The sequence below is a fragment of the Mytilus edulis genome, chromosome 9 (assembly GCF_963676685.1).
Source record: "Mytilus edulis chromosome 9, xbMytEdul2.2, whole genome shotgun sequence".
Lineage (NCBI taxonomy): Eukaryota > Metazoa > Mollusca > Bivalvia > Mytilida > Mytilidae > Mytilus > Mytilus edulis.
Window position 1 is genome coordinate 32041402 of NC_092352.1, and position 125771 is coordinate 32167172.

Here is a 125771-nt window from a genome sequence, read left to right on the forward strand (position 1 = left end):
ACACTAAAAATGATAGTCGTACATTCAATATTGTGTTTTACCGTGATCAATATATATAAGAAGATGTGGTATGAGTGTCAATGAGACAACTGTTACTCTCCATCCAAGTCACACTTTGTAAAAGTAAACCATTATCAGGTAAAGCAAGCCTGTCATGAAGGAGACACTACTTTAATCAGTGCTGACCGTTCATATATTTTATTTAGCTAGACATTGCTTTTAATATCAAATCTACATATTTGAAAGAGATATATAGCTGCGTTTTTTCATGTTAGTTATTCGACAAAACTTCACAAATAGATATAGGAAAATGTGGTATGAGTGCCAATGAGACAACTTTCCATACAACTAAAAATGTATAACAGTTATAGCTCAAGGGACGACCTTCAACACGGAGCCTTGGCTCACACCGAACAGCAAGCTATAAAGGGTCCCCAAAATTACTGGTGTAAAAACCAACGGTCTAATCTATATAAAAACCAGAAACGAGAAACAATTATGAACCACATAAACAGACGACAACCATTGATTCACAAAGTGTGTTCGCTACTCCGCATCTCAATTATTCTATATCATGTATTAAACGTTGTTTGAGTAAATATATCCCACTATTTTCACTAAAACATATCTACCAACCAACATTGATAAATTGCATTATCTGTTCTTAGTCATTCGATGGACAAGTTCAAGTGATTTTAATATATATTTACAATGCAAGTGGATATAGAAATATGATCATTTGGTCTTCTTCCGAATGGCAGTAAACCCTTGCCAAAGATGGACGTCCGTTTGGTTGTGCGAGATGCAACAACAAATGTCATGCAGAGTGGTGTATATAGAGAGTAACACGCTCTCTGCAGGTTTAGAACCATTGCAACAACTTCTTGAGGGGCTGTCGGTGATTTTTGTCTGAGTATATTGGAGTTGATACACATACTTATTGCAACTGCTCAGTTATCCTTGTTCTTCTTTCGTTGTTTGTGTGTCCACTGTCCTTCTGTGGAGTTCTAGTTCGATGGGTTTTTTTTTTATCTGGATCTATTTTCTTTTTACTAGATCTTCGGTTTCCACCTTTCGTTTCAAGGGATTGATTCATCACTATTAACTACACAAATAAAAATATTCGAGTTGGATAACTCTATGTACCCGCCTTCTTTGGTCGTATCATTTTCTACCCCTTGTATATACGTGTATCACTCATCTGAGTTTTATCTAATTTTGTGGCGAACATTAGCGACTAATGTAGCGTGAGCGAAAAATGATAAAATCAGGAGACAAATTCAAACCCAGGACCTTAAAAATTAGAGTGGACGAAATATGTGATTCCAGATTATGTCAATTTATTAAGACACCCAACCGTGCGATTTGATGAATATCGTGGTGACCAATCAGACATAAATGACGACACTCATAGGGGTTCCGATTTTATATCGCGAGCTTATTTTAAAATTCCCCAAAACATGCTACTTTTTTACTGGTTGGGGGAGGGGCAAGGCTGATAAAATATAATAAAACAAGTTACAAAATACAAGTATGACAGACATGAACCAACGACAACCACTTAACTACCAGCTATACTGACTTGGGACAGGCGCTTTAAGAATGTGGCGGGGTAAGTTATTTGAAGGCACCCTACCCAAACCTGGGAAAATGGTGTAACAGCACAACATCCTGAAAACAAACTATATCAAGAATGTGTCCATAGTACACGGATGCCGAAATCACACTATCATTTTCAACTTAATAAAAAAAACTACCTTCACCAAAAACTTCAACCTGAAGCGGGACAGACGGACGGACGGACAGACAGAGGTAAAACAGTATACCCACACAGAGGGTATAGATTGGGTCAACATTAAGATCAATCTAATTAAATTGCATTAAGATATTACAATACTAGTATAATATAGTCATTATTATATCACCATAAGCCTCAGTCAGAGTCGGAGCCAAAACAAAATAGAAATAACAACTAACATATTCGTGTATCAAAGACAGTGACGAAATGTCATCATTTCTTAATTGCGATAATGGAGTTCGGCAAGGAGAAAAACTTTCACCTTGCAGTGTATTTATAAAAAAGAAGATGTGGTATGATTGCCAATGAGACAAGTGTCAACAAGAGACCAAAATGCTACAGACATTTTACAACTGTAGGTCACCGCACGGCCGTCAATGATCTTGGAGACTTATTTTTAGAGAACGATGTTACCCACTTGCAATGTCATAAGACAATTGTCTATGATCTATCAAAGCTCTGTTAGCATTTAAATTTTTTTGTCTAAATGTTGTGCCATACAATGTTCAAATCGAACGAATCCGAATTGCATAAGTTTAAATGGATTGAACATGTTTAATCCATAGTTGACAATACTGGATTTAGCTTCATATGAAACACTCAATCATTTTTGTAAGGTTTTGACGGTCGTTGTTCTTATTACTTAAAAAAAAAAATACATAATTTTTAGCTGAAAACTATCCCTTTTTTATCTCACCTGCCCCAAAGGGCCAATTTAGCTTTTCTCATCACTTGACGTCCGTCGTCCGTCGTTCACTTTTACAAAAATCTTCTCCTCTGAAACTACAGGGCCAAATTTAACCAAACTTGGCCCCAATCATCATTTGGGTATCTAGTTTAAAGAAGTGTCCGGTGACCCGGCCAACCACCCAAGATGGCCGCCATGGCAAAAAAAAAAAGAACATAGTGGTAAATGCAGTTTTTGGCTTATAACTCAAAAACTAAAGCATTTAGAGCAAATCTGACAAGGGGTAAAATTATTAATCAGGTCAAAATCTATCTGCCCTGACATTGTCAGATGAATCGGTCAACCCGTTGTTGGTTTGCTGCCCCTAAATTGGTAATTTTAAGGAAATTTTGCTGCTTTTGATTATTATCTCGAATACTATTATAGATAGAGATGAACTGTAAACAGCAATAATGTTCAGCAAAGTAAGATCTACAAATAAGTTAACATGACCGAAATAGTCAGTTGACCCCTTTAGGAGTTATTGGCCTTTATAGTCAAATTTAAACAATTTTTCGTAAATCTTAGTTATCTTTTACAAAAATCTTCTTCTCTAAAACAACCGGGCCAAATTAATCCAAACTTAGCCACAATCATTTTTGGGATATCTAGTTTAAAAAATGTGTCCGGTGACCCGGCCATCCAACCAAGATGTTCGCCACAGCTAAAAATAGAACATAGGGGTAAAATGCAGTTTTTGGCTTATAACTCGAAGACCAAAGCATTTAGAGCAAATCTGACTGAGGTTTAATTGTTTATCACGACAAGATCTATCTGCACTGAAATTTACAGATTGATCGGACAACCTGTTGCTGGGTTGCTGCACCTGAATTGGTAATTTTAAGGAAATTTTGCAGTTTTTGGTTATTATTTTGAATATTATTATAGATAGAGATAAGCTGTAAACAGCAATAATGTACAGCAAAGTAAGACCTAAAAATAGGTGAACATGACCAAAATAGTCAATCGATCCCTTAAGGAGTTATTGTCCTTTATAGTCAATTTTTAACAATTTTCATAAAATTTGTTAATTTTCACTAATATTTTCCACTAAAACTACTGGACCAAGTTCATTATAGATAGAGATAATTGTAAGCAGCAAGAATGTTCAGTAAAGTAAGTTGTAGAAACACATCACCATCACCAAAACACAATTTTGCCTTGAATCCATAGATGCATCCTTTGTTAATATTCACATAGACCAAGGTGAGCGACACAGGCTCTTTAGAGCTTCAAGTTGTAAAGTCGCATACGCGTAGTCGAAAAAATCATTTACTGATATAGATTTCCACTTTTTGGATGAAAAAGGAGGAAAAAAGATTCAATTTGTCGATCGTTCTTCAGTAAAAAGGGTATTTATTCAAATTGGAATTAGATATTCAATTTTGTTTTTCCTTGAAAACGGCATGCGACCTTTTATCTTGATTTTTGAAGTACTGCACCATATTATCTATTGACGACCAAAATAATCTCAAAGTGTTTTTTTTTTTATTATTATCAGATGTAAATGCTGTATGTGTGTGCACCAAAACCGGTCATATGATTTTTAAAAGGCGTAAAACTTCTATATATTAATTGAAGTTGCGAAATTAAGGTTCACATTAGCCATAATTATATATATTGATATATCCATGGCTATATGTATCAAAATTATATGATCTATAAGATATTTATTCAGTCATTTTTTTATATATATATATCATCATTATTATTATCAACTTTTATAATCATATATATTGTGTGTTTCTCGTCACTAAAGATTTTCTTGATATACTGTAAATAGTATTTTATTTCATATCATTTAGGGGACGACCATTTGATATTCTGGGGGGTGGGGGCAGGATGATTTGTTTTTGATCATTTATTTATATTCTTAAAATAAGAGGGAAGACTATTCATTTTCTGCACTGTTGAAGCCAGATTTTTCAGTTTCATTAAAGCAAGGGACTGATTATTCATTTTCACAACTATATTTATGATATGCAAAATCATACAACTTTTAAAAGATTTGTTTATTATAAATAATACATGTATAGTCAAGTCATTATGTATCATTTAATCAGAATTAATCATCATTCTCTGCAGAAATGAATCTTTCATATCCCCAACTGCATATTAATACATGTACTGCATACATACATAGTATTAAAGTTTGGTGTAACTAGCCTCTTGTAAAAGTCTTGGAAAACATATTTTGCCGTGCGGAGCGAGGACATTTTTTTAAGGGTTTTGGAGTCACTGAAGGCCCAAGAAGCTTTTAGAACAAATGATGCAAAATCCTGCTTTCTGAGTGTTCAGAAGAAATATTCATAACTTTGAAAATGCAAAGTTTTGTTTTAATCATTTTTTTTTACAATATTTTGGTCTCAAAGCAAAATGTATAAATTTAGTTTAAGACTTAAGTTTCTAGGGACAACATCAAAAGACCAATGTGCATGATAAAGTAAAAAAGGAAATTCACATAGTTAAGTCTGTGGCTGCTGTTTTTTTTTTAAACTCATGATCAAGTTTATAACAAAATTACTAGATTACAAAAAGAATGCGACATTAACAGAATACAGAAGGTCAATGAACAAAAGACAAATAAATAAGAAACATTGATCCCGAAAAATCAGGGTTACATCTGAGGGAAAAGAATTGCTTCTTGCAAGGCACTCACTTTGAACACAATTTGATATGGAGACAATTAGCATTTGGTTTTGAAATTTCCTACATGAGGCATTTGCCTCAATGTAGTTACGGCCCTGTTAAAATAAAAGCGAGGTAAGGTTTCCTGAGACAATATATCTCAAGTTAAATGAAACCAATTTTAAGACATTTCAAGTATTTTTAAATAATATTTTTACTTTCATTATAAAATAAAATTGTGATGTGTTTCCCGATTTGTTTTGGGAAAAAAATGAATTGATGAAGGAATCTGGTGCCTTCTCATACTTTCGATTAGACCTGCTGAGTTATTTATTTTCAATACATTGCAAGTCAAGTAATTTATTTTCAAATTACCACATAACAAACCATTTATTTTTGTTGTTATCAAGGCTGAGTTATTTATTTTCAGAATCCCCCCCCCCCCGAAATATCAAATGGTCGTCCCCTTAGTATATTTTTTTTATTAAAAAATGTTTAAAAGTGAGTTCTCACTCAAAAAATGTCTTATCATCTCAACTAAAATCAATATTTGTCAAAAGAATAATTTGAAATACCTGCATGACTGATTTATAATATCTTGTGGTACTTATTTTATATATTATGAAATAAATAACATAATATGTAGAAATGCTTGAAGTTTAATTGACCTGACGGGTTAAAATGCACACATAATATACACATGTTACAAGAAACATAAATACATGCACTTGTTAAAATAATTTATATATCATTAAAGGGCAACTAAAAAAAATCACTAAAGACTGCGATTGGGCATCTTTGTTAATACATGTATTACATAAATAAGGCCGTTAGTTTTCTCGTTTCACATACCGCATAGTCAGCTATAAAAGGCCCCGATAAGACAATGTAAAACAATTCAAGGTTGAATTGTTTTACATTGTCTTATCGGGGCCTTTTATAGCTGACTATGCGGTATGGGCTTTGCTCATTGTTGAAGGCCGTATGGTGACCTATAGTTGTTAATGTTTGTTTCATTTTGGTCTTTTGTGGATAGTTGTCTCATTGGCAATCATACCTCATCTTCTTTTTTTTTTATATTATCTTAAGATTGTCTTAAGATACCTTGAAGGCTTCGATGCACATGCAGTCTGAGATATATCATAAGACTGTCTTAGGTTTGTCCTATAAGTTGTTCTAAGATAATTTTATGACAAATCTTAGGACACTTTTGATGTCACAGCCCGGACCCCATTTCTCAGTCCCAGTATAACTGTATATTATGTTTCATAAATAAAAATTGTGTTTATTAGTTTTATTACTGAAATATTTTTCCTTCACCAATAACTAGATTCCAAATTTATTGAATCGAGAAAAGGGTTAAAAGCCCCCCCCCCCAAAAAAAAAAAACCAACCCGGTAAAAAGGAAAAACATAAATGGTCGGTGTCTGTGTTAAAAAAAGTTCTTGAATCTCTTGATCTTTGGCTAGTTTCGGGTATCATTCTGCAATTATTGACACTGCATAGATGACTGACTAACACACCTGCATTATAGAATTTTATAATTGGCATGAATGTATAATAAAACTAATTCATTGTAATATTTATTATTCATTCATGCCATATTTCACTATTTCATAAAATAAGGTGGATTATATATTCAAATTTATTCTAATAAGATATAATCATTTAGCAAAAAGTAGGAGGACCTATTGAAGATTAACCCATTTATTCTGAATGCATTTGCGAAATGCAATTGCGAATGGTGCAAATGCTACAATTTGTTGCTTTTGCAGTAATTTACTTTTGACCCTTTTGATACGTGAGATAATAGCAAATGCTACATTTAAAACAAAAATGGCATTTGCAGTTTTAATTTTTGCATTTGGACTTACAATTGTCGCATTTGCATTTACAATTGTCGCATTTGCTGTTACAATTTGTCGCATTTGCAGTTACAATTACCGCATTTGCAGTATAATTTATAGCATTTGCTATATCTATTAGAGCATTTGCAGTATTTAATATAGCATTTGCAACAAAATATACTTTTGACCCTAATGATACGCCATACATATTTTAGTAGGTAGACAATCTGGATGCTTCCTTCCTTTTGCACATATGCATTCTGTTACGAAGTTTCATTCTGTCATATATCCATGCCCGTAGCCTCATCTTTATGGTTCAGTGCCCACTTAAAACTAGTTTTGTGTCATGTAATTTATAAATGGACCATTGAATATTAAAAGGTTAAAAGTTTCCCGGTCAAACTTATATCTCAGAAACTGAAGGAGAATTCAAATATAATTGATGCAGCTCATGATATGATTGTCTGGCAAGTATCATCTGACCTTGGCCTCATGTTCATGGTTCGTTGGTTAGTGTAATTTTTGAAGATTGGTATCTCAGATACTATAAGATCTAGATTAACTATATTTGGTTTATGCAATAATTGTAAAGTATACATTTCAATCTTGCAGTTTTTATCTGACCTTGACCTCATTTTCATGGTTCATTGGTCAATATTAACTTTTTGTGGTATTTTCTCTTTCACAGATATTACACAAGCACTTGTTTCTGTCAAAGTGGGGTTTACTATCCACACTCGTACGATGTTAACAACTATATGTCCCTGTACAGCCTTCAGCAACCAGCAAAACAGGTTCAAAAGCATGACAAAAGTGAATTAATTCAAAAGAGAAAAAAAACGTCCTTGGTTTAAGCTAAAACAATAAAAGAAGAGAAATATTGCAGACAGCAACAAACAACCACTGAATAACAGACTTCTAAATTGTGACAGGTACATACAGAATATGGTGATGATAAACATTCAAATGTTCTCATCCTTATATATATGTATGTACTATTTGCCACTGGATATTATTTGCAACTGGATATTAGCTCAAATCCATCTATCTGCAGGGGCGGATGCAGGAATTTTCGAAAGGGGGGTGCTAACCCAGGGAACCCAGGGCAAAGGGGGGTGCAAAACATATGTCCCGATACAAATGCATTGATCGGCAAAAATAAAGGGGGGGTGCGCACCCCCGGAACCCCCCCCCCCCCTGGATCCGCCACTGAATCTAGTGAATATATATAGGCAGTGATTGGAGATATTTAAATTATTTTTTTGATTTTTGAAATCAAGAGGCCAACAAAAGTGTTCTTGTTATACAATCTCCTTAACTGTGGGCTTTGTGTGCAAGATTTTTTGTTGAGTTTTCATTTTTGAAATGTATACATGTGAATTAGGCTAGAACTGTTTTAATTGAAGCTATACATTTGCAGTTTTCTTTACCTGATTTAGTTGAAAGCTTTTTGTTTACTAATTTTTATTGTGGTTTGTCTATGTGTTTAATCTTTTATAACACTTATCAAACTAATGGGGAGATGAGTGTTTTGTCACAAAATGAATTGAACTCTGCTACAATTGTATGTTCCTCTTCCAATTTAGCAAACGTTGTCTGTTGTCTATTTTAAACAAGAATGTGTCCCAAGTACACGGATGCCTCATCCACACTATCATTTTCTATGTTCAATGGACCGTGAAAATGGAATAAAATCTCTAATTTGGCGTTAAAATAAGAAAGATCATATCAAAGGGTAAATGGACCCCTGTTGTGTTCACTTATCGCTACACTGAACTTCGGTGTGAAGCTATAGATAGAACGGCGGACCAGTTTAATCAAATGGAACATGTTTACTAAGTTTCACAGACCAGAAAACATAATGCCCATAAATGGGGCATAAAACATTGTAGCAATAATATAGTGTATACTCAAAGATAATTTCTTTTCAACTTGTCAAAGATTGTGGTCAATTTAGAGCATGACATATATTACTGACAGTTACTTGGGCCAAAGACTGTGGGCAATTTAGAGCATGTCATAAAGTACTGACAGTTGATTGGGCCAAAGACTGTGGGCAATTTAGAGCATGACATAAAGTACTGACAGTTGATTGGGCCAAAGACTGTGGGCAATTTAGAGCATGTCATATGGTACTGACAGTTGATTGGGCAATTTAGAGCATGCCATATCGTACTCACACTTGATTATCAGAATTCTGAGGGCAATTTTGGAGCATGACATATAGCACTGACACTTGCTGATCATAAGTCTGTTGGCAATTTAGAGCATGAGTTAAGGTACTGACAAACTTTGTCTTTATCACATGTCGGTTGGCAATTTCGAGCATGACGGTACTGACACCTGGTTATCAAGAGTGGGCAACTTAAAACATTTTATATGGAACTTACACTTGATTAACAAAAAAGTCTGGTACTGACACCAGATTTTCAAAAACTGTGTTTGACCTAAAGGCTTCTTATTTTCTAATGGTGTTGTTTTGACATCTAGTCAATATTTTTTCTATGGTGTTGTTTTGACATCATGGTATATTTTCTATGGTGCTGTTATGACATCTAGGCATATTTTTTTTATGTTGTTTTAACATGTAGGCATATTTTTTCAATGGCGCTGTGTTGCATCTTGGTGTCTTAGTTTTAATGATGTTGTTTTGCTGTTTCATTTATCGTCCCACATACTTAGTTTTACCAATATTTGTGTACAATAACAAAGAATAAAAGATAATTTTATAAAATGTTGAAATGTTTATGATGATAAACAACAGACTATCTAGCCAAATAACAAACTGTACAAAACAATTGTTTATAAATTACAACAAAAACAAGATTTCTACTTGTTAGATCATACATGTTATATCTTGAATAATTATAAAATATATTTCAATCCTTCATCACTTCTAAATACTTTAATGTGCAAGTGGTTAGGGTTTAAAAAAAAAATTCAGATACATTTGGTGAGATGAAGGGTTTTGGAATCAAAAAGTTCTTTTAAAAAACAATGTGCTTGCAAGTTGTGGAAATTCGCCGTTTCAGAAACTAAAGGCCTATGGGTAAAATGATTATTATTGAAATTTTGATATACAAACAATGGTTTTTTAGCCAATGACAAAAGGAGATGAGTATTGAACACATTATCTCATACCAAAGGTCCTCAGTCTGAACAGCTGAGATGGTTAAGGAAGAGAGAAGAAATAAAATTTAAGAATGCACATGTCGTGCTAAGCTTACCACCTCTCATTATTCAAAACATGATGATTATACATCAAAAGGAATGTTGCACTGCTTAAAATCAAGGTTATAAATCTGTTCTATATCATTAAAGTAAATAAAAAGATTACTATAAATGATGTCACATGATCACATGACGGAGAGTGTAATCTGTTGTTCTTTCAATCAGTATGTTTAAAATTTAACATGTATATAACTTTTTCATTCAATATAATAATGATAAGATTTGAAATTTAGCCCATTCTGACAACTTCTGATAACTATTTATAGTAGTTATTTATATACTACAGCAATAGTTCAGATGGCCTTCAGGCAGGTGCTCTTAAAACAGTTTAACCTAACAAAAAATAACAATATGTACCCTTAGATAACTATAAATAATAATAGTACCACCATTATGAAAACAGTAAAAAAAAAAAAAAAACATTTGCAAACATACTGTGAGTATCGAAAACATAAATAACTGGATGCCCAAAAATAAATTTCAAGTAATATCATAATGCCATTGACTGAAAAGCACAAACAGATGTCATATAAATAAATAAAAGGTAAAATGTATTTTACTCTGTTTCTAAAACCAGAAATAAACTGTTTCTAGTTTTAAATATATTCAAAATTACACTTCTAGGAAAAATATTTTAAAACTTTCCATAGGTAAACTATACAACTTTATAATATATATGATTTATCTGAATAAGATATTACTCAATTTATAAGGAAAGAGATCAACGTCTTACCAGTATTTAGGATGTGATGTAATGAAAGGGGCATACTGTGGTCTATTAGAATATAAGCATAGAGAAAAACAAATTGTAAATGCGACTAATGTTGGTGAAATCTCAAAGAACAATCTTCATTCAAACAAACAAAATCTGCAAGTTTAATAAATAGAATAGTAACACTTATCCAATATGTTACCTAATACATGTACCATTATTTAAATGTATGAATTTTTTGTATCAGAAACATTGCTATAATTTTTTAAGAAACTTTGCTTGAATATAATACTTTTTTGGTTATAAAAAAGATATTTGACAGAAAAAATATCAAATATGATTAATTTGAATTAATAATGCTGTTTAGAATACCGTAGTCAAACTAATACACAAATGTATCTACCAAGATTCTTCACAAATTATTTAGGTTTAACTTTAAAAACTTGAAAAACTATGTTAGATTTTACCTAAATATAGAAAAAAATTGCCCATGATTAAGCTCCAAATTTTGAAAAGCATTTTTATAATAAACTATAATTTAAATTGCCTACGCTGGTAATGTCTTTTTATTATTTAATTTTCTAATAACATTCAACTCTTAACTAACATTACAACAGTATCATTTTGATAATATATCAATTTTCTTTTTTGAACTGAAAGGTTCATTAGTTGCCATGGATTTTTTATGTTTCCTTGGCCATGTAAATGTATCATAACTACCAGAGCTATTTACTTTCAGAGCTTCTGAAGATGCTATAGCAACAGTATATTTTGGTTCTTTAGTAAATGCAGGATGTCGTATACTGGAAACATGCAGTGAGTTTGACGATTGTTCATTGGAATGCTGGGATTGACCTTCATCATCGTCATCATTAAAACTCATGTTAGAAAATCCAACCGTTTCCCTTGGACTTGAACGACCTTTAACCTTTGACCTGGAATGTTTAGAATTTGTACTGGAATTTAATTCACAATCTTCATCGTCATAATCATCGTCCTCTTTATCACTGTCCACATTTACAATCAATGAAGCTTGCTGATCTTGACATTTACGTAGATACGCAGTCTCTATTTGATTGTCTGAATCACACTCATCATCAGAAAGAGGCTGATAATTTTGAGATTTGGATTTATTAGGTTTGGCAGGCGTACTGGTATAATTACCAGATTTGGACTGTTTTTTAGTATCTTCTTTCGCTGTGGAAGGTTTGCTCATCATTGATTGAAATGGTACGGAACCAAAGATGTCAGATTTTGTAAAAGTACTTGACAATGGCACTGATGAAGTGAATGGAACAAAGTTAGCATCAGTTTTCACTGGAGGTTCCTTGACGTACATAAAATTCTGTTCTGGTGATGCCTGGGTAACAGGATTGCTGTAAATAAATGTTTGTTCTATTGGAGATGTAGTTGTCATCACAGAAGACACCAAATGTTTAGCATTTGTTCCAGATACAGTTTTCGGGCTAAACGGTGCCTTATCAAATGGATCTTCAATATCAGGACTAGCATTATTAGAATCTAAAAGAGGACTTCCAATAGAGTGTTGTGTTTTGGGTAAAAATGTCGGTTTAAAAGGAGCTTTGGAGAAGATATCTGTTGTTTCAGGAGCAGGTTTGTGAGGTCTATTTTGAACAGTACTACTTGGTCGTTTTTTCCTTGATGGTTTACGTCGGAATGGTGCAGAAACGAATGGATCGACTGTAGGTGAAAGTGCAGGACTTAACCCTCCTGCAAGTGGTGACACTGTGCTACTACTAGGAGTACTATTGTCTCGTATATCCTGGTTGTCTTGGTGATTACCTCCATGTTCATCATCCTCTAATTCATCATCATCAAGTAAAGGTCGTACTCCATATTCATGACCTACTATTGGGTCAGATGAAGTAGCATTAACAGTTGTGTCAGACTCTTTCCTACTTGGCGGTTTACGATTTACAGTTTCCTGATTAGATTTTATAGTCACAGGTCGGCTACCATATTCATCATCAAGTTCTTGATAGCGGAAGTCTGCTGTTTTACCTTCACCTTGTCCACCAGGGTGATCATCCTCGGCATAAGATGAACTAGAATCTAATTTGACGCGAGATTCAGTAACTTGAGGTTTCTTGTCTTTCTCCTCATCTGTATCTACCAACTGCTGATATTTTGATGACCTACTTAAAGCTGCTTTTACCAATGAAGAAGAGGCACCAAAGAAGTTTTGTGACTCTGATTCTTGGTTTACTTTCTCTTGTTTCTTTCCATTGTCTTGTTTCTTTATATTATCTTGTTTCTTTATATTGTCTTGAGCATCATCATCATCTTCATCTACAAAAATGAAATAACTTATTTTTATATTGATGCTATATAAAGAATATAATTTAAATACAAATGAGAGATGTCTGAGAAACAAGTTGTTGATAGAAATTTTCATATTTTTTTTTGCATTTTGACCAAACAACGAATCAGTTCAATTTTAGACATAGCACATGAATGTTGTTTATTCACATATTTTTTCCATTGTATGCATTTTAGTTTCTTGTGTACAATTTGGAGTTTAGTATGGCGTTCATTATCACTGAACTATTATATATATTTGTTTAGGGGCCAGCTGAAGGACGCCTCCGGGTGCGGGAATTTCTCTTTGCATTGAAGACCTGTTGGTGACCTTCTGCTGTTGTCTTCTCTATGGTCGGGTTGTTGTCTCTTTGACACATTCCCCATTTCCATTCTCAATTTTATTCTTGAGTAATTGAGTAAATTAAATTTAGTAGAAAATGCAACTAAATCCTCTACCAGTTCTAACTTTGTTTTGATATAACAACATAATGACGATTAAATGGAAACACCTATTTTTGTATTACTCCAGTGAAGTGAATATCATACAAGATTTATTTCACACATATAAAATGTTATTTTTTTACAGTGTAATTTCATCCCCTACTTGCTATTTGAAAGCATAAAACATGAAGAATAAGTTTGAAGGGGTATAAAAAAAAATGGCCAGAAACTGTCCACCCTAGGGACTATAGTCCTGGACAACAAAAATCAAAGGATGATAACTGTGTTCATGGACCAAATCTACTGGTACTTGATGATTAAATCATGTAGTATGCATAAATCAATGCAAAAATTAACAGAAAGTTTGACTTTCCTTTCCCAGTATTCTATGATGATCTCTGACACAGCACATAGGATAACGAATATCATATAATATCTTAACATGCAATCTAATAACAAATTAAAAGATGCGTCAAACAAGACACATATAAACAGCTCCTCGAAAAAATTGGCAGCACATTAGTATTTTCCAGCTAAACTTTGTTTGGTCTAGTTAAAGGTGGCCTTTACACTACATGATTTATATGAATAGAAAAACAAAGGATTTGAGGTATCCATCAAAAACACAAAATCAGTACATGCACAGCACAAAACATACAACAAGAAAAGTATCAGTGTTTCTATTATTGTTCTTCTTCTCAGAGTCAAGCATGAATTTGAAGATCCTTCAGAAGTAAACCTGAGAAATGTCCAAGGAGAAATTATGACCCTCAGAATCAGTAGTACAAGCAATAAGACAAGTATATACAGTTGCTGATAATATTTGATTTGTTTTGGTGTCAGACGCCTGATCTGTTCCCTTTTCCATGCAATTTGTCTTCTTAAAAACAATATAATCATCATATTATTACATTGAACGGTCTCATCTGCGGAACAATGTACCTATTCAACATGTTAAATTAATTTTAAAGGGAAAACATATCATACTGCTATATCATAATTCAATCTATTTCTGGGATGTAAATCCAGTGTAACCAGTAAAGGAACTATCTTTTGCACATTTATGCCATTTTGAAACTATTGTTTCTTTAGACTGTAAAATTCTATTTATAGATGAACTATCTGGCTGTAATGTCAGATACATTGAACACATCTTTGAAGGAGAATACTTGTGATTACTTCACTAAAATTTTGTGATAGAAATACAAAGAATATTGCTTCCATGACACAAAATCAATACATGCACAGCAAAAAACACACAAAAAGCAAAGGAACAGCACTTTTATTGCTATTCTTCATCTTAGTCACAGTGAAGCTTGGGTTCAAATAAAATCTGCAACTAGGTACTCAGAAAAACGTCTATATCTGTGTTTTAACAATTCTGAATGATTTTTAACAACAGCAATCAGACTGGTTCCATAGCATGGTTATACAAAATTTTGGTTTGAAAAAGGGCATTGCCTGTTAAATACTTAATTGGCAGACATGGGTAAACTGGTTCCCCATAAATATACCAAATCACAAACAAATGACTGAGAGGCTGGGCCAAATATCTCTATGGAAATGAGATGTGCAATACTTATACAACTGCATACCAAATATCTTTGACCAATCACTAGTTGTTCCCTTTAAGCTGAACTTATCACAAACTAAAAACTTGCTGACTCTGCCTCAGAAAACAGCATGCTCAAGTCTTGCCTTTGTTACTCTATAGAGGTGAGACAAAATCTAGATTGAACCTGCCACATGTTCTTGGTCAGGTACCTGTCATGTCATATCTTGATGTGTGTTTTTTTCTGTAATTTTGTAGAATTTTAAAAATCTTGATTGCAGATCTTTGTTGTCTCTTTTGTATTTCTTCACAAAATTACTAGACTCATATTAAGAGCTTGACATACTGTTCAGACAATAATCTATCGTTTAAGGCGGTGTGTTGACCTTTAGATGTCTTTTGTTGGTTTTGTTTTATGTGTAATTGTGTTGTCTAATTGACATATTTTCCACATCTATAAACACCAACATAAATGGAAACAAAACAAAATATGACTTGAGCAACTATCATCATGATAAACCAGGGCATTGGTGAAGACCAAGGGTCATTGTTATGGGATTGAGTGGAAGAATAAAATAGCACAAATTTGAGGTACATTAATGCATAGTTTCATATATTGGTGTATATCTATCCCAGTTCGTATTCATACTAGTGACATTTAACAATATTCAGAAAGTAGATAAGTTTTTAGAGAGATTTTTATACCATGATACCTGAATGAACATGTTTGTGTGGTGTAAAGGTATACATTATTGCAGAGGTTTCTGAATTGTTAATGACAAAAATATATTGAAACATGATCCATTGGAAAGACAAAAAGTTTATCAGCCTTATTCTTTACCTAAAAAAGCCTTACCCTGTGTGCATAATCATTTAACCTTTCTATGTTTTTATACTACTCTAAATTCAGAAATTTTGCAATGCTATTATTATTGCAAACATGTAACAGAATAGGTTTCCCAAAAATAAATAAAAAACTCCCATTTATTAATAATATTTTTTTTATGCAGCATTGTCTGAAATTGCAATATTTTTTTATAGATTTTTTCAAAAGTTAAAAACTTGCAATAATAAAGTGATGTAAAAATTTCTGGATTTACAGTATATACAGAGGTACATAATATTAGTGATGCACATCCATTTAAGCAAATTGAAAATGATAGGATGTTGGCAGTTCTAAAATAAAGTCAACAAAAAGAGTTTAATAATTTTATTGTACTCAATATTCACAATAAAACTTTTCTAAAGAAACACAAAAATTTCAACAAATCATACAGCATAAAACAATTGAATATTGCACAAAATTTGACTTAAAACTATTTTAAAACTGCCAACATCTTATGTTAATTTGGTATAGACTCAATTCATTTCTATTTTGTATTAGATACAAGATTGGAGTCGTATTTTTTATACAATTTACTGTGGATTTGAAATTAAGTAAAATTATTTATTCGATAATGCCTTTCCATGTGAATACAAATCTCGAACACTCCAGGTCATTTTACAAATTATATTTTAGAACATTTTATGCTAAAATTGTATACTGACCTACCAACATACCTAGAATAAATTTTGCATTAAATGCAATATTATAAATGAGTGAGTCTATATCAAAAATATCAAGCCACATAAATCTAGTTAAAGTTTCTAGAAGCTATTTTCAATACAATAACATTTTTTGTTAAATCTGATATTGGTACTTGATATTGAATGCCTATATAAACACTGCAAGAAGTCAAAATCTATTTTACTGACATGTTAGAAAATCAATAATGAATTTAGATTATCAATAATGAATTTTAAATTTAATCATTACAGTTACAACAACATTATATATTTTATATTTTTTTGGGTGCATTATTCAAACTTTTTTTTCTGTCAATTCCATTAGTCTTTAAATCTACATTACTAACAGTTTTAATACCACTTATTTGAAATAACCATTCTTTCAACAAATATCATAACAGTAATTATTCTAAAAAATAAACTATACATGCAAATAAAACATTACCTATAATACACATTCATTCCATAAACATGCCAACTTTAGCAATTATCACATTCAAAACTAAAATGAATAGTTATTAAAAGATGTACTGAATAGTTCCCGTATCTAAATTATATTAAAAGTAAACAAAATACTTCATATATAAATTTTTGTACATGTCTCCTTGACAAATAAATCTTGAGGAATGAACAGTCCTGATTATTATATTTATAGATTAGCATTGCTCATCTCAACGAGATTGATTTTCTTGCTTGAGCTGGAACGCAAAGTGAGAAAAGCAATCAGATTGAGATGTTTAATAATAATCTGTTAATTGCTATTTTACCTATGATGACATTGTTAATTTTATGACAACGGGCATCTGCGTCCTTAGTTTCTAGCAATGATTTTTCATATCATTCAACTCGACTGAGAAAGAAAAGTTATCAGTCAGAAAGATCAAAGGAAAATTTTGTAAAATTATAGATTATTGCAAAATTTTCTTTTATCAACTCCCCAATTCATTATCTAGATATTACTGAATAAACTTTTTATTTTTTTTATGGGGAATAGCTTGTTAATATAAATGTTGGTAAATCCACAATAAGAATATATCTCAATGTTGACATGAAAAATATTTCACTGCAGTTTCAAGTAAAAATTACTGTACATATCCAAATATAAATAACAAAATCTGCTTTATAACTTATAATACATGTCTAACTTCAAAAAGTTATAAAAAAACTTTAAAATAAACGATAGTTTACAAATTTGTAAATAATTATCTGGCACATAATACTATAAAATGCATTGTAAAACAATTGGTTAAAGCTATAAAAAATACAATAGAAAGCAACATGCTTTAGTAATAATCGTTCAACAAAGCAGAACACCATCAAAACAATTATGGACTAATATTTTCTTACACAGTAATATCTGAATGGTTTCATCATGAAAATATTTGGTGCAATATTTTATTCTTTTGTACAACAATTCAACAATTTTTCAAATATTTAGTATCAACAGTAATTTAAATAACCATAGTTTCAATATCAGCTTTTAATAACACTGGCATTATATCAAAGGCATTCTTCAAACAACTTGAGCTGGTAAACAATGCAAAAAATTCAGTTGACAGACCATGATGGAAAGGAGATTGTTATTTTTAACAATCTTCATGGAAATGAAATGTACTAATGCTAAAACATGTGTACCCTTAATATTTCTGTCATATTGGTTCTTGTTAAAACTTTTATATTAGTTAATTAAAACAGACATAAACCCTGTGTTATATGCATGAACTTTTATGAAAATAACCGATGACAAAACTAATGAATATCCAAGGAAATGTGATGAGCTAATGTTGATACAACATACAAAATATCATTGAACTATCTTAAATGATTTATGTTAATCTTTCCTAATCACAAATTGGACCATTGATGCAAAAAAAAAGCAAGGCTCATGACATATTATGAAATGTTCTTTCCATGCAAGACAAATCTTATATTTTATCATTTCTTATCTTTATTTATATGCAAATTGTGAAGCCATTGAGATTAAAAGCAAAGAAATTGATTATATGAATAACATCTGCAATATGCATTAATATAAGCTTTTATTGGCTTAAAGTAAAGCATTAAAACATTTTGGCAATCCAGACTTATTTTATATTACTCTGATCTTTGACCAAGTTTATTTCGTAAAACTATGAATTACTATCAAAACCTTGATGAAAATTATTTTAAAAGTTAAAAAGTTCATGAATGATAATATTCATCTGTACTACTAGTTTATAATATTATGCCATGCCAAGAAATAAAAATAAGAATTCAGCAAAAAATCTTTAACTAAAAGTACATATTCTAATTCCTGTTTATGAAACCTTTAAAGCTGCATTTAAAAGCATGATAAATATGATACAATGATTCTTAAAATATATATACACATATATTAATGCAATAACTATAATACTAGGTAGGCTGAGACAAAATTTGCCGCACCAAATAAACTTATCAAAGCCATGGGTTTCTCCATGATACAAGAAATGAATAAAAACAAGTCACTGAGAACACAACACAACGGAATGTTCAAAACCTGAGGTAATAACAATTCAAACTTCTTCCCATATAGCTGCTTTACAGATGTTACTGGGTTTCCAATTTAACGAGTAACGTCGTCTGCTTCTGGTATCTACAATAGGTTATGTATAAAACATTGGTCAAGTAAAACTAATGTAAATCATCGTTGAAATTTACCTCCATAATCAGAATTTGAGCTGTTATTGCTTCTACGACCATGCTGCTTCCTGTCAGGACCTTTCTCACCTGCAAGGGACAACATTCCATATTCAGTCATGCGGAACACATGCAAACTACAAATCAGTCATGCTTATCAATACTGTTAAATAACATGCCTTTCTAGATATATTATAATTGTATTCATAAAACATGCTTTCTACAGTATGTAGTTATTAAAATAGGTAATGCTACATATCATTTACAAAAGAAAAAAACACACATTTTTGCAATAAATAGCATAGCATCAGCACAGACGAAAGAGTTAGTAGCAAACAGATATTACAGCTAAAAATGTCAATAAAAATTACAAGCATTAACGAAAAAAAAAATACTAGTATTACATGGTTGCTAAAAATTGGATATCACTTAAAAGCTTAACATACAATGTACTGACAAATTCCAAACAGAGGAAAATGGCTTATGACACAGTAAAGAAGTATTCATTACATATTATATTTTAAAGCAAATATTGTTCTAACATATTTTATAAGCAGATATTGTTATAATTTGAAATACTACAAGCATTTAAAAATCAGCATAGAAACTTTAAAAAGCTAGCTCAGTTTATATAACTTTTATAATGATACAACACAACACAAAATATAATTGCTTGTGAGCGGAGAAGGGCAAAGATTGCTTTTAATTTGTAATACAAACTTCAAATTAAGCAACACATTGTTTTAAGCAATGTAACACTATAATTTTTGTGTAGTGGAGCATCTTTTTAGAACAGGTAAATTAACACACAATGAACAACTTGTGTAATATCAATAAAATACTTTTCTTGACAAGTATGGTTATACACACACACATAATTTGTACTTTGAAAAGATGTTAAATCAATGGATGTGGATAGGATCTAAAAAATAATCCAACTCACTGCACTATGTTATTTGTACAATCAAACTTCGAGATGTGCCCTTGAAAATATAGCTATCAAGCCAGTGACATTACGGGTTTGATTGTATTACATGTAATCTTTACCCTATATAAACCTTAATCATGTCAGTTTCACATTTAAAGCCATCTTGTTTACAATATCTTGTCAGCAGGCAAACATTTGTCATTTTCTATACTTCTTATATGAACATAAAAATATTTGCTGTTTCAGATAAAGAAAAATAAATCTTATTTTTAATATGTCGCTTTAACAGCATATCTTAGGCTCCTCGATTTGTTGGCAGTTTGATTTAAGATATATCCTTTCGGCCAAATTTAGTTAAAACTGACTACCTGTGTTAAGAAAATAATTTTCTGAGCTTAAATTTTTTTAGGAAAGATTTAGACAGGAACAAGTACAACCATTTAATGACACTAACCCATATTGATCCTTTTAAGACTTTGCAAATTTAAAAAAGCTGTAGGACTATAGTGAAATAAACGAATGTTGACCAGCTGACAAGAACCTGTTGATAATTTGCATTGATTTTTGTCCCACTGTTTAAGGACATGTTAATGCTTTCTCTATCATTGCTGCCGAAAAGCATAAATGTGTTTAGTAATGTCCAAGAAGCATAAATAATTGTAAGACATAAAGCTCTGTTGTATAAACATAAGCATCACTTAATGTACATTTTTGTTAAGCTTAACCAAATTTTGATTTTATTTATTAAAATTTGGATAAAACCACATTTTGAACAAAATAAAATAACATATAAGTTTTCAAACCTCAGCTTCTCCTAATAGATTAATGTATTATTTTTTTAGTAATCAAATAAAACAAAAAATTTCAAATTTTTCTTCATGTTTAATTATTGACTCTAAACAGAATGACCATTAATATAAAAATCTTATATAACTAGTGTTTTACTGAGAAAAATGTGGCAGAAATTCCAAGACAATATTTGCATGCCTTGATTTTGTTTCCTTTTTCATTCTTAAGCTTATTGCTGTAGGTAGAAATTTATAAATCATGCTGACACTTACCAGGTTTTTTAAATGGGACATTAGTAAAAGGATCTGACGAATCAGAGCCAGACATCACTAAATCTTCTCTACTCTTCACATTGGATATACCTACAAAACAAGTAATAAATGGGACATTAGTAAAAGGATCTGACGAGTCAGAGCCAGACATCACTAAATCTTCTCTACTCTTCACATTGGATATACCTACAAAACAACACATACATGTAAAATAATACGACAGAAATGTTTTTATAAAATAAATAGATGGGGAATGTGTCAATGGGACACAGATGATGCCCCCTTGCATAAAACCTTATAAAGGGATATGACTCAAGCAGAATAAAAGTGACACAACCTAGATTCAAACTAGATCTGTGTTTTATTGTAATAATCGTTGTGTAAATGTTTCATAACATCTTGTTGAGGCTAACTAAAGTTCTAGATTAGAAACAAATTCAGCAATTTTTCTATTTGTAAAGGGGCATAACTCTAGAATGGTAAAAGTGATACCACCAAAATTCAAACTTGATTTGTGTTTTGCAGAGTTCGCGAAAACTTTGTTTGACCCGTCGGTCATGGGACCGACAAAGCAAGATTATTTGTCAGTCCTACAAAATTTTAGCCAGTCCTAAAAAATCTGTCAATTTGATCCTAAAATAAAAATAATAACATATTTTATCCAAAATTATCTTTTATTATTATTAGTTTTATTTTTCACAGCCACGGACAAATTAATAATGAAGTACGAGTTCTGATCTTCTGATTGTTCTTAATTAAAGTCATTTCTCTATCTATTTCATCAACTGAATCATTTTCTCAGTATTTGTTATCTCCATCTAAGATTTCAATCGCCGATTGTTTGCCAAGAACAAATTTAGCAGGCCACGTGTAGATCGGCACTTTGGTGTCCATAGGTTTCAGTTTGTTTATAACAGGAAACCAGTACCGGAAATTAGCAGCAGGTACATCTGAAGACCGATGTAAACACATATTGGAATTAGTTGCGGTACAACTAATTACCGATAAAAAAGGAACTACAACGGCCGTTTTTACATCGGTCATCAGGACCGGCACTAGCTTTCAAAATACTGGTCCGAGCCTCATTTTGACCGATAGGACCGACAGGACCGACCATTTTCGTGAACTCTGGTTTTGTGGTAATAAGCATTGTGTAACGTCAGGGTACCCAAATTGCACCTATTTTGACAGTTTTTTAACCTACGTTTACTTATACTTCAGACAAAAGTTTTCATTATATGTTTTTTTTGTAGATGTATCATTATTCATTATATGGTTTCACCAATTTAATTTTGAATCCATATGGAATCATAGAAAAATTGGTCTAAACTGACCTTCAAACCATCAATGATTCTGAAATGAGGAGTACCCAAATTGCATCCATGCTTAAATCCCCATCGTCAAAAGTATAATAACAGAGCTCTTGTTTAATTTTTTCAAATATTTTGAACAATTGGATGTAAGTCCATGATACTCTTCATTTTTTAAGAAAAGGACACTTGTAACATATTGTATTTGCTCATTTTAAAAAGATGACGTTTTGATGACGTCGTATGGTGACGTTTCAGCAGATTTTGCTTTTTCAGTAAACACTTCATCTGTTGATAAATATTATGAACAATTTGTGCATATCTAAATGTTTTTACCTATGTTGAAAGATGTGCATAGTATCAAATTATAAAAATACAAATTGTTTAGTCTCTAGGAAATCTTGTAAGATTTCGCTAAAAAGGTGCAATTTGGGTACTTGTTGCAATATGGGTACCGTTACGTTATATATGTTACATAACATTTGGTTGTGGAAAACTAAAGTTAGTAATCGGAAAGTGATTTTGGGACGTACTTACCTACATACAGACGGACAAGGGTAAAACTAAAAGCCCCCTCTGCTAGTTTGGGACATAAGAATACAGGCAAATAGGATAGAGAGATGTAAACCCCCTCTTGGACTAAAAAACAGACAAAATTATATGTGTGTTCTCAATCATTAAGAATCTTTACAGCATATTTGTTCTTCATCAAAACTTACTACTATTAGATCCTCTACGTAATTTATCAAATTCTTTCCCAAATATTTCCTCCTCTGTATCAGGACCAAAATTATCATCGAAAGGATTCCAATCAGCTACATCTGCAGATAATGCTCTTGTCAAATTAGGGGACCTGAAATAAGTGGATTCAAAAGATGCATAAAAATTATAATGTTGACATTTAAACTTAATTTTATTTTCCAATGTCTCAATAATTGTAATATATTTTATCATGAAGCTCTGAAGTCTTTTAAGTCTATATCCTTACAAAAGTTTTCTTTCTTTCATTATATTACAGTTAAAATTTTATTCCATTCTATTCGTCGATCTTGGAAAAGAAAATTTGTGATTTTAACCTCAGCGACATTCGAACTGCACACGAAGCACATTCTTGTAGTGTCTTAATAAACAATCGATAACATTCATATCCTTCCTGAGAATTACAAAGTTATATGCATGTACAGAAACATGTTGTTATTTCTATACACATGCATATATAACTTTGATTTTGGAATCCAAAAATTATTCAGGTTATAAAACAATCTAAATAAATATGCACTATTAATGTACCATAAATTCCATAAATATACCTAATAACTCTTGTAGCCTACACCAAAATGTTTTGTCGTTATGAAAAATTGTAGACATAACTGCATTTAGGATATATTCATGATAGCGACATAAAGGTAATATAACAAGCGGATAATAAGCTACATACCTAGGAGGTGAATGAGTAGGAGTTGTAGTAGCTGATTTAGACTTGGTTTGAGAGGAAGGAGCATTGAGAAGATTCGATGTGGCATGATAAGCTCTGAAATACAAAATGGAATTGAAGTAATATTACAAGCAATGAAATAAAGATATATATATATATATAAAAAGAAGCTATGCCATACAAGTATACAATAGTATCACAAGCAATGAACTATAAAATAGAGTAAGAATTTTACAATGCAGTTGACTTAATACAGATACTTGATGAAGATATTATCTTTAAAACAACATGTAACAAGTTTTGTCAGAAACAAATAATATATTTCTCTTTATATGATTTCTTTTTAAAAGTTCTAATTCAATTTTCTAATTTTATATTAGAATTTGTTTTTCAATTCAAGTTACTATCCAATTCCAACTTATTGAGATTGATAGATAAAATGTGTACAAAAAATTGTCCTGATTATAGCGTTTAAATGTGCATGCGTCATTTCCTGTGACTTACTGCAGATTTTGCAAGTGCATAATATTCTACTATTTCAATAACATAAGAGTATTTTCAAACAGATTTTGACATGATTGACAGTACCTGAATGCACTTCCTTTTCCACCCATATGTAGAGCTGATGTATCGCTGACATAGCGTCGATGTGATTTAGTCTGTCTCGAGGGAGACGGAGGAGGTGTAATGGATATCAATGGCTGATCATCAGACTGAAAGTAACATTTTATTTTAAACAAGTGATACACAAATTAATGACATTCTGGATTCAAGGCCGTAGAATTCATTGACGAAACGGCTACTTTGTTTGATCATAATTCCTCTTTACCATGTTTACCTTTAGACAAAATAAAAATACAATAGATGTTTTTGATTAAGGTAAAAAGAATTATGTTTGATGTAAAAAATAAATGTCTACCTACAACTTAAATTTTTTTTTAAATATCTGTTACAAAATATTGTCCATTTTACAGTCCTACACATGTACATCCTTTAAATCTTTATTTGTTTCATGTAAATCATCAACATGAGATAACTACATCTATAAAACATGCAGTATTGGTAAGTGGATTAATGCAATGCTGCTTGTTGTTAAATATAGAATTAACCCAAAAGATTTATTTCTATTCAAACCTGCCTCTCTACCACCACAGTGCTTTCAAATATGAGAATGCTAAACTTGAAAGCATTAACTGTGATAAACAAAGATTAAAGCCAATGAATGTTTTAAACAATAGTTTGCAGAAAATTAGCATTTACTATATCTGATTCAGACCTTAAATACCAAAGGTTTCCAAAAGTCTTTTAATATTTTACAAGGCAGTGGAGAAAATGTTCACTTTGCAGTAGTTGTTGCAAGACAGTATTCTAGTTCTTATTTTCATTTACAAAGAGAATTAGAATACCTTCAAGATTTCAGATAAAATATACATTCATAATCATCCTCATTAGGTTTTTGTGAAGGACACACACAACCTACCCCATAATTATCCTTAGTTGGTTTTGGTTTCGGAGGAACAGGAGGCTTTTTAAAGTCTCCACTGTCATCCTTTATCACATAAGCCTTTGAATACATATTGTCCATACTATTGCTATTAACAATTGGTTGACTAGGAGTAGATTGTCCATGGAATGACCTTGACATTGGCATTTGAGGAGCATTCAAATATGGCTGTTGTTGTTGTTGCATATATTGATTTTGTTGCATATTCATTTGTTGTGTATAAGCAGTACTTTGTTGATACATTTGTTGTTGATAGGCTTGTTGTTGTAACATGGCCTGTTGCTTTAAAGCCTGCTGTTGTTGAAGAGCCTGTTGTTGTTGATGTGCCTGTTGTTGTTGTAAGGCTTGTTGCTGTAATGCTTTTTGTTGCAAAGCCTGTTGCTGAAGAGCTTGTTGATGCTGCTGTGCCTGTTTCTGCAACATAGCCTGTTGCTGACTTGGTTGTTGAACAGGGAGCGGATCTAGAAATTCAAAATGACTAGTTTTAATAAAATATTTATGAGTCAGCATGAAATTCTGTATCTTCATATTTAAATATCATTGCATTTATATTTTAATATGGAAAAGCTAAATAAGGTTATTCAACTCATATAAATACCAAAACTTTGAAATTATTAAGGAAATGTTTTGCTTGAAAATCTTAAATAACAGCCTGCAAATGAATACCATAACCATGATGACTAGTTAAATTCATTTTACCTGAGCAGGTTATTGTATTCTCATTATATTGGGACCCCTTTTGCTATTTTTACTTAGATTTAAACTGTAACAGCTATAATTTGAGTATGGCGACCATAACTGACCATGTCAATATCTAAATTTTTACCTTGAGCCGTAGGACGTTTCCTCGGAGCTATAGATGTTGGTAACCCAAGAGGTGCTTGTACAGCTTGACCTTTTGGCCTTGACCTTGGTGTCACTGTTGTACTTTCTATTGACGGAGCTATCACACTTCTAAAATAAAATATAAGAAAATAAATTGATCATCAACTTTTTATTAATTTCAATGGAAAGGAACTTCCTACTAAGACCTAACCAGATGCTCCGCAGGGCGTAGCTTTATACGACCGCAGAGGTTGAACCCTGAACGGTTAGGGCAAATATGGACACAACATTCAAGCTGGATTCAGCTCTAAATTTGGATTGTGATTAAATAGTTGACACAGCATAGGTTTCTGACACAGAATGAATGTGTTCTAATGAACTTAAATTTTTTGTTTCTCTTAGAGCAATTCACTATGCTGTTGAATATTAATCCTCTCAAAAAAATGTTTGAAGAAATTTTCTTTTTTATTTATGAAATTTCAAATGAGAAAAATTGAACCCAATTTTTTTAATCACATCCCCCTTTCCCTTATTCCAAAACTAATCTCAATTAAAATTTCTAATGGAGTTTGCAACAATAACTACTCATTTAAATACATCATAAAATATTAAGATGTAAAAAAACTGCTTGTTATCACTGAATGGTAAAGATTATTTTAATTTATCAGTTGGTAGTAAAAAGTGAATATACATTGTATATTGTATATAACAAAGATTTAAGTTGATTCTGGACAAAGAAAGATAACTCCAATTAAAAAAAAATCTTGCTATTGCACAATATTTTGCAATTAGATATTTCTTGCTTACTATTCTGGACAAAGAAAGATAACTCTAATTAAAAAAAAAATTGATATTTCTTGCCATTGCGCAATACTGTGCAATTGAAAAGACTTGCTATTGCACAATACTTAATATAATAATTTTAGATCCTGATTTGGACCAACTTGAAAACTGGGCCCATAATAAATGATCTAAGTACATTTTTGGATTCAGCATATCAAAGAACTTCAAGATTTCAATTTTTGTTAAAATCAGACTAAGTTTAATTTTGGACCCTTTGGACTTTAGTGTAGACCAATTTGAAAACAGGACCAAAAATGAAGAATCTACATACACAGTTAGATTTGGTATATCAAAGAACCCCATTTATTCAATTTTTGATGTAAACCCCGATTTGGACCAACTTGAAAACTGGGCCAATAATCAAGAATCTAAGTACATTTTTAGATTCAGCATATCAAAGAACCTAACTGATTCATTTTTTGTCAAAATCAAACTAAGTTTAATTTTGGACCCTTTGGACCTTAATGTAGACCAATTTGAAAACGGGACCAAAAGTTAAGAATCTACATACACAGTCATGACAGTTAGATTCAGCATATCAAAGAACCCCAATTATTCAATTTTGATGAAATCAAACAAAAGTTTAATTTTGGACCCTTTGGGCCCCTTATTATGTTGGGACCAAAACTCCCAAAATCAAACCCAACCTTTCTTTTATGGTCATAAACCTTGTGTTTAAATTTCATAGATTTCTATTTACTTATACTAACGTTATGGTGCGAAAACCAAGAAAAATGCTTATTTGGGTCCCTTTTTGGCCCCTAATTCCTAAACTGTTGGGACCTAAACTCCCAAAATCAATACCAACCTTCCTTTTGTAGTCATTAACATTGTGTTTAAATTTCATTGATTTCTATTTACTTAAACTAATGTTATTGTGCGAAAACCAAGAATAATGCTTATTTGGGCCCTTTTTTGGCCCCTAATTCCTAAACTGTTGAGACCAAAACTCCCAAAATCAATCCCAACCGTTCTTTTGTGGTCATAAACCTTGTGTCAAAATTTCATAGATTTCTATTAACTTAAACTAAAGTTATAGTGCGAAAACCAAGAAAATGCTTATTTGGGCCCTTTTTGGCCCCTAATTCCTAAAATGTTGGGACCAAAACTCCCAAAATCAATACCAACCTTCCTTTTGTGGTCATAAACCTTGTGTTAAAATTTCATAGATTTCCATTCACTTTTACTAAAGTTAGAGTGCGAAAACTAAAAGTATTCGGACGCCGGACGACGACGACGACGACAACGACGACGACGACGACGACGACGACGACGACGACGCTGACGCCAACGTGATAGCAATATACGACGAAAATTTTTTCAAAATTTGCGGTCGTATAAAAATGTATCAAGTTACAAGTTTAAAGCACGAAAGATGAGACGACAAGGCTAGTACTTAGAATTTCTTAAGTTGAAGTGAGCACTTAAAAAGTTAAAATTTCACAAGTTTACAAAGTGATACTTCTGGATAAACTAAAAAGGTCCAAAAATACTGCTGTATAAAGGGATGTTTGCATGTCAAATTCCCTCAAATGTTTGAACCACATTTGATGAGGGCTATTCCAGTAAAAATTATCCAGGGGGGGTGGAACGCCACTTATTTTTTGACCCCCCACCTATGGAAAAGATTAAAAAAATACACCCCCACCTAGAACATGTATTTTCTTCCAAGACCCCCTACCTAGAGAAAAAAAATAAAAGTTAGCTAGTTTTTTAAAGTATGCAAAAATGTTGCATCCTGTCAAATAAATGTAAAATTTGTTGGTTTATCTATTTCAGTGCATCCAAAAAGGGGGGGCCCTCTGCCCCCCCTAAATCCGCCTCTCGTCTCAATGGCAATCATACCACATCTTCTTTTTTATACTAGCTATGTTGCTATTAAAATATAAAATGAAACATGTAACAATGTTATGGAGCAGCAGACGACAGATGCAACATGACGACAATAGCTCACAGTGACCGAAAAAGGGGGGTTCGATTTTAATTATGGCCCATTTTATTTTTAAAACTGTCAATGACATTTTCAGGTACGACATATTCTTCAGGTGGGGAAACTGGTTGGCACCAACCATTTGATGTTTCAGAGTTTAGTTTGAGCCATAAAATATTTTTGGTAGGCACAATGTAATTCTTTTTTTATACGACCGCAAAATTTGAAAAATTTTTCGTCGTATATTGCTATCACGTTGGCGTCGTCGGCGTCGTCGTCGTTGTCCGAATACTTTTAGTTTTCGCACTCTAACTTTAGTAAAAGTGAATAGAAATCTATGAAATTTTAACACAAGGTTTATGACCACAAAAGGAAGGTTGGGATTGATTTTGGGAGTTTTAGTCCCAATATTTTAGGAATTAGGGGCCAAAAAGGGCCCAAATAAGCATTTTCTTGGTTTTCGCACTATAACTTTAGTTTAAGTAAATAGAAATCTATGAAATTTTGACATAAGGTTTATGACCACAAAAGAAAGGTTGGGATTGATTTTGGGAGTTTTGGTTCCAACAGTTTAGGAATTAGGGGCCAAAAAAGGGCCCAAATAAGCATTATTCTTGGTTTTCGCACAATAACTTTAGTTTAAGTAAATAGAAATCAATGAAATTTAAACACAATGTTTATGACCACAAAAGGAAGGTTGGTATTGATTTTGGGAGTTTAGGTCCCAACAGTTTAGGAATTAGGGGCCAAAAAGGGACCCAAATAAGCATTTTTCTTGGTTTTCGCACCATAACTTTAGTATAAGTAAACAGAAATCTATGAAATTTAAACACAAGGTTTATGACCATAAAAGGAAGGTTGGTATTGATTTTGGGAGTTTTGGTCCCAACAGTTTAGGAATAAAGGGCCCAAAGGGTCCAGATTTAAACTTTATTTGATTTTATCAAAAATTGAATAATTTGGGTTCTTTGATATGCCGAATCTAACTGTGTATGTAGATTCTTAATTTTTGGTCCCGTTTTCAAATTGGTCTACATTAAGGTCCAAAGGGTCCAAAATTAAACTTAGTTTAATTTTAACAAAAATTGTATCCTTGGGGTTCTTTGATATGCTGAATCTAAAAATGTACTTAGATTTTTTATTATTGGCCCAGTTTTCAAGTTGGTCCAAATCGGGGTCCACAATTAAACTTTGTTTGATTTCATCAAAAATTGAACAATTGGGGTTCTTTGATATGCCAAATCTAACTGTGTATGTAGATTCTTAATTTTTGGTCCCGTTTTCAAATTGGTTTACATTAACGTCCAAAGGGTCCAAAATTAAACTAAGTTTGATTTTAACAAAAATTAAATTCTTGGGCTTATTTGATATGCTTTATCTAAATATGTACTTTGATTTTTGATTATGGGCCCAGTTTTCAAGTTGGTCCAAATCAGGATTCCATATCAAGTATTGTGCAATAGCAAGAAATTTTCAATTGCACAGTATTGCACAATAGCAAGAAATATCTAATTGCACAATATTGTGCAATAGCAATTAATTTTCAATTGGAGTTATCTTTCTTTGTATAGAATAGTAGTTGATAATATATGTTGGAAATTTACCAGACATGACTATGATGTCATTTTCTATTTTTATTTGCCAATAACTTTATGTAAATAACTTCATTGGAAATTTGCCAATATAAAATGTTGCTGATGAAGCTTTTTTTCCTTATCTTATCTAAAATGTTTTTAGATAATGTATGTTGGACATTTGCCAGACATGACTATGATGTCATTTTCTATTTTATTTGCCAATAACTTTATGTAAATAACTTCATTGGAAATTTGCCAATATAAAATGTTGCTGATGAAGTTTTTTTTATTGTTTTATACAATAAACAATGTATATTCACTTTTACTACCAACCAATCTTTACCATTCAGTGATAACAAGCACTTTATTTTACGTTTTAATATCTTATGATGTATTTAAAAGAGTAGTTATTGTTGCAAACTCCATTAGAAATTTGAATTGATATCAGTTTTGGAAAAAGGGAAACGGGGATGTGAAAAAAAGGGGGGGGGGGTTTAAATTTTTCTCATTTCAGATTTCATAAATAAAAAGAAAATTTCTTCAAACATTTTTTTGAGAGGATTAATATTCAACAGCATAGTGAATTGCTCAAAGGCAAAAAAAAACTTTTAAGTTCATTAGACCACATTCATTCTGTGTCAGAAACCTATGCTGTGTCAACTATTTAATTTTAGATTTAAAAAGTTTGAAGAAATCTTTAATTGATTTGTAAAATCTTGACATTTGTTTTGTGTAAAAAAAAACCATATAATGTCAAAAATTTGATCACAATCCAAATTCAGAGCTGTATCATGCTTGAATGTTTTGTCCATACTTGCCCCAACTGTTCAGGGTTCGACCTCTGCGGTCGTATAAAGCTGCGCCCTGCGGAGCACCTGGTTATTTTTTGTATTTCTTATATACATTTTTTTTTCAATAGGCAAATGTTGAGGAAGATGATATACTCTCCTGTGTAACAAGGCCATATTTTTCCGCAAAAATTAGGCCATTTTTTCCCTTCAATACCACCCACGCAACATGCGCAATAAAAATCTAATTGTCTGGGCCAAATATAAATATTTTTTTATGGACCGCATAGTTTGGATGTCACCCACACATATTTTTTTGTGGGGAGACGGTATACAAGGGAGAGGGTACTTGAAGTTGTTATAAACTGTATGCAATAAAATATTATTTGGGACAAAAATTGCAAAGAATTGGCCAGTCCACCTTATTAAGGACATATTCTTTGCAAGGAAAGAGATTTAAGTACAGCAAATTCTGCCATTTCAATTTCAATGAATATACAATAACTTCTTCCAACCGCAACAATATTTAAGTTAACCTTTATTTACAATGTTTAAACTGGTACTGTTGCCTTGTTCATGTTCATGTTGGGTTTTTTTACATTAAATTTGGGTCTTTGTCGATACCATACTTATTCCAGACGTTCCGTATCAGAGGACATTTCAGGCAATTCCTCTGCACTTCTTGTATCATTATATCTTCATCACGGTGACAAGAATAACAGTATAGAGTACCATTAATTCATAGAACAAAACAACAAATCGCTGAAGAAGTCATGTTTACAAAATGTCAAAATGAGCCAAAGACCAAAAAATGACAAGGACAGTTAAGCGTCTTTTATGGAGACAAAAACTATATTTCTTAAAAGTCTTTGGGGTTCTTCAATCGAAATAATAGCAAGCTAAACTAAATGAGATTATTATAAGGGCTAAATCTTGTCTGTACTAGCCAAATTTAACAAATATAAAGTTGTTTATAAAAAAAATATATATCATGAATGATGGTTAATTACGTTTTTCGGGTTATCAGTTAGACCGCATGGTTTTATTATTACAATAGGAAAACACCCGAGACGTGAAATCGCATGGTTCTATTATCATAGGTAAACATCCGAGACGTCCCAAAAATATATAGGTGCTCCTATTATTGGAGGAACATTACACAGTTGTGTACACACACATGGCGGCATGGAACACGATCGGAAATTCATTTGACGATATCTAAACGTTTCGAAACGAAGTGAAAAGTATCGTGCGCCACGTGGGCGCTTACATTTGTCACTGTATGCGCCATTTCTTGTCAATATGCGCTATAGGCGCAGGGGGCACGTCCTTCCCGATCACTGGTTTGACAAGAACACAAACGGACGCTTAAAATTGGTGGTCTGCCAACTTTATTTGCAGTCGGATGACCTTTTCAGGAGAAGCTTCCTTCATAACAGGGGGAACAATATGTTTAACCTATCATTCACAAACCCCCCACCAACAGAAATGAATTTAAATCGGGACCACCACCCTCCAGAATACAATTATGTTGATAACCCCCCACCTATGGAAAAAAATATCGTCGGCGTTCCGCCCCTCCTAGGTAAATTTTACTGGAATAGCCCTGAGAAGAAAAGATGGACTTAACTCATAATTCTTATGTACCCCAAAAATTGTTCTACTTAATCAAGTCAGGAATATGACAGTTTTTATCCATTCGTTTGATGTGTTTGAGCTTTTGATTTTGCCATTTGATAAGGGACTTTGAATTTTCCTCAGAGTTCAGTATTTTTGTGATTTTTTTTTCACACCATTAATGGATTTCAATGATCTTCTGTTTTTATCATACTTAAAATCTTGTCAGGTATTCTATTTTTTTGGCCATAGACTTACTTGACTGAGGAAGTTTTGATTTGTCTGGCTTCAGTTTCTGTCATAGGAACTGGTATTCTGGAAAAATCTGGTATTTCTAAATTCTGGAAAAAACAATCAAACAGCTATATCAATGAACCAACAACACATTCACATATGAAGTGCATGAATATGCAGAGATTATACCAGACAAACATACATCCTATTTTTTCCCCCAGAATAGCTGTTATTAGATAAAACAATCGAATGAATTCAAATAATTTGGATGTTTGTTAAAAACAACACAATTCTAGCTGTCTAGACTCTAAAAATCAACAAAATATTTTTAAAACTTTGAAATGCCAGATATATTTTTTGTTATACACAAATTGAAGTATGTTCATGAACATGTTTTTGTGTTCAATTCTCTTAAACCAAAACTGAACTTTTCAAAGATATTTTTCTTTGTTCCTGCAGTCATTTTTTTTTTTTACTATATTGACCATGGTAACCATATAGGTGTAATACCATGGTACATCACACCCGGATGTATACGAAAGTAGGTCTAAAAAAATATTCCCTTGAAATTGACAGTTGTAGAAAATTAACCCTGCATTTCAAGGCACTTAAATTTTTCTGAGTCATTAACATGTATGTTGGGTGTCTGAAAGCATCATTCTTTTTTTATTTGATGGTCTTATAAAATATTTTGGAAAGTTACGGTTACATAGTTACCAAAACAGGTAACCAGTAAATAACAGTGTAAAAATTGGGTTGTTTACTTCCGTTGATGAATACTTTCTTATATGCAATGAAATGTAGTGTGAAATTTTCACTGTAGCACTGGAAAGGATTAAACTTTATTCATGCAAAGTATTTCTTTGGTTGTAATAAAGGTAAATACTGTTCAATTTTTTTAAATGCCAATTTAACAAAGACTAATAGGGGGAAATCAATGGTGGTATTAAACCTATACAAATTTTTCTTGCAAGACTATTTCATGCATACCATTAAAACAGTTACAGTACAAACTTACAGTAATCAACTTAAATAGATGTATTTTGAATTCTATCATGTCTATTGTACTTACATTCATGTTAGGAACAGGAGTCTCTCCTCCAATTAATTTAAATGCTAAATTAGAAACTTGAAATATATCAGGTCTCTTTTCAGGATCAACTTCTAACATATACCCTACAAAATAGCATAAAGTTTAGTTTACATGTTTGTTAATACTGTGAAAGTACTTTTATTCGTGGGGTACCAATTTTTTGTGGTTTTTGTGGATGACTTTATCCACGAATTTAAGTGTCCAACGAAATAAAACAACCATTGTCCAAATCAAGACATGGTAAGATCCCCATGTTGGTTTGACTACTGATATGATCTAGAGAATAGAGTGAATAATGCCAAATCTTGAGAATACTTTAATAGCAGTCATAGAACTACAACTGCATGCAGGATTATACTCATTTAATCATTAATAACCTACACTGTACAACTTTTAATTCTTTTTAATTCTCATAAAAAATATTTTTTATCGATGAATGTCAGATTTCTGGTATTGATATGCTAGTATGATAAAGTGTTTATTTTATATCCTCATAGTTCTCGTACATATGGGAAATAATAATTTCATTCTGGGCTTGATTTTGATAAGAATTATTTGACAATTCAAGATACGTTTATAGCATGTGTTTATGTTACTGATTTCTTTAGGTGACATGTTTTTGGCCTAATTAACCCCTTTGCTGGTTTTTAATCTGTTGGTCATTTTATCGTGGGTTAATTAGTGTTGTCACTACGATTTACACAGGTCAATGTTTACTTTGCAATTTCCTTCAATCCAGACTATTTGTAACCTTTGTTTCCAAAGGCTTTAATTTTTCAATTATTTCTTTTTGCAGAAAACTAAAGTCCACGAAACTAAAAACCCACGAGCATGTAAATATTGCTCAAACCACGAAAATTGATACCCACGAATTAAAGTACTTTCACAGTAGGTGAATCACAATTTTTTTTTATCTACTGCAAAATAAATGATTTCAATACTATATTTGTTCCCAATTCAAGTATTTGATCAGCTAGTATTAAGAATTGTTTCTTTTTAATAGGCAGTCATAAAATAATTAACAATATCATCCTAGTTCTTTATACAATCTCAAGTGTAAAAGTTTAAGAATTTTGGAAATTACTTTCTATTTTCAATTATTGTATTTTCTTTCATTCAAATGTTACAAGAACAATCAGAAAGTCACTTTGTAACTAAAGAAAGTTTCATATTTTCATTAAAGAACCTTAGTGAGCACGCTCACATACCCCACGTCCCCACATTGTCATTGGAGAAATTAATTAAGTATAAGAAAAAAAATTGTATAAGAAAAAATATTGAATAATAATTTCCTGTCAATATACATAGTATGTCCTTATTATCTACAAAGTTTCATGAAATTCTGTTGTGTGGTTTGAGAGGAGTTGCGATGACAAACTGTTGCAGTAGTACATTAAAGTAAATAAGTTCAAAGGGGCGTAACTCCTAGAAAAAAAATTGAATCGCAATTTCCCGTCGATATGCACAACTACATAGTATGTCCTTATTATCTGAAAAGGTTTCGTGAAATTCTGTTGTGTGGTTTGAGAGGAGTTGCGATGACAAACTGTTGCAGTAGTACATTAAAGTAAATAAGTTCAAAGGGGCGTAACTCCTAGAAAAAAAATTGAATCGCAATTTCCCGTCGATATGCACAACTACATAGTATGTCCTTATTATCTGAAAAGGTTTCGTGAAATTCTGTTGTGTGGTTTGAGAGGAGTTGCGATGACAAACTGTTGCAGTAGTACATTAAAGTAAATAAGTTCAAAGGGGCGTAACTCCTAGAAAAAAAATTGAATCGCAATTTCCCGTCGATATGCACAACTACATAGTATGTCCTTATTATCTGAAAAGGTTTCGTGAAATTCTGTTGTGTGGTTTGAGAGGAGTTGCGATGACAAACTGTTGCAGTAGTACATTAAAGTAAATAAGTTCAAAGGGGCGTAAGTCCTAGAAAAAAAATTGAATCGCAATTTCCCGTCGATATGCACAACTACATAGTATGTCCTTATTATCTGAAAAGGTTTCGTGAAATTCTGTTGTGTGGTTTGAGAGGAGTTGCGATGACAAACTGTTGCAGTAGTACATTAAAGTAAATAAGTTCAAAGGGGCGTAACTCCTAGAAAAAAAATTGAATCGCAATTTCCCGTCGATATGCACAACTACATAGTATGTCCTTATTATCTGAAAAGGTTTCGTGAAATTCTGTTGTGTGGTTTGAGAGGAGTTGCGATGACAAGAAACAGGACTGACGGACGGACGGACGGACGGACGGATGGACGGACGGACGGGTCAAAAACATTATACCCTGCGCAACTTCGTTGCGTGGGGTATAATAAGGTGTTTTTATCAAAATACATGTTGGAACAAAGGAAAGGAAATATTATTTTTTAACATAGATTGAGGGTCAAATGTTTGCTTCATGTCTAGTTCAGGTAGGTTTAATAACTAAGAAAAGTATGTTGATTGTAGAAGAATTTTTGAAGTCCCTTCCTATCCTCCCACATAAATTATAGAACATCTCTAAAGAACTGTTGTCTAGGTTTATCCTAAGCAGCATATTCAATGTTTTCAATAGGTTTACAGAAGCTTAGAAATATTTTCCATACACAGCTTGTACTCACCTATTAAAGACAACAGTTTATTTGAATATTTACATTCATCTGGAATGGTGAAGTTACCCGATTGAATAGCTAACGTACTCTCTCCAAATGGCAAGCTGAAGAAACATAGCTTATATAGAAAACATCCTAATGCCTGCAAACAGAATATAAAGATTAACATGTATTAACTGTCAATATGTAGTCTAATTTTCACATTTTGCACAATTGACTTTAGCTTCTTTGTTAGTACAAAAGAGTTTAAGAGTGAGTAAAAGCAATCTGCATGAAACATCTAACCCTCGGTCTTATTGATATTGACTGAGTTTGGTGTTGGCTTACTTCAGTTTAGTGATTTTGTAAGATGTTAACTTATAAAAGAAATGGTGTTTACTATACAATTGTTTTAAAAAACTAAAATTGAATCTGAGAATAAATTTGGACAGTGTATTTAACTAGTTGTTTCAACTTATGTGTGCCAGGTTTTTATATGAATATTGATTACCGGTACAAATTATTCAAATGTAAATGCAAATTGACTTTGATCAATATCTTACCCAAATATCTGACTTTGTTGTTATAGGTTTACCATTATATAGATCTATCATTTCTGGTGCCCTATATGATACTGTTGTGTACCTGAAAATATACAAAAGTTTTTAATACAGAAATTATGTTGATCTAAAAGTTACATATAATTTAGAAATACAAATGAACCAAAACTACTTGTGCATAAGGGCTGTTCCAGAAAATACTATGTCCCCCCCAGGGAAGGCAATTTTTTTTAAATATTATGTGGGTGGTTGTATTTGAAATACCAAAATGCCAAGGGAGTGCTGTTCTAATTAAATTTTATTTCTGTGGGTGGTGGGGGTTAAAAAAAAGTGCCGTCCCTGGGGGGGACATAGTATTTTCTGGAACAGCCCTAAGAGCATAATTCCAATAACAGCCATCAACACATCAAAAAACAGAAATCTCCAATATTTGTGATAATGAACAGACATGCAGAGCCGAACTTCTATTGTGGTAATTCACATGGTAACCACTCTTTACTCTGACTTCTAAATGCCTCATGCTTAGTGGAGAAGTACCAAATATCCATTTTCAATTCTTTGGTTTGACCAGGTTTGGGATAGATCTAACAACCTCTTGCTAGAATGAAATATCATGAGAACCACTGAGGCAGTTCTCTTATAATTTTTGCATTTGGCCGTGAAAAATATTTGACCTGATCAGATTACATAACCTAATGAATGAAATATTTATGCTAAAAACAGGTGAAACTGCTAATTGTATATCACCTGCAAGTTCTGAAATGGAAAAATTTCTGCAAAAAAATCAAGAATGCACTTATGGGCTTGATTGAACTAATATATTTATACTTTTAATGGTATGTATTAGTTTATGCTACCTATTCAAGACTAAGGTAATAAAAACATCTTACTTTTGAATTTCCTCTTCAATTTGTGACACATTTATTTGACTAGGATCTAAAACTCTGGCAGTAGAACTTCCAAAATCACATAATACATAATGGTGACTTTCTGATAATAATATATTCTCAACCTGAAAAAAAGTTAAACTAATAAAATACATGAAATGTAAGGACATAAAAACTCTATTAACTCACAAAATATTGTATGTAAACAGAATTAATTGATCAAATGTAATATCTTTTAATAACTTTATTTGGTAGTTCTTTCCCCCATTCACTAGATGAAACTAAAAGTACTACATGGGAAAACTCACAAAATGATACTCCTGCCCTTATATAAATCAATGGTCAAGTCTGTGATTACTTTGAGAAACCATAAAAGTAAATTTAGACTAATATAACATAAAACGAAGAAAAACTAAAGTGTTAGAACTTAATCGTGAATAATTTATAATTTAGGGATTAAGGAGGCATTTTCAAAAAAATGTTGCATATGATGCAAATGTTGTGTTCAAAGCATATAAAACTTTGAAAACTTTACCTTTAAATCTCTGTGGATTATAGGTGTTTGGCAATGATGAAGTCGGGCAACAGCTTCACAAGTATCACAGAAAATACGTAGCACTTCTTTCTCTGTAAAACCTACAGTCAATCTGTCATTCATTAACTGTATCACATTGGCTGGAATTAAAAGCACATGACATTAGTTTTAATAGACATAAAATGCAAAAAAAATATTTGTGTTAGCATTGTGCATAAGTTTCATAACATTTGGTTGAGGCAAACTTAGGCCACACCAATTTAATTCCTTGTGCGACAGACCCGCCCGCACCTATTTTTTTCAAAACAGATTTTAAAATTTTTTTTTATATTCCCGCTTCCCGCATCCGGAAATGTAATTATGTCCATTTCCCGCACCGTTTTTTGTTGTTGTAAATATTATAAACAGATCTCAACATTTGTTTTTAAAATCACAGTCTAACTTGTATGTAACGATTTTAAACCTATAAGCACCCCACCACACTGTGTAAATAGCCATGAGAATATTTGTTTCAGCATGAAACCAATTAATACCAAGTGGGAGTGCTCCTATATAAATATGTAACAGCAGAAATACCTGTACAGAACAAAATATTGGTTTCTTTCCCCCTTACTCATATTCCCTATCAAAAATGCTCGTTGTTAGAATATGTTAAGAACTTCTGAAAGAGTTGCCTTCAACTGCAATTATATTGTATGCTGGCGATACAAAACTATCCATACTCGCTGCAGGTTTGTGCACCTGTCCTGGTTGATTCAGGGACCTGTCGTTCAGCAGTTATCGTTTGTTGATGGGGTTCATTGGTATTTTCACGTTTGGATATATAAATTAGATCGTTGGTTTTCCTGTTCGATTTGTGTACACTAATAATTTTGGGGACCCTTATAGCTTGCTGTTTGGTCTGGATCTGTGTAAAAGGCCGTACCTATGCTATGTTTGTTATTATCAGGTTGGGAACAACCCTCCCTCAGACAAGAGGTCATTTTACTGTTGTAGAAAGAAAATAGAAATACCAAGGATTTGTATTGTGCTACTATACAAAACCTTTGAAAACTTAGAATTTTTTACTCAAAAAGAGGAGAAATACATCATATTTTAAACAACTTTTCTAAAAGAGGGATCCACTTATTTTGAATAATATTAAACTGTTAAAGTAAATGTGTTAACATGGTTAAAGTCCAGGAATATTACAAAATTCTTGGACAAGATTTGACTATTTAGATAGATATTATAGTTCTATCGGAAAATATGAGCCCTTGTGTACTAAAAATATATTATAACTTATATTGACCCCTCATAAAAGAGATATTTATAACATTAAGGGGTTGTTCTGAACCTGATTATGACTTGGATGAAGAATTGTCTCATTGTCAGTCACACATACATAGACCACATTTAATTATTCAATTATTTCTTGTTGAACATGTTGAAAGGTTATAAAATAATTCATAAATTTAAGAAATGTCAAAGTACAAGTTTAAATCAAGTTTGCTTTTCAAGCTTCGCCTCAAAAATCTGCAAATTAAATATTATTTTATTAAAATTTTCAAATCACTCGCTCGCCCCAATTTTTGGATTCCAAAAATCCGTAGAACAATCAATTAAATTGGTGTGGCCTTAAGTTAGAGAACAGAAACGAATATTTCAGCAATTTTTTCATTTGTACTTTTGTGGTAATAAGCATTGTGTATAAGTTTCTTAACATTTGGTTGAGGTAAACTAAAGTTATAGAACAGAAAACAATTTTGGGACACATACGTATTTATGAACAGACGAACAAGGGTAAAACTTTATAGCCAATCCACTATGGTCAGGACATAAAAATTTCATTTATCAATGTTCATCAAAATTTGAAATAAACCTCCCTTTCATAGATAAAACAAGTTTTATCGTCCTGATATCATGTTGTCTACTTTGCTGAAGTTTCTAAAACACATACATTTGAATATTAATTGATTGTTTCTACTTAGCAAGTTTGTTAAAAATAATAACTCCACATGTACAAGACACTCACATCTACAATACTGCATTAATATCATCACTTCATAAACTCGGTTAGGAGTCAAATTTATACTGGAGTCTACATATCGAATTATATTCTTGTGTCCAGTCAAAGTTCTCTGAAATGAAAAATTTATAATAAATAACTAATATACAAGTAGTTATATAATTGATCGATGAACCAACTGAAATATATCTAGCTTTTGTACAATGTATAGTAAATAAATTATAAGGTTTCACATGTTCTTTTGTTGTTTTTTTGGTTTTACATACATACTAATGAGTAAAGTATAATTGATATCTGATTAAGTATAATTTGTTGCATTGTTTAGCTGTCAAATGTAAATTGTACAGTTGGAGGTTGAGAACTAGAAACATGATGTAAACACAGCAAAATATTTAAGAATTTATCTGAATCTATGAGCCTTTCAGTTTCTCAGAGTTCAAACTAGTGCCTGTACAGTAGGTATCTTCCATTATAGAGAAAATGGTGGTTGCTTTAGAATTTTATTTACTGGTAATCTGTTACATTATATATATATATAGCTTACTGTGGATTCATTTTTATTCGTTGGATACCAATTATTGTGGATTTTGTAGGTATAGGGAAACCACGAAATTTAATGTTCAACTAATAACAAATTTTCTATAGTCTTGAATGGAGACTACGGCAAAACCTCGAAATTAAATATCCACGAACATATAAGTTTTCCTTAATCATGTTAATCCACAAAAAAGGTAATCACGAAAATAAATGAAACCACAGTAATTTGTGTCAATTGATGTTTACTAGTGACTCTTTTCATTGCCCATTTTTTATGTCAGTATGAAGATTTCATTGTTCAAGGAATTCTAGATGGTAAATAATTCTCTTTTCTTTCTGAACTTAGACAATTGGTTTTTGATATGACTAGCATCCAATGCATTGTACATTGTTTTACATTGCCTCATTCAAATTATAGCACATCAGATTGATAATTAACCTCAAATGGTCTATTTGCCATTTCGATGATTGACTCAGTATTAATAAAAATCCATATTAATGAGTTGTTTCCCTCAGAGGGACATTCATTTTTATTGACAATCAACAGCAATGGGAAGGGTAAATTTATCTGTGCAAAATGTATGTGATCTTTAGCTTCCATCTATTATAAAAGTTAAAATGCCTTTAAATGTATATCTCTCTCAACTATATATATTATAGCTTTGAAAAGGTAGCAGCCTACAATTTTTCGTCTGGTTAAGAACCAGTCTATAATCATGATAATTGCCAAATAAGCTATTGATTACTATTAATTGACAGAATCTGAGAACTGCAGATAAAAGAAGGATTTTAGTGAAAACAAATTATTATCATCTGAAAATCGTTTCATCCAACAGACAAAGGACATACAAGTAACAAGGCAGCATTGTATGCTCACATCCATTTTTTCTTTAGATTGTTAACTCTTGATCAATGTATTGTCCCACATTTCTGACATTAACTTAGAATTACACACTTGCATGACTTGTTTATGAACATGTACAGATATTAACCATTAAAAAAAAACATATAAAAGACATTACAACATTACAGGTAAATTATACATAATATTTACAAAATAATGATTCATACTTCAAAGATCAAATGAACCAGGATATTGGTAACTTAATACATGATATATGTTGTTTAAATTTCAGGAACAACATACACTGACAAATCATGCTCACTGTTGACAAACAATAAGTTGTTTTAAATTTGAGGAACATACCGTTATATGAATCTCTCTCTTACACACTGACAAGTCATGCTCATTGTTGACAAACAATCTTTTAAGTGCATACTGGTTCCCATTTTGAGCTTTGACCAAGAAGACTATAGCAAATCCTCCTGAAATTAAAATATAAACACTGTACAATATCAAACTTGTAGATGTAACATAAATTCAAACTTCAGTCAATCATGTGTACATGACATTTTAAAATGTACTTTATCCCAATAGGATTTTATGCAATTCATATCATTTTGATTCCACAATCACATCTTTTTCAAAATCAAACAATATTCATGGAGTTTTCTCTTGAATTTCAGTGTTTAAAAAAAAAAAAAAACAGATTCTCCGCAGGGCACAGCTTTATACGACCACAGAGTTCGAACCCTGAACATTGGGGCAAGTATGGACACAATATTCAAGCTTGATACAGCTCTGAATTTAGATTGTTATTAAATAGTTGACACAACACAGGTTTCTGACACATGATGAATGTGGTCTAAGAACTTAAACTTAAAAACTTTAAATTTTAAATTGGACATTACCTATTATGGTCCAATATCCAAAATCAAAATACATGGTTAGATTCAGCATATCAAAAAAACCCAAGAATTCAATTTTTGATGAAATCAAATAAAGTTCAATTTTGGACCCTTTAGACCTCAATGTGGACCAATTTAATAACCCGGCCCAAACATCAAAAATCTAAATACATGGTTAGATTAAGCATATATCAAAGAACCCCATATATACAATTTTTGTTGAAATCAAACAAAGTTTAATTTTGGACCCCAATTTGGACCAACTTGAAAACTGGGCCTATAATCAAAATCTAAATACATGTTTACATTCAGCATATCAAAGAACCCCAAGGATTCAATTTTTGTTGATATCAAACAAAGTTTAATTTTGGACCACAATTTGGACCAACTTGAAAACTGGGCCCATAATCAAAATCTAAGTACATGTTTAGATTCAGCATATCAAAGAACCCCAAGGATTCAATTTTTGTTGAAATCAAACAAAGTTTAATTTTGGACCCTTTAGACCTTAATGTAGACCAATTTGAAAACTGGACCAAAAATTAAGAATCTACATACACAGTTAGATTTGGCATATCAAAGAACCCCAAGAATTCAATTTTTGATGAAATCAAATAAAGTTCAATTTTGGACCCTTTAGACCTCAATGTGGACCAATTTGATAACCCGGCCCAAACATCAAAAATCTAAATACATGGTTAGATTAAGCATATATCAAAGAACCCCATATATACAATTTTTGTTGAAATCAAACAAAGTTTAATTTTGGACCCCAATTTGGACCAACTTGAAAACTGGACCTATAATCAAAATCTAAATACATGTTTACATTCAGCATATCAAAGAACTCCAAGGATTCAATTTTTGTTGATATCAAACAAAGTTTAATTTTGGACCACAATTTGGACCAACTTGAAAACTGGGCCCATAATCAAAATCTAAGTACATGTTTAGATTCAGCATATCTGACAAAGAACCCCAAGGATTCAATTTTTGTTGAAATCAAACAAAGTTTAATTTTGGACCCTTTAGACCTTAATGTAGACCAATTTGAAAACTGGACCAAAAATTAAGAATCTACATACACAGTTAGATTTGGCATATCAAAGAACCCCAATTATTCAATTTTTGATGAAATCAAACAAAGTTTATTAATTTTGGACCCTTTGGGCCCCTCATTCCTAAACTGTTGGGACCTCAACTCCCAAAATATATCCCAACCTTCCTTTTGTGGTCATAAACCTTGTGTTTAAATTTCATTGATTTCTATTTACTTATACAATGTACTAAAGTTATTGTGTGAAAATGAAGAATAATGCTTATTTGGGCCCCTTTTTGGCCCCTAATTCATAAACTGTTCGGACCAAAACTCCCAAAATCAATCCCAAATTGGAAAGATAAAACAAGATATTATGTCACATACATGTACATGTTCACAAAACATTACATGGAAAACTTAAGATGAAACAACCCACATTGGCACAACTGCTGATGAAATACTTTTAAACCTACTAAATATACCCTAAGGCCAAATAAAACTATATGTGTAGTTCGACTTACCCGTCCAGTCATGTAGCTTAAACACCCTTCCCTGTACCCTAGAATATTTGTTTTCATTGTTGAAAAATTCATTTTCAAACAATTAAATATTTTGAGGAATGTGAATTTTAATAATAAGATTTACAGACTTAAAATGGGAAAGACACAATTTTTTTACGGATTTTACAAAAAAATAGTTTTAATTTAATTTTCTATAGGATTGAACTGGAACCACAGTGACACATATAGCTTTATTTGGCCTAAGGCTTGACTTAAAAAAGTAACTGCTGAACACACATGTGACTTATTTTTAGTTTTGTAGCACAGGTGCTTTAGTTTTAAGCCACCAGCAAACACATTAATTTCGTTTGTTAGAAACAAGACCAATACAGGATTCAATCTGTGTCACTGTGAATAAATGATTGCAAATGTATACTACATGTATCAGCAAACAGCCAGTAGCTGCATGATAGACCTTAAAATTTCTTACAATGCATATACAAATAAATGTTTTCAAGCTGTAGACCAAATATAAAATTATCCCTTTCATAGTGATATTGGAAAAAAAAATTCTAACAGAAGGTCTTTCCTGAGAACAAAATAACAGATGGAGGCTAGCTATATATAGGGGCAAGGGTCCGGAAACGGTCATATTTGCCAGTTATGTCCTAAACTGAAACTATAATGTCCTAAACTTTTAATTGGGATTTAGGTCAAATTTTATTTTTCAACCGTAATAATTTCGGTCATTTCGTTGAGATCGACTTTCAAAATCGCCATTTTGAACATATTTTTGTTTTGTTATCGACTTCCTGTAATTAAACAGCCACTTCATTAAAGTGTTATAATCCTGAGGGCCCTCCTAATAACTATATTAATGCCTCGGGGAGCTATTGGCTAATGATTGCTAATCTCTTTACCTGTGTTTTTAATTCACACCTGGCAATTAATCACAAGCTCCAAACTATTATTATAAAGAAATAAAAATTCCATACCAACTGGCTTCATTATTTAATTACTCAACAGGTCAGACAATTGTCAATTATGATTTAAAATTAAATTAAAACTTGGTTTAATTTCATAGAAAAAAATATTTTTTTACTTCTAACACACGTGCTTTGTTTACTATGTAATAAGCATGTTTGAAATTCTCTTCCACAGATTTAGACAATTAATTGTAAATATAAAATAATTTCATCCTAAATAAAGCTAGTGCAACTATTTTAATTAATATTCTTACACTATTAAAGGTAAAATATTAAAAAGCCGATGATTTCCTGTGATTTGGATAAACAAAACTAATCCCGGAAATGAGTCCGGAATTGTTCGTTTTAGTATTGTCGCAGTACATCCGGTTTGAATTTTGACTTCAGAATCAAAGGAAGCGTAAGCAATAACTGAGAATATTATCGTTTTGAGTCATTAAAATCATTTTATTTATAAACTGTTGCCTTCCCTTAATTGCTCTTGAACGATTTTTGGAAAATGGTAGGACAAATCATGAAGTAAATGCGATGCAACAGTGAAACAAGTTTGTTGATGCTACGAACATGACGATCGAGTATGAGCATACTCATAATGAGTCTCATGCAGTAATGTGATTTTGACAATCATTTTTTGAAAAGGGGCATCAACTTTTAAGTTGTATGAAAATGACCGAAATTAGGTGAAAAAATTTCCGGATCCTTGTATAGGGGTTACTAGATCTCCCTTCGCTGTTGTTGACGCAGGTAAAAAAGTCAACAATGCTTATAACCACTTATCACTTGATTTACATAATAGATTTCTTTTTAATTTGCTTCTTCAAAACTTGGTCTTACAAGTAACAAGTTATTTATTCATTTTTTTTAAATCTATTATCTGACCTTCAATTTTTTATTTTTACATGTAGACTTTGATTTTATAAATTATTCAGTTTGGACATACATGTACATTGAAAGATATGACAGAGAAGTGACTTCTCTTTTTTTAACCTGACAGAGTGAATCTGAAAGAATAAAAAGAGAAAAATATCCAAATCTAATGAGTTTACATATTATTTATGGCATGATAAGATTAACAAGAACAATACCAGGGTGGACCTGCATCACTGCATGCCACTGATTAGGTAATATATGCATGTAACACAGGTAAACATGATTATCAATCATAAGCCTGATATCCACAGGAGCATTTAAAAGTAAGTTGATGGGGTTTTGACAGGGTCAGTCTGCACCATTAGCCACTAGTCCAATGATCCAGACGAGTCAAATTTCATTAGGACTAGTAAGTTTTTGCAAAACTTTGTTTAGACCAATAAGAGAAATGTCAGAATGTTGGTCTTCGGACTAGTACTTGAAAAAGTTTTTGGTGCAGACTACAGGGTTCTCCCTATTTAAGTGGTGAGCCCTGACCGATTCAGATGAGTCCTGTACTATGAAAGTTACATGTATGACTGTTCAGTAACTCAAATATTTCTCATCTTGACCATCTTATTCAGCTCAAACTGGGGAGACTAATGAAAATTGGTTTAATCAAGTTAATGTTTACATGTAAAACATAAAACACTAACAAACATGACAAACAAAGCTTTGTACTCTTCCAATTCGAACATGAGTGGTATTGAATTTCTCATTGTTGAAGAAAATACATGTATGATGACATTTAGTGATTTTCATCTTTGTCCTAAACTGAGTCCTCGAAAAGTGGTGGACTAAACATGCTAAAGGCTTTGACCACATAAAATTGCCAAAGACTAACACAATTTGTGACTTTTTTTTGTGTTTCCATTTTGTCGAAAGAAGGAACAGATTGAAAAATGCAGGATATGTTATCCTCATACATGTACATGTATATCTGAAAGTGATATATAAATGTTGTACATGTTGTATAAACAGGCTTAAAGGAGTTACTTGAACCTGGGATGATTTTGAATTCTAGAAAATTGTTAAGGGATTTCGGGATTGACTCTTTCACGCTTTCGGGATCCAGGATTTCTTTTTTCTGAATTTTTGGATTTACTTTTTTTTTAATTCAGGACTTTGGGATTTCATGTTTTAAACGCCGGGATTTTGGGATCAGGACCCCCTATTTGGCAATTCTTATTCCCATTCTCACACAAATGATTTGGAGTTGCTGCAATGTAATATGACAATAAGTCTTTCTGTCATTACGCAAAATGAATCCCAAAAGTGTACAGAATGTACATGTACATGTATCATTGTTTAACATAATGAATCAGGTCACTGGTGTTAATTTAAAGAAATTACTGAAGCAAAATGATGCAGTTCAAATAGTTATAGTGGCAAAACCACCTGCTACCAAACCAAAGGAAATTGTAGCCTACATATTTTTTTGTAGCTTAGTAGCTATTTTACTTTTTGATGGGATGGATTTAGTAAGTTTTTCTCTGACAGCAAATTCTGAAATATAGGGGGCTAGCGTAAAAACTTTTAAAAAAAAATACGGAACCACTGCCAGCCAAGCAGTACATATATATATTTTACATCTTTTCTAATGATCTTACCCTCTGCTATCACATCTTCCACTGTTACACTGAATCTTCCTACAGTGAACACTTTTCCTACATATTGCTGTGCTGAAGAGTCGTTCTTTGTAAATAGTTTTTTCATCTTTAACTTAAACTTGTATCAGAACAGCAATCTAAGGGCATAATGTCAAGAATAAATGATGTTTTGACAACAGTAGGCGGTTCTCAAGAATTGCAGGCTGAAGCACAATAATCGTATGTCTGTCATGTATAACCTTCACTTCAATACAATATTTAAAGATAATGTGGAACTATAATTTCGTCACAGGGTGTCAATCAAAATATATAGAATTATGACATTGTAAATTCTATTTCATCTAAGTTGATATTTCTTCATAAGTGTTATTGTGATTCATCCCAAGCACCTGCTGCCAAATTCCTTCAAATCTCGTACGATAGTCTATTAATCACGTGATTGAAAATGGGTTACTATTTTCTTTAAAAAATGAACTACTGGATCTTTTCTCTCAAAGTCTTTAACTTATTATGTTTAAAAGAGTGAAATTTATAATGAAAACTTCATTTAGCTAGCACTATAGTGGTTTTTTTTTCAAAAAATAAAGATACGGTTTCAATTTGTGAAAATGAAATCTCGCGTGAATTTTTTATGTAGGTTTGTCTGAATTCCAAAAAATATATCTAAGTAACCAAAATCATTTGTCCAGAACTATCATTGGCCTCAATGTCATGAACTAGTAAGATTATTTCATGAAAATTTGAGTCTTATAACTTTTAATTGTAATAGGTATTGTAAATAAAAGCCATCAAAATTATGCAAATTTAAACCACATAGTTTTGGGTAATTAGATAGATTTTTGCAGAGGGAAAATCAAATAGGTGGAAACTGGATTTGTTGAATACACTATTATTTGTTGAGTTTTAGGCTAATTCACAAGAAAGTTATACATTGGCTTTGAGGGTAATACATATAGAAGTCATTTCAGCATTTTGTCTTTGTAGATTCTGTAAATGTAGGCACACCTCCAATATGGAGTTGAATAAAAACTAAATAGTGTCCTTCAATGTATTTTATTCAGTTATAAGTTTAGAATATGTTCTAATAAACAAAATACTACACAGTATATTAATGAAAATGACTTCTCTTGTTCCACCACGGTTTACATCAAATAAATTCACAATAGTATTTCAGGAGCGGATCCAGCCTTTTTTAAAGGGGTGGGGTGGGTCCGGTTCGGGATCGTTCGCCCTGATTACATGTTCGCCCTAGGTTCGTTCGCACTGAGTTTGTTCGCCCTGGTAATCCGTTCGCCCTGGGTTCGTTCGCCCTATTTTTTTTATGATATGTATATGTTACATTAATGAAAGAAATATATATTTATATATATTAAAATTTATGTATATATATCTATTAAAAGTTAAATACAGAATCTTAATTAAATAAAGTTATTGGCTGCATTGTTACAATGGGGTTCGTGTTGTTTATTCTTTAGTTTTCTATGTTGTGTCATGTTTACTATTGTTTTTCTGTTTGTCTTTTTCATTTTTAGCCATGGTGTTGTCAGTTTGTTTTAGATTTATGAGTTTGACTGTCCCTTTGGTATCTTTCGTCCCTCTTTTACACTTTATTTTCACAAAAACTAATTTCCTAGTAACGTAATTACATACAGATACTAACTTAGTTCTCAATACCTTGAAGTCATAATATCTTGTAGTCCTGAAATTTACAGGAACTTATAACCTAGTAGCAACTAGCTGTAGACAACTTTATACATCGTAAATATTCGGCGAAATTGTAGACTGACTTCAACATATTCAATTAAATACACACAACACAACACTATATTAAAAAATAAAAATCGTAAATATTCGGCGAAATTGTAGACTGACTTCATCATATTCAATTAAATACACACAACACAACACTATTATAAAAAAATAAAAATCAGGGCGAACGGTCTCAGAGCGAAACGGAACTAGGGCGAACAGTAACTAGGGCGAACCGAAATCAGGGCGGACGGACCCAGATTCGGGTGGGTCCCAACACAGGACAAAAAGGGGGGTTCCAACTATATGTCCCATTCAAATGCATTGATCATCAAAAAAAAGGGGGGGTTCCAACTTCCAACCCCTGGAACCCTCCCCCTGGATCCGCCACTGGAATTTTGATTGTAACCCTTCGCATCCATGCCAGCCACATATCTGCACATGTAGGATTTAATAATGTCCCCCATGAAAAAATGTCCACCGGACACATTTTGACAATATTTAATTATTTAAATGTGTCCTAGACACAATTTCCTATGAAAACATCTCCTCAGGTATAAAAAAAGTGTCCATGACCATGGACATTATTTACTACCATAATATTGTCCAGGTGGACATTTTTTTCACAGAACATTGTGTCCGCCAGGGCATTTTTTTTATATGATTAAAGTATTAAATGATATCCATTGCCTTGTTATTACTGGACGCATTTTAACTTTAATTACAAACTTGAATTCATTATTACTTTGACATAAAAATTGTCTCATTGGCACTCATACCCTTCTAAGGCTTCTTATCTTCATATCTATATCTTTTAACATAATTATATACATGTATAATTCAAACTCGAATAAGTTACAGATGCTGTTCAGTTTTATTTTCCTTGGAAGACACAATTTAATAACATTCACTACGAAAATTTGCTCTGCAGATGGACCATATTTCATAACTGTTGAAGTAAAATGCTGTCCACTTGTCAACAACATTTGTTCCGCCTAACAAAAGTTCTTGTAACTTTGTTATAAACAATGCCATAATACCTGTTCCAAATGGAACAAATATTCCATAACCTTTATTCCGTTAGGTTAATTGATTGATTGATGGTTGCTTTACGCCGCATTAGCACAAAAAGGCTATATCGCGGCGATCCGTTAGGAACAATTACTGTAATATTTGTTCCAGTGGAAATAATATTCCATGATATTTCTTCCATTTGGAACCTATATTAAGATGGAACTTATATTCTGTGACACACTTAGGAGACAATATTTCATGGCAATGGATATCATTTATTTTCTATTGCCTTCTTCTCTGACATAATAAATATAGTTCTTAGAACTTAAATTTCTCTATCTTCACTTCCATCCTTTATTTATTTGTTTACATTTGTATATTGATCAATTTCTCATCAATCCTTCATATTCAAATTAAAATTCAAGTCTAATAAAACTTTGTAATGACCTTTAATTTGTATTACTTCCCTTGGAGGACTTAATTTAGTAGCAACTACAAATGTACTATGAAAATTTGTCCTGTAAGTGGACACTATTTCATATTGTTGGCAGTAAAAACATGTCCTTTTGAGGGACAACATTCCATGGCAATGGACATTATTAAATACCAAATTTCAATGAAAAACTGTCCACATGAACACTTTTTCACAGGACACTATTATGTCTTACACACACATGATAATAAAAAAAAATCATATTGGTTTAAAATTAACAGTCTACATAATATATTTGCCTAAGTATATTGAAACAATATTGACAGGATGTTACATCATGGACTATCTGGTCATGAATTCTCATAACATACTTACATGTATAAATATTTATTTAATTTTTAAAACTAAATCAATGTTATTATATATATATATATATATACCAATAGAAATAAAAATTTAAAGATATTACTACTGTGTGAATTTTACAACCTTGAGAATAGATTTATTCAAAGGATCATTTAGTTTTTTTTAACAAAAAATGCTGAAAAATGAAAAAGAACCATGAAAACAACATTTTATAGAAACATTATACATTGTCATATTTTTCATAATTTTAAAAGAAAGTTTGACAAAATAATTAACGTCTCTTACAAAATTAAACCACAAGACTATATCTATAATCTAAATATTAACTGCAAATAAAACTAAGTCTATATCATGTATATCAGTAAAATAATAAAGATATAACCCACTGGCAGTGACTGACTAAACCTTTACAACTGACAAGGGAGAATGTTGGAACCTTTGTTTGGAAGTTACATAGCATTAATGTCAGGCTCAACAAAATTAACAATGTGATGGTCATGGCATAACTATTTATTATTTTTTAATTGCAGAATAAATTTCACTAGAAAGATGGACACACTACCAGGTGTGACAGAGATGATACAGGTCTGGTTAGAGAAAGTTTTTGGCGGAGATTCTGTACCATCATATGAACTGAATAAAAGGACTATAGACACATTGTATAAATTGATGAAACTGAATGAAAGTAAAGACCGAGATACATCATTAGTTATTGATGATCTTAGACAGAAAACAGAGGAATACAACAGTGAAGCAAGAAGACTGGAAAATCTTTTGAAAAAAATTAACCTACCTGTGGCAAATCTGTCTCAGTCTGGTATAATGAGTTTACGTACATTAGCTAATGTTGCATTATTGATGCAAACTAAGGATGTTTCTGAAACCAGTTATTTATTAGCACTTCAACATCTTCATGATGAATTGTATAAAACTTCTGAAGAATTGAAGCGTGAAGAAAGAATCACACAGACACTTATAGAAAAAACTAAATCAGCTATTCATAAATATAACTGTCTGAAAAAAGCTGCTGAAGACCTGCAGGAACAAAAATCTAAACAGCTTCCAGAAATGGAAAAGAGAGCAAAAGAATCAGGTTTTCTTCACAATAAAGCTAAAGAATATAAAGAAAAAATAATTCAGTTTCAGAATGAATTGGTTAAAAGTAAAGCAGATCCCTCCATATATCATGGATCGTTAATAAAAAATTCAGAGGAACTCCAGGCATTGAAGAATCAATTAGCTCCACTGAAATCTAAATTGCAAACATACCATAGTCTACCACCAGATGTCTCTCTGACTAAAGTAAAAATAGAGGAACTTAAACAGGAGCTTGCCAGATTGGAATCAGAACTTTCTAGAAGAATTGACTTGATGCATATGTAAAGGAGAAAGACTTAAAATGTTTTAACTTATAAATCAACAAAAGCATATGCTATTGTTTCCAGGGGGAAGGGGGGTTCCAATATAAATATTCAACCAAATGAACACTACATGTACTTTTTTTCGGATATAGATATAACCTGTTTCTAAATGAAAATAACATTATTTTGTAAATATGATTAAAAAATCAGGATTGGATGCATCCATATTTATAAATATTTTACTATGTCATAGATTCTAGCATTTATTCTATGTATACTACTGCACTCGTGGTACATATTTTGATTATTTGACCAAATATAATGAAATATAAAGTCATTTGATTTTTGCCTATATCATGTTTATATAGCTGACTTGGTATCGTGGTAGTGTATTAACCTCAAGTGTTTGAGGACTTGCGTTCAATTTTGAAAAAACTTTAAAAATTGTATTAACTGCTTCTGTTCAATAAAAGCATGTTGTATACTAAGGAATTGGATAAAAGCAATGATCAGCTCAGAGTAGTGTGTCTGATAATAGGATTACACATCTTCATTCATCTCATTTAGCACATTCCACAATTAAAATGTTCCCTGGCCTGTTAATCTTGAATATATGAAAGGATGTACCTATCTTTAACTTGCTTGTAATAGTTGCCGCTGAATGACATGAAGAGCTGTAAATCAAATATTTCTAGAACCAAGGAATTGTATTGCACTATACAAATCCTTGCTAGAACTAACTTGAGTCATCTAAGTGAGAGAAAAAAAAATGCAATTAAATATATAGAAACAAGGTATAAAATCAAATCTTCCCATTATGGTAAATGTTTAGAAAAAAGAAAACTAATTAAAATTTTTAATTTCCAACTATATAGTCTACAAGGTACTTTTTATCCTGTAATTAATTTCATAACCAATGATTTAAAAAAAAAAAATCATAGATTTCTTTTTGCACTGTAGCATACAGTTATATACATTGCGCCCATAGTAGTTGATCACTTATTTATATAATTTCTCAAATTACAATATACTGGTATCATCACCCTTTTAAGTTAAATCGGTTTAAGTCTTAAATTTCAGTGTCCTAGTGAATAATTGATACAGAATGTTCCGAAAATTCAATAAATAAAATAAACACTGTATTGCAAAAAGGAACACCACATTCAATGTCAAAGCAATATATTCAATTTTGATCTGTTTGCAAATCAATAAAAATTTAAAAACCATATAGTTAAATATATAACATGATGAAAATTGCAGATGGTTTCTGTCTGTGTGATTACATCACCTTATTAAACTTACAGCTTTGTTTTATATTCCAATCAATATGATTAAATGTTTTAAATTCAAGTTATAAAAAGGTATAATACTGGTTAACAAAGCACAGGGACTTTCTATACTAAAGAAAGTCCCTGACAAAACATTAGGAAATTATCTCCCTTGTCACAATTACAAAACTAAAGTATATCACTGCATACCCTGTCATATAGGGTGCACCATTATATTATTATACAAGAAGACACCATAAAATAATTCAGACACATGAGTTGAATTATCAGATTTATACCATACAACAGTCATGTATAATGTTATCTTCAGTATCCTGGAGTTTGATGAACTACTTAAGAGGAACAGTAAAAGAAAAAATAATCATTCAAGGGCTCTCTTGTTAAAATTTATGAAAATTTTGACCATGTTAATTTATGAGAAGATTTGATATCATGCTGACAATTTTGGCCATTAAGTTTTTCTCTATATTTAAAAAAAAATCATAAAAATTTGTAAAACTAGTTTTTCAAGAGGAATAACTCCTGTAAGGGGTCAAAATACATTTTTGGTCATGTTGACTTAATAGTAGATTTTCTCCTCATCTACTATTGTTTCTGCAACAACAATAATCTCACAAATATAATATGAATCATCTTACAATATTAGTCATTCTCACTTATTTGTAGATCTTGTCCTCAGCTCTCCTGCTAACCACTTTTGCTATTTATAGTTTAGTGGTGGATCCAAAAAGGGTGTAGGTTCCAGGAGTTGTTACCCCTTATTTTTGAATGATCAATTCATTTGAATATGGAGATAGTGTTGGAACATCACCTCTTTATCCTGGGATGAGAACCCCCTTTTAAAAATGCCGGGATCCGCCCTTGCCGAACTGCTCTCGATGTTTAGACAAGTTATATATATATATATATATATATATAACTTGTCTAAACATCAACCCAACAATGTTAGATTTGTAAATTGGCTTTCGCAAATATATATATATATATATATATATATATATATATATATATATATATATATATATATATATATATATATATATATATATATATATATATATATATATATATATATATATATACTATAGTAAGAACAAAAAAATATCAGTTGACTAAATCTACAAATAAGTCAACATTGATGAAATCGTCAGTCAACCTTCATTAGGAGTTGTTGCCTTAAAATTACGATTTTGTTCTTTTCAATTTTTTTTTATTTGGCTATTATTTTGAAAACTAATTTGTAAACAGAAACTAAAGAAATAGCAAGAAATGATTAGCAGTAGACAAAATCTACAAGTAAATGAAAACGGCTAGTATTGTTCGATGACTGCTTAATGTGATTTAAATTCATGTATGTGTTCTATTGGCCGAATTTATAAAGGCAAAACTTGTCAGCTGAACAAAATCAACTGATGAATCAGCATTGCCAAATCGTCTACCCTCTTCTTACAGGAGTTATTGCCCTTGAATGACGATTATACTGCAGTTAGTGGTAACATGTTCAATTGAATAATGGTTTGTTAAAAACCATTTGAAATTCCCTTTGTTGTTCGTTTGTGTCTTTAAGTATTTGGATGATGTCCTACTATGGGTTGGTACTTTTTGTAATTGTGTTTTAGATTGATTTGCAAAAAAAAAAAACATGCCTTACTTTAAAAAATATTATTGATCTGGACTTAAGGCTGTGTTTAGGTAGTGTAGTTAAATCGATATTATTTATGCTGTTACAAGAGTTACAAGTTAGCTGCTTTTAATCTTTTGTGAAGCATCTTGTATTGAGGTTGCCAGACACCGGTGTACTATTTTGCAATCACTTGTCCGTCATCCGTGGTCTGTTAATCTTTTAAAAAAAATCTCCTTTGAAACTAATGCGCCATTTGAGATCATGTGAAATAAAACTTTGCCACAAATATCATTATCGTATACATTTTTTTTTATGTATTTTATTATCCTGTAGACCAAGCAACATAGCTGCTAAGCCTTAACATGATCTAACATAGAACATAAGGATAAAATGCAACAATTTAGATGAAAATCTGTCTGGATCCGACATTCTTATAATGTAAATATTTACCTAGCGTCTCAAACACGTTAATGGTTTATCAGCAGGACAAGGTCTATAATTAAGTCAAAATTAAAGAGGCGAAAGAAAATTATATTTGAGCTGTAAAAGTCGAAACCTAACTGTTTGAGACTCAGATTGCCATGGCAAAAACAACGAAAAACGACAAAGGGAGGGGGGTCTGTAACAAAGTTTATTTTATGTCAATGTTTATGTATGAATGTTACAACCCCGTTTATATTATCAGAAAAAGCAAAATACCAGATGACCATTCGCCTAGCCTTGATGATAAAACAATCCAATTGTCCTTTATTATATCAAGAAGCCAGGAACATAATGAAGAAATTAATACTAATCGCCAGATCCTTAATTGATATTCAACACACTATGATCTAGATCATTACTTTAGTGCCTACTCATGTGCCTATATTACGGAACCTCTAGTATAAACATCACCGTTTATGGAACGAACTTTACAATCACCAGACAATTCTAAGGTAAGTATTAAACCTGATGCATCTTTAGATTAGGCAGATTATTGATGTGCTCGCACTCGTCTGCACACATACACTAAAACTTTGTATTATTTTCATGTTGTTATATTAATTATTCATCGTTTTATTATCAAATCATTACATTACAGATCTCTGGTGCTCAGTCATGGTAAGCAGATCCTGCTTCACGTGTGGCACACGTCGTGTTGCTCATGCAGGTACAAATCCAGTGATAAGTCTAATTCGGCATAGGTGAATTCGAGGAAAAGGGGATGGGATGGGATTGTGGTTAATTGAAACATATCCGTAGTCATCTGTGAAACAGATGTTCCATAACGGTCAATCAACTGGTGATGGCGTCCGTAAACCTTTCCAAGGGACAGTCATATCTATAATTCGAGAAACCAAGAAAACCAAGAAAACACAGTTCAATAACATTGAACCATGACAACGAGGTCAAGTTCAGATAATATCTTCCATACAACATGTATACATTACAATTAGTCCATACACCAAATAAAATTGACCTTAAAGTTTGTAGTATCTGAGGAAAGGGACAAATCTATGGAAACTTAACATTGACCAACGAACCATAAAAATGAAGTGAAGGGCAGATGATACCTTCAAGACATACATGTTCACAAATCATTCTTTGCACCAACATTTGTTGACCTACTAAAATACTGTCTGAGAAACAGACCAAACTTATCATTGGCAAATGTAACGTGAAATGAGGTCGAGGTCAGGTGAACTCTGTACACCTTACACCCTGTCTGGTGGACTTGTGGACCTTGCAAAGCAGCATCATGTATACCAAATATGATTATCCTTTTATCAATAATAAGTTATAAATTCCCATGGAATGTTTTCGTTTCAAGCAGTTGCTGTACCATGTAAATGAGGTCAAGGTTAGGCAAAACTAAAATAACAGTATTACATCCCATGAATTGAAATTAGTTCTGTACACATTTAATTTGTTAACATTTATTATTATCATTATTATTTATGAACACTTCGTATCTGTACAACAATGCCACGGTAGTGTTCCCATCATTGGAATGTCAATTACATTTATCACAATATAGCTTTCTGATCACTCTTATTAAACAATCATAATTAGACGTCAAGGTCCGTATCATATATACTGGTCAGCCATCTCTGCAATATTTTATCAGCCCTGGTTTGTATCTATGTCGTATCTGATGCCTCTTCCCTAGAATTTCAAGTTTAAAACAATTTACGAAGATAATCAATATGACAGATTTGCATGCTCCAAGATTAAACTTTTCTGTTTCGAGTTAACACATTGGCCCGAACAAAGTGGAAATTGAAATAACTAAATAATAATTTGTAATTTACTATTTGATATACATGTTTTTCTAGCCTCGTCTGAACAATTTGAAAATATTCCGATTGGAAATGAAATTCTGATTTGATATCAAAATATGAATAGCTACTCTGTTGCAAGATAAGTATATTGTGAAAATTTTGGATGACACTAATAGTTTTCAAAGTGCGTGAATGTGAACTATTTATATAGACGCGATGGGACAGCCACATACAAAAAAGAAGATTAAAGAAAGTGAATGACCATACGATCTTAGGAGTATACAAGTCACCGTGTCTACATTATGTCAAGGTTAATAAATCGAACCAAGTCAAGAAAAGTTGTGTTTACATAGATTTGATCAAAGGTCTGCAGTCAAAAGTATAAATATTCTACCTTTAAGGAAAAAATAACTATAAATTCGGACACAATTAGGGAAAATTCCTCACTTCAATAGATCATGTAGATGTGGCGGGGGACATGTTGTGAGTTCTCAAGTTGACTTTTAATATCATCAGTGGAATAAATCTCAACTACTAGGAAGTGTTTACAGACCTTGACAACACATGCGAGGGTCTCGCAAGGTCAGTAAATCTGTTGCTGTCAATATAATGGAATTTTATGCGACTGTCATACAAGTGAGAGGTTTATCTAGCTATAAAACCAGGTTTAATCTACCATCTTCTGCATTAGGAAATGCCTGTACCTGGTCAGAAATATGACAGTTGTTATCCGTTCGTTTGATGTGTTTGAGCTTTTGATATTGTCATTTGTTTAGGGAATTTCTGTTTTGATACTTTTGCTATTTTGTTTTTCTGTAACATTGTTATAGTTTTTGCTTTATATACTCATATTTACTTGTTTACCTAGTACTTACAGAAGCTATTTCTGTTTGATTAACAGTGACCATTATATATGTCAAGAGTCGACGGAAATCCAGTATCAGCCGATCGTATTTCAGTGTATTTATTCCGTCTCTCCTAAAAGTCACTTTCCCAGACTTTAATATATCAAACCTGTTTTTAATATATAAATTAAAGTACAAGTTAACAATATAATGAATTGATGGAAAATTTTATAAACATATAGGTAATTTACTCATAACAACTGGTCTTCTAAAAAAAATTCTGTCCCGATATACTATACATGTGCATTCGTTCTTTACAGCCTTCATTTCCCGTAATTTTGACCAATCGAACTCGATTTCACATCGAAAGTAAGTTATATTGGAACTTCATCACACATTGTATACTTTTGGATATAATTTAATCATGGTAATATGACAAATTTATGTTAAAAAGAAAGATCCTAAAGGGGCATTAGCTGTCAATTTTATGTTCACTGATTTGACTCGAATTCTCCATATTTGATTTATAACATACTAAAACGTACATCAGAATTACAAAAAGTCGAAAATAAAGATGCAATTAACAGTGCAAGTACTCGATAATATGTATCAACATTTCCGTATGTAATTTTGGCTAGACGTCATCTAATTTTAAACCATCGAGATGACCACTTTTAGACGACTGCAGACAATACATAACGACAAAGTGCAATTGGATTTTTCTAGGTCTGATTTCATAATACAGGTTGAAAATAATGTTTATCATCGTTTTCATCTGTATAAGTCAACCAAATTGTTTATACTTATTTCACTTTCAATATTGACATTCTTTTCCTTAACTTAAATAGCCGAATACATGCGTTACCAATCTCCAGCTAAGGAGTTTAAATAAGAGTACCATGATTCAATGCGGTCGCATTTCTATTTGCAAGTGATTGCTTATTTTGATAAAATTGTGAACCAACTACGCTGCTAAAAAGCAAATTATTATTTAACTTTTTCACTTTCATTAATGACTGATCCAAAAATAATCATTAATGTCGTAGCTAATGCCCCTTTGAAATAATTCGTTTTTCTCTGAAAAAAAAGAAGTAATGGTCCAAGTCATACCCATAATTATTTATAACTTATATTTTAGTTACAATTTAAGCTATATCAATCTCAAGTATAAGTTGGCTATTTCCCTTTATTTTACAATTTATTTATTATTTTGTTTTATAACTGTGTACACGTGAAACAATAAGATCAGCTGTTTCGTTTTCAATCTTTTGTATTGATTTATCTTAGACTGCAGGATTTTGACAATACTTGATTTAAACTTGAAAGCTGTTTTCGAAGTTAAAGTGAAGATTATATAAATTTATAATCAAACTTTTTTTTTCGTATGAAGATCAACAAAATAATATTGATCATTATTTACCTGGCTAAATTTTCTTCTTGTTTGGCATGCGGCAACATTATATATCTAGCAATACCAGGATGATATCTTGTAATGGTCAAATTCATTGCGTTAATTCTGAAAAAAATATACATATATGTTTAGTTGAGCGAAATGTCTGTTTCAAAATTTTGACGGGACGTATTATGGTATACAAATGTCCGGTGTCCGTCCGTCCGTCCGTCTGTCCGGCGTAAACATGTCGCACCGTAACTTGACTTATCCAAATTTCATGAAACTTAACATAGTTGTTTCTTATGATGGTCAAATGATCTGTATACTTTTTGGTGAAAATAAGATTAAAACTTTTTGAGTTACGGCACTTTGTAACTAAAACAGGGGTGTGTTTTTTTCACATGTCGCACCGTATCTCAAAAACGATTCCTGATTATGGCTTAAAACTTTAAACACTTCTTAGTTATATTAATCTTAATATCTGTATACTTTTTGGTGATGATTCAAAATTTCATTTTTGAGTTATTGAGTATTTTGTAAAAAAGGGGGAGGGTTTTTTTTACATGTCGCACCATATCTCAAAAACGATTTATGATTATTGCTTAAAACTTTACACATGTCTTTGTTATATTAATCTGAAGATCTGTATACTTTTTGGTGATGATTCAAAATTTCGTTTTTGAGTTATTGAGTATTTTGTAAAAAAGGGGGAGGTTTTTTTTTACATGTTGTGCCGTATCTCATAAACAATTTATGATTATTGCTTAAAACTTTACACACTTCTTTGTTATATTAATCTAAAGATCTTTATACTCTTTGGTGATGATTCAAAACTTTATTTTTGAGTTATTGAGTATTTTGTTAAACAGTGGAGGGTTTTTTTTACATGTCGCGCCGTATCTCAAAAAAAAATTATGATTATTGCTTAAAACTTTACACACTTCTTTGTTATATTAATCTAAAGATTTGTATACTTTTTGGTTTTGATTCAAAATTTTATTTTAGTGATAGTTTTTTGTAAAAATAAAAAACCAGGGTTGGGGGTTTCACATGTCCCGTCGTGTCTCAAAAACAATATATGGCTATTGCTTAAAACTTTCTCAGAAACTATTTATGATTATTGCATAAAACTTCCACGCAAGACGTCGAGCGTATCATGCGCTCATGGCGCAGCTGTTTATTATAAGAGGTTACATCATTTTCATTTTTGTTTGTTTTGCCTTTTGATATACTTACGTATGACAGATAATTTTTTAGTCACAGGTTTATATCTATATCTATTGTGATATTACTTGGAGAAATTTTCTATTGGAATGTCAATTTAATTGTTTTATCTAACTTTAAAGTGATTAAATTTGTCTTGCTTTAAAGGAACTGTCCTCCTTCAATAAAACTTGCAAGTCGAACCAATAGCAAAACACATTCAGATTATAGAATAAACATGAATAATGTCAGAGATGCATGATACATAAAAGTCGATTGTCTACGGAATATTGAAAATGGAGTGTCTTTCAGGGCTCTTACCTATTAAACATGTCATCATCTTCTCCTCCCCAACCAAAGTATCTGTTAGAGTAACCGTTGACCTTTAAAAAGTCTTCTTTCGATATAGCTGCCACACCTCCGAATATCTTATCATATGGCAGTCTAAACAATAGGAAATGAATATTTATACATATTTGAATATGAAATCAAAGACAATTTATCAACAACCAACTCTGTATCTATACTTTTTTTTAATTGTTACAATGGAAAGAAACTGAAAATACCTTTTACAAGCTATTGAATTATATCTTCTTAGGTCATACCAATATGTATCATTTGGACTTTACGAAGACAAAAAAGGGTGCGAGTGAACTTGATTGTATTTTTTTCTCTCTCGCACCAATAATTGCCACTAATTTAATACATACGTTTGTTCATTTTTTTTCTTTTGTAGGACCATGAAGACCATGAATGTCGTACATTACAACTTATGAATACAAATATTATTATGTATGGAATAATTTTGATATCTCTTACATTTGTTTACGTTATATTTAATCAATCGTGCACTTTTGATGATTCACGAATACTGACATTTGTCACATGTCTACATTTGAATATCGATTGTTTTAACTTGACTTACTTGTACTGTAGCAGATTCACGACTACGGACACATGTCAAAAGTCATCATTTGAATATCGATTATTTCAACTTACTTGTACTGTAGCCAATTTACGGCTACTGACACATATCAAATGGCCACATTTGAATATATATTGTTTCATCTTACTTGTACTTTAGCATATCCACGTCTACTGACATATGTCAGATGTCTACATTTGAATATCGATTGTTTCATCTTACTTGTACTTTTAACTGATTCACAACTGCGGTCACATGTGCGGACACATACCAGACGTTTACGATATTGAATATCGATTGTTTCAACTTACTTGTTCTTTAGCCGATACCCGGCTACTGGCATATGTCAAATGTCTACATTTGAACATCTATTGTTTCAATTTACTTGTACAGTCGATTCACAGCTACCGACATATGTAAAATGTCTACAATTGAATATGAATTGTTTCAACTTTAAATGGTACTTTAGCCGATTTAAGGATACTGACACATTTCAAATGTCTACATTTGATTATCGATTGTTTCAACCTACTTGTACATCAGCCGATAAACGTCTTCTATCATATGTCAAATGTCTACATCTGAATATGGATTGTTTCAACTTACTTGTACTTTTGCCGAATTAAGGCTACTGACATATGTAAGATATAAAAAAGAAGATGTGGTATGATTGCCAATGAGACAACTGTCCACAAGAGACCAAAATGACACAGACATTAACAACTATAGGTCACCGTACGGCCTTCAACAATAAGCAAAGCCCATACCGCATAGTCAGCCATAAAAAGTATATGACAATGCAAAACAATTCAAACGAGAAAGCTACATTTGAATATCGATTGTTTCATCTTACTTGTACTTTAGCCAATTCACGGCTACTGACACATGTCAGATGTCTACATTTGCATATCGTTTGTTTCAAAAGAGTTTCAACTTACTTGTACTTTTGCCGAACCAAGGCTACTGACATATGTAAGATGTCTACATTTGAATATCGATTGTTTCATCTTACTTGTACTTTAGCCGATACACGGCTACTAAAATATGTCAAATGTCTACATTTGCATATCGATTGTTTCAACTTACATGTACATTAGTCGATTCATTGCTCCTAACACATGTCAAATGACCACATTTGAATATCGATTGTTTCAACTTACTTGCACTGGAGCCGATTTACAGCTACTGACACATATTAAATGGCAACATTTGAATATGAATTGTTTCATCTAGCTTGTACTTGAGCCGACCCACGTCTACTGACACATGTCAGATGTTTACATTTGAATATCGATTGTTTCTACTCACTTGTTCTGAAGCCGATTCACGTCTACTGTCATATGACAGATGTCTACATTTGAATATCGATTGTTTCATCTTACTTGTACTTTAGCTGTTTAACATCTGCAGACACATGTCAAATGTCTAAATTTGGTTATCGATTGTTTCAACTTACTTAAACATGAGCCGATTCAAGGCTACTGTCATATGTCAGACGTCCGCATTTGAATATCGATTGTTAATCTTAATTTTTCTGTAACCAATTTACGGCTACTGACACATGTCAAATGACTGCATTTGCATATCGATTGTTTCAACTTACGCGTAGATGAGCCTAATCACGGCTACTGACATATGTCAAATGTCTACAATTGAATATCGATTGTTTCAACTTACTTATACTTTAACCGATTCACGGCTACGGACATATGTCTAGGATTATCTGGACAGGTGTATAAATTATTATCATTTTCTGGCAGTAAATCCACGTCATGAAATATAAAGCATTGATAGTCGTGTAGCCGTAACGATTCTAAAACGCCAACATTCAACAGTAAAGCTCTGTTAAATTGAACTTTTAAATCCTGAAATGAAAAGAAGGGTTACGTGTTTAAAGAAAACGTTTAAATTAAATATGCAGTAGTCTTTGAATATATGGGAAAATAAATGGGGAATGTGTCCATGGTACACAAATGATGTCCCCACTTGTATATTAATAAATTTATAAAGGGACAAAACTGAAGAACATTAATCAAAGTGCTTGTAAGCAACGTAGGGTAAATATTGATTTATTTTTTTGAATGAACATGGCATTGTATAAAGCATTGGTTATAGTTGATTCAACTACAATTATGGACAAAGGAAGATAACTCCATTCAAAAAAATCTTTTACAATTACTATTGAAAAGGAGCATAACTCTAGAACGGTTGAAGTGACACCACCAAAATTAAAACTATTTTGTGGCAATATTCATTATGTATAAGTTTAATACCATTTGGTTGAGACAAACAAAAATCAGCTTTTTTTTTATTTTTAAAGGGGAATACTTTAGAATGGTAAAAGTGACGCCACCAAAATTCAAACTTGACCTGTGTTTTGCGGTAATAAGCATTATGTATAAGTTTCATATCATTTGGTTGAGGCAAACTAAAGTTAGAGAACAGAAACCAGGTTTGGGACGTATGGACTTCACACTATAACCCCCTAAAAATAGCGTTAAAAATGGTCATTAGCATTAACATATTTTACTTATAGATCTATCTTACTTACTAGATCTACAACATATATTCCGTATTCTATCTGCTGTCTTTGCAATATAGGATGAAGATTATTTAGGAAAATCTTCAGATGTATTTCCCGATCTCTGAATGGTACTATGATGGCCACTCTGTGTCGGGATGTGCAGTTAGGTGGTTTATATCGCCCTCCATAATGCAGGTTCAAAAACTTTGACTCAAGCTCGGCCCAAGTTAAAACTTCAGTGCTTGGTTTGATATAACCATCTAAAAATATAAAAAAAGTTCTGAGTTCCGTAGCTATGTCAATTATCGTTCTTTTTTTTAATGATACAACCATACTTTTGCTTCGTCCATTTTAGTTTTTCAAATTGAAACACGAACTGCGATATTTCATATTTTGATTTTCTTTTTATGATTAAAAATTAAACAGAAAAAAAACCCCAAAAAATCCGATTCATAAATATTATCATTGATTTACGAATCAATAAGATAAAGAAGCAGTACGTGTGTTTTTCTTGATTTGCCAAATGTAAAAAAAAATTATTACTATGTTTTTTGGGAGTGACACTTTTCCCCCTCACATTTACTAAAAAAATAAAACATACATGACGTTTGTTTTCTATTTTGTTTTTGTGTGCATTTATTGATCCCTTCTCTGTACATGCTGTATATCGTGTTTCTGTATTATTTTTGAATACTTACAAAGGCCAGGTGGTATTGTTGGGCATAATGGTAAGAGAGGTCCTTTTTTTCTCCAGTTCCAAAAAAAGATACTGTAGAAAGAGGAAGTATTTCTACTTTCGGTTACACAGATGTCGCCTTCGCATCGTGTGTGTCCATACAGAATTAGAAGCAAGAACTGGACAATCAGAAAAGCAAGTCCTATAATCGATATACAACGTAGATTACATAAATCTCGGAACTTTCGAAAAAGCAGCCGCAGAATTTTATTTGCATTTAAGCCATGCTCTAGTAAACTCGTTGTCATTGTTTGCTTGCAATATGTTGATCCATGGTTGTCGCCGCAACAATCTGTGAACAAAAAAGAACAATTATCATTTGTAAAAAAAATCTGTCGTGTTTATACGGATCTATACCATTAAAGTACTATGATGTATCCCTGGTGAGCAGAGTGAGTAATTTCAAAAATAAGATAAATATCTATTTATGCCAAATGATAGTTGAATCATCTAAAATGAAGAGCAATGAGAAGAAAACAGAGAGCTCACTCCAAAGCTAAACGTTCAAATAACCCAAGCGACTGGGAAAAGTACAAGAAACTGAAAGCAAACACCCAAAAGGAGACAAGAAAAGCTCATAGAAAGTACATCCAAGATGTTGTCAGCAATTACTTCGAAGAAAATCCTAAGCGCTTCTACACATATGTAAAAAGTAAGAAACAAGAGTCATCAGGTGTTTCTGCTCTTACCAACAAAGACGCATTTTTACATAGTGAAAGCGCTCAAAAGGCTGAAATTCTAAACGACCAATTTCAATCGGTCTATACTAAGGAAGACATGACGAGTATACCAAGCAAAGGCCCAAGCCCATATCCCACCATGGGTAAAATCAACATAAACAGAAATGGAGTATACAAGCTATTAAAGAACCTTAAACAACACAAAGCTACAGGACCCGACAACATTCCAGCACTTATACTTAAAGAAGCAGCAAATGAGATGGCTCCTATCCTTTCCCATCTTTACCAAACCACCATTGACAACGGGCAAATACCAAACGACTGGAAAGAAGCAACAATAGTCCTACTATTCAAAAAAGGAGAAAAACATATAGCAGCAAATTATCGACCAGTTTCTTTAACTTCTATTTCTTGCAAAGTTCTGGAACATATCATCCACAGTTCAGTCATCACTTTTTTGGAAAAACATCACATCTTGACAGACAGCCAGCATGGTTTCAGAGCTCGGAGATATCATGTGAGACACAACTTATTTCAACAATAGAAGGAATTGCCAAACAACTAAAATCAGGGAAAGATCAAGTGGATGTAATCTTACTCGACTTTGCTAAGGCTTTTGACAAAGTCCCACACTGCAGATTACTCAACAAACTGAACCACTATGGCATTAGAGACGAAAATCTGAAATGGATACAAGCTTTTTTAGAAAACAGGAAACAACAAGTTGTAGTCGAGGGCTGTAAGTCAACACAGGGAGATGTACTTTCAGGGGTCCCACAAGGGACTGTGCTAGGACCCTTACTCTTCCTAGTATTCATCAACGACTTACCAGAAACAGTTCAACATTCAACTGTCAAACTATTTGCTGACGACTGCCTACTATTCCACCATATCAAGAATTCCCAGGATGAAGCCAAACTACAACAGGACCTTTCAGCACTAGAAGACTGGGAAACCAAATGGCAGATGAAATTCCACCCAGAAAAATGCACTGTCATCCGCATTAGCACCAACAGTAAATCCAAAAAAAGAGACATTCTACAAATTACATGGCCACACTCTCGAAACTGTACCAACCAGCAAATATTTAGGAGTAAATTTCAGTGAGGACCTACAATGGAAAAATCATGTTGACGTTACTGCCAAAAAAGCATCCAAATCCATCGGATTCCTTAGGCGTAACCTTCGAGAATGCAGCAAGAATGTAAGAAATGCAACCTATATCTCTCTGGTCAGACCAACACTAGAATATGCTAGTGCGGCATGGGACCCTCATACCACTGAGGACATTAACCGTTTAGAACAAGTGCAAAGGAGGGCCGCCAGGTTTGTAACCAACAACTACACTGATAAAACACCTGGATGTGTGACAACTATGGTCAAGACACTAGGATGGGAACCACTAGCTAACAGACGAAGCAACCATCGACTCGTCATGCTTTACAAGATCCAGCATGAGCTAGTGGACATTGATGCCAGTTCCATCTTGCGTCCAAACGATCGGCGTACTAGAGGCAAACAACGCCTATATCAACCACCAGCAAACCAGAGAGTATATAAGTACTCATACTTTCCACGGACTATACAAGAGTGGAACCACCTTCCAACAGTTACAACTGAAGCTCTGACAATAGAGGGGTTCCAGAGTGCACTAGCCAACAATAGTGCACCCAAGAGACCAACACCATAGACAGCAGCCAAGTGTACATAGTTTTAAATTGTATATATTCGGAACGTTTTATTTGTAAATAGTTACAGGAGAATTGCTGTCTCATTCTCCGTCTAGTGGACTTGTAACATTCTTTTAAGAATCCAGTCCTAAGCAAGGAAGAAGAAGAAGAAGAAGAAAACGGGTACACCTAGGGTTAGGTTGGTACACGCAAAAATGACAACACAATAACAAAAACAGACTGATATATGTGGGTTTCCACAGTAATGGTTTTAAAAATGCACCAATAAGAACACCAGTCACCTTATGCATGTTGGAATAAATACAAACAATTGTATATTACTAGAATCGCCTTTTGGATTATGGAATTTGAGGTTTTATTGAGACTAAGTAAAACCAGAAAAGAAATGCATGTTTACACATTGCCCCAAAAGCTTTAATGAAATATATATAATTTAGTCCTCCAGCGCCTTATCGGTCAAAGTATGAATAGAAAAATAGATTTTATCAGTTTACATTACAATAAAAATATAATTTGAGATTGAAACACATTTAGGGCGGGAGGGGGTCGAGTGCGAAATTACAGAATTTTTGTTTGGACAATTACTGATTGAAAATCTCATTTGTGAAAAATATGAGATTTTTCATATATTGGACATCAAAAAGGGGGAGTACAGTACGTATTCTAAGCACTATCCTGGGTATGCCACTGAATAACTTTCTTAGCTCAATATTTCAGGAGCTTATGCTATGCGTATGAACGCTTGTACAGAAGTGTGATCCTTTATTTCTTAAATAACAGATTTAAACTACATGTCTCGGATAAATAGTCCTACAAAAGAATGCTAACAAAACCTCAAATTAAGAAAATCTGCGACATACGACTTTTTGACGACCTGTAAAATGAAGGTAAAGTATTTTTCCTACGAGTATATTTAACTGTAATAATGTATGTACATGCACACTTTCAATGTGTACAACACTTTTTCTGTTATAACATTTATCATTGTTCAATTCCAAGTAATTATTGTTTAATTAGAGAGGTATTATCTAATTTTGTAATGAAAGTATTTGTGGTTTTATCATGAAAAATATAAAATAAAATCTCGAGGCTTTTGGACTCCACAAGTTTCCACGCAATAGAGGCATCTTATGTGCACGAACGACAATGAAGTTAACATTGTTACTAAGTCTTGTAAATGCTCCCATGTGAAACCTTTTAAAATTGAATAAAGAACATAAAAAACTGATTTGATTTGAATTGATTATAAATGAATTGTAATGATTTTTATGTGTTACACGTCAAACTTATATATATAGTTGTCACGAAACGGAGTTTGACTAAAACTTGATCAAAATATTTCTTACCGTATGTCCTTAAAATGTAATCTGAAATAATATATAAACTGATGATATCTCATCAATTTACAATACAGGTAAACATCAAACAAAAAACACACAGGTACAAGATACATCAACGTGTCAAATAATGTGCACAGTTTTCTTTTGTTTTAACATTTATATGCATGTAAACACACTTTATACATAAATGAGAGCATTTTTCCTGAACGTTATAACTAAATCGGGATCCTAGTTCACTGGTCGAAAGCAGACGCGTAGCAAAGATTGGACGGAGTACCAATGGTTGTGTTCTAGTTCTCATCTGGACATTTGCGTCCACCCATAGACGTTTAATATAGAATTTTGAGTCAATATAATAATTCCATGGTCCATCTAGAGGCTGTCAAAGGACAACAAACCTGTGTGCATTGGTGTCCGTTTTGAAAACAATTAGGCCTAAGGGTCATCAAGTCAAAAACAACAAAGCTAAAAATCGTCAAAACCAGTCTTGACCTCTGTTTGATCAAGAGAAACAGCATATTGAAACCTGAAACTTATAAAATATACCATGTTTATTATTTTGTACTACCCCAGGCGTGCGTTTTCCCTACAGCATACTCACTGGATTACGCGTTCTCAGAAATGGCATAAAATGTCAATCAATCAATGATCGATACTATTGAACGGCAAACGACCGTTTTAAAAAGCTAACAAAAATGCCATGTAATTTTTCTTTCTAATAATGGTTAATGGTTTCTAATAAAAATCCTGTAAAGTTCCTTTGGTTACAGACCTGTCAGGACACATCAGAAGTTAAACATTTGGGCAACTTTAGTCATACCATGAAAGTATTATATTGACGGTCACAATAATACTTTCATGGTCACACTTACTGTCAATGACTAAATAGTTTGAATCTTAATCATTAAAACAAATTTGTTAAACTCATATTTCGTTTTCTTTTCTTACTGCTTCAAGTCTTGCCTACACAATGTACACCGGTATTAGATATATTGTATTCTTACACTGCATGTTTTTAAAACCAAGGATAAACCTTGATAAACTGAATTCTGATTTATCTTTGTTGTTGCATCATGAGGAATAAACACATATTGTATTGAGTTGTATTGTATACACAAATACAGCAGTAGGATACAGTAGAAACAACATGATCTTGATTGCCCTTTTTTCAGTGCACCAGCAAACAATACTGATTTTATTTGTTATGTTAATATACAATGCATATTAAAGTATAATAAAAATTACATAATGGAAGATAATCTTGAACCTTTTTATACTTATAAACGATGAACAAGATCTCAACAGTAGTTACGTTAACTTAGTGCATGTCGAAAAAAAACCCGGAAATATTGTGTAGGTATTTTTAACTTCGTCGTTGTTTCATTGGAATTCTCGTCAGATGCAAAACCATTAGAAATTATCACTATTTTTATTAAACATGTTTATATCTACATGCACACCATCACAGTCTAGACCTGTATAGAACGCAAATGATTTCCATTCAGAGTGAAATTTGACTCCAGTCAAATTATAAACAACCCTGCATAAAGTTTTTTTCTTGCCTCTATCCGTTATCGTAATAATTTCTTGTTCGTGTGAAGTTACAAAAATAGCTGCATATGAATATTTTCTAATATAACTTACCATTTGCGTCTTTTGTTAACCTTTTCCTCGTATAATTTGTTGATAAGTTGATTTACACAGTATTTATAACATGGCTGCTGTTTTTGACTGCTGATCAAATTACCACACATACTCTTATCATTTAAGTATCACACAAGTATGTAGTATCCCGCAGTGATGATATTTCCTTAGTCGCAATCTTGCGGTAATCTTTTGTCTCGACAGGTCTTTTTTAATCATTTTGTAATAGCACTGTAGTCAAATTTATCAGACATCATAAATACTTTACGTTATTTAACGTCCGTCTTTTGAAATAGCGAGATGTTATTCTCTCTTATTTTTATTTAAGGCAAACACGAGATTTTATAATAAAATTGTTATTTCAAAAATCGTATTTTTTTACCCCCCCCCCCCCTCCCCCCAAAAAAATCAATATTAGAACTTAAAATTCAAAACTAAAACACGGTCTTATTAATTTTTTTATGCCTTTTGCAGATACTTTGCCCTATTTATTCCAAAAGGTAAGAAAATATTCATATGAGCAGTTTCTAAGAAAGAACGAAAAGAAGTAAATTTAATGGTCAGTAATCTTATTATCCTTTATTTTCACGTCCTCTATATAGATTTTGCATTCTTTCCGGCACTAAGTAATTCAAAGTCATAAATGCATTTATCTCATCGAACATGAAATAAAGAAGTCATAAGATATATGTTAGACTATAGTTACGTAAACGTTTGGCTCATATCTTGATGACTTACATCTAAAATTAACAATGCAGGTCGGTTGACGGAACAAAAACTTTACGACTATAAAGATATGATTTAGTCTCTGAATTGTGAAGTTTTCTATGTAGCAACAATCTGAAAGCACCTGCATATATATAGATCTATATAGAGTATAATATCTCCCAGTTGATACGCCGTTAGTCCAAAGTTTTCACATCCAATACTTACTTTTTGCATAGGGAGTTGCTCGCGGCCTTCAAGTTTGACAGATGACAACACAGAGACATTTCCCAATTGTCTATACCACACGACCATCCTCTTGTCCTCGAATATGACCTACCGATTCAAACTTATAACCAGATTTATATTTACATGACCAACTGCACGGTTGTCACATATGCCCTCACATATGGAGTACATGAAATAACCCCCGTTTTTTAGTTGGGTCCATGTACAGTCATAATGGTTTTCTGTGCTGTATTTTAATTTTTCGTCGTTTTTCGGGTTTTTTTTGCGAATGCATTTTTTTCGACGTTATTATGAGTTTGAATGAAGATCTTTGATGTATCTTTATGTCTCTCTTATATTCAGCAGTTGAAAAACTTTACCTTTCAAATTGGAACCTGTTTTATGTAGCAATTTCATCATTAAAAACTAAAACGCAGAAACACGATTCATTTAACTTGACCGCATAGGCAAATGTGTACCTTGTGTTCTCAAGGATTTGTAAAGTTATACTTTAAATATCCTTGGTGTTCTGTTGTAGGATTCAAACCCGACCAGTTGGCAGAAACATTTAATACATTGTATTATCATCGACTTCTAGTCATCGACTCCTAGGAGTCGATATTAAGATTTGAACGATGGACAGTCAGTGCGTGAATTTTTCTTGCTACCTGATTGGAAGATATTACGAGACGTAAATAATCAAAGTTTATTGATTGGTTAGGACAATCCAAACCTAGTAAATGTCCTTCAATCCCGTAGAGTATCTGATTTTAGCAATTAGATTTTGCCTGGTCATTAATCGTGCATATTCATGATATTGGTACACAGGTAACTTTTATCTATAAATAGTCGAATCTTCTGGAGTTTCGTAAACAACAACGTTAAACGATATATACTACTTCATAACGTGTGACCTCACGTGTGTGGTAAAAAATTTTGATTGATGCACGTGGCTATTCTAGTAAATGAATAAATCTACAAAGCGAGAGCACTTTCAATGTTCATCAGCTAAGAGTCGACTAGCCCTTTTTGAAAGGCTAATGCTTGTATGTCATATGTCTCTGACCCGACGTTCTTGCTTTGTATTGCAAACGTATGAGTTTACTTCTCAGGCTGGCCGGCTTTCCAAGCAAGAAAACTGATAAATCAACTAAAGAACTATGTATTGACACTTAAAAATAAATACTGTGTGTAGTGGGACCTTGCAAAACATTTTAAATTTGATTTTGTGCTATTTTCTTTTTATAATTATATTTTTTATCAACACAATGACGTCACATGACACCGGCTCCCCCTTTTTTTTCAGTTTTAATAGATCTTTTAATACAGTACTGAGAGTAGTCTATTCTGTTATTTTCTTGTTATAATTGATATACCATATGGGGCACTTTAATACAAAATAACTTGATTTGATTCATGTAAAAAATCAATGTACATTCGGACAGATACATAGAATATTATTGTCTCTGGTTCGGGTTTACGGCCTTGGTTCGGGTCAAAACATATTTTAGCCTTTTCAACATTTCCAATATGGACGACAAAGTGGCAATCGGGATACATTCAATGGAACAAAATAGGTTTTCTTGATTGTTTATTCACATTAAAACAATGTCATTCACAAAAAGTCACCCATTATCGTAAATACTGTGTTTACATAGTGTCACGTTTTTATATACACGGCAGAAATCGAATCAAACATCAAAATGTAATGACATATTTATCAACCGACAACTCACAACATACAAAACCAAAACAAACAACACATGCAGTCTAACATACATAGGGTCTCATTGGGGGGTTCTGATCCTGGATCCTACTTACTGTTTTGTCAGATTCCTGTATCCCGCTTACACTATGTATGTACATGATGTAAGCAATTCTCATTTTTTTTTGTAATTTCCTGTGTCCAGCTAGACTTCATTTCCTGTTTTCATGGCACAATAATTTGACTTTCAGGTGTCACGCTTACAGAAAATCGTTAATCCTGCGTCACCCTTAGTCTCAATGAGACCCACAACATACTGATTGTGGTAAATAACATGTACACAAGTCTTCGTAACCTGCAATATTTTGGTATATAAATACTTTTGCAGTGATAACATGAACACACCTATATATATTCAAATACATATTTTTAAGGCATTTGTGATCGGATTTTATCAAACATTGCATTGAAGGGTGCAGAATTGTCTGTAGTATATACATGTAAAGGTTACAATGTTGTCTTTGGTTGTTTTTGATTTGAAATGATGTGAAAAAATTTAATAAATATATTTAGCCTTAGGTTGAAATATTTTGCAAATTTTAAGACAAAAAAATAATACTTGTGCTTAAGTTATCTATTCACAAAAATATAACACAATAAACATGTGATATTTCCACTTCTATTGGTATCAAAATGATAACAATCCAGCAAGAATTGACTCCACAATATTTTTGAAAAAAATGGGCACCCATGATTAACTAAAAGTCTGACATGAAACTGTTGTGTCAATCTTTACCTGGATGTTCCTTGTGATACCTATTATCAGGTTTTGACAGTTTCAAAAATGATCAGTAGGTAAAGGTCATTCTGCAGAATTTTGAATAATTGATTATCCCATTTTTGAGTTTTTGCATCTGAAATGTGATTTTTTTATTTTTGAGTTTTTGGATACAATCTTGAATAATTATTATATATGTATCAAACAAATTTTTAATAGCAAAAATCAATAAGATTAAATATATTATTCAAAATTTCTTCAAATTACCCCTTACATGAGTTATTGCCCTTGAAATTGCAAAAAACAAATGTGTTCAGCAATATCTACAAATTTGTCAATTTGATCCAAATTGAGTAACAAGAGTTATTACCCTTGAAAGATAGATGCAGAAACTTAATATAAAGAAAGAGAGAAATTGTAATAAGCAAAGATTTTTACAATGAGAGGATTTACAGCCTTTTTAAAACAAATTATCTTCATGATAATCAATTTTAACTGTTTTGTAGAAGTAATCAATCAGAAATGGTGGAAGGAACTTTAGAAAAAGGTAAAGAAGTGATCTCTATTTTGTAAGAATGAAAACTACATGTTGGTCACAAGATGTCTTATTTTTGATATTCAAATACGGCGATTAGTTATTCTTTTTATTACATTGGTAAATGGCTTTTTTTTGTGAAATTAATGTAAAAAATGTAAGGAACTATATCTTTTTCCTACGCATTGACAATTTGTTTTGATCCGACGTTATCGACGTCTTGACAACGCTTATTGTTGTATGACGTCAGAGAGTGAAATAACCACGTTTATTTCACATGTGAAATTATCGGTTTTTATCTAACTGGGAAATCAATGTAATTCATTGCAACCAATGTAATAAATCAATATAATCCTAGTAAACAGAAAATGAAAATTATTGAGAACCTGTGACTCTAAATTCAGTAAAGGGACATAGTTTTTATAATATTTAGAGAAATGTATATTTTAGATTTTATCAAAGTCTAAAAATATTTTTTTTGTTTATACTGCGTGTAGTCTATATACCATACTAATGATACTATCTTATAGATGTAGTTGTTATTATTTGCAGGTGAATCTAGACAGACTGAAGAAGCTATGGAAACAGATTCTCTGTGTTATTGGTATGAGTATTACATGTATACATTGTTTATAAATATATGTCTTATAGTTGAAGAAAAGGACACAAAAATTAGTGATTTTTGTTTTAGTTTCTAAGATTATCTTCAATTTACTTAAGTTGAATGGATCAAATTATAAGATTTTTGTCCATACATGACACTTTGAGGGGAACATAGAAATACCAGGAGTTCGTTATTGTAAGGGCTCTTACATGCACAATTCTTGCCAGATTATTGTAAAATTTAAATCAAAGGTTTATATCAATAATGTCTCAGACAAATTTGGAAATCAGTTCCAACAAATAAAGGGCAGGGATCTCCATGGCCTGTTTAACGATGGAGCCCCGCCATCGTTCAAATGTCTTGCGCCATCGTCAAATGACTCGCGCCATCGTTAAATTGTCTTGCGCCATCGTTAAATTGTCTTCCGCCATCGTTCAAAACTTCATCGTTTTTTGTAGCCCGACGCCATTTTTTTTATCATAATTGCATAACCCTTAGGCTTTTTATGTTATAATCCAATACAGTTCTAACGCCTGAGGGATATCCGGATTAAGATCGCTCATTACTTGTACCTGAGCTTGTACAGGTAGATCAACAAACCAAACAGGAGAATACTAGCTGAGGATTGACGATCCATTTGTCGAAGTAATCAACTAAGTTTCAGCAAATGATTATGATCATTTAGATTAAATAAATAAATTAATAAATTAATCCAGTTACAAAGAAAACAGTTTAACAAGTCGAACACGTGCTTTATTTTGACTTACGCAATCAGCATCCTCTTTTTTTAAGAAGTACAAAATAAGACGCAAAACAGTAAATATTATTTCATCGTAAATAACTCGAGTACTGCTGTAACGATAATTTAGAATTACTTTAAAAGTTTAAAAGTAAAAACTTAAATATTTCCTGTAAAGAAATATCGTATCTAAATTCCGAATTCATTTCGTATATTACAATCAAATTGATACATCCGCGTTTCCGGTTTCTATTCAGACTCGAAAGATGCATGTTGCACAGCATCAATTTTTCCAGATAGTCATTAAAAACCTTTTCATTTGTCGACGTTTGCTTTACAAATCTCTTTAACCTTTTACATAACCCGTACGAATTGTTTTGTTGTTGCTGCAAATCAGCCATACCGGTAATGGGCTCTGAATTTGACAGTGTCCACGAAAAATAAGCTCCACATTAGATGATTTTTAACCCCCATAACAATTACCAAAAATAAAAGAAATCTGCATGGGGACCTTCATGACAGCTTTTGGTCATTCTCGACTAAGGGGGGGCCATGATGACTTGGCATTTGAATGGTTAAAAACGGCAATAAATGAAAATATTGATACTTCTAATTCTATAATGAAAATTCAAATAAATATAATTTAAATAAGCAATGAATTAGCATTTTCACCATTCCTTGTATGGAGGGATAAAATACTTCCGATCGCGCTACACTGTACAGCGTAGACAAGGTTTGTAATGGTGAAAGTTCCTCCATGGTTCAATTTTCATCCATGGAGATCCCTGTAAAGGGGTTATTCCCCTTGGTAATATGATTATATGGAAAAATGCATTGTGAGCATCCAAAGGCCTACATTTCTTGAAAAAATTTTGACAGATATTTATGAAACTTGTATCCAAGGTTTTTTATCAGCAATGTCTCTAAATTCTAAAACTCAGTGCTTTAAAAAAAAAGAGTTATGCTCCTTTGATACTAATGTTATTTATATTGAATATTACAAAGGAAGCACCCTCACACCTACATTTCTTGTGTTTATGAAGTTTATATCAAAGGGTGATATCAGCATAGTATATGATGAATGAAGACAAACTATTTTTACAGGAGTAATGCACTTTTCAAATAGCAATGTGAGGAAAAATAACATTGCTAGTATAAATCACATTCTTACTTTTCTTGTGAGAAATACATTTGTATTAAAAGTTTTAAATTTGTTTTTTAGTTATTGCTCTTGAACAGATACAATATGTGCAATGCAGGAGACATTGGAATTCTGTTCTTTTATATTATTTATTTCTATATTTCAGTGGTAAAGGAAGGAACCTAGGAGCTGTTGAACTACAGTGTAGTATTTGTATGAAGTGGTATCATGCTGACTGTATAGGTTGCTATTTAGGGTAATTATTTTGTATAGAACTATTACACTCTTACTTTTAATTTAGTTTTCCTAATAAAGGTTGGTGGTTCTCTCCTGACACTGTGGCTTCCTCAACCAATAGAAACTGATTGCCAATAATAGTTCTGAAAGTGGTGTTAAACACCAATCAATCAATCAACTGTTTTAGAACTACAATTTTATGTTCGTATGAGTCAGTAGCATGCTGTCTCTAAATACTTCTCCCTATTTACTAAAGATAATTATTTTCAATATTAAAGTGCTACAGTGAAGTGTTTACCTATTGTGGTATCATGCCACTATGCTTGTTGTATGAAATATTTATGTCCTGCTTTTTGAAAAAGTGGCATTATGTTTTCTAGGCTGTGTATCTGTCCATTCATTATCAGGTTAACGCTTTCAGTTGTTGAGGTAGTTTCTCATAAAGTTTTCTGATCACAATGACTGGAAATTTAGTATGCTTGTTCATAACAATGTGCTTCAAACATGAGATGACTGTGCAGGCATTCCGTTGTATTGTTGCCATATACATTTCTACCCACATGACTTTCGTTTTTGACTGATGAGCGAACACAAAATAACATTCCTTATCGCTTGTTAAATATCAATTTCAGCAATAAATATTCATGAAGATAATTTTTAAGAACATTGATAAATGATATGAAAATGTATTTTCGTGGGAAATATTAATATAATATATATAACAACAAACCAAAGTATATTGCTTTGTCTCAGAAAAAAAAAATATCTATGTACCTTAACCTCACTTTCAAGTAGAGAGATGTGATTTTTTTTCTGAGACAAGTGCTTGTGACCATCTACTAGAACTTGTGGTCATCCGATGTTCAGTACTTCAGTACTTTGAATAAAAATTATATGGCAAATTACAGCTTTGTCTATGATTTCATGGTTCACTGAACATTAAAATATTTAAGACTGTGATTTTGCAAGCACTGTACAATTTTGCCATTTCAAAAAAGATTTTTAGAATGACAAGTATTTCTAATCAATCAGGACATGTAATTGGCCCATATTTTATGCCCCACCTAGGGGAATTATGTTTTCTGGTCTGTGTCTGTTCTTCCATACTTTTGTTCGTTTGTTTGTTTGTTTGTTCGTCTGTTTGCAAGTCTCTCCCGATTCAGGTAGAAATTTTTGGTCAAGGTAGTTTTTAATGAATTTTAAGTCCAATTCACTTGAAAACAATTTCAGGGTGCACTGAACATAGAAAATGAAAGTGTGAGAGGGGCATTTGTGTACTATGAACACATTCTTGTTTTCACCTACACACGTTCTGTATGAGCTCTATGCCTGGCCCAAAGCATTCAAAGCACTAAGTAAGCTTTTCTCATCACTTTGCATCTGTCATTGTTGTATTTTAACATATACAATAAATCTGCTCCTCTGAAATTTTTCTGAACATGCATGAAATATATGCCACTGGACGTTAAGCAACCAACAAACAATCAATCTCTTCTGAAACTACTGGGCCAATTTAAACAAACATGGCCACATTGGAGTGTCTAGTTTAAAAATGTATCTGATGACCCTGCAAGTCAACCAATATGACTAAAAATAGGACATTGGGAGTATAAGGAATGAAATGCAAGTTTTAACTTATATCCTGAAAATTACTATATATAGAGAAAATCTCACAGGAGCAGGAAATGTTCAGAAATTTGTGATCTACCTATTGTGCATTTCGGCAATAGCTTTTGTGATGACCTCTTAGGCCACTTTTTTTTTATTTGTTGGTTTACGGATCCGCCGAGCCTGTTTTTCACGATTTTGAAATAAAAATAAAAACGATTTTGAAGATTTTTTTTAATTCCGCCGACCCTTTTCTGTTTGAAGAAGTACAAATAAAAATAAAAACATGATAAAAAAAAGATCGGTCTTTCTTCTTCCAGTCGGAATACCCTCGGAGTGGATTCGAAAATCCCGTGCGGTTCCCTGTTCAGTCAACGTTTCATCATGATCTAATGTGGTGAAAAGGAACCAGTTAAAAGGCGGTTCCCTGTTCAGTCAACGTTTCATCATGATCTAATGCGGTGAAAAGGAACCAGTTGAAAATGGAGGACCAGACACGATTTTACGTAGATTTACACATTAATTGTTGGAGATTTTCGGTGTAAATCTAGCGGTTGAACAAAATGAACATCGCAGTCATGAATAATGAAAATGAAAATTATTTTTGAGATCGTTTGGGAATTTTGGTTTAAAAGGTCGGACCACCGCTAATTTGAACCCCTGTTTCAGACAGTCAGTGAGGTTGACGGCGAGTCAACTTTGGTTCAAGTGTTGATCAGAAAGTCTGAAACCCGTCGAAAGGGGCTGTTTTAGTTCCATTACACATATGAGGTACTACCGTACTAGTCCCAATAATTATGACGTCTGGCAAGGCTTCCTGGCATCCCAGATTTGTTTTTAAATAGCCTTGCCAGACGTCACTAAAGGGAAGGATCTTTTAACTTGCTGCCAGGGATGGGTGTCTGGTTAATTGGCCTTATTATATAAATACCTAAATACCTTCCCACGGTACCCATTAAGATTTAATGGAACAGAGATGGGATATGGTGAACAAGATCCCAACACAAAATCAGAACATGTATTACTGTCATAGAATGCCTGACAATTAAAATCACTTCAACATTTATAAAAAGGGACAATCACAGGACACTTCGAGATATAAGCTAATACTTAGCCGTGTAAAATAGCATAAAAAGCCTAAAAAGGACATGTTTTCATGTACACATATGAAGGCATATGACATGCAGAGCGCATATGGTATTTCCTCAATAAGATTGTATTGTGTTATGTCTTATGAGGAATTTTGTCACTCCCTGATATAAATTTGATAAATAAATACATAGAACAAAGAGAAATGCAATTGGAAAAGACACTTCCCTTTCATCAGGGACATATATATATATATATATATATCTGATTTCATCAATCTACATTGACATTGGACTCCTTGTAACACATTTAATTTAAATTAAAACAGCAAGAATTAATACCAAATTATGAAACAATCTGCATACATGGTTAGTATAATACTATTATATAGAGTAATGTTATTGTTTGTTTCTCTCCATTTTTGGTAAAAAAACCCAGTATTAATTCCAATTTTTATTTTTTATTTTTATCGACCTCCTACCCTATATTTTTTCATTATTTTTATTTTTATTTTTTTTTCGACCTCCTACCCTTCCTTTTTTAAGAAGAATCCCGTAAACCAACTAATAAAAAAAAGTGGCCTTATAGGAGTAATTGCCCTTAAATGACATACCGTAATGATTTAAAAAAAAAAATTTGACTATATTCTTGAAAATTAAATAGGAGGAGAAAAAACTATTAATATCAAAATTGATAAGCAAGGCAGGATCTACAAATATATGTAAACATGGCAGAAATCACCAGGCTACTCCTTATTGGAATTATTGCCCTTTAATGAAAACGTTTACCAATTTTTGTTTGTTTGTAAAACTAAAAGAAGATCAAGACAAACTGTAGACCAAAATATTGATCAGCAATACAAGATCAACAAAAAAGAATTTTTTGTCATTAATTCTATTCTAGTCAACTATGTTGTAGAGTGTCTATTGTTCATGATGCGCATAGAGTTGAGTGAGTGACATAGGCTCTTCAGAGTCTCTAGTTTATATTTTATCAATTTCAGGCAATGTATACCTTTTATGACAAATTACCAGTTTTCATGTAAGAATTGTGGACAAAATGGGGTGGAATCTTTTGTAAGAAAACAAGCAGGTAAGATAACTGTCAAAGAAAGTAGAAAAATTGTTCAATTTTATATAAATATTTTCAAATGATAAAATTCTCTATAGATTTAAGTGAAATTTGAAAATTTAACAAATGTAATACTGATGATGGAAATATAGATTCCATAACTGCAACAAGTGTATTAGGATATTTCTCCACTTGAGACAGTTAAAGAAGCAGGTTCGATAAGATCCTAAAATGGCCTTCTATTTTTCCTCAAATTTCAAATTAGGATTTATTGACCAATATCACAAGGAATCATATCTAATACTTTGACTAGATAGGAAATAAGCTTATTTGTTGAAAAATTACGTTCCTGCGTTCTACTGATGACGTCACAGACAGTACTCATTTTGATTTCCCACGAAAAATCAAGGAAAATTGGTTAATTTTGCATTGATTATTGGACAGGAAACACAGAGCGCATACGTCGACAAAAAAGATTTTTGAACACAATGTTTGTAATGACATTTCACATGTGTAACTTGAATATTCAGTTTGTGGACGCCTGCGCTCTATGTTTCCTGGTCCTAAATTTGGTTGAAATCTGTCCAATTTTGTCAAATTTCGTCAAAATATCTTATTTTGACCTATTTTGGATGTAGATATCAACGCTTTAAAATAAAACTTTGACGCAAATAGTTAAATTTTACTTTCTAACATGTCTTTAAGACAATTTCAAACATATTTTATCTTGTACAATTCAATTTTATAATCGGGGCCAAATATGGCCCTTACCGAACTTACTCCTTTTAATATTAAAAAGTGCGAGGCTTGCTGAGCTTTTTAACCATTAAAATTTAACTGTTGAGAGTGGAAAAATAGCAGTTGGTGGAATCTGTTTCTCTTAAGATTTTTATCCTTCCTTTTTAAAGATTTGAGAAAAGTTGTGTTCTTTTGATGTGACGTCATCAGACATGGTCTCTTTTTTTCATGACGTCACAATAAGAAAATTTAGAAGAAAACAAGAAAATTTAATGTCACAATTAAATTTCAACCAATCATTTGCCGAGAACAGATTTTTCACTAGTGAGGAGAAATATTTTCTCACACCGGTCAGGAAATGTGAAATATGATATCTTTTAAAGAAATTAATTTAGAAAGAATACAATATAAGAATATAAGGAAACAAATAACATGGAGTAAATTATAAATGTGAAACAAGATTATTGTATATCATTTGTTTTGTAGGTTTTCCACAGATTTGTTGCACAGCAATAGCTAATTTAATGTGCCAAGCTAGAGCAAGGGGAGACAATGATGGCAGTTTCTGTAAAGATAAGGTATAAATAATGGGGTTGATTTCTAACCTATTGTAAAGTCATTTATTTTCTTGGATATCAATTTTATTGGATTGAGATCATTTTGCATTTTCTTTGATATTTGATATTGTGGTCTTTTCAAAGTCTGCATACAGGCTTATAGAAAATTTGTACTACATGAAATATTTAAATTTAATTTTAATTATACCTGTGAACTCAAAGAATTTTTTTATACCACAAATAATAATGAATTCTTTTTTTATACCACAAATAATAATGAATATGCAGTATCTTGAAAGGCAAAAAAGGCTGGACACTACACACACATTATTTAAATTATGATGTACCGTCAATCATTCGATCATCTCAATTTTCACGAGATTATGCCGATCAAGGTTAAGGGTCAATGATTAAATTGTAACCAACATCGGATAATGAATAGTACAACTTCCGTATTTACGTTACATTATGATGACCTCCACATAACTAAGAACTTAGACAAATTCTTAAAATCAATGTATTGTAATTATGATAACTAATCATAATTAATATATATATATATACATATAAATATAAATTTACTGTATAATCTCCCTGGTTAAACAGTAACTAATTCACAGGGATACCCGGCTGAATGCTGTGAGTCGAGTAATTTGTTAAACAGCAAAGAAATGTGCAATAAAAGATTTATCGTTTAAAAAAAAAAAAAAAAAAAAAAAAAGAAAAGTAAGATATTTTAGTTCTGAGATGCATATCTCCCTAATTTACAACTATAAATATGAGGTATCAATCGGTTCAAAGTAGAAACTAATTTCTGTCACAATGAACTCACAGCATTCAAACAATCTTACAAATGTCTCAAAAAGTTGTAGTTACTTTTGGAATCATGAAATCTTTCATACAATGATCAGTGTAGACGGAGGAGTTTAAGTTTGTTGTTACATTGCAATTTTTTTTAGCAAGTCTCTCTATATTGCAAATCACTGCCTGTATTGTTCCAACAAAACTAACAATGCTATTAAAATTGTTTTCAGGACATTATTCCGTATATAGATAAACAGTGGGAAAACCTAACAACAATGCCAAGAAGAATAAAGCTTACATGGCATACAACAGTAGCTAAAACTTTGGTAAGATAATTAAAGAAAAAGCTCTTTTTTCAATACACAGAAATTTCAAGACAATGTAAAAAGTTAACTGTAATCAACCAAAAGACACCAGACCAAGCAACAACACATAAAACAATAGTATGGACAAGAAAAATCAATTCATTTGTTTCAATTTCTCACTCTTTTTTAAAGAAAGATAAATTTTAACTTAGTAATCTGGCATAATTGTGACCATAAGTAATAACTTCTTTTCTGCTTCTTTTGTAATTTGAGTTGGGAACATGTTTTCTTTGTGAATTTTGTAAAAGTTTCATTGATTGCATTTTATTATGGTGTAGCGCTGTAATATGTGCTGGCATTATAAATAAAACAATAATGTCCAGTGATGACATACAAAAATATCCACAATTCCGAAAATATTTGCTTATTAATCAAATATCAAACAATTAAACATATCAGATTCTGTTTTTACTTTCATTTCATGTGATAGTTTTCACTCAATAATTTCAATTTAATTGTCTTGAGAGACGATTTATAACTTTCTTGATTGTTTAATGATTAGTCTTTGAATTTTGTATTAAATTTTCAAAGTAACTATATATCCTTTCATTTTCAGTCAAAAGAAGATAGCTTATTTGTATGTACAGATGATAATCTATCAGAACAGTATTTCACTTTAATTACACCTGTAAGTATGAAAGACACAAATTATTTACAATTCTCTCCAATGAATTATTTACGGTATTGTGGCAGCCATCTTTACACATGATCTGTACATATTTTTGTTGTGCCTCGACTAAGGTGTTCTGTTTCTGGTGTGGTGTTTCGGACCATATGAGTATTTGGACCATAGGCATATGGTCATGAACATATGGGTATATACACATATGGTCTGACCATACGCATATTTTCAAACTGTACGTTTATGGTTGGGATAATTAACAAGTTTACATTTGACACTTAAAAACTCTTCATTAATAGGTATGAACCTTTTAGTTGTCACCTAATTAAAAAGACGATATCAAAGGTCATTTTATTATATCATAATGATAAACAGATTAACCAAATACAACTAAGCAGTTTCACGCATTTAATTTTACTCATTAATTACAACTATAGTAAAAACATTTTATACCTTTGGTCATTACCGATTTGTGATTACGAGGGATTGGCAATATGTCAACTTAGGAAGATATTTTCTAAATTTCTTTATGAACTGTTATGGAATGTCCCAAGACCACGGTATCACTGCACGATTTTCACTCCAAAACAGAAGGTGTAACTACAAAGGATCATGCACAACCAAGACATACAAATGCAGATCAGATATGGTACCGTGTGGAAGTAAATGTCACCCTAAGCATAAATGCAAGAATATAATTAACAATGAAATCTGACTCTGGCATCGATATTTTTAATGTTTGTGTGGCCTTTGAATTATGAAATTAATACATTTTCAAGTAATTATCATTGTTTTCTTTTAGATAAAGTTTATTGTATTATTGAAACGTTTATAATACATAATACCTGTCCTATATGGTCCAAATACTCATATGGTCCGGCCCGTTAAAGACAAGTATATACTCATATGGTCCGACCATACGCATATAGTTGGACCATATATATGAATATAAGCATATGGTCATGACCTTACGCGTCTGGTCCAAATACTCATATGGTTTGGAACAGGGGCATCAACAATGTATCAATTTGTGATAAGTTGGGTTTAACGAGAACCAAAATTGAGAATGGCAATCGGAAATGTGTCAAAGAGATAACAACTCGACCAAAGAGCAGACAACAGCCAATGGGCATCAATGGCTCTTTAACACAGCGAGAAAATCCCACATCCAGAGGTGATCCTCATCTGGCCCCTAAATACACCATTTGTGGTTCCTTTTCAAATAATCTTCATTGTTAATTCATACACAACTGCATACCAATATCATTGACTTACCACCAATGATCAGTCAATTGTATTTGGTATTTGGTATGCAGTTTTTAGATTTTACAGTTTCTAGGGAAATTATCTGGCCTGATTCATTGACTTTGCATGTTCTTTCTTAATAAACATGTTACAGTTATGCCATTTAATTTTATCATTTGTCTTTTACTATCAATAACATTCATGTTTGACATGTCTTTGTGTCAACAGTTTATAAGGCATAAATTAGGATAGTAAATATGTGGTAAAAATATAAAAAAAAAATCTGTTTTAGGACTTGGAAAAGATTGGACCAAATTATGAGCCATTAAAATCATTTCAAGCTCTTCAACCTGCTGTCAAAACCAATATTGCACCAGAAGGAACTGGTAAGTAACACATTGGATACAGGCTGTCACAGTGTTCTCCCAGGATTTTTGGATAGCGCTGTGGTAAGCGCGTGATTTTCGACAATTCTCAGTAACTTTATCGTGGCGCACGGTTTGTTTGTAATTGATTTGTTATGTGTTTTTATTATATTATGCTATTGATGTTTTCTCATGTAATGATGTCCTCATCATGCTCATAGAAAATACCCCTGTGTTTGTTAATGTTATTTTCTGGATATAGAAGGTCTTTTTTTTCTCCATTGTAAATTCATATATTAAATCCTCATATTATCTGTGAATAAAACCGAAAAGAGAAGTCTTTTTCCATGATGGGTCTATACCAGACTGCCTGTGTGAAGATTTCTTAGCACTAACTGGTGATGTTGCAGAACATGTAGGACCAACAATAAAGTTCCTTGTTTTCAAAATTCCAATAGGGAACATACTTTATATAATTGTTTAAATAAACCAATTTTTCAAGACGTTTCGGCCAATGGCCTTCTTCAGTTCTTTATTTTTCCTCTCAACTACATGGCTGACATTACATTCAATCATTGATAAGATCTTATCAATGATTGAATGTAATGTCAGCCATGTAGTTGAGAGGAAAAATAAAGAACTGAAGAAGGCCATTGGCCGAAACGTCTTGAAAAATTGGTTTATTTAAACAACAATAAAGTTATTGTCAGCTTCTGTGTTTGGTTTTGTAACCTCCTGTAGCAATGTACTGTTAACCTTACGATGTTTGACATTAATTGACATTTTTTAGCATAATGATTTCTCATTTTTCTGACCTTAACGTTTTATAATATTTAAATGGCTTCATCCAGGCTGGACATCGTCATCGAGTAAGTGAAATTTCTCAAGTCGTATCAGCTTGGGGTTTGTTTTTCTATTCATATCCTCTCAATTGTTTTCAAATGATAGAATTGCTGAATAAACAATTATAAGTTCAAATATGTGATAATTAATACTTAAAGACTTGCTCATTTTCGGGGTTCATATGGATAGTAAACCCGGCAAATAATTTGTAACATACCCCTGCGTTTGATTGTTGTCGAGCCTGCAACTTTTGTTGCAGAAAGCTCGACATAGGGATAGTGATCCAGCGGCGGCGGCGGCGGTGTTAGCTAACTTCTTAAAAGCTTTATATTTTAGAAGGTGGAAGACCTGGATGCTTCATACTTTGTATATAGATGCCTCATGTTACGAAGTTTCCGTCAGTCACATGTCCAATGTCCTTGACCTCATTTTCATGGTTCAGTGACCACTTGAAAAAAAAGTTCAGATTTTTTGTAATGTTGAATTCTCTCTTATTATAAGTAATAGGATAACTATATTTGATATGTGCGTACCTTGAAAGGTCCTCATGTCTGTCAGACAGTTTTCACTTGACCTCAACCTCATTTCATGGATCAGTGAACAAGGTTAAGTTTTGGTGGTCAAGTCCATATCTCAGATACTACAAGCAATAGGGCTAGTATATTCGGTGTATGGAAGGACTGTAAGGTGTACATGTCCAACTGGCAGGTGTCATCTGACCTTGACCTCATTTTCATGGTTCAGTGGTTATAGTTAAATTTTTGTGTTTTGGTCTGTTTTTCTCATACTATATGCAATAGGTCTACTATATTTGTTGTATGGAATGATTGTAAGGTGTACCTATCTAGCGGGCAGATGTCATGTGACCTTGACCTCATTTTCATGGTTCAGTGGTCAAAGTTAAGTTTTTGAGTTTTGGTCTTTTTATCTAATACTATATGCCATAGGTCATCTATATTTGGTGTATGGAAATATTTTATGATCTTTATGTCAGTCGCGCAGGTTTTATTTGACCGTGACCTCATTTTCACGGTTCATTGCACAGTGTTAAGTTTTTGTGTTTAGGTCTATTTTTCTTAAACTATAAGTAATAGGTCAACTATATATGTTGTATAGAAGCATTGTTAGCTGTACATGTCTGCCTGGCATGGTTCATCTGACCTTGACCTCATTTTCAAGGTTCATTGGTCTTTGTTTAGTTATCTTGGACTTGGTTAATGTTAAGTTTATGTGACAGTTGTATTAAAGCTTAGCTTTATACTTAGGACTATCAACATAATATCAATGATTAGCATAGAAGGCGAGACATTTCAGCGTGTGCACTCTTGTTTTTAAAATCGTTTGTTCAAAGTTCGTAAAACAAGTTTCTGAGTGTGTCATCGGGAAATGCGGTCAATTCATTTCATCTCATTTCATTCATATATGCCTCTTTATATTCTTTTAATTAAAAAAACAGATGTCAATGTTGAAATCTTTGTTTATTTTTATCTTTCAAAGTCACCATTTTGTAAAATTTATTAGACTGGTTCCGCGGAGTTACCTAATGCAATGGAAATAATTCATTCAGAAATAGTAAACCAGTCGATCACCTGATCTGAAGTGAAAAATAAGCGGGAAATTTGAAAAAATTGTGAAAAAAATATAGGGACGCAGTTGCGTTGGATAGCACTGCGGTCAGTGCAATATGACAGCGGGAAAATTGTGATAGCGCTGAAAAGCGCGCTAACACAGCCTGGGGAGAACACTGGCCACTGAAGAAAGAATCAACATCAATAGGCAACCTCAAAAGGGAAAGAAAGTGCAATAAACAACCTAAAAATGAAACAGATTTTAAATAAGATAACACACTCAAGCAGAACATTGAAGTTAAATAAACATAAACAGTTTTACTTCAAAGGAAACTGAAACATGTTTGATGAAACAATACAGGCTCAAAAGAAATATTTTAATACAATTATCAGTCTGAAAAGGAACAGAATGGTGAAATGGCTCTCAAAAAAGGGTACAAAATACACATCCTATTAGACTTAGGCCAAAAGGAAAATAATCAGTGAAAAACGGAACAGATTATTGAAACCATACTCTTAAAATGCACATCATTGAGTTATTCAGTAGCAGACTAATAACAATATATTTTTTATTCAGGAAAGGGAAGAGGTGCTAAAAGAAAAGCCCCCTTAGAGAGTTCACAGCCAGGATATAAACTGAAAAGAAGGTATATATTGTTTTGATATATTTGTTTTAAAGATTTTCTTTTGATGTATGTATGATGTAGAAGTATGTTATAGAAATGAAGGTTTGTTAATGTTCATATAAATATGCTTTCAATTTGAGTGTCATCTACATTGGAGTTGGATGTATTATGATTCCCCTGTCAGCCTGTAACCAAAGTTCAGATAAAAAATAAGTTACTGTCATTTGAAAGAAATGGCCAACCGTGCAAGGGCTGTATAGCCAGTTAAGGTCGTTAAAAACTTCCATTTGTTTTTGAAAGAAAAAATATCAAAAATAAACTTAAATTAACTTTGGCATAAAATGAAACTTTGGACAATTATGAAAGAACTGTGTGTACTGTTTTATTGATTTTATGTTTTGTAATTTGTAGGTGACCTTGAAATATCATGACAGTTTGATTATCACTAAAAATTGATTATGAAGATATAAGTTACAATGTTGTAAAAGTTACATATTTTGTTTTTCAGTGACATAGGACCCAGTACAAAAGTTGCTGTTCATGGATATCCATTGGAACATCCATACAACAAAGATGGCTACAGATATATTTTAGCTGAGTCTGACCCTCATGCACCTAACAGACAGGCGTTTGATGAAAGTGTTGACTGGGCAGGCAAACCTATCCCTGGTTACTTGTACAGAATGTATTTAGGGACAGAAGTTTTCCTTTCACTGAATGACAGAGGTATAGCTTGATTGTTCTTTTATAATTTGCTATTACTCCTTAATGCTGCATGCTTAGTGGGAAAGCAGCAAATACCAATTTAAAGTTTTGACCTGCTGGGGAGAAATTGTATAGAAAAATTGTTCATTTTGAGTCAATGTAAAACAGGTGATGATTTTAAAAGTTTCTAGAATTTCTAACTGAAATAGTTTATTTGATATAAGAAAGAAAAAAAAACCCAACATATCTTGAAAAGTATTGACATGATTGTTTCTATTCATTATAGAAACCATCCTTTTTAGTAAACTTATTTTAGTCAAAGATGGATCTTTTACTGAACAGAAATGTTTTGTTAATAGCACCACAGTTAAAGATATCTGATGACAGACTAAGCGTGACTGGAGAAAAAGGTTACAGTATGGTTAGAGCTACGCATGGTTAGTATCTCATCTTTGTATAGGAACAAAATTAATGATAAAAAAAGAACCAAATATAATGTGACATTTTTGAAGTGTGCTTGATGAGAAATGATTAAAAGATCATTGTAAAATGAATAGTATTAAGGATTTGTCAATGTACAAAAGGTGTGAACTTAGAAATCGTTGATTGGTATATGCCAACAAATAAGACGGCTTATTGTGCTCAGCAAGTTCCGGTTAAGCCTCTTAGCAAAAAAGGTCAACCATAGTTGAGTATGTACATATTTTTAATTGTACATGCCTGTCTGGCATTTTTCATCTTATCTTGTTATGTAGTTCATGTGTAAAGGTTAGGTTGTCATGGTCAATTCTGTCTCTTAGATACTATAAGCAATAGGTCAGCTATATTTGTGTATTGGGTGATTGTGAAATATTAGTCTGACAGGATTTTTTTTTTTTTACCTTGACCTCATTTACATGGATTGTTGGTAATATAAAGTTTACGTGAAACTTGTAGTAAAATCTTTATCTTATAGTCTTGGGACATAAACTCAATAACGATCAGTGACGCAGACTTTAATATCAAGCTATGGACAGTAGAGATGTAAAAAATACAAAGTTATATGTAAAGAAGAAAGGTCGCTAAAACCACATATTAATTATTTTTCAGGTGTAAGAAGAGGGTCTTGGTATTATGAAGTTATTATAGATGAAATGCCAGCTGACACAGCTTGTAGAGTAGGGTGGTCACTAGAATTAGGTAAATATTGAGAGAAAACTAAAATTGGATCTTGATTTGATTAGTTTGTGATTAAGTTAGTGGGGAACTCCTAATGGTAAGTCAATGATATTTGTCAAGCAATTGTATAATAATTTGCACATACATTTGCATGGATATTATTTTGACCTGCCTTTTCACTCATGGTCTGTTGACTTTGCATAGTAACAATTGTTAGATAGTGGAGAAATATCTTGTTTCACATATTTTTTTTGCTTTGATTAAGGTGTGGACATCTGGCAGCAGAAAATAGTATAAGTTTGTGATTTTGTCAGTTATGTGGAACTACTAATGATATTTGGTATGCAGATCTATATATTAGTATTGGCTCATCTCATTTCCATTAAGATTATTTGACTCGCCCCCTCAGTCATAGCCTATTGACTTTAAAACTTATGTTTAGTTTTAATGCATTTGTGTGTGATTTGGTCAGTTTAAGGTGAACCACTAGTAATTGGTCAATGGTATTTTGTATTTGGGTGTATAAGCATTTTGAAATTAATATTTCATACAACTTTGTTACGAGGAAATCATTTATATAGTGAAGATTCATTCAGTAATACATTTACTACAAAATGAAGTGTTTAATAAAATACAGATTTCCTAATGTTGTGTTCAGAATTTGTTTAAATCCCAGAGTATCCAAGAAAATACATATTTCTATCAATCCATTAAAATTGGAAGCCACAAAATAATCGAAATCCACTATTGAAGGCTTTTGAATAAATGATTATTTTAGGAAAACCTTTTTGTAATTATAGTCATACAGTTCTTTTTGATAATTATTTTAGGTAACTTGCAAGCTCCATGTGGTTATGACAAATTCAGTTTTTCATGGAGGTCAAGAAAAGGTACCAAATTCCATCAGAGTCGAGGGAAACATTATGCAGAAACAGGATATGGGGAGGGTGATGTCCTTGGCTTTATGATACATCTTCCAGAACCACATGCAGTAAAGAAATTAATACCTGATACCTTCAAAGACAGAGTAAGTCATCTTTTTCTCCACTCACAAAAATATTTTGATTCATTTTAGTGCTGCTATCTGTGAAGTTTTAAGTACAGTATCCCTTGAGTTAGTTTAGAAACTAAAACAGCAAAAGTCCAAAGCTTGCATTTACACATGTATTTTTATATTGGTCTAGATCTCTGTCTATGTAAAGTATACAGGATTTTTTTGCTTAGCTCCTCTTTGGTATGGATGAAACAAAGTACATGGTCTATGATATAAAATCTTTCTTGTGCTCATCTTATTACAAAATTAGTTATTGCCAAGCATTTTGTTCACAGCAAAAGAGGGGTATATTCTTTATCTTGGTGATGATTTTATCACAGGATTTCACTCAACAAAGATATCAATAAGGCCACGGTTTTTTAATTTGTTGGTTTACGGATTTTCTCCATGAAAAAGTCGGGTCGGTCGGTCGGGAAAAAAATAAAAAAATACCTTTCAAGACAGAAAACTGATATGCAAAATAAATATATATTTCACCTTTCTAATAATATGTTTGTTATCCTATTTTGTCATCATTTCTTAAATTTTAGTTTAATGAAATATTATTGCTCAGTTGTAATAAAAATTGCATGACATTGCCTAATAATTTCCCGTAAAAAAGGGGGTGCACGGACAAAGACGTAATTAAATTTCATAAAGGAAGACCAATTCACATAGCTCTTAATCAATTCCAGAAAACTTGGTGAATAATGATCTTCAAGAACGAAAACTGATAAAGAAATAAATGTAAAAGCGTGGTAAGAAAATAATTTTCAACACACGCGTCAAAAACGTAATAGACTCGTCCACTGGAAAAAACGAGAATATCGTGTTAATCTGTTGTCACGCATTCCCGTTTTTATCCAAATGGACGAATTTTTTTTATTATCTATGAAACAAGAAAATTTTAAATGATCTGTTAATATTCAGTACTTTAACTTGATGTCCTGAACTTCCACCTGTCCACATTTGGACAAGTCTATTTCTATGAGAAGATGCATCTTACGGACTGTTGACAAATAAGAGAAACGAACTTATTGTGTAATTGGTTTTAAACACGGGTTTCGTTCCACAAAAATATTTGTCCAAACGACAAGTAAGGGTCATTAATAATTGATTTATCTATTTTTAGAAACGTAAACTGGAAGTTTAATTTTTTCACAACAGAAAGTGTTATCAATTCTGTTAGTGATTAATGCATTTCATTGTATAAAAAAAGGCTAATTTATTTATTTTTCAGGGATAATGCATTTGTTAGGGTCGGCGGGAATGAAAAAGCATGAAAAGTCAATTTTATTTTTATTCTGGAAATAGGCAAAATCAGGTCGGCGGATCCGTAAACCAACAAATTAAAAAATCCTGGCCTAAGTTCTAATGTGGAAGAGGAATATAGTAAAACTCTGTTTGTAATTGTCGCTTGGTTGGTCTTTTTAACAGAAAGACAGAAACAAAAAACAACAAAATATTTTAGACTCTAAGCACTTTGTTTATTTAACAAGATACAAAAATACCTCTTAACAATATAAAAATGTGAGTAAACAGTGGAAGAACTGATCTCTGACAATAAGCTGCATACAGGACGGCAAGTTGTGTTTCTGATGTAAATACTGTTGGATTTGAGCCACTAGAAAATGCCACATGTGTAGTTCAGTAATGATTTGATGAGGAACCATTAACCTTATAAAAACTTATCTCACATACAACAGGAATTGGTTTCACAAAATAGCTTACGACTAAGATCGAAAGATTGATTGTAAGTCATAAACAATTCAATATACTTATGATCAATTTAAGTCACAAGTTTTTTAGTGAAACTAATTCAGAACTTTTGTTAAGTTTGCGTCAAAAGATTATGTATTTTGTATTTGATCATGCTTTTTAAAATAATGTTTTAATTTTCATCAATGTCTTTCTGTCTGATAAACACAAAAAATTATAATTGAATAAAAATTGTTTGACAAATTGATACTGATTGATCCTCATTTTGTTGTAAAAAATCAGAAAAGATTGGCATGTTGTGGGACCTCATCAATCCTTACACATAACATGTGGTATTTTCTCCAACAGGTATTAAGATTATCTCCTGTATAAAGGAACCAACGATCGTAGCTGATGGATAAACAGTGTATGAAAATTTAATGACGTCTTCTAGCTAATACTATCTCTAACTGACAACAGTTAAATTTGAATTAAAATAAAAAGTAATTAAAATAAATCAGTGAGCTAATGATTATTGCTTTACACACACGATTACATTAGACTAGTTAATAAATAAAAAAGGAATATTGGGGGATATTTTTTTTTTTTTTATGTGTGATATTAGTTTATTTTCATTAGTTTTCCTAAATCTTTTGAATGTCTGCCAAAGAAACTTATATAGATATAATGTATTCCTTGAAATGTATGATAGAAAGAAATACATAAATGGATAGAGAGACAAAAAATATATTCTTTTATAAATAAAATTGCAAAGAGCTGACATTGTGGTCTTCAGAGATAAGTCATGTTAAGAACTCTTTCCAATGACAGTTTTCACCAAAATGTGACAGTAAGATTATAATTCCCTTCTTATAAATCCTTTAAAAAATTAAAATAAAACTTCTCAATGAATTGCAAAATGTATGATGGCGATACACTGTTGTACAAACATAAAAACCTGATCTGCAGTGAAGAGACAAAAAAGTGTCAGTTAAATAAAATACAAAAACTAATACTTTATAGTAGACATGGTAGATTGATCATTAAAAGATTAGTATTCAATATATTGTTCACAGTCAAAGCACAGAATACATATATGAAAGAACTGTGCAATGTTATATACAGCTAATTGAAATTGCTATAAATGTTTATATTGACACTATTGATGGAATGGAAGAAATAAAAATGGAACACATTATATATGCAAAAGCTAGTACCACTTGAATAGTGCTGAATTTGTAAAAAACAAACCTGATCCATTGACACTGTCAGAAGGGAGATAACTAATACAATTTGTGTAATAATAAAAGGGGAGATAACTAATATAATTTGTGTAATAATAAAAGGGAGATAACTATTGTTTTGAATTACACATCACATGTATAGTTTCTTTTTAACTAATTTTGTTGATGCATAATTCATACATTAAGCTTAGCATAGAGCTTGTTGGGGTCTCCCAAATCAGAAATACTATAAATATACCTGATGTAGTTATGAAACATTTTATATGTTGTAAACAGATTGATAGTTTGGTTTTCCAGCTTTGGAAACACTGAATCACCAGTTTTAACATAATTGGGAAGCTTATCATCACAAACTTACATACAATGATATTCCCTAGAATTACTGCCTCTAGCAAAGATTGAATTGACCTTCAGAGAACTTTTGAGGAATAGGCTTTTGACACTAAGCATTTATAAATTTCTCAAGCAGTATTTTTGGTATGAGTTATTTAAATAAACTGTGTTTAAAAAGTCTTAAATCTATCTAGACTGATTTAATCAGCTTTAGGAAAATATATCTCATGTTGAATATATTTTGTACAGCTTATTCCCATTTTGGCAATTTTTTTGCACTACACATATCTTATTTAATTACTTGATCCGTTCTTTGCCATGTGTAGTCAAAACAATAATAATTCATGTATTCAAATATATTTTTACTGTCATGAAAAGAACTTCGACAGCACATGAGTAAATTAAGTAAAATATTTTCCCTTTTAGAATTTCTACACCAGAGTGTAGAAAAAATAAGATTCATAATATAAGCACCACATTATTGCTATAAGTTTCAAAAATAAGTATGAATTAAAACTAATGGTTTGATTAGAAATAAATTGAAACTAAGCTGAAGTTCAAATTATTAATGGTAATACTATCATATAACATATAATTAAAAAAGTTTGATCAAGTTTTAAATGATTAATCAAGTATATTAAAGTGGATTACCACTACTATAAATAAAGAGTTCCATCGTAAATCACACAATGTTTACAATAACAATTATCACATTTTGGTGTTAGATGAGAGATCGGTGGATGAACGATTCTTTCCAGCAGTCTTAGCACTGTTATTCTGAAATTAGATAAAAAACAGTTAATTAAAATATTGCATACAAAAATTTACAAGTGCTTACCAATAAGTGTTTTTGTTGAATTATATATTATCAATGGAATTAAGCAACGTATCTGTTAATTTTGTCTTAGACTCTAGGCCATGTTATCCTTCATTGGAAATTTTGAAAGAGAGAGCATTTCAGATGCTACAATGAATCAAAAGCTGATCAGTGTTCAGCAAAGCTAACTTAGACACCACTATTCTTATGGAGATATTATAAAAGGTTTTATAAACTTTGTTGTAAATATAATAACGTATTTACCTCTTTGCTGGGAGACTTGAGTTTACCAAGAGCTGTAAAAGAAGTATATATATTAGATATAACTTATAAGGGGCTAACTTAGGGGGATGTTCTATCCCATGAATAGATTACCTGAGTTGTATTTCGCAAACCTGTTTAATTTGGGTCCTCAACTCTCTTCAACTTCATTTTTTTTTTTTTTTTTTTTTTAACTTTTTTGATTTGAGTGTCTCTGATGAGTTTTTTGTAAAGAAGAAACACGACTCTTGTGTAAAAAATATAATCATGGAATCTATGATGAGTTTATTATATGAATTTCCTGTATTTCATTTTTTGTTTGAAAATCATGAGAATATTACTTAAACTTCTTCCACCTTTAATGTTTCATTTACATGTAATTTAATACCGTTATACATGATATACACATAATACAAGAGAATTGCTTGAAAGGGTCATTTTTGAAAGTCAAACATTATGAAGGTTGTTTTTTTATTATCTCTGTGGTATTTAATACCTATATCTCTTATTTCCTGTTGCATAACATGTCCTTTTTGTGTGGTTATGACATAAAAATGTTCAGAATTATACATGTACATATAGTCAGACTTTTCTGTTAATTACAATTGTTTTGACGAATAAACATGATGTAATCAGATCTGAAAACGTGTAATATTATTTAAGAATTCCAATGACTGTAATTTATTTTATTTGTTTGTCTCTTTTTATATATACTTTTTGCTTTTTATTTCTTAAGAAGTTGCATATACTCTAAGCCTGTATTTCTCTTTAAAACAAAGATCACATATGTTGCAGTTGTCTAATGATATATAACGATATGATAAATTTCTTCAAAACATCTCTCATGATAGTTTTAAAATAGGTGATAGATTCTGACTGGAAATACAAAATTAAAATGAGTGTACCTTTTGCAAGATCTTCATGACTAGTTAATAATGGCGTAGATTTGGCTTTTTCTTTCCTTTCCTCTACACCTAAAAAAAAAAATGTTACACTTAAAAGGGATATATCATACATTTTTCAGGATTAAGTATTTCTTAGTTATTAGTGCCCACATTTTTGTCTCGCCTTGAGAGAGTCAAAAAGTAAGACATATGTAAACTGTTGCCATGGTCAACAATGCATTAGTTGGTGATTAGGTATAAATTAAGTAATGAGTTGGTGATACTTATGGGTAGCCTGTTAGGGTCCTTGCAAACTGGCGGATTAATGACAAAGCCTATGGTAAACCAGTAGTTGCTTATACATATGTTTTATAAAATGGTGACCATCAGATTTTATGTTGTTGCTTATTATGCTGGTGGATTGCTGTTTCATTGACATGTACTCCACATGTCCTCCTAATTCAATTTTGAATCAAAGTAATATCAAACATGTCGAAAGGGATATAATTCTAGATAGTGCTACTTAAAAATGTATTCATTAACCTTGCAGTTGTCATTGTCATCATAAGGGGAATATTTTGTTTTACTACATACTATTCTGATTCCCAATTTGATAAGAAAAAGAAGGAACTATGTACTTATTTAAGAAAATACCAAAACAATTCTGGTTGATATTGATGGCTATTTCTTTAGCACAGAAACTTATTAAGACATCTAACTTACTTAGTTGACTGGTCCGTACTTGTGGGGTAGGAGGAGGTGTAGGAATATACTTACTAAGTTGACTGGTCCGTACTTGTGGTGTAGGAGAAGGTGTAGGAGTATACTTACTAAGTTGACTGGTCCGTACTTGTGGTGTCGGAGGAGGTGTAGCTGTATACTTACTAAGTTGACTGGTCCGTACTCGTGGTGTCGGAGGAGGTGTAGCTGGTTTCTTTTCTACTTTAACAGCATTTTTCTTCACAGTAGGATCAATGTGCATGAATATATTTCCTCCTGAGAACACTTCTGGTGGCACTTCTTGTTTAGATATATCTATTATATTATCATCACTATGGTCAGATGTCACTATAGTTGGAGTTTCCTCCCTTTTTTTCTCAATTAAATCCTTGTCGTTCAGAATTTTAATTTTGTCTTTCTTTTGTTTACTTTTTTCAGCAGAACCAGTTTTATTTTTATTCCTTTCAGCAGAATCAGTTTTATTTTTATTCCTTTCAGACGAATCTGTTTTGTCTTTTTTCCTGTCTTTTGAATCACTTGTATCACTTTTAACACTAACTTTGTCTGAGTACACTAGTTCAAGGTCATCTGGCACAGCTAAAGATGAGTTGTTTGAACTGTCATTAAAAAGCTGTAAAAGAAGTCAAATATGTTATTTATTTGTTATTTGTCTGGAATCGAAATATTTTATGGTTGCTTTATTTTCTTTTGTCAATTGTTAATGGCCATGTTTAATATTGTTTAAACTTGTGTTGTGGTGTTGCTGTCACGTTGATTTATACAACTAATCTATTAACAAATCAAAATGGACTGATTCACATATGTTTATGCTTTATATATATGAAAATTACAAAGTTAAGTTTTCAAATTATTTTGATAGTTTATGTTCCTGTCATTAGTAGGAGTAATTCTTAACCTTGAAATGTTGGAAAAAAGTAATAACTTTATTTTTAAAATGTTTCTTGCCAGTTTTCTCTGTGTTATACAGGTAAAAATATAATTTTATAGTATAAAAATCTTTATAAAATGGGTTTTATGTCTTTGTCAGACGTCTATAATGAGATACAATGCAATAAAAAAGTAATAAATATATAAAAAGATCAAATTTACATGTACATGCATATGATTAAGTATACTGTCAAATGCATTTAACAATAAATTTATACATGTTAAACTAAGGAATAAATGAATAACTTCGTTGTAGTTTTTATGTTGAATCAGCAGTTTGAATTTCAGTTTGAAAAAAAAGGTCAAGTTTTGATCTCTTACATAAAACAAGATAGAAACATATCTATTAAATCTTTTTCTATTTTTTAAAAGTTTGTGTGAATATTCTTTCACATGCTATGCTTTTAAATGCAGTCTTATTAATACCTTTAGATATGTCCACACTGTTTTTTAAATGTGTCAGTTAAATATTACTTCCATGGTCAGTTGCATGAAAAGTGTATACAATGTAACAGGAATTTATCTCTTCAAAATAACAGAAAGATTTACTTCTTTTCAAATGTATCTTTATATAAATGAATAAGAAAATGTTGTTTGGTTGCCAACAAGACAACTTTCCACCAGACCCTAAATGATGTAGATGTTTGCAAAATATGTTTATCTAAAATATATATCTTTTGTCATATGCATATTTGTACTACTATTATCTAGAATATGCATCTATTTTCAAATACATTATTGTATATCTAAAAAATATATATATATATTATTAAATGTATATTTGCATATCTAGAGTATATCTTGTCAATACTTATGACAGATACATTACCAAACTCATCTGCAAATAAGCAAGTTCTATTGTTAAGTTTGCAATGTGAAAAAAACTTTTCAAGAGCCTTATCATTTATGTAAAAGAAAACTCATAAAGGTCCTAAAACTGAACCTTGAAGGACTCTGTGTGCACACCTTGTAACTATTTTAGCCTTTTGCAATGAAGACATTTTTTTTATTTTTTCAAACTGTTTTAGATCCTTTCAGATTGTATGGAATTTTTAAATTTCTATTTAAAGAGTACTTTGCCAAACCAAATCAGTTTTCACTAAAAAAGTACAAGTTATTTATGGATTTTCGATGCACAGTTTGCAATGACAACTTGATACTAGCTTGGTAAAAAGTTATCTAACATACTGAATTAACCTTGATGTGATATATAAAAACTGTTGGCACACCTTGAAAACCAATTTCCCCAAAACCATCAGCTATTAATTAAAACACACAAGTAATTGCAATTTATCCGTAGTTTTGTCCTCAATTTTTTCAAAAACCTTTTCCTTATAATGATGCAATATTTTGCACACAGATTTCATTGCCAGCAAATCCTACACAGATATAGATTATTAAGGCCATTGAATTTGTGATTAAGCATCCCTGAAGTTATGAATAATATACATACAAGATCTGGATTTGTCTCCCTTGCTCGTTTTCTTCTAACAGCAGCTGATGATCTGTTTCTGTTCTTTGGAGGTGGAGCTCTTTTATGCTGTTTTGAAGGAACATTAATTAATTTTCAATTGTATAGGCATATTGTACAATGTTCAAAACAAATAAACTGACTTATTTAGCCTAAAGACTTGCATGACCTTTTAAAAAATTATAGTTCAATGACATGGGAGTCTTATCTTGAAAGGAAAGGTCCTTGAATGAACAATACACTGTTTGTCCCCATATGTTTGAAGTCTGGGTGGTAAATATATTTCAAGGCCTATGTAAGTCTAAAAAATAATATAACCATATCCAGCTGGTATCTTTTGTTTTTAAAAGAAAAGCAATGTCATATGCCACGATAGAAAGTTGTTTGTTTGCAAAATGGATAACTATTTATTCCTACATGTATATATGTAAGTAACAATTTTGGTTTGAAATGAATTTCTAATCTGAATATACTTTTTTTTTGTGGGACACAAGATAATTTCTGTGATAGAAAATGAAATGACATCTTATAAATAGTACATACAGATCTTAATACTGAAGTATCTCTGACTATCACACCAAATTCATCGTTCTCATCTACATCAGCAATAACTACATCTGGGTTTTCTGGCTGTTTGTATCCCCTGTAAGTACAAAGATAATGGATCTTCTTCAATTCTTTTGTTTAGATGATAGCAGGTAGTGAGTTCAAAGTTTTAAAGAAAAGCAACCCCTTTAACTTTATTCTTAGTCAGAAGAGTCCTATTTTATAAGAATCAATTGTTCTAACTTTTGATGAAATAATTATATGAATCAAAGTAAAAATACTGAATTTTATGCATTCAGATTAAATTTTTCCTAAATATTTTTTACCAGGAATGCTAAGAGACAATGTTAAAAGGCGCAAACAATTATAAATTATAGGTAATTACTGGAAGCTTTGAAATACAGCATAATTCTGCATTGAAGGGATTTCTATCCTGTTAAAATATATATATGACTTTTATTCCTTGACAGCTTGTTGTTCTGCATTTATCTGCGAGGACATATTTTTATCAGTGACATCTCAAACTACACAGGCACTTTCAGAGTTCGCTTGATATGAAGGTTTAAAAGTCTTAGAAACAATTTATTTTAAGTTTAATAGAGCCAGCATTATTCTTGTAACTACCCTAAATCATCATCAGGAGTTGTCTCCCTTTCTGCCCTGGTAATCTCCTCTGAGACAGTTGCATTCTGGTTCTCATCCTCAGGTGTCTTTGAAAGCCTAGAAGGACTTTTACCCTTTAAAATAAAAAATAAAAAATGCATGTATTTGATGCATACTTGACTGTAGTTTCAGTAAGATATTTCAGGTATACAAATATACAGATGACCTTGATCTTTCTAAATAAGTGAGATGGTAGAAATCTTTATTAGAGTAAATTTCATTATTTCTAGGCGAGCAAGCCAACCAACTCTTACTCTGCATGCATTAAGAAATTGACTATAATATTTAGTTAATACTGCCATATTTTATAAATTATGAAATAAATTTAACCAAGGGTGTCTTTTGTTTAGCTGTACAAATGTACTATGTTTTTAAATACCTCCTGTGATGGAGTAACTCGTGCATAATTTCTAAAATCAAACAGTTGTCTATTTCATCATATATTGCTTCTACAGACTTTGTAGTTCTTAAAATATTTCTTTAGGTTAATGTTTTCTTCAATCGTGTTGTGCAGAGTTCATTACCAGGATGTTGACCTCTGTTTCTATTTTAGCCAATTCCTCTGCTTTATGTTTTGATTTGATTTGATGAGATGTAGTTTTATAAATAAATGTTGCAAAAAATCAGCAATTTTTATATTTGTTTATATCTGTAGATTATATCCTTCATGCCTTTAGGAAATAAGTTATTTGTAACAAATTATGATAGATCAGCTGCAAGGCTTTAGTGATATGGCATGCTAGGAGAAATCTATAATTATATCCTAATTGTCATTATTTTGAATCAGATGAACCACACAGGTTATATATTGGGAACAATTTGATGCTGTGCCAATCTGCCAGAAAGATTAAGGATTTGGACTTTTCAGTAAAGGGTGTTGGTTATTCAAGTGGTACTCAGTGTAAATAATTGTACAAATCTTCTGATGTCAAAAGAACAGTGACCTGCTACAAAATGTTACACATATACACAAAATTTTCTGCTAAAGTTAAAACTTGTGGCATTTTTGTTCTGGAAGATTTGCAGATCCTGCAATATTCACTTTAATTTAGATACTTTTCATTAAAGTAAACAAAAACACAAATATGTTGATAAAGTTTCCATAGCAATAATAATATAAACAGATGTAAACACACACCCAATGTAAATTGCCAAGAATTTTCCCTCTTTGTCTGCTATCATCATCAGTACTTTGATCCTTAGGTATCTAATGTGTTTTATGTTTTATTATCTGTAGGATTATTTAGATTCGGATGTTTATATGTATAAGCTGTCGTATGTAAATAGTAGATCATCTTTGAAGAGAGTGGGCATCATTGATAAATCAGACTGAGCAGCTGTCAGTTTGTTATGTCATTGTGACCCAAGGTCATACCGTGTTTAAAAATTCTTTGACTTAAGAAAAATTGAATTTCTTTTATAAGCAAATGTCTACATGTCTGTTTACATTTTATGGATTAAGATGTAAACAAATTTAGAACTTGATGCAATTGAAAATACTGTCAAATATTAAAATTTATTGACTTTCTTTGAAATTCTAATTATATAGAATAGTGTGATTATCTTAAATTTTTATTTTTACCCTGCAGTTTAATAACCTCATTCTATTGCTCATGTGGCATACATAATGCCTTGGTTATCATACACCTTAGGCTAGATTTGTTATGAATGAGACTTAAATATTTGTTAAACTTTCATTTCATACCCAATGCCAAGGTTAATATATTCTGAAGACTTTCACATGATTGTGAGGTCTATTTGGGCATTATCTACAATTTCATGAATAATGCCAAGATGTTATATTCTGAAGACTTAGCATGAAGGAGATGGGTCTTATCATTAGGGTTATGCCTACCATGCCATATACAATTCCTTCGTTCTCCAAAGCTTTAAAAGCATTACTTTCTGGCCGTTTCCTCACATGTCTTATTGGACCTGGAGATGGTTGGGTGGGTCTATAACTAGGGTTATACCTACCATGCCATATACAATTCCCTGGTTCTCCAAAGCTTTGAAAGCATTACTCTCTGGTCGTTTCCTCACATGTCTTATTGGACCTGGAAATGGTTGGGTGGGTCTATAATTAGGTTTATACCTACCATGCCATATACAATTCCCTGGTTCTCCAAAGCTTTGAAAGCAAAGCTTTGAAAGCATTACTCTCTGGTCGTTTCCTCACATGTCTTATTGGACCTGGAAATGGTTGGGTGGGTCTATAATTAGGTTTATACCTACCATGCCATATACAATTCCCTGGTTCTCCAAAGCTTTGAAAGCAAAGCTTTGAAAGCATTACTCTCTGGTCGTTTCCTCACATGTCTTATTGGACCTGGAGATGGTTTGGTGGGTCAATAATTAGGTTTATACCTACCATGCCATATACAATTCCCTGGTTCTCCAAAGCTTTGAAAGCATTACTTTCTGGCCGTTTCCTCACATGTCTTATTGGACCTGAAGATGGTTGGGTGGGTCTATAACTAGGGTTATACCTACCATGCCATATACAATTCCCTGGTTCTCCAAAGCTTTGAAAGCATTACTTTCTGGCCGTTTCCTCACATGTCTTATTGGACCAGGGGATGGTTGGGTTGGTATCACTCCTTCAAATGCTTTGATCTTTGATTTTATAGATGTTATTTCTTTTTCTTCTTTTTCTGATCTGTAAAACACATATCATACATTATGTATTTTTTCAACTTTTGTATATACTTTGGTGTTTCATAATTTCAAATGAATGATATATCAAACATTTGTTTGAAGAATATCTTACTAAATAATAGAAGTTAAGGAGAGGACAAAAGTCAAAATATAAAAGCATGGGAAAGTTTGATACAATTTAAACTTTAAGAGGATGTTAAGAGAATGAATCATGAAATATATGGTTAATAAAAAATAAGTTTTTGTATAAAATTATTATGTGATAACAAAACAAAGGAATTAGATCATCAATATCTTATTTATATCCTTGACTATTAAAGATGAATCAATATACTTGCATTATAATTATTCTAATGAGGTGTGGTTTTATGGTATTATATGAGCATTATGATTTATACTCATTATCCATGAATTATTTGCTTCATAGATATATGCAAAAGAAACAAGCAATTCACATTGAATTACTGCATGCTGTATCATTGTAAATGAGCTACACTTACCAGTTACCAATTGACAATGCAAAGTCCTCTCAACCCTATTCTTTCAATGCTATATAATAATGTACTAAATCTCCTCTTAGCATTCACTTTAAAAGACCCTTGCAACACCTCTTAGAGGAGTCAGTAGATTGCATTTCTGTCCTTATCCAATATACCCTCCAGACGCAGTTCAAATTTGCCTGACCTTTATCCCAGATGACCTCTATTGTCATGATTATATGACCTATCTATTGTTTATTTGTTCTGAACATACATGAAATATTTGCCACTGGACATTGAACAATTAACAATCAATTAATAAAATCTCTTAGTTTGATGGCATAGCCAGTTACCAAGTGAGGAGCAAATTGCCATAACCACTTTTTGGCATTTCTAGTGGTTATTATCCTATTTACCTTCTGACACCTTACTACTAATGTGATTATTAGCAATCAACATCTACACATGTAAAACCCAGATGGTAAGATTACTCCTTATCAATGGTCATTACTACATCAGCAGTTTTAAAGTTCATGTTGAGAACACTGTATAGTAAGGGGCACAAATATTGTCAGTGAACCAATGCTTGATATTTGAATTAAGTTACTAACCTAGATCAGAATATACAGTCAGACCTGTAAAGTCCTGTATATAAAGGTCATTCTCAAGGTCAAAGAAAATTGACCTTTAAAGAAAGGTGACCTTTTAACTGAGATTTAAAATACACAAGTACTACTGCAGTTAGAAGATTAGAAGGTGACCTGCCAAGAAAGGTTTTCACTACTGTAGTTTTAATTGTTATATTTGACATCAGGTAATGAATACCCACAAAGCCACTGATGCTCACAAAGGTGTAGAAATTGTCTTGATGAGCCGTGCTCTCAAAGAAATTTAAAACCTGAAAATCCTCTGCTGTCAATTTTTTTTTATAAAGGCTTTTGTTTTTACTGTTATGAAACCATTATTTGATATTAAAGTTTAAATTGAGATGTATTATTTCCTGAATAAATATATACGCACAATATTATACTTCAATATAAGGTTGATATCTAAGATAAGGTCAAAATCTTATCGAATGATTTCCTGTATATTATTTACAAGCAACTTTATATTTAAAAATATTTTTTTTACATTCCATTTTACAGAGTCACTATACCTTCTTGAGAGGTAATTCTTTGGATATTTTTATTAGTTACTTATATCATGTACATGACTCAATCATTACAGGTATATATTTTTAGCTGACAAGAATAAAAGCTGTCATTGCCCAGGAATAAACATGTAACAATGTAGACTATTATGTATCATGATGTATATGTGAGGTCATTGTTGTGTGTTCGGTGCAAGTATAAACTTCCTTTTCTACTCCAGATATTTGTAAAGTGTACCAACCAATTAGGTTAAGACACACGTATGCATAATATTTTGTAAAATCACTTTCTTAGATAAACATGATAAATTTATCATATGATATAACAACACCTACACATTTTGAATAATGGGAAAGACAACAGTTCACTGAAACCCTATTCAAAAACATTAAGAGTTTATAGTGGGGTCTGTTTCAATGTTTCTTTTCCACTTTCAAAGATACAAAGAGTATATACTCTTTCAAATTTCCAAAGAATCTAAAGAATTTGTGAAATACATGACAGTTAGCAATCAATGGCATAAAACAGAACATTCTCTAAATATTTGACAATGATGCAAAAAAGATATGCTTGTTAATAGATAGAAATAGATTGAAAGACAAGCCCTGGTTAGATTAAGCATGTTTAGTGTTATTTCCAGACAACCTACCCCTGACTTTCAGTATGAATTTTCTCTTCATCTTTTAGAAGTTCATCTCCAGAATCTTTTCCAGAATCCACTTGTTTATCATTTCGTGTCTTCACTTCTTCTGATTGTGAAGTTTGTCGTTTTTTCCGACAACAACATTGGAATATAGCCACTAATATTGACATACTAAATAAGACAGTTAAAGTCCCTGCTATAGGTAGAACCATACTAAATGATGACTTATTCTCCTCTGATTCCTGAGTCAATGCCTCGGCAAGACTCACATCTTCACTATTACTATTTTTATATTCTCTAACATTTCCTGAATATTTGTGTGTACCGGTTGTAACGTACTTAACTTCCTGAGGCAGTTGTACATAATGTACATCTGTTGGTTTAAATATAACATTTCTGGCAGGATCCTTGATATTAAATTGCAGTTTTAACTTATTATTTACATATGTATCTTCTTTGATGTGCTTTCTTTTGTTGAATATCGTATCCACATGGGAATAAGATCTCTTTTCATATGGAAATGACCATGTTGTCGATGGTATATAAATTAATATTAAAAAATACAAACGTCCTAAAAATGAATACAACTTCATTTTCTATTGAGCAGGAAATAAATAAATCCAGAGGTGCAAAATCATTGTGAACTGTTACACACCAATTCTATCCTAGTGTTATACATCCTTGTGTATATGTGTATATAAGTGCAATCACCCTGCAGGTACTCTTTGTACATAGATCAATTATAAAAGTTTGAAAGGAAAAACAAGGTAATTAGTAATCCGTGTGTGTATACATAAGTACTTAGTTTACATTCCTTGTGTTATAATCTGACCAGCTGATCTTCATCTCCCTACACTAAGAAGATCATCAAATAAAACACAGTCTATTGTTATTACCAGGTCATGGGAATCTCACTATATTACAAAAAAAGAAAACACTTGATCAATATAGACAGTCAATTGATACATTTAAATAAAAATTTCTAACCTGTGGTTTAGTGGGAAGTCCCTTTAATCAGCAAATATCCAGAAAATTTTGAAAATCCCGAATTATGAATTTGAGACATAAACATTAGAGAGATGTAATTGAATCCTTTGTGACATGAAAGATTTGATTGTTGAAAGATCAATACTGCACCAAGTAAAATTATAATGTCTCTCGATTAGTCATCTGTGCCATGTAGAAAACTGGTGGAAATATCTCCCTGACTCACATTCCACATACCCCTATAATACAATCTTAAGATAAACAATATTTGTTTTTACTTCTTACTGAGTTATAAAATATGCATTAGTTTTGACATTGATAACAGAAAAGAATTGACATATTTTCATCACTTAGAAATCATCAAGGCTAATATTTTTTCTTTTTAACAGAGGTATTTTGAATGATATTTTGTATAAAAATTATTTAAAATTAAATAAATGTACATAATTACGTTAGTTTGTATGAAGAACTAAATCTGCTGTGTAAACTAAAGTGTTCTTTTAACAAGTATATCATAAAATCCAAGGATTTAAAACTGCATTTAAATACTATCTTTCAAAGTTAAAATCTCCTTGAGAAAGTTCTTTTTGAAGTATTTACAGCTATGCAATAACTTGTTAATAGTTTGGTTATAGCATTTCACATGATTTTGATGACATGTAAAAACCTACCTGAGCTACAGGTAACATTGATTGATTCCCATATGGTTTATGAATAATTCAGACCATAACATTGTAGATGTGTTTATTTTTACACTTTATCAATAATCATTCAATCATGTTATTCCATTCATGATAACTCCCAACAGTCATAAGGCTTTTGCCCTTTGAGAATAGAATTGAACTAGACACTTTTTTTAAAGATAGAATATAATTTTTACAACTGACCCACTAGAAGACAATTTCTACCAACTGCTGTCTAGAAATACAGGAAAGATGCATGTAACTATTTGTAGATATTGATATTGATTGGACGACCTACTGTCGAGTGTTGGCCTAATTACAACAATTGGACAGTTTTCTCCTCTTATAACTTCTTGAAAATAATTGGCTATGGTTTGTATAAGATTGTGTGATGTGATGTTACAAAGTATTATATATACCATAGATATATAAACCCATGGGTATTACATCTATGTATATACTTACCTTAAATAAATTTTGTTTCCTTTGACCTACTTGTGATCTTATTGTGGCCAATTTAAATAATTTTATGAAAATAATTGTTTCAGCCATTGTACATGTTCTAAGGTACATTGCTTTAATATGAAGTATATTATTGAAGAATATTAATACTAGCTGCATATCATTGTATGTGTTTTCTGTTTTTAGACTTTTATTTTTTTATTTAATTACTGTAGACAATTTCATGAAATAACACTTTCCTCCATCCATAGATGTATCACATCTATGCTCCATGTAACTATTCTTGCAGATAACAGCTGATTTTCAGGAAATATTTGTATAAGGAGTTGTTGCATAGCATATATTAAATCTCATATTGTTTTACAGTTATGTGAATAGAAAATATCATAAAACTTGTAGTGTTTTGTTCAGTATTCTTCTGCCCTACTAGTGCATTTTAAACTATTTTGAGATATTCATTTGTGAAATATTTTATTACAGAACAAATAAGACTATTGTTTCAATTGACGTTACACATTACAACTGTTAAATGGAACGTCTGGTAAATACAAATTTTTATGCCCCCGCTGCAGTGGAGGGTGCATTAATTGTTACCTAAGAGTTGTCAGTAAGTTAAAAGTAGTTTCTGTTCTCTCACTTTAGTTTGCTTCAATCAAATGTTATGAAACTCATACACAATGCTTATTGCCACAAAACACAGATCAAGTTTTGATTTGGGTGGTGTCAGTTTTACTGTTCAAGACTTATGCCCCTTTTAAACGTAATATGCAAACAGGGTAATATGCAAACAGGAGCATCATCTGTATCCCATGGACACTTTCTCCATTTATTTTTTCTGAATAGAGTCATGGATAAAGATTGTTTGTTCTTGGAGACAAGCAGATTTCTTTTACTAGTATTTCAAATGGCAAAAGAAAATAGCTATTTGATATAACTGGTCTATAGTACTTGTAGTCAGTATCACAAAATAATTAAGCTCTAATCGGTTAGCTCCTCTAATTTTTAGCAAATATAATTTCTTTTCTTTTTATTTCAGCCTCTTGTGAAGTTTAAAAGTCATCTGTATTACGAAGAGAAAGATCTTGTATCGGAAACAGAGAAGAAATTAAAACCAAGTAGAGGTAGTCAGGTAAGCAAGATGTTAATCAATGATGACATAATTTGACACAGAACTTATATTCATTGTCAGGGCCAATGTGCATACTTGCATTAGTCCTGTCAGGATAGTTTGTAGTCTTATGTCATCTGTCTATCCTGAATAATAAAATACTTTGTGTGTATGTCAATGAGACAGCAACCTACCATTAAAACACAATCATTCTTATATGATTTACACATCTACAAATACTTAATGTGATTGTTCCATTAGAATAAATGCCTTGGTTTAGATCATTTTGGCGTAACTATTTTTCTTAACCTGTATAAACACTTTGCATGATTTTGCTATGATATACTCATGAGCAATTGGGTTCCAAGAAAGACAAAATTGAAAGGAAATAGGAACAAATGTTTAGATTTAGAATTATAAGGATAAGACACATTTGTAGCTCACCGTTCCAAAGGAACAGTGAGCTTTAGCCATCACTTGGCGGCCGTCGTCGTCCGTCTGGTGTAAACTATTTCAAACATCTTCTCCTCTGAAACTACAGAACCAATTCCAACCAAACTTAAGCTGAATGATCCTTAGGGTATCTAGAATAAAGTTTGTGTTTTATTTTCTGTTTCGTCAAAAAACATTGCTGCCATGAGTAAGAGCAAATCTGACATGGGGTTGAAGTGTTTATAAGGTAAAGTTCTATCAGCCCTGAAATTTTCAGATGAATCTAACAACCCATTGTTGGGTTGCTGCCTCTAAATTGGTAATTTACCGAATTTTTGTGACAAAAATGTTGGTTATTGATTTGGGGATGTACGGCGGACGGACGGCAACCAAATGTTGTTCGTGCATTTACTCATGAACTGTTCAGGAGTTAAGGTTCTTGAAAGATTGAAAATGGTGTTTCCAGTCGCGTCCCTGCATTTACGCATTAACTGTTCAACCAAAGCTTCCAAAATTTTAATATGTTGTTACTGATGACAAAATGGAGGTCAAGTTTAATAATGACTATTTTGAAAGATTGAAAAATGGTGTTTCCAGTCATGTCCGTGCATTTACACATGAACTGTTCAACCAAAGCTTTTCAAATTTTAACATGTTGTTACTGATGACAAAATGGAGGTCAAATTTTATATTGACAATTTTCACTTTCACCATTCATCAGTTATGGTTTTTTGTCGAGCCTGCAACTTTTGTTGCAGAAAGCTCGACATAGGGATAGTGATCCGGCGGCGGCGGCTACGGCGGCGGCGTTAGCTCACTTCTTAAAAGCTTTATATTTTAGAAGGTGGAAGACCTGGATGCTTCATACTTTGTATATAGATGCTTCATGTTACGAAGTTTCCGTCAGTCACATGTCCAATGTCCTTGACCTCATTTTCATGGTTCAGTGACCACTTGAAAAAAAAGTTCAAATTTTTTGTAATGTTGAATTCTCTCTTATTATAAGTAATAGGATAACTATATTTGATATGTGCGTACCTTGCAAGGTCCTCGTGTCTGTCAGACAGTTTTCACTTGACCTCGACCTCATTTCATGGATCAGTGAACAAGGTTAAGTTTTGGTGGTCAAGTCTATATCTCAGATACTATAAGCAATAGGGCTAGTATATTCGGTGTATGGAAGGACTGTAAGGTGTACATGTCCAACTGGCAGGTGTCATCTGACCTTGACCTCATTTTCATGGTTCAGTGGTTATAGTTAAATTTTTGTGTTTTGGTCTGTTTTTTTCATACCATATGCAATAGGTCTACTATATTTGTTGTATGGAATGATTGTTAAGTGTACATGTCTAGCGGGCAGATGTCATGTGACCTTAACCTCATTTTCATGGTTCAGTGGTCAAAGTTAAGTTTTTGAGTTTTGGTCTTTTTATCTAATGCTATATGCCATAGGTCAACTATATTTGGTGTATGGAAATATTTTATGATCTTTATGTCAGTTGAGCAGGTTTTATTTAACTGTGACCTCATTTTCACGGTTCATTGCACAGTGTTAAGTTTTTGTGTTTTGGTCTTTTTTTCTTAAACTATAAGTAATGTGTCAACTATATATGTTGTATAGAAGCATTGTTAACTGTACCTGTCTGCCTGGCATGGTTCATCTGACCTGGACCTCTTTTTCAAGGTTCATTGGTCTTTGTTTAGTTATCTTGGTTAATGTTAAGTTTATGTGACAGTTGTAATAAAGCTTAGCTTTATACTTAGGACTATCAACATAATATCAATGATTAGTATAGAAGGCGAGACATTTCAGTGTGTGCACTCTTGTGTGATATTGCCAGGACACAAATAAATGTTAATAAATCCGGTTTGCTGTCGTTGTGACAGCCTCTTGTTTTATGGAAATTTGGCAGTTTTTGGTTATTAACTTGAATAGTATTAATGATAAAGATAAACTGTAAGCAGCAAATATGTTCAGGAAAGTAAGATCTACAATTTGTTTATCCTGTTTTCTAACTTAAAAAAAACTTCTTTTCTGAAACCACAGAACCAATTCAAACTTAACTTAAGCTGAATGATCCTTAGGGTTTCTAGAATAAAGCTTGTGTTTTATTTTCTGTTTTGTCAAAAAACATGGCCGCCATTGTTAAAAATAGAACATAGGGGTAAAATGCAGGTTTTGGCTTATATTTCAAAAACCAAAGCAGTAAGAGCAAATTTGACTGAGTAAAAGTGTTCATAATGTAAAGTTCTATCAGCCCTGAAATTTTCTGATGAATCTAACAACCCATTGTTGGGTTGCTGTCACTAAATTGGTAATTTTAATGAAATTTGGCAGTTTTTGGTTATTATCTTGACAAGTATTAAAATGATAAAGATAAGCTGTAAACAGCAAATATGTTCAGAAAAGTAAGGTCTACAAATTAGTTCATATGACCAAAACTTTTAATTGACCCCTTAAAGAGTTATTGCCCTTTAAGGACATTTTTACACAATTTATTCATGTTTTTAAATTTAAAAAAATCTTCTCCTCTAAAACTACTGAACCAATTCCAACCAAATTTAAGCTGACTGATCCTTAGGGTATCTAGAATAAAGTTTGTGTTTTATTTATTTTTTCGTCAAAAAGCATGGCCGTCATGGCTAGTCAAAAAACATGGCCCCAATGGCTTAAAATAGAACACATGGGGTAAAATGCAGTTTTTGGCTTATATCTCAAAAACCAAAGCATTTAGAGCAAATCTGACATGGGATAAAAGTGTTCATTAGGTCAAGTTCTATCAGCCCTGAAATTTTCAGATGAATCTAACAACCCATAGTTGGTTTGCTGCCACTAGATTGGTAATTTTAAGGAAATTTTGCAGTTTTTGGTTATCATCTTGAATATTATTAATGATAAAGATAAACTGTAAACAACAAAAATTTTCAGCAAAGTAGGGTCTCAAAACTTGAAATTAAACTTTGTTTGAATTCATAAATAATTTGATTCTTAAGGTTCTTTGATATGCTGAATCTAACCCAAAAATCAAGGTGAGCGATTCAGGCTCTTGAAAGCCTCTTGTTTCTAGAGGGTATTAATGTGTAAATTCAGCCTCTTATTCGCAAACTGTACATCTTAAAGTTTCTTTTGTTACCTATTCTCTCATTTTTGCTCCTGTCCCAAGTCAGAAGATTCTGGCCATTGTTAGTCTTGTATGATTTTTAAAATTAGTTCATTTATATGTTTTGGATTTTAGTGTGATATCCATTTTCACTGAACTAATACATAATTTTATCACCTCCAGGTGCGATATTTTCTTGTGTTGAAGACCAATTGGTTGCCTAGGCTGTCGGCTGTTCTCTGCTCTTAGGTGTGGATGTTGTCACTTTGACATAGTCCTTGTATTTCATAATTTTACACTTCATCATCTTTTGAAACTTATCAGTCATATTGTCCTAGGTTAACCAAATTTATAGGTATTGTGAAATGCATACATTATTTATTTTCTCAATTCCTGATTTTGGAATTCTTTATACCATTTTCTTCTTTTATAATACCAACTTTTGTCTTATGTAAAGAAGTTGGAGATATTCTATACATTGTTTGGTGCCGATAGAGAAAATTATACATAGAGGCAGGAGATAACACTATAATTTGAGATAACCAATCTAATTACTGAATTATTGCAATAAAATGTTTTTATGCCCTACCTACAATAGTAGAGGGGCATTATGTTTTATGCTATGTCCCGCTTCAGGTTAAAGTTTTTGGTCACAGTAGTTTTTGTTGTTGAAGTTGAAGTCCAATCAACTTAAAACTTAGTACACATGTTCCCTACGATATGATATTTCTAATTTTAATGCCAAATGAGAGTTTTAACCCCTTAATTTCACGGTCCACTGAACACAGAAAATGATAGTGTGAGTGGGGCCTCAGTGTACCATGGACACATTCTTGTTATATTGAACTTGTAACTTTTTTTTGCCCTTAGATGCATGATGGATTTTTAAAAGAGCAGACTTTCTTTAAGCTGAATTAAAGTCTTGATTTCTGAAATAAGTTATAATATGGGTACAGAAAAAGCCTACTTGATTCTGTATTCATATAAATGAATTTTTTAATGAAGAAAGTCATTTTTTTCGCATTATTGTTTTTTATTTTACATATATCATAATATGCTGTTTAAAATTTATCCTAGTAAACAGGATTTACAATTTTGATAAGTCTCTTACAAGGTTATAAACACAGAAGTAAGACTGTCAATTTCCTGTAGATAATCGAATATTATCACATACACAATTTCCTGTATACAAGTATGGGAGTTGTAATAAGATTTATGAATTTTCTGTGTCAATCATTTAAATTTGAATTCCGCTGATGCAGCTAAATACACAATGAGTGTACCTAATTACCTTTCATTGTATTCTTTGTAAATACAGTTAAAAATAGGATACACCATTTGTTAGGATTACATACACCATAACAGCAACAGCCCAATTGAGTGCATCTAGTTATACCAATATATTATTGTCAATACAGAATGACTGTTTTCAATAATTTAGGAAGGGGGACTTTTAGTTATTTAACCATATGTTATTGAAAAGTATGATAAATTCAGGGTATCCAATAATGACACATCGAAGTTTGTTTTTATGAGACCCTCTGTCCTATACAAAACAAATGAAAAAAGTAGAATGCACTATAGAAATCATTTAGAGCTAATTCCCTAATGCATGTAGAGCAAAACTTTGCTTGCTTTGTTTGTACAGTTGTAATTGGGATAAGGTCCAATCAGTTTTAAATATGATACATGCAGCTATGATTATATATGTTGTTTGGAGATGGCAATCTTAATAACAAAGCTTTAGTTACAAACAAAGCAAGCAAGACAACCAAAATTTTACTTTACAAGCATTAGGAAATTAGCTGTAAAAGATATAATTAATTAAGTTTGACACTTTAAATTTTAAGCAACACAGTAATATAAAAACATAAATACATTTTATTGTATGCAAAAATGATGCATTTTAAAAATTATACACAGTTAAAGGGAGATAACTGAAATCTTAAATGAAGACATTTTTTAACTTAACATTTTTATTTATTTTAGATGATTATGTATAAAAATGGAGTGTCTCAAGGTGTTGCATTTGAAGATGTATTTGACGGAATGTATTATCCAGCATTGTCATTGTATAGAAACTGTAGGGTATGTTTATTTAACAACCACAAGAGTTCATACCATATATATGATGTATGAAAAAAAAACCGCAAAAAATACAATACAAGTACCTTGACCTATAATGGTTTACTTTTATAAACTGTTACTTGGATGGAGAGCTGTCTCATTAGCACTCATACCACATCTTCCTATAGCTATATATGAGATGCAATTTATGAATCTTTAAATTGCCCAGACATGACATGAATGAATTCAGCAGAGGCAACCAAATATTGTCACCATCAGAGAATTCCTATATGGACTTAAATTAGTTTTACAGAATACTAGTGCTACACACCATTTCAAATGATTATTGGGGAAAAAATGGAGCAGCTGTGTTAATTTTTATAATTGACCTCAAACTACTGTTATGTCTTTAAATAAAATAAGAAATAGATACGGTTTCAAAAACCTAACAAAAAATGCTTTAGTTTTGACATAAATGTCATGTATGGGTGTGGAATGTATAATTTACACTTATAAAGCATCATATAAACATTCACGTCTACAAACTGATAAATGATCTCATATGCAAGTTGCCAATACAAAAAGCAAAAAAAAGAACTAAAATGTATGCATATTTTCATGAAGAAATTTCAAATTATCCTTTCTATGATGTCTTAGCTGCATATATTTTTATAAAATTTCATTTTTGAAAAGGTCATTAACTGCCAAATTCATGGCCACCCAATTTACTTACACTTTCAAGTTTTAAATTTTTATTAGCACACTAAACCTTTACAATGTATCAGAAATACATTAGTTCCACTGGAGATATTAAAAAAACTTTGACTATTCTTGACTTGCAATCATATTCCACAGCTACACATAGGCAGGGAAAATTTTGCAATGGTATAGCAATTTAGATTTTGAAACCTGTAAATTTTATTTTATTTTTTGTATGCACTAATTTCTGATGTCGATTTGTAGGTTAGAATGAACTTTGGGCCAGATTTCAAATGTATACCGCAAGGACTAAAGGATTACAGACCAGTAAGTAACTTATTTGGGAAAAATACTAAACAAAGATAACAGATTGATATAGAATGATATTCAGGTTTGTGTCTTTCTCTATGTAGGTGTTATGGTTCACAATTTAAGCAGCTACATAGATACCATTAACTCCTCATATGAACACATATATGTATAGAGGTATCATCGTAGGGGTGTACTGTCTCAGTGTCTAAACTCTTTACATTTGCAATATCTTCTCTTATTGGTTTAAACATGGACAAAAACAGATTTCACTTGTAAAGTTGAGACTTCTAACCTTTACATGATACCATGAAATTTTGTAAAACTAGCCTAAAGTACTATGATGAGGAGCAGTTGGCCATAGAGAATGGATACATTTTTGTGTTATTTTTAAATTTCTCTACCTATCAACTCAGATCCTTGAAACTTGACAGAAAGTTAGTGCGCATATTGAAGTTTTACACTTGCTATATATTATGGAATTGTTTAAGCTTTAAGGATTTTTTTAAGTGTTTAAGGAAATGTTTTGCATTTATCAAAACATATGAACATAGTAATTTTTCAGCAAATTTTCAGAAGGGAATTCCTATTTTCTTCAATCAACTTTTCCTACAGAATGTAACACAAATCCTTGAAATTAAACAGAAAGTTTGCACATATATCTGTTATTAATATATATTATTTGAGATATTGTTTGCTATTTTGCAAATGTTTGAAACACAGTCATTTGTAAACATAAAAATAAAAAAACTTGTTTTGTTATCAACTCACCCTAAAAAAATGCTAAACCTGCCCAGAAAGAAAGCAGACATACTGAAGTTGTCCCCCTGCTATTATTGAATTGTTTCAGGATTATATATTTCCCAGATTGTGAGCTTAGTCAATTTTTCAGCAACCATCAACATTTTTCAAAAAAAATATGAAAATGATAGGTCACCAAGTATGTTTTCAAGCTACAAGCTGTGAAAAGTTGACCCACTTATTATGGATTATACAGAACAGTTGTCTCATTGGGGCTCATACCACATCTTATTTCTATAAGTGTCAGAATTTTGATATAGAATACTATAAAATAGCTCTTAGAAATTAAACGCTTATTTATTAAAAACATTTCGGTCATCATTTGATTTTATACGCAACTTTACAGGACTAATTTTTGTATACCATTGTCTGTCCGTTTGTTTGTCCACCCGTCATCAACATGTTGGACAATAACTAAAAAAAAACCACTTATTCTTGCTATAACACAATAGAAAAATTTACTGTACATTCCTTTAATTATAAGGAGATGAGGTATGATTGTCAGTCAGACAACTATTCACCAAATCATGTTTCCTTCTGAGAAAAAAAACCACCATTTTACTGATCCACTTCTTCAGTTTCAAAGAATGAGAGAAGAGGAAAACAAAAATAATTTAAATCAGATTTGACAATAAGACCACATATCCTTCTTTTTATATTAGTATTTAAATATTTATATGTTATGATTACAGATGTCTGATGCAGCCTCCCAGACAATGATAGAATATGCTCTAGCTGATATTATTTATCATGTAGAAAATGAAGGCAAACTTCCAGAATTCTAAGCAGTAATCTTGAGAAAGAGTAGAGATGAGATCTCCCTATCAAACTTAGAGCCAAACATGAAAACCAACAATAAACATTATACTAAGTGAACTAAATATTATGGGGACGAAGTCCCCAATTACGGTAGAAAAATCAATGAAAAAAAAAAAAAAAAAAATCTGGGAAAATTTCCCGAATTTTTCATTGTACTAATGAACTCAAAATCGTTAACGTTTTTTTTCAGATCTAGTTCCTGTTCCGGTTTTCCCGCATTTGCGCAGAAATCTGTCTTGTTTGCATGAGACTTTGATTTTTTTTTATATTTATCAGTCTAGTAAAACATAAGATTGGATGTCAATACAAATTCAATTTTAATAATTGTTTGATATGAAAAAAAACGTTACGTTACCTGATGAAAGCGTTTCTTTTGTTTACATCGAATATGACGTCATAACTTAAAGAACGTCACAGCTAATTCCCTAACAACAGAACCAAAATCGGGAACGTTACGTACGGTATTTCGGTTTCTTTTATCAACATGATTGAATTAAGAAAATAATACAGACTTCGTCCCCATTCACAGGTTATGCCTGCCTCATATTATACTAAGTTTAGTATACATATTGAGAACAATCCATTGTAAGATATTGAATGAAACAATGAAATTAATGGAAAAGAATAATAAGATTTGAATTTTAAAAGACAGTCTTGAAAAATGAGATAAAATTCAATATACCTCTTTATAGTGTTATTTCTATTTGTACCCTGTCTCATTGTAACAGAAGGAAATTTGTCATTGTGTGCCTATCCCTCCATCAGTCAGTCTGTCTGTAACTCTCTGTAAATACTGCTTCTGTGAGACTGTTTGCCTGAAATTTCATCCTAGGTAATATTGTAAGCATCATTTGTAGTTGACCCTTCTATTTAGCCCTTTTGAATTGACAATTTATGCAGAAGTTATCAAACTTTGGCCATTTTTTTGCGATTGTAAGATCAAGACGCTTGTGATAACACATCACCATTTGTATTCTATTAATTCAGAAATTATTGCGTACATTTATTTTTTGGATTTTATCAATTTAGACTAAAATGTGATTTTTATCTTTGTGATATTGAGAAAAAAACTTAAATTCATATAAAAAAAATTCCAAATGAGTTTAAATTATTGTGATTATAACACACTCTTTTTTTCGCAACAATAAAAACATAGAAATAATTTCTGAATTTCTGAATTTACAGTATCCGAAACCTTTCATGCAGACATTTTTGACAAGCCTTCGACTTTAGTCGAAAAAGCGAGACTAAGCAATCCTACATTCCGTTGTCGGTGGTGGCGGCGTCCACAAATATTCACTCTGTGGTTATTTTAATAACTTTCTTAAACTATCCTGGATTTCTACCAAACTTGGACAGAAGCTTGTTTATGATCATGAGATAGTATCTAGAAGTAAATTTTGAAAAATAAAATTCCATTTTTTCTGTATTTTACTTTTAAATGGACTTAGATTTTCTGCCAGGAAACAACACATTTACTCTGTGGTTAAACTTTTTAAAATTTAAATAACTTTCTTATACTATTTTGGATTTGTACCAAACTTGGACAGAAGCTTGTTAATGATCGAAAGCTAGTATCTAGAAGAAAATTTTGTAAAAATAAAATTCCATTTTTTTCGTATTCTACTTGTAAATGAACTTAGATTTTCTGCCAGGAAACAACACATTCACTCTGTAATTAAGCTTTTTAAAATTTAACTTTCTTATACTATTTTGGATTTGTACCAAACTTGGACAGAAGCTTGTTTATGGTCAAAAGCTAGTATCTAGAAGGAAATTTAGTTTTCTTCCAGTTGACATAACATTTAGTCTGCAGTTAAAAGTTTTTAAACAGTATTAGATTCATAAACTATCCTGGATTTTTACCAAACTTGGACAGAAGCTTCTTACAATTTAAAGATAATAACAACAGGAATATTTTATTGATTTATTTCCTCATTTTTGTTGAGCCTGCGATTAACAGAAAGAGTAGGCGAGACACTTGGTTCCGTGGAACCCTTACAAATGTTTTTCATTGTGAGTAGATGCATGTAACCTGTCTATTCTGATTTTTTTCATTCAAATTCAAATATTTTATTGGACATAGCACATATGTTAAAAATGTCATTTCATAATCCAAGTGTACAACAAACATAAAATATAATACATAACACAAGAAAATTACTGACGATGAAAGCTATGCAATATATACATAATGTCTATTTATTTTGCCCAACTTAATAGGAGCTTTATGTTTTTTGGTCTGCATCGGTTTGTCTGTCCTCCCATTCATCGGTCCTGCTTCAGGTTAAAGTTGTTTGTCATGGTAGTTTTTTCTGAAGTTGTAGTCCAATCAACTTGAAACTTTTTACACATGTTCCATATGATATGATCTTTCTAATTTTTATGCTAATTTCACGGTCCACAGAACATAGAAAATGATAGTGCGAGTGGAGCATCTGTGTGCTGGGGGATCATTCTTGTTATTGTTCAAAGGCAATTGTTATTCTTATTATGGGTTTGTCAGTTTATCAGATACTACAATGTATAAGCAATAGGTCGATCCTATTTGGTTGGTTGAATGATTGTAAGGTGTACATGTCTGTCTTGCATGTTTCAAATGACCTGGACCTCATTTCATGATTCATTGGTTGATATTAAGTTTTCATATTTTTTCCAAGTTTTTCATCTGAACTTCATTTTCATGGATCACTGATAATATTAAGTGTATGTGATACCTGGGACTATAATACATCTGGTAATTAGTATAATAGTCTCAGGTTATACTTGTTATAAAACTTCTTATTACAGATTTTTTATTCAATCAGAAATAAAGCAGGCTAGACATTGCAGCATATGCACATTGGGTTTTTATATTTTGTAATTTATTAGTCCCCTAACATTGAAGTCCATTGGGACTTTCAGGTTTGAACTCAGTCTGTCTATCTATTCATCCAGTAGTCTGGCAAAATCAGTTCTCTACACTTCTAGTTGAAGATATTGATTTTAAATTTGGTGTACTGTAAATTCAGAAAATGTGTGCATTCATTTGATATGGTGATTTTGTCATTTTAGATTTGAATTTGATTTTAATTTTTGCGATATTGAGAGAAATCCTGTTTATTTCATATGAAAAAAAATATACAAATGCCAGTTTAAATTATTGCGATTATAACCCTGTCACATTTATCACAACAATAAAAACATCGCAATAATTTCTGAATATTCAGTATTGTTTTATCATGACAAGTTGCAGATCACATAAGAATTTTGTTTCGGTCTGATGATTTCGTGCCGAGTTAGGGTCCTTTGGCTGTGGAAATTCACTTATCAGTTTTCATAAATTTTTCGTCATGCTTGAAGATATTGACTTGACATTTGTCAATTAGTTTACCCCATAACAAGTTATAGATCAAGTTAGTTTGGGTTTGATATATAGCTAATTACAGAAGTCTATTAATATGGACTTCTGCTAGTACAATAAAGCAAACACATACCTGCCAATATTTCAAAATGCCCATGGGGGTTTTACTTGCGAGATGGCTATCACAGCTCTACACAATCTTTAAAGAGGCATTAAAATTTATTTTTATGATGCTTATTTGCTTATTAGTTTAACAATCCTATACCCAAGGTTAAATTGATTATTTTGTTTTAAATTGTGGACAAAATTTCTCTTTCAAATTTCGGAGCCACCTTGGGGAAACCCCCACAAATAGTTATATGACATGACAAACTCCATGATCCCCTAGTGGAACCAATTAGCATGAGAAAACGCATGATAAGAAGGCTACTACCAAAGATAACGACTTCTAAGACTAGATGATGAAGACTCAATATTATTTGACAAACTCAAAGAGTATAAAACAAGGTCGAAAATTTCAAAAGCTTTATCACAGTCTGCTGCACAGAACAAGACAGCTTCCTTCAGTACGGACATACGCTCTTTATAAGTAGGATGAGGAATATGATTATGACGAAAATCATTTTGATTGTTTTGGTGACGTTTGTGACGATGTCCTAGCAGACAGTTTGAAAAGTGATGAGCTTCCTAGTAAAAAAAATATGAAAATAAACGAAGCTGTTAAGGATGAGAAATACTTTTGGTCTGTGCCCCACCAATAAATGAACAGTAGGCTAAAGATATTACTGACATTATAAAGATAGGATTAACCAAGATAGATTTTCAGATCTCATGAAGATTTGGAAACTACAGCGACTACAGAATCGTACTTGTATTGTAACTATTTAAACTGATCTGGTTATATGATAAAGCTAAAGCCCAGAGACTATAACAGTTGATAGTTAAAGGAAATCAATTCAGTCTGTAGTTATTGTGAAAACAGCTACTGTTTTTTAAATATCAATGTGTTTTATGATAAACACTTGTTTTGTGTTGATGTGATGATTTTAGAAGGATATCAAATAAAATTAGGAACGGAGTGCTTTAAAAATAGCAATGGTTTTAGAGGAGATGTCATTTTAAGATCACTGGTAGAGAAGTTACTGTAGTGGACGTGTCTGCTGTTGCAGAGTATTGCGTGCAAGGTCAGAAAAATATAGATAATGAAACCTGCAGATGTTGTGACCTCTGAGAATTAAATTTGTATCAGGTACATACATTTTCTTAAGATAAATGAAAATTATTGTTGTAGAAATTGCCCCAAAATGTCCAATCGAGTTTATTGATGTTATACATGCAATTCAAAATCCAGCAACTAAAAGAAACATCGATGCAAAGAAACTAAATATAACTGAATAATTGTGTGTTATGATCATTTAAATACAGTCAAGGTTCAATCTTGTTTCTTAATATGAGTATATTGTGAATTAAGGGTTTATTCCCGATTGTCCCACTTTTTAAAATTTTAGAGTTCTGATTGTCCCACATGATGATAACAATGTCATTGTGGGAAAGTTTGTAAGTACTTGAAAGGTTAAAAGATAAACAGGCAAGAACTCGATTTGGATCGGGGAGGCGACAGAGGGATCGCACAGTTAACACTGATGAGGTGACGTAGAACCACAGCCAGGAAGAACACCACGGTGGAAGACCTGCTGATGGAGCTACCCAGATCAACAATGCGGAGGACAATACCTTCGACAGACAGCAGGATACAAAAGATACAATAGCCACCAGCAGATGTACAAGAAAGAACATGAACAAAGTGACCAGCCTCCAGAGCAGATTCAGAGTCAGAGGTTAGGTTGCGGTATAATGACATCGTAGGGACGGTTGCAGTTAGAAGACAGGACCTTGTTACATCCAAAATTTGCTACTGGAAAAACGCTAACCAGTAAGAAAGTTTCAATTATAGAGCTGACTTTTCTCCTGGAGGACCGATGTGGCGAAGCCAATGAAAAAAAAAGTGCAAAGTATAATGGACTGTTTTAAGAGTACAGAGATAGAGAATTGCAAACATGGAGCTTTCATTTGATTGTTGCTGTAGAGGTGTCCCTGCACAGTCAGTGTGGAGATTGCTTTCTGCAGTAGGAGTGACGGGTCGCCATAGACGAACAGCTTTTCAGAAAATGGGCCAAGCCGTAGAGAACGCGCTTTGGTGAATATGGACGAAGAGAGACAGGAATAGGTGGAAACCCACCACCAATGCACAGTGATTGATCACCACTGCGGACCCCTTCCCAATCCCGAGAGTGTTCTTAACTAGGGATCGAAACACATGATGATGGATGGCCCGCCTGAGATCATTGATAGTGTTTGCAGTACTTCCACCAGTGTTTTATGTAAGTAAATACCAGAACTATTATGCAGAATATCCATTTTCACCATTTTTGTGAGACTTTCAATGAACAGAGAATATATGATGATACTACTAGTTGATAAAATAATTGTTAAATAGCCAGTGTCAATCTTCGCCATACACATGGTGGATTTGCTGTTGTTTTTGGCAGTAAATGGTTTGCAGGTGAATGGCCACAGGAGATAACAAATTTACCTATTACAATATAAGAACTTTTTCCAATTGTTTTGGCAATTGATATTTGGGATTCGTTTTTAGCCAACCATAAAATTGCAAGCGGTTGCTGCAATTATAAATAAAACATCTTCAAAAGAAAAGAATATTATGAAATTGGTCCGGAGATTGGTACTAGCTGCTTTAAAATACAATATTCATTTTAAATCTAAGCATATTCCTGGAAAGACCAATGTAATTTGAGACATGTCGTCTCGTTTTCTTTTCAAAAAGTTCATCGGATAGCTCCATGGCTAAATACGTCAGTGTAAAGTTTTTGTGTTTTCGTCAATTTTTCTTAAACTGTAAGCAATAGGTCAACTTGTTTGTTGTTTAAATGGATTGAAAGCTGTACATGTCTGCCTGGCATGGTTCGTCTGACCTTGACTTCATAGGTGTACATATATTTCTCGTTTGGTTTGTATGACCTTGACCCCATTTTCTTGGAGTATGTTAAGTTTATGTGATAGTTGTAGTAAAGCTTTATATTTAGAACTATCAACATGATACCAATTGTTAGTAATGGAGGCGAGACATTTCAGCGTGGAACCTCTTGTGTAAGGAATGTATTATAAAAAATTTAAAAGAAAAACATCTGACAAAAAAAAAGATTATTGTTAAAATGTCTCGCGTGATTTACTTGTCATGATTGGATTTTGTGTTCAAGTCTTTAAGATCAATATACTACTACAGGTAACAATAATAATAATAATCATAAATCTATTTTATTTGAGTACCACACATTGATTGACATAGTACATACATACAAATAAAAAACAATGTTTTTTTTAAATGCAAACAATGCCCAGATAAACAATTGACTTATGAGACATACATTACATATATACAATAAACTGTAAATTTCCAAAACAAATCGAGAGTTAAAAATCTAGCTAACCTATTCTAAAAAATCATTTTCAAAAACACTATCAAATTTGAAAGGGTATTAAAATTCAAATCAGAAATAAACATTATCTAGATTGAAAAAAAATTCCCTTTTGAACATTTGAAAAATTCTTATTAATGAAATAAAAAATGCTTGACCTTTGAAACTGAGACAAGACTAGGCTATCAAAATAAAATGTTTATCACTATCAATCGAGAAACATTTGGATCCAAATGATATTGTGCTTTGTATTATGAAAAGTGCAAATTCTGAAATG

General features: G+C 32.0%; 5 protein-coding genes across 15 annotated transcripts; 2 read left to right on the plus strand and 3 right to left on the minus strand.

Moving 5' to 3' along the window:
* Window positions 1–9724: 9724 nt before the first annotated feature.
* On the minus strand, window positions 9725–49139 carry LOC139488163 (AP2-associated protein kinase 1-like). Of its 2 annotated transcripts, XM_071273586.1 has the most exons (17): window positions 48524–49139; window positions 42938–43056; window positions 41200–41305; window positions 39186–39325; window positions 38654–38775; window positions 37767–37848; window positions 37234–37366; window positions 34607–34710; window positions 33559–33641; window positions 26547–26674; window positions 25697–26181; window positions 24805–24929; window positions 24220–24312; window positions 23501–23634; window positions 21472–21561; window positions 19504–19572; window positions 9725–13253 (listed from the first exon to the last, which is right to left on the minus strand). In XM_071273586.1, exons 1-17 carry the CDS (start codon window positions 48627–48629, stop codon window positions 11563–11565), a joined length of 3810 nt encoding a protein of 1269 aa, XP_071129687.1. In that variant the 5' UTR covers window positions 48630–49139; the 3' UTR covers window positions 9725–11562. The 2 variants fall into 2 exon arrangements, with proteins under 2 accessions (XP_071129687.1, XP_071129688.1); XM_071273587.1 differs by lacking the exon at window positions 19504–19572 and having other exon boundaries at window positions 48524–48964.
* Window positions 49140–49184: 45 nt separating this feature from the next.
* Window positions 49185–53934, plus strand: LOC139488164 (HAUS augmin-like complex subunit 1). Of its 3 annotated transcripts, none has more exons than XM_071273589.1 (2): window positions 49185–49242; window positions 52616–53934. In XM_071273589.1, the coding sequence occupies exon 2, from the start codon at window positions 52635–52637 to the stop codon at window positions 53466–53468; it is 834 nt and encodes a 277-aa protein (XP_071129690.1). In that variant the 5' UTR covers window positions 49185–49242; window positions 52616–52634; the 3' UTR covers window positions 53469–53934. The 3 variants fall into 3 exon arrangements, with proteins under 3 accessions (XP_071129690.1, XP_071129689.1, XP_071129691.1); XM_071273588.1 differs by lacking the exon at window positions 49185–49242 and adding an exon at window positions 49353–49466; XM_071273590.1 differs by lacking the exon at window positions 49185–49242 and adding an exon at window positions 49360–49384.
* Window positions 53935–58259: 4325 nt separating this feature from the next.
* LOC139488165 (beta-1,4-N-acetylgalactosaminyltransferase bre-4-like) lies at window positions 58260–72633 on the minus strand. Of its 5 annotated transcripts, none has more exons than XM_071273595.1 (9): window positions 72535–72633; window positions 71602–71832; window positions 66209–66538; window positions 65538–65770; window positions 64664–64851; window positions 62383–62505; window positions 60886–60981; window positions 59496–59634; window positions 58260–58504 (listed from the first exon to the last, which is right to left on the minus strand). In XM_071273595.1, exons 3-9 carry the CDS (start codon window positions 66492–66494, stop codon window positions 58463–58465), a joined length of 1107 nt encoding a protein of 368 aa, XP_071129696.1. In that variant the 5' UTR covers window positions 66495–66538; window positions 71602–71832; window positions 72535–72633; the 3' UTR covers window positions 58260–58462. The 5 variants fall into 5 exon arrangements, with proteins under 5 accessions (XP_071129696.1, XP_071129694.1, XP_071129695.1 ...); XM_071273593.1 differs by lacking the exon at window positions 72535–72633 and adding an exon at window positions 69964–69984 and having other exon boundaries at window positions 71602–71741; XM_071273594.1 differs by lacking the exon at window positions 72535–72633 and having other exon boundaries at window positions 71602–72313.
* A 1389-nt stretch (window positions 72634–74022) lies between these two features.
* LOC139488167 (set1/Ash2 histone methyltransferase complex subunit ASH2-like) lies at window positions 74023–119341 on the plus strand. 2 transcript variants are annotated; one of them, XM_071273599.1, is made up of 19 exons: window positions 74023–74111; window positions 75524–75564; window positions 76105–76156; window positions 78203–78292; window positions 81974–82062; window positions 83266–83357; window positions 84371–84466; window positions 85062–85133; window positions 86665–86758; window positions 89726–89795; window positions 90283–90500; window positions 90839–90916; window positions 91569–91658; window positions 92468–92664; window positions 110355–110447; window positions 115949–116047; window positions 116990–117052; window positions 118528–118744; window positions 119216–119341. In XM_071273599.1, the coding sequence occupies exons 1-18, from the start codon at window positions 74065–74067 to the stop codon at window positions 118618–118620; spliced, it is 1674 nt and encodes a 557-aa protein (XP_071129700.1). In that variant the 5' UTR covers window positions 74023–74064; the 3' UTR covers window positions 118621–118744; window positions 119216–119341. The 2 variants fall into 2 exon arrangements, with proteins under 2 accessions (XP_071129700.1, XP_071129702.1); XM_071273601.1 differs by having other exon boundaries at window positions 118528–118706; window positions 119184–119341.
* LOC139488166 (DNA ligase 1-like) lies at window positions 94136–109116 on the minus strand. Of its 3 annotated transcripts, none has more exons than XM_071273596.1 (10): window positions 108845–109116; window positions 107193–108100; window positions 104749–104914; window positions 102217–102329; window positions 101590–101689; window positions 101029–101115; window positions 98793–99258; window positions 97929–97997; window positions 97027–97058; window positions 94136–96722 (listed from the first exon to the last, which is right to left on the minus strand). In XM_071273596.1, exons 2-10 carry the CDS (start codon window positions 107777–107779, stop codon window positions 96654–96656), a joined length of 1689 nt encoding a protein of 562 aa, XP_071129697.1. In that variant the 5' UTR covers window positions 107780–108100; window positions 108845–109116; the 3' UTR covers window positions 94136–96653. The 3 variants fall into 3 exon arrangements, with proteins under 3 accessions (XP_071129697.1, XP_071129698.1, XP_071129699.1); XM_071273597.1 differs by having other exon boundaries at window positions 109061–109115; XM_071273598.1 differs by lacking the exon at window positions 108845–109116 and adding an exon at window positions 108625–108736.
* Window positions 119342–125771: the final 6430 nt, after the last annotated feature.

Coding starts and splice junctions, on each gene's coding strand:
- LOC139488163 (XM_071273586.1), bottom strand. CDS start 48,629: ATGAAAAAACTATTTACAAAGAACGACTCTTCAGCACAGCAATATGTA. Junction 24,313..24,804: donor GGAAAAGGAAGTGCATTCAG/GTACTGTCAATC, acceptor TTTGTATTTCAG/AGCTTATCATGCCACATCGA. Junction 21,562..23,500: donor ACGTAGAGGATCTAATAGTA/GTAAGTTTTGAT, acceptor CTTGTTTTGTAG/GTATATCCAATGTGAAGAGT.
- LOC139488164 (XM_071273589.1), top strand. CDS start 52,635: ATGGACACACTACCAGGTGTGACAGAGATGATACAGGTCTGGTTAGAG.
- LOC139488167 (XM_071273599.1), top strand. CDS start 74,065: ATGGACGACAAAGTGGCAATCGGGATACATTCAATGGAACAAAATAG. Junction 84,467..85,061: donor CAACAGTAGCTAAAACTTTG/GTAAGATAATTA, acceptor TTTCATTTTCAG/TCAAAAGAAGATAGCTTATT. Junction 90,501..90,838: donor CCTTTCACTGAATGACAGAG/GTATAGCTTGAT, acceptor TTTTGTTAATAG/CACCACAGTTAAAGATATCT.
- LOC139488166 (XM_071273596.1), bottom strand. CDS start 107,779: ATGAAGTTGTATTCATTTTTAGGACGTTTGTATTTTTTAATATTAATT. Junction 101,690..102,216: donor ACTCCTGATGATGATTTAGG/GTAGTTACAAGA, acceptor TTGTACTTACAG/GGGATACAAACAGCCAGAAA. Junction 101,116..101,589: donor ATACTTCAGTATTAAGATCT/GTATGTACTATT, acceptor CCTTCAAAACAG/CATAAAAGAGCTCCACCTCC.
- LOC139488165 (XM_071273591.1), bottom strand. Junction 62,506..64,663: donor GTGAATCGGTTAAAGTATAA/GTAAGTTGAAAC, acceptor CCTATTGTTTAG/ACTGCCATATGATAAGATAT. Junction 60,982..62,382: donor GATGATGACATGTTTAATAG/GTAAGAGCCCTG, acceptor TATTTTTTTCAG/AATTAACGCAATGAATTTGA.